General features: G+C 33.9%; 1 protein-coding gene and 1 pseudogene across 1 annotated transcript; one reads left to right on the top strand and one right to left on the bottom strand.

The window, feature by feature from the left end:
• The first annotated feature begins 48,145 nt into the window (after window positions 1-48,145).
• On the top strand, window positions 48,146-143,433 carry KLHL4 (kelch like family member 4). The gene is made up of 11 exons (XM_057718139.1): window positions 48,146-48,578; window positions 103,657-103,824; window positions 104,209-104,345; window positions 106,456-106,652; window positions 111,814-112,026; window positions 116,742-116,928; window positions 126,115-126,339; window positions 127,821-127,983; window positions 129,846-130,058; window positions 140,608-140,779; window positions 142,230-143,433. Exons 1-11 carry the CDS (start codon window positions 48,157-48,159, stop codon window positions 142,287-142,289), a joined length of 2,157 nt encoding a protein of 718 aa, XP_057574122.1. The 5' UTR covers window positions 48,146-48,156; the 3' UTR covers window positions 142,290-143,433.
• On the bottom strand, window positions 76,223-76,939 carry LOC130841757 (AP-3 complex subunit sigma-1-like; annotated as a pseudogene).
• Window positions 143,434-144,179: the final 746 nt, after the last annotated feature.

Raw genomic sequence — 144,179 nt, 5'->3', positions numbered from 1 at the left:
GTTCTCTGTATCTGTGAGTCTGTTTCTGTTATCACTTATGTGTGGAATCTAAAAAATAAAACAAATGAATGAATGTAACAAAAACCAATTTAATTTTTTTAATCAAAGAACCAGCTTTTGATTTTTTGGATAAAATCCACTTTTTGTTTTCTATCTCATTAATTCATGCCTTTTTTCTTTATTAGTATGTTTCTTCTGCTTTTGGGAGTTTATGATTACTTAAAAACTACTTATTTGAATGGTCAGTTCATTTATTTTCATTCCTTTTTTTGTCCTCTGATACATTAATCTAATGATCTAAAAATTCTTCTGAATGCTATTTTTGCTGCATTTGACAAATTGTTCTAGTTATTTATTTCCATGTACTTTGCACTTAAAATTTTACTCCCTTTTTAATCCAGGAGGCATATACCAGAGTGTGGATTGCTTATTATTTGTTTTTAACTTTCTACTGTACAGTTTATTTACCCTCTTCTTTTTGTTAATCTTCTAGTTTACTCTGTGGCTCTGAACACAATTAATTTTTATAAATGTTCTTTGGGTATTTGAAAATGATGTGTGCTTTCTGATGTTTTCAAAGTAATATATTTATTTATAAAATCAATCTTATTATCTGTGTTATTCATTTCCTCTGTAACCATAATTAATTATGTCTGTTCTATCATTTTCTGAAAAAACTGTCAGACTGTAAACTTGTTAATTTTTTAACCTCACTTTTCTACTTCAGTTCTCTATTAAAGATTTAAAAATATGTGGTAGGTTCATAGCTTTGACTCAAGTGAGATACTATGACAAGGCAACAAATAGTCTTACATGTTATGCAGTTTTTTGTACAAATTTTTAAAAATAGTATGAATGTTTTGGTTTTACAAAAATGAAATATATATAAAAATAAACATAAACATGAAGTTAGAAAATAGACCATCATTACCCCACAGAGAAAAACTCCTCAGAGATTTCAAAAGGGTGGTGATGATTAATAGATAGCATATCTTCACAAAGGAGTTATGATTATCCACAAAATTTTGTTTCCCCGTTGGTGTTTTCCAAGAGTGGAACAATGCTTGCTAAGGAATTATCTCAACCCTGCTTCTATGGATAAAGCAAAGCAGTTGTCTTCAAATTATATAGGCTTAAAGGTAAATTAAAAGTAAACAATAAGATCTTGTTTAAAATTTCCAACCACTTAGTTCCGTCCTACTTCTTTGTGTATAGACAGTCTCAGGGAAAGTGTTGGTGCTGACAGCTATATGTAGGTTACAAGCTACAGCTCATGGTTCTCTTCTTGAACCCGGCGTAAGTCACAGTTTGGAGATAGAAGCAGGGGTGAGAGGAGGGGGAGGGAAGTGTTTCTACTTCATCAAGCATATTGTGTGTCACTTGAATACTGAAAACTTTCCTCAGCATTTTTTTTCTAGAAGTAAGACTGATGCCTCTGAATATTGAGCTTATTGTTTAGATTACTTAACATATGCTCTTTGTTATGTCTTTCTGAGAATTAGGAATAATGTTATTTGTTTAATGCTCTGAAATATCAGAGTAATATAATTAATATATTAGAACTAAATAAAAATATTGAGCATCATGAAAATAAAAGATATTTCTTAGGAGCAGTAAAATTACTATTGTTTGGCATACAAATGAAATGTGTTGTGTTTCTCTGGATATAGCTCCATTATGTGCAATGGGAAAAATGAATTACAAACAAATACAAAGCACAAAACAGACATATATATGATCTGTCAACATACATAGAGGCACACAGTAAATAGACAATTTAAAAAATTCTCAGTGGATTCTTTTAGGAGGAACTAAATTTATGGAAATTATGACTTTAAGTTCCAACAAAGAATGAAATATAATATGATTTTCCACTGTGTGTGGGGCCCAAACTAAAGTTAGTGTTCAAGAGAAATATGTTTAAAGGTTAAGAAACATCACAATCTGACAGAATGGTTTCATAGGATATGTGATAATTAATAGTTATTAATCCTATGTCTAGCACTAACTACCTATGTGATACTAGACAAGTCACATAAACTGTTTTATCCAAATATCTACCCCAGTTGTAAAGTTCCATTATTCCTATATGTTCTTTTAACTCACATATCACATATGGTAATCCATCACCCAGCCTTAGCATTTAGCCAGTAGCTAATGTAAATGCAAATGCATGAAAACCACTCCACCATTCTCCCCTATATTTTTGAGTAGTTGTATGTACTATGCAGGATACATTTGAGACAAATGATGTATGTGCACCTTTATAGGTGACAAAATATCTCAACCTTCCCTAAACTATACCCTCCAAATAGCCAAGCTTTCTATCCCTATAAGCATTGAAATGTCCAGTAGCTCCAATATTTCTTCTCACAACATTATAGAAGTATTTTTGTTTCAAGACCCCTGTTTTTTTATTCTCAAAAAGGAAAATATGGTCACTATAACTATAATTCAACTTGGTGTTTTCTAAGAGTTTAGTTCACTTTGTACATTAGCTGACCATTCTCAAAAATAGCCCATTCTTATAACTATAGATGTAATTTGTATTTAAATCATATAGCAGATGTATCAAGGTGAACGAAAACATGCCAAGCTACAAGAATGAATACAATTTAAATGCAGTGATGCTTCTCTTGATTGTTACCATAATTAGTGTGAATGAGGTCAAAAGCATGTGTGTGATATTTGGAAATTACCAAAAAAAAAAAAAATTCTTGGTTTGGAATCAGCTGTAATCTGGCTTCTTCTGTATATAAATACTTAAATTATGGGTCAAGTTAGTCATCTTTTATCTCTTTACTCTAGAAAAATGACTCCTATTCAGTAAATGTTTAATAAACAATGTAATGCACTGAATGAATGAGTGAACAAATGAGTCTTATATTCTATGGTGTCCTAGAAAGGAAATTGAGGGACACTTTTAGTTCCCTCTGCCAAACCTTAAAGTCTCTCACTTTCTTCTTCCTCTTCCTTGAGACTTAGCCTGGCTGACCCATCTCTCTCTCCATGGTCTAAGGTGACTTGTGTGTCAATGGTTCAGCCCCACAGGCACTCAGTAACTCCAGCTCTTTTAGCTTTATACTCCAATTGTTACTAAAGTTCCTGAATCCAAGCCTTGTGATATGTTCAACAAAGAGGGATAGAAGGAAGAAGGTGAATTTCACGCAGTGTCTGCCCCGCTGTTACTTCTCCCATTATTTTTCTTCATTTGCTGGGTTTTTCATTTATTATTTTTTATCTTTACTAAACATTTCTATGATGTCTTCTTTCCTCTATTGTAATTGGCACTTGATGCTTTCTAGGACCACATCATTGGAAGGTTTGGTAAGTGGAAAAAGACATGGACTTGGTTAAATAAATAATGTTCCTCATAATCTGTCTTGGCTGGGTTTCATTTGACACTTTCATCACTATTTTAGATACCAAGAAATAAGCAACCTTGAGAATAGGCTGAGAATTTAAGTAGCTAACTCCAAAGGACAAAGATGAGTAAATAGCATTTGGAAAGTGTATATAAACCAATATATTGAAATTAGGTAAGGATTAGTATAGCTGAAAGCTGTGTTTACAAACACAAATTACTTAAAATAATTTTAAAGGATAGTGCATATAAAAAATGAAAACACAACACATTGCACTATAATTTATTTTTAAATGCAAGCATGCTAACAATATTGGATAAGAGCTATGACTTTGGATCTGGGTATTAATCCTGCCTTAAATACATCTTTCATTTCTGTAACATTGGGAAAGTTATTTAATCTCTATAAGACTCAGTTTCATAGTCTGTATATTGGAGATGATATTGCCTACATTTCAGTGATTTTATGAGAACTAAAAGAGAATGCATGTAAAGAATATTTCCCACAATAGCTGTCAACTAGTGAACACTCAGTACATAGAAGATGTTATTATGATTTTACTCACATTAATCTTTATATCAACTTTAGTATAGTCTAATGTTAATTCTGGCTTTTGTGAATCATGAAGAATTTGGAAATTTTTTTTTATTTATTGGCTGCGTTGGGTCTTCGTTGCTGCACACGGGCTTTCTCTAGTTGCTGAGAGCGGGGGCTACTCTTCATTGTGGTGCACAAGCTCCTCATTGTAGCAGCTTCTTTTGTTGTGGATCATGGGACCTAGGCGCGTGGGCTTCAATAGTTGCAGCACATGGGCTCAGCAGTTGTGGCTCACAGGCTCTAGAGCACAGGCTCAATAGTTATGGCACACGGGCTTAGTTGCTCCACGGCATGTGGAATCTTCCCAGGGCAGGGCTCGAACCCGTGTCCCCTGCATTGGCAGGCGGATTCTTTACCACTGCACCACCTAGGAAGTCTAAATTGGAAAATTTTGAAGCAACTTCAGACTTGAGAAGAAAGAGTCAATTTAAGGGTTGGGAAAAAAGATTTAGGAGGAAAAGTGAAAGAAACTAGACATTTTTAGCATGGAATGAACTGAATCCATCTTTGTTTTCCTGTAACTACTGCTTTAATTTCCTGTTACTGCTAGGTGAGCCACACCTTTCCAATTTCTGAGATTCAAAAATCTGGAGTAATTCTATATTGTTACATTATCTCCTACTATTGCTCCACCACAAATTCTTATCAGTTATCTCTTCAAAGACATTAGGATCTTGTTCTTCCTATGTTTACTTTGAAAAATATGCACAAAAATTTGTTTGAAGTACCTAGTACATGATTAATTTTTGTAAATATTCCATGGGTGCTTAAAAAAGAGGTCTATCCACAAATTGTTGTTTGCATATCTCTATGTTTTTCCATAAATTCATTATTTGTGTTTCCCAGATCATTTTTGTCTGTTCAGCCTATCAATAATCAATAAATATATGTTGAAATTTTCCCCTATGATAGTGGATTTATTATTTTAAGGCTATTTTTCTTAGGTGCATACATGATTGATTAATCTTTTCTCACTATTTAACAACCTTTTGAATCCATAATAATGCTGTTTTGTCCTTGTCTATTCTTTCTGATTTTAATCAATATACACTGGTTTTACTTTGATTAGTGATTGTCAGATATGTCTTTTTACATTATTTTACTTTTGATATATGAGTGTTAACTGCAAAATACACATATTTAGATTTTTTCTTTTATCCCTACAATGTATTGTATTGTGTATCAGTACCAAATAACTGGCCAGTATCCAAGCCCTTCTCTAATTGTATGCTAGGTTCCAAATTTACTAATCTTATTTCTTACTTTTCCTAGTTTATCTCTCAACTTAGCTTATTGTGCTTATTTTTCTCAGAACATAATTTGTTCCTATGTCTTTGCATGTGTAATTTTCTCTGCCTTACACCTTGTCATTTATATTCCTCAAAATTTAGGTGAAATATTCACCTAATTTAGCTCTCCAAAACATACCTAATTTGCCCCATCTCATTCTTATTAGTATCTTTATATGAATCTCCAAAGATAATTTATGCCAAACGTCTATATTAATTTACAATACTTCTAATTTTCTATAGATTTGTTATCTAAATCTAGGTGTTCAAGAAATTTAGGTGTTCAAGCACCTAAATCATTTTGTAGTTGTGATCTGATTTTACAACTGGGACCATGTAATTATACTGGGACATGTGGAATATGTCTCTGGAGTTCCCTAAGAAAGTGTTAGGTAGAAATATTTTGAATGATACCAGTTTCAGAAAATATTCAGAAAAATCAATTATCTGTTGTTAATAGGTCTGAGCCATAAAATAGAACTCTCAGAAACAATTATATTAGCTGCAATGATGATTGCATTACTGAAGCAATACTAACTGTGTTGACGGAGAATGTTTACAAGGCCAAAATTTGCATGATCTCGGGATTGTCTCACTACTGTAAAGTATGACATAGTTTCAATGATCATGATGTTTGCAATGGGATACAGTTTACATGTGGGTACTTATGATGACAGATACATAGGTTCAGTGCCACAGTTTAATACAAAGTAGCCCAAAGATCAATCAGCTATTACATACTAAGTAGCTACTATGTGTAAGGAACTTTAGTTTATGTTGTGGGGAAAACAAAGGCATATAGATAAATCACTTATGACCTAGTTGAAATGATGAGAATAAACTTGAAAAAAAAAACTAGCAATGAAAGAGACCATAACTGTGTTAAACAGAATTTTTAAGACACTAGTTCTTGCTCATTTTAGCTCACTCATATCTTTAAAAAATATGATAAGAGCTATGGACTTCCTCCTAATAAGAATGTAGACAACATTTTAAAGAATGCAAGAAACTCTTGAAACCCATTCATGAATGCTATAGGGAATAAGATAACCAAAATAACCTTCACCTATACTCATATAGAATCTGTTCAAGTCCATATCCCACCAATTTTACTAGCACTATCTCTTCTCTCATTGATCAGTGTCTCTTCAAAAGTGCAGCTAGTGTCACAAACATTAGGAACTGGAGAATAACAATCCCAACTGGGTGCTGTCTCTACCTTTATTACAAAAGAAGTTTCTTGCCTTTTTCAATTTAATTTAGGTCTAGCCTTTTAAGAGCAGGGCCTGAGGCATTATATTTCTTCCCATAGTGTGCTGCAAAAGATGAGTACAATAATAGACTTGGTATTCACAGGAATGACTTTCAGAAGCACAGCAAATTGCCCACAGCTTTTACTCATATCAGAATTACTCTCCTGATTTACTGTATTTGAATTTGTACTGGAGATTCACATTTTAGGGTGTTTGAAAATGTTGTTTGTTCTCTGAGAGAAAATGAGAGCTATAAATAGGCTGAGTCACTATAATATCTAGATATTATAGTGATATCTATTGCACTGCATCAAATAATTATAGCATAAGTAAATCACAATCTTCTGTATTAATGGAGAGAAGAGGTAGGGGAAAACATACAATAGGTAATCTCTGAAATCACTTTGATTTTGTTTTGGGCTATAGTCATACACAGATGCATGTGGATTCAACATCTTCACAAGGTCTCTTTTCCTCTGCCCCAAATACACAGGATGGAGATGAAAGCATTTGAGATGATTTGTCTTTGAGTCATTTCTTCTTCTCTTGCAGCCTGTCCTTCCTTCCCCTGATTTTCTCCCTCCCAACCTCAGGCTTTTCACAGCTTTTATGCAGCATCAAGACCTTGTCACAGTACCTATTTTCCTTAGAACTCTTAACTCTGCCACAGACCATAAAATTCCATCTGTCTACTGGAAACCACTTGTATATTTTACAGACATCCCAGACACAACTATTTCTTCATTAACCCCTCTCTTTTTCATGTGATCCCATCTTGGTTGTTGAAAGCAGCCAAGTTAGTCAGGACAGAATTCTCTATCAGATTTGTCATCTCCTCCTCCCTTATCTCTCATACCAGTTAAAAGTCAAATTAATGCTACCTCAGAAATGTGTCACACATTTGTCCTCATCTTCCTATTTGTATTGCCACTACCTTAACAAGCCTATGTCATCTCTTCCCATGGCATATTTCTTTTCTGCCATCTTCATCTTGTTAAACCCATCTCATTTCTTAAGGCCCAGTTCAAATGCTGTTTTCCAAGATTACTCTGTTTCTATTTTAATTAATAGTTAGTTTCTTTGAATGACTTTACAAAAATTTGTACATATCATACCCTGTCTTATATTCTAGCTTGGTGTATACCTCTTTGCTTAACCTACAACTAGGTTACAGGATATTCAAGGGTGATAGGCAGGAACCAGATTCTAAATGTGTTTGGGGAAATAAATTGAATTTTACTTATTGTAGAAGTAAGCTTATGAATCTGTACTATAGTAATTTATATGTGATTTTCTCCCCAATTAGACTAAAATTTTTTTAAAAGCAAATTTATTAAAATGTGGTTGAAAAGTACCTCATGAATCTCATTCTAAGAAGAACAGACAATATGACAAGGGCACTGGAAAATCATCATAAGTTTTGGAGGAAAACAATGATATGATTTAATTTGTGTTTTAGGAAGGTAGATCTGATGTCAGATTGAAGGATGCAAAGAAATAGTGAAGACTGGAAACAGGAGATTAGTTAAAGGCTGATACCGTAGTCCAGGTCAGGGATGCATCATAGATAAAGAAAAGAGATCAGGGTGCTATATAGTTTTTCTGACATTGGGAAGAATGGTAACATGATTATGCCAAAGAAAATAAGATTAAGTTACTTTTGATTTGTTTACATGTGTTCATCTTATGAAAGCATATGACTTTCTTTTTAGATTAGTTGATTACAAAATTATTTAACAAGGATCATCAGGTATATGAAAGATACATCCATGTCATATTTCCAATAAGCAATGTAGAGAAATAAATGAAACTAAACTCTAATATGAGGGCTTAAACTAAGTTAAAAATTACTGTCTATTAAAATTATTAAATTCTAGATTATGTTAGCCTTTGACTTCTTTTAAAAAATCCTGGAGTATTCTTTAAAAATAAATTTCTTCTACGTTCCTGTGGATTAAATATAAAAGCAGGCTTCCTTGTTAGAATATCTATCTTTGTGGAAATTTTAGTGATGCCTGGAAGACCCTCTTCACTTGTGCACATGCACATACATACACATCCTCCCACGTTACCCTCATTTTATCATTAATTTTGTTTCAGTATTCATCTTCCATCTAAATGCAAATACCCTTGAGAGTAATAACAGCTAGCTGAGGACAGGTTAAAACAGGCAGTGAAGGAAGAAAAAATGTAGGGTTTGAGTATATTTCATAGGAAGAGAGGGAAGACATAGATTGAGCAGATCTATGTAACCTAGGGCAGTGTGAGAGGAGGGTACTACATATGAAGTTATTACCAAAAGGCAAAGAAAGGGAAAGCACCAAATATAAAATTTACCTATGTAAACATTCTCACTCAAACTACTGGTTACAGCTAACTCTACCTAAAAGAAGTCTATGACTACCAAAGACCATATCCATATTTGCTTCTGGTAGAAAAAATACCCACAGCTTTCTTCCTCTTTTCCCTGGGTGTCTGGACAAACATAATGTCACAAAATAGAGAAGAAAGAAAAATATTTCAAGGGTACATATGAGACTTACCCTTCCTTATTTGTGGTTTAATTTTTATTATTTGTTGTGGGTTCAGAACTCATAAATTCTGTAATAAGAAAATGAGACTTCATTGTCTTACTGACAGTGAATTTCATAACTAATCCTCTTGGGCTGACATGCATAACTAGAATTATGCTGGCTTATCCTTTCAGTTTGGACCTCAATGATTCTGAAACTGACTTCCACTTAGAAAATGAATACTGTTTTATAATCTAGAATTGAGCTTCACTAGTGATAATAAAAATTGTTGGCAAATTATCTTTAACAAATTATTTTCTAGAGATAAATTGCAAATTATACCAGTGGATGGAAGTAAAAAGAGCAAATTTCAAATATGACAATTCTATGTAATACAGAACCACTATCTAGAATAATTAAAATTATAATAATCTTTGTCATCTTATAAAACACCTGAATGGAATTAATTTCAATATGCTCAGACTATGTAAGCAGATCTGTGGCTCCTGTATGTTAGAAACTATGTGATCAAAGAATAGTCTGGAAAGATCTTAGAATAATTTAAATTAGTAAAATATTTTGAACATACACCCACAAAACATGTATATTTGTTTTTTTTACAGCCGTAAAATATATACACAATTGGACATTTAGGAAGAAAAAAATAAAGATGAAATTAGAAATTTTTTTTTTATGAAGCCACCATCACCCTGATACCAAAACCAGACAAAGATACTACAAAATAGGAAAACTACAGACCAATATCACTAATGAATTTAGATGCAAAAATCCTCAACAAAATACTAGCCAACAGAATCCAACAACATATTAAAAGGATCATACACCTTGATCAAGTGGGGTTTATCCCTGGAATGCAAGGATTCTTCAATATACGCAAATCAATCCATGTGATACACCATATTAACAAACTGAAGAATAAAAACCATATGATCATCTCAATAGATGCAGAAAAGGCTTTTGACAAAATTCAACACCCATTTATGATAAAAACTCTCCAGAAGGTGGGCAGAGAGGGAACATACATCAATATAATAAAGGCCATATATGACAAACCCACAGCAAACATCATTCTCAAAGGTGAAAAACTGGAAGCATTCCCTCTAAGGTCAGGAACAAGACAAGGATGTCCACTCTCACACCTCCTATTCAACATAGTTTTGGAAGTCCTTGCCACAGCCATCAGAGAAGAAAAAGAAATCAAAGGAATCCAAATTGGAAAAGAAGAAGTAAAACTGTCACTGTTTGCAGATGACATGATAGTGTACATAGAAAATCCTAAAGATGCCACCAGAAAACTACTCAAGCTAATCAATGAATTTGGTAAAGTTGCAGGATACAAAATTAACACACAGAAAGCTCTTGCATTTCTATACACCAACAATGAAAGATCAGAATGAGAAATTAAGGAAACAATCCCATTCACCATTGCAACAAAATGAATAAAATCCCTAGGAATAAACCTAACCAAGGAGGGAAAAACCTATATTCAGAAAAATATGAGACACTAATGAAAGAAATCAAAGAAGACATAAACAGATGGAGGGACATACCATGTTCTTGGATTGGAAGAATCAACATTGTGCAAATGACTATATTACCAAAAGCAATTTACAGATTCAATGCAATCCCGATCAAATTACCACTGGCACTTTTCACAGAACTAGAACAAGAAATTTTACTATTTGTATGGAAACGCAAAAGACCCCGAATAGCCAAAGCAATCTTGACGAGGAAAGACGGAGTTGGTGGAATCAGGCTTCCTGGCTTCAGGCTGTACTACAAGGCTACAGTGATCAAGACAGTATGGTACTGGCACCAAAACAGAAATAGAGATCAATGGAACAGGGTAGAAAGCCCAGAGATAAACTACAGTCAACTAATCTATGACAAAGGAGGCAAGGATATACAATGGAGAAAAGGCAGCCTCTTCAATAAGTGGTGCTGGGAAAACTGGACAGCTACATGTAAAAGAATGAAATTAGCACAATTCTTAACACCACACACAGAAATAAACTGAAAATGGATGAAAGACCTAAATGTAAGGCCAGACACTATAAAACTCCTAGAGGAAAACATAGGAAGAACACTCTTCAACGTAAATAACAGCAAGATCTTTTTTGATCCACCCCCTAGAATAATGGAGATAAAAACAAAAATAAATAAATGGGACCTAATGAAACTTCAAAGCTTCTGCACAGCAAAGGAAACTATAAGCAAGATGAAAAGGCAACCCTCAGAATGGGAGAAAATATTTTCAAGTGAATCAACAGACAAAGGATTAATCTCCAAAATATATAAACAGTTCATCCAGCTCAATATCAAAAAAAAAAAAAAAAAAAAAAACAAACAACCCAATCAAAAAATGGGCAGAAGACCTAAATAGGCATTTCTCCAAAAATGATATATGGATGGTCAAGTGGCACATGAAAAGCTGCTCAAAATCACTAATTATTAGAGAAATGCAAATCAGAACTACAATGAGGTATCAGCTCACACTGGTTTTAATGGGCATCATCAGAAAATCGACAAACAGTAAATGCTGGAGAGGGTGTGGATAAAAAGGAACACTCTTGCATTGCTGGTGGGAATGTAAATTGATGCAGCCACTATGGAGACCAGGATGGAGGTTCCTTGCAAAACTAAAAATAGACCTACCATATGACCCAGCAATCCCACTCCTGGGCATATACCCAGAGAACACCATAATTCAAAAAGACACATGCACTCCAATGTTCATTGCAGCACTATTTACAATACCCAGGACATGGAAGCAACCTAAATGTCCATCAACAGATGAATGGGTAAAGAAGATGTGGATACATACATACAATGGAATATTACTCAGATGTGAAAAGCAATGAAACTGGGACATTTGTAGAGACATGGATGGACCTAGAGACTGTCATACAGAGTGAAGTGAGTCAGAAAGAGAAAAACAAATATTGTATATTAACACATATATGTGGACTATAGAAAAATGGTACAAATCAACTGGTTTGCAAGGCAGAAATAGAGACACAGATGTAGAGAACAAACATGTGGACACTAAGTAGGGAAAGCAGGGAGGGTTGGAGGGGGGAAATGAATTGGGTGATTGGGATACAAAATTGTACACTCTAAATATATGCAGTTCATTGTAAAAAATAAAAAAATTTTAACAAAAGATGAAATTAGAAATGTTTTGAATTTATTGACAGTTTTAATGATTCCATACTTTTGTTAGTATCTATGTCAAGGTACAGTATGCACTTGAGGCAAGACATTTTTATGATTGAGCATAAATTCATAATTCAAGTAGTCTTAACAATTTAGAATTTTCTGGCTGATATCCTGTTATATCTGATTAGACAAGTATTAGTATTTTTTCCCTTAACCTTCTAAGGTGTCTGACCAATAGCATTTTCAACTCTATTTTCTTGTTCACTTGCATTTGCATTATTGCTATCATTTTCAGTATGCCATTTTTTGCAAGACAAAAATACACACGCACACACACACACATGCACACACACACACACAGAACCAGTTCTCATTATTTGCAGTATTTATATTCTACAAAGTCCTCATGAACACTGTTTTAGTAAATATTAAAACGTAGTTCCTTGGTGAAATTTAAGGCTAGGTTCCAGTGACTATCTGGTCACCTTTTCATCAGCTTTTCAATAAATAATCTTGTTTTATGTGTGTTTCTGTTTAAAGACATCTTATTTAATATCTATTGTTGGTTTATAAACATTGAATTAATAACCAACAGCACTACAACTCATGCCTGAAGTAAATTTATCCAACATACACATTTTTTCCTCTAATGTACATCATAGCCACTATGCTTAAAGACCATTATAGACAGTGAGATATGAATAAATAGCACAAAAATGCAAAAATAAACGTGGTTCTAAACAGATTACAGAAGGGGCACTCATTTACAGTATGAGAGCCAAAACAAAAAGGCAAAGCATTGCTTTCTTTGACCTCTGTTCAAAATATGCATGCACATCTAATGACTCAAAATTTTACTCCTCCGTACATGTTTGCAAATGATCACAAACACACTGAGAGTATTGGTTTTGGGGTTACAAATACATTTTAGCCAGTAGGTTAATACAGAATTTGTTAAAAATGGAGATCAACTGTATATACATTAGAAAAGTATATATACATATATACAGTTGACCCTCATTATATACATATAGATATGTATGTATGCACATAAACCCTATATATATGCTATATATACTATAATTTTTATACATACATTTTGTGTATTTATATACACACAAGCCTTATGTATACTGCATATAAAATGCTATATATAATGTATTTTATATTATTTTATGCATTACTGAACAGTTTCACCACAAAAGTGCTGATATGCTATAATAATGTTACAGGAATATTAGAAATTAAAAACCACAATGAGATATCCCCTCACACTTGTCAGAATGGCTATTATCAAAAAGACAATAAATAAGTGTTGGCGAGGATGTGAAGAAAAGGGACATGCACTGTTAGGGGGAATATAAATGGCTTCAGCCACTGCGGAAAACAGTATGGGGGTTCCTAAAAATTAAAACACAACTACCATAAAATCCAGTAATTCCACTCCTGGGTATTTATCCAAAGAAAATGAAAACACTAATTAGAAAAGATATGCACCCCTATGCTCAAAACAGCATTGTTTACAGTAGCCAAGATATAGAAGCAACCTAAATGCCCATTGATAGATAAATGGATAAAGAAAATGTAGTATACATATACCATGGAATCTTACTCAGCCATAATAAAGAATGAAATCTTGCCATTTGTGACAATGTGGATGGACCTGGGAGGTATTATACTAAGTGAAATAAGTCTGACAGATAAAGACAAAAATCAAATTATTTCACTTATATGTGGAATCTAAAAAACCAAAACAAATGAGCAAACACAACAGAAGCAGAGTCATAAATACAGAGAACAAACAGGTAGTTGCAGAAGGCGTGGGGAGTGAGGGGGAGGATGAAATAGACAAGGGATATTAAGAGGTACAAACCTGTCACAAAATAAATGACTTGCCATATATAAATTACTAATAAGAGAAAAAAATTCAAATTGTACACTTTACATATATTCAGTTTATTGTATGTTGATTATATCTCAATAAAGGTCCTTAAAAGTGAGTTACAACTATGAAATGTAGTGTGGGGAATAGAGTCAATAATAATGTAATTTTTTTTGTGGTGACAGAGAGTAACTAGGCTTATCGTGGTGATCATTTTGTAACATATAGAATTATCAATCACTATGTCATGAACCAAGAACTAACATAGTGTTGTAGGTCAGTTATACTTCATGAAACAAACAAAGCACACTCATAGAAAAAGAGATCAGATTTGTTGTTACCAGAAGTAGAGAGTGGGGTGGGGGAACTGGATAAATGTAATCAAAGGGTACAAACTTCCATTCATAAGATAATTAAGTACTAGGGATGTAATGTACAACACGATAAATATAATTAACAATGCTGTATGTTATACGTGAAAGTCATTAAGAGAATCCTAAGAGTTCTTATCACAAGGAAAAATATTTTTTCTTTTTCTTTTATTTTGTATCAATATGAGATGATGGATATTCACCAAAACTGTTGTAATCATTTCATGATGTATGTAAGTCAAATCATTATTCTGTACATCTTAAACTTATTTAGTACTGTATGTATATCTTAATAGGAAGTAAAAAAAGAAATTAAAGTCCCCAAATAGTGTAAATGGTTTCTGGTCTTATTTGTATGAAAAGCAAAAAGCTAAAACAATATTTTCTGATATAAAACAAATGAATTTTCTTGAAAGGATCTGTTGCCGTGTTGAACACATAGTTTAATTTTTTATTCATAGTTATTACCGCTATTAATTTAAAATAAATTATTATTAGTAATATATAACATTCTTTTGGTAAATTAGCCTGTTTGGAAAGGGGACCAGGGTCTAAGAATATTTTTTCTACATATATATACTTTTTTTATATTATTTTCCATTATGGTTTATCACAGGATATGGAATATAGTTTCCTGTGCTATATAGAAGGACCTTGTTGTTTATCCATTCTATATGCAGTAGTTTGCATCCACTAACCCCAAATTCCCAGCCCATTCCTCCCCCACCTGTCCTCCCCCTTGGTGACCACAAGTCTGTTCTCTACGTCTGTGAGTCTGTTTCTGTTTCAAAGATAGTTTCATTTGTGTCATATTTTAGATTCCACATATAATTGCTATCATATGGTATTTTTCTCTTTCTGACTTACTTCATGTAGTATGATAATCTCTAGTTGCATCCATGTTGCTGCAAATGGCATTATTTCATTCTTTTTTATGGCTGAGTAGAACTCCATTGTGTATATGCACCACATATTCTTTATTCATTCATCTGTCCATGGACATTTAGGTGGTTTCCATGTCTTAGCTATTGTGAATGGTGTTCCTATGAACATAGGAGTGCATGTGTATTTTTTTAATAAAATTTTTATGCATTTCTTTAAGATTTATTTTTTATTTTATTATTTATGTATTTATTTTGGCTTTTTTGGGTCTTCATTGCTGTGCATGGGCTTTCTCTAGCTGTGATGAGTGGGGGCTACTCTTCATTGTGGAGCACTGTTTTGTCATTGTGGTGACTTTTCTTGTTGTGGAGCATGGGTTCTAGGCATGTGGGCTTCAGTAGTTGCAGTGCACAGACTCAGTAGTGTGGCTTGTGGGCTCTAGAGCACAGGCTCATTAGTTGTGGCACATGGGCTTAGTTGCTCTAAGGCATGTGGGATCTTTCCGGCCCAGGGATTGAGCCCATGTCCCCTGCATTGGCAGGTGGATTCTTAACCACTGCACCACCAGAGAAGTCCCTTGAATCTTAAAAATTTTTAATGAAATGTACATAATAATACATCAAGGGGAGTACCTAATGCAAATATGGTGTCTAATAGACACCAACTCATATGTAGTGAGAAAATGTTGATATATGTATTAATTCAGAGACTAACACTAGGACTGTGAGTAAGTTTGCAGTCTCAACAGACAAGTGTATAAGGATGACCAACCACACCAAAAGTTAATGTGAGCTGCTGGTGAAGGCTGGAAATCTGCCCTGTGTGATGACCAGACAACAAGCATCATTCTTCATTGGCAAGTCTTTTTGAATTATAGTTTTGTCCAGATGTCTGCCTAGGAGGAGGATTGCTAGATCATATGGTAATTCTGTTTTTAGTTTCCTGAGGAACTGCCATACTGTTTTCCACAGGGACTTCACCAACTTATGTTCCCACCAACAGTATAGGAGGGCTCCATTTTCTCCACACCCTCACCAACATTTGTTATTTGTAGACTTTTTAATGATGGCCATTCTGACAGGAGTGAGGTGGTACCTCATAGTTTGATTTGCATTTCTCTGATAATTAGCGATGTTGAGCATCTTTTCATGTGCTTTGTGGCCATCTGTATGCCCTCTTTGAAGAAATGTCTATTTAGATCTTCTTACCATTTTTTGATAATTTATATATATATATATATTGAGCTGCATGAGATGCTTGTATATTTTGGAGATTAATCCCTTGTTGACTGCTTTGTTTGAAAATATTTTCTCCCATTCTGTGTTGTCTTTCTGTTTTATTTTATGGTTTCCTTTTCTGTGCAAAAGCTTTTAAGTTTAATTAGATCCCATTTGTTTATTTTTGTTATTGTTTTTATTACTCTAGGAGGTGGATCAAGAAAGATCTTGCTGTGATTTATACCAAACAGTGTTCTGCCTATGTTTTCCTCTAAGAGTTTTATAGTATCCAGCCTTGCATTTAGGTCTTTAATCCATTTTGAATTTAATTTTATTTATGGTGTTAGGGAGTGTTCTAATTTCATTCTTTAACATGTAGCTATCCATTTTTCCCAATACCTCTTATTGAAGAGGCTGCCTTTTCTCCACTGTATATTCTTGCCTCCTTTGGCATAGACTAGGTGACCATATGTGCATGGGTTTATCTCTGGGCTTTCTATCCTGTGCCATTGATCTATATTTCTATTTTTATGCCAATAACCTACTATCTTGATTACTATAGCTTTGTCACATAGTCTGAAGTCAGGAAGCCTGATTCTTCCAGCTCCATTTTTCTTTCTCAAGATTGCTTTGGCTACTTGGGAATATTTTGTGTCTCCATACAAATTGTAAGATTTTTTGTTCTAGTTCTGTGAAAAATGACATTGGTAATTTCATAGGGATTGTATTGAATCTATAGATTGCCTTGTATAGTATTGATTCTTCCAATCAAATTTGATTGTGAAAAATTATGTAGCAGTAGATAAATTTAAGAACAGTTTGGAGCCAGACAGACCTAGTGCTTTGTATCTCTGTTCCACCATTTAACTAAGTGAATGTTGGGCAGTTTAACTAAGTATTGTTAACTGGGTTCCTCAGCCATTAAAATGAAGGTAACAATATGACATAGAAAGATTATACTGAACATTAAATGATATATGAAAATTACCTGGTACATGTAATGTGGTCAGAATGATCTAACTCTCCCTTCCTCTTCACATGTCTTTCCCCTTCCCTCCATTCCTGCTTCTCACTTGGGAAAATATAGCACCATATTCATATACCATTTATAGATCCTTAAAGAAGTTACATTGACATTGTACATGTGTCCACCAGTCTAAAATATTAGAATCCAAGCTTTAAACAACAATTTTAGGAAATCTTGTGCAAATTTCTCAGCAACATTTCATTTCCACGTACCACCAAAATACTGATCTCTCTTGGGCTTCCTAATTATCAATAAAATTTCAATTGATAGTGTAAAATAAATATTTTCATAAAGGTTAAGTTTTGGGATTGGGATTTGGAATGAAAGAACAACTTTGAGCATAAAACCTGCTTCTGTCAAGTCTCTAACATACACTTCATGGAAGATGTCTGTGACTGAAACAATGGAGTGGTACAAGATGAAATTTATTCTATTTTCTGAGGTTACTGATTGACATTGTTTAGTCAAATGACCCATACCTTATATGCAATTTTTCTCAAGATCGATGGACAAGGCTGTAAACGTGTACTGAATCTGAATGACATTTGCATTATTTGGAGTAGATTCCTGCTATTCTTTTTCTTTTTGTTGCATTTGCATGTGTTTTCTTTTTGAAAATAGCTTTATTGAGATATAATTCACAAATCATACAATTTGATTATTTAGTGTACAATGTTTTTAGTACATTAATAGATCTATATATGTATATATATACACATATAGGTGTTTGTGTGTGTGTGTATGTGTGTATATATATATATATATATATATATATATATATATATATTTACCACATCTTTATTCATTCATCCATAAATGGACATTTAGATTGTTTCTGTATCTTATCAATTGTGAATAATGCTGCAGTGAACATGGGGGTCCAGAGATCTCCTTGCTATCCTGATTTCACTTCCTTTGGATATATCACCAAGAAGTGGGATTGCTGGATCATGTGGTAGTTCTATTTTGAATTTTTTTGACAAAACTCTGTACTGTTTTCCATAGTGACTCTACCAATTTATATTCCCACCAACAGTGCACAAAGGTTAGCTTCTTAGTATCTTTGACAATATTTGTTATGTCTTGTCTTTTTGATAATAACAATTCCAAAAGGTGTGAGGTGGTATCTCATTGTGATTTTTTAAAGAACTTTTATTGAGATACAGTTAAGAGACAATAAACTGCATATATGTAGAATGTATTTTTTGATATTTGGTATTTTTTTCTTATTATTGATGTATATATGGCAATCCCAATCTATCTCATGATTTTGATTTACATTTCCCTGATGCTTAGTGATGTTGAGCATTTTCATGTACCTGTTGACCATTTATCTGTCTTATTTGATAAATGTCTACTCAGTTCCTCTGCCTATTTTTAAATTGGATTACTGGGATTTTTTTTTTTGAGTTGTATGAGTGCCTTATATATTTTGGAGATTATCCCCTTATCAGATATATGCTTTGCAAATATTTTCTTCCATCCCATAGGTTACCTTTTCATTTTGATGATTCTTTACCTGTGCAGAAGCTTTTAGTTCAATGTAGTCCCACTTACTTGTTTTTCCTTTTGTTGCTTATGCTTTTGAAGTCATTCCATAAATATCATTGCCAAGACCAACATCAAGGAACTTTTTCATTATGTCTTCTTCTAGAAATTTTGTGGTTTCAGGATGTAACTTGAAATATTTAATTCATTTTGAGTTGATTTTTATGAGTGGTATAAGACAGGGGTCCAGTTTCATTCTTATGCACCTGATTATTCAGTTTTTTCAATGTGATTTATTGAAGAGACTATCCTTTGCCCATTGGGTACTGCTGGCTGGGCTCTATGGTTTGGTTGGCTTCATAGTTGGGTTCCCATATTCAAGCAGGGCTGCTGGGTGGCCCCCCTGACCAAGTGGGGTGCTGATTGTTCTCTATGTTGAGATGGGGACACGAGCTACATGCAAAGCTTTACGTTCTGACAGGACTAAACCTGTGCTGTACCATTAGGCAGGGATACAGACTGTGCCTTGTAGCTTGGCAGGGTCTCCTGCTGGGCTTCTTGTAAGTAGATTGCTGGCTGTGCTCTGCTGTTGGGCAAATGACTGGCTGGGATTTTTGGTAAGGAGTGGTGTCCAGCTGTATCTTTCCCTGTGTGAGGCTACAGGCCATGTTCAGCCATTGGGCTGGGTTCTGCTGAGGTCATGTCTGTTGACTGGGCTCCATCACTGGGTGGTACTGTAAGCTGGGTTCAAAGACTGCCCAGGGGCACTGTTGAGGCTCCCTGGTTATGAACGGTGAGAGGCTCTTCTTGTCCAAACATCTGCCCAGATCATCTGCTCAGGCTTCCTGATTGCGGGTCATGGAGGCTATACCTAGAAATAGCTAGGGCTTCATATATGGTTCCTTGCTTGGACGGGGTTAAAAATTTAGCTCCATGGCCAGCATGACTCAATGACTTGTGACCAAACCAGGCAGAACTGCTCAGTGTGCTCCCCAGGCAGACATGGCCACTAGCTTGGCTCTGTAGATAGGCAGTCTTTGGCTGCTCTTTCTTGTAGTGTGCTGTTGCAAGTGTGCTGTAGAATGGACTATGTAGCTGCCAAGGTTCTCTGGTTATGCTTCCTTGTTGGTAGGTCTAGGAGCTATATTCAGCAGCAAGTGGGGCTTCAAATTGGGTTCCTTGCCCTTGTGGGACCATAGAACAATTCACTGGATGGTGACCCAAGCCAGGAAGCACAAACTAGCATGGCTGTGCAGATGGACAGAGCCACTGGCTGATACTGCCACTCTGGTGCAACTATAAGGAAGAGTGCAGTCGGCCAAGACCTAAGTACTAGTTGCTGTAAGCCCTGCCCCTATTTCCCTTTCTGTTTGATCCTTAGTGGTCAAACCCCACAGATTTTCCCTGTGATCCCTGTGAGACAAGACCCAAGCAGGCTTCCTGGGAAACTCCCTGGAATTCTGGAGGACCTAGATGGCCACCTTGGGTTATTTTATTTTCCCACTGGAGAAACCATAGGCCCAGGGGACTTTCTTGTTGAGGCACTTTATTGGCTTGGTGTAGGGACAATGTTGTCAAGAGTGTAGTCATTCCATTTACCCTTCTACTGCAGTCCTTCTAAGTCTCTGTGGTCCAGGGGGTGCTTTAGCCTCACCCCTGGGTTCTGGGATTTTTACACTGATGTCTTACCTATAGATAGTTGCTAGCTGGTCTTCTTGTGAGGAAGCCTGAAGTCTGGAACAATCTGTGTAACCATTTTGAAGTCATTTCTCTGTTTTTTTTAATTTTTAAATTGTGTATTTTTATTATTTGGTTACAAGAATTCTTTGTATTCTAGTTACAAGTTCAATATCAGATATATTATTTGAAAATATTTTTCCCATTCTGTTAGTTGTCTTTTCCTTTCATGATAGTGTTCTTGGAAGCAAAAAAGTTTAAAACATTTATGAAGTCCAATTTATGTAAATTTACTTTCGGTCACCTGCTTTTGGTGTCATGTATAAGAACCCATTGCCAAATCCAAAGTCTTGAAGATTTACCCATATTTTTTATGAGTTTCATATTTGTGGCTCTTACACATAGGTTTTTGTCTTTTATCTTTTTTTTTTTTTTTTTTTTTTTTGCATTTGACTATCCAGTGTCATGGCACAATTTGTTGAAAATATTGTTCTTTCTCTCTTGAATTGTCTAGTCAGCCTGGGCAAAACTTGGTTGACCATAGGTACATGATTTATTTCTGAATTCTCATTTCTACTCCATTGATCAATATATTTATCTTTATTTCAGTAGCACACTGTCTTGATTACAATTGCTGTATAGTAAAGTTTTGAAATTGAGATGTGTGATTCCTCCTAATTTGTTCTTCTTTATTGACATTGCTTTGGTCACTCTGAGTCTCTTGTTATTCCATATTAATTTTAAAATCACCCTGTCAATTTCTATTTAAAAAGACATCTGGAATTCTCATAGGAATTGTGATGACTATGTAGATCAATTTGGGAATTATTGCCATCTTAACAAATGACATCTTCTGATTCATTAACATACAGTATTTTTCTATTTATTTACATATTCTTTCATTTCTTTCAACAATCTTTAGTACTTTTCAATGTATAAGTCATACATTTTCTTTGTTGATTGTATTCCTAAGCATTTTAATATTTTAAAGCAATTATAAATTGAATTGTTTTCTTAATTGCATTTTTGGATTTTCATTGCATGTGTATCGGAGTATAGTTGATATTTGTATATTGATCTTCTATCTTGCAATCTTGTTGAACACTATTATGAGTATTAATAGTTTTTAGTGAATTCTTTAGGATTTTATTTTACTTTCTATGCATCTTTATTTGAGTATAACTGCTTTACAATGTTGTGTCAGTTTCTGTTGTACAACAAAATGAATCAGCAATATTTATACATATATCCCCATATCCACTTCCCTCTTGAGCCCCCCTCCTACACTCTCCATCCCACCCCTCTAAGGTTGTCAAAAATCACCAAGCTGATCTCCCTGTGCTATGCAGAGGCTTCCCACTGGCTATCTATTTTACATTTGGTAGTGTATATATGTCAACACTACTCTCTGACTATGTCCCAGCCTCCACTTCCCCACTGTGTCCTCAAGTCTGATCTCTACATCTGCATCTTTTTTCTTGCCCTGTCACTAGGTTCATCAGCACCATTTTTCTAGAGTCCATATATATGTATTAGCATGCAGTATTTGTTTTTCTCTTTCTGACTTACCTTACTCTGTATGACAGATTCTAGGTCCATCGACCTCATTACAAATAACTCAATTTTGTTCCTTATTATGGCTGAGTAATATTCCATTGTATATATATGCCACATCTTCTTTACCCACTCATCTGTCAATGGACATTTAGGTTGCTTCCATGCCCTGGCTATTGTAAATAGTGCTGCAATAGTCATTGTGGTACATGTATCTTTTTAAATTATGGCTTTCTCAGGTTATATGCCCAGGATTAGAATCGCTGGGTCATATGGTAGTTCTATTTTTGTTTTTTTAAGGAACCTCCATACTGTTCTGCATAGTGGCTGTATCAATTTACATTCCTACCAACAGTGCAGGAGGGTTCCCTTTTCTCTACACCCTCTCTAGCATTTATTGTTTCTAGATTTCTTGATGATGGACATTCTGACCAGTATGAGGTGATACCTCACTGTGGTTTTAATTTGCCTTCTTCTGCTAATTAGTGATGTTGAGCATCTTTTCCTGTGCCTCTTGGCCATCTGTATGTCTTCTTTGGGAAAATGTCTATTTAGGTCTGCCCATTTTTGGACTGGGTTGTTTGTTTTTTTGATATTGAGCTGCATGAGCTGCTTGTATATTTTGGAGATTAATCCTGTGTAAGTTTCTTCATTTGCAAATATTTTCTCCCATTCTGAGGGTTTTCTTTTCATCTCTTTATAGTTTCCTTTGCTGTGAAAAATCTTTTGTTTCATCATATCCCATTTGTTTATTTTTGTTTTTAATTCCTTTACTCTAGGGGATGGATCAAAAAGGATCTTGTTGTCATTTATGTCATAGAGTGTCCTGCTTATGTTTTCCTCTAAGAGTTTTATAGTGTCTGGCCTTACATTTAGGTCTTTAATCTATTTTGAGTTTATATTTGTTTATGGTGTTAAGAAGTCTTCTAATTTCATTCTTTTATTTGTAGCTATCCAGTTTTCCCAATATCACTTATTGAAGAGGCTGTCTTTTTTCCATTGTATACTCTTGCCTCCTTTGTCAAAGATAAGGTGACAATACATGTGTGAGTTTATCTCTGAGCTTTGTATCCTGTTCCATTGATGTATACTTCTGTTTTTGTGCCGAAAACATACTGTCTTGATTACTGTAGCTTTGTAGTATAATTTGAAGCCAGGGAGCCTGATTCCTCCAGCTTCATTTTTCTTTCTCATGATTGCTTTGGCTGTTTGGAGTCTTTCCTGTTTCTATATAAATTGTAAATATTTTTCTTCTAGTTCTGTGCAAAATGCCATTACTAATGTGATAGGGACTGCACTGACTCTGTAGATCGCTTTGGTTAGTATAGTCATTTTCACAGTGTTGATTTTTCCAATCTAAGAATATGGTATTTCTCTTCATCTGTTTGTATCATCTTTGATTTCTTTCATCAGTGTCTTATAGTTTTCTGCCTACAGGTCTTTTGCCTCCTTAGGTAGGTTTATTCCTAGGTATTTTATTTTTTTTGTTGTTTCAGTGTTAAATGGGAGTGTTTCCTTAATTTCTCTTGCTAATTTTTTCATTGTTAATGTATATGAATGCAAGCAATTTCTGTGCATTAATTTTGCATGCTGCTACTTTACCAAATTCATTGATCAGCTCCAGTAGTTTTCTAGTGGCACCTTTAGGATTTTCTATGTATAGTATCATGTCATCTACAAACAGTGACAGTTTTACTTCTGCTTTTCCAATATGGATTCCTTTTATTTCTTTTTCTTCTCTGGCTAAAGCTTCCAAAACTATGTTGAGTAATAGTGGTGAGAGTGAGCACCCTTGTCTTTGTCCTGATCTTAGACAAAATACTTTTTGTTTTTTACTGCTCTTGATGTTGGCTGTGTGTTTGTCACATATGGCCTTTATTATGTTGAGGTAGATTCTTTCTATGCCCACTTTCTGGAGATTTTTTTATCATAAATGGGTATTGAAATTTGTCAAAAGCTTTATCTGCATCCATTGAGATTATCATATGATTTTTTTCCTTCAGTTTGTTGATAGGGTGTAACACATTAATCAATTTGCATATATTGAAGAATTCTTGCATTTCTGGAATAAACGCCACTTGATCATGGTGTGTGATCCTTTAAATGTGCTGTTGGATTCTGTTTGCTGATATTTTCATCAGTGTTATTGGCCTGTAATTTTCTTTTTCTGTGACCTCTTTGTCTGGTTTTTGGTATCAGGGTGTTGGTGGCCTTGTAGAATGAGGTCAGGAATGTTCTTCCCTCTGCTATATTTTGGAAGTGTTTGAGAAGGATAGGTGTTGATGCCATGAAATCCATATATGGGTGTGGACTCGTGATCTCTGGAAGAAAATAATTTCTCCTGGGATCAATAACAAGGCACTGCTCGAGTTGGTGTAACAGAGTAGCAGTTTATTAGAGGAAAGCAAAAGTACAATAGCTTATGACAAGCGCACCAGAAGGGGGTGGAGGGACCCACAAGGGAGTCATGCATATATCTTATATACTCCTTTAGAGATGTATGAATCATATAGAAGGGGGCTGGTCATCAAAACAATCAACAGGTGTCTAGAATAATGGATTAACTCTAAGGAACAGGCATTGATAAATCTCAAAAGAAGTGAGACAACTTAAGATTTTGAAAAAGCTCAGTGATCTGTGTCACCCCAGACAATCATTACCTGGGGCTTACAATTAAGATTGTTTTAAAGAACCCATGATTTAAAGAGACTAGAGGTGGAGACAGCTTTTTCCATTCCTCCTTTGTTTGAACTTTATGCTGGCCAGGCCCTGCCATCCAGGCCTGGTACGGACAGGCCTTAGGAGACTCACAGTATTAGCTTCTCTCTAAATGTTTGATAAAATTTGCCAACGAAGCCATCTTGCACAGGGCTTTTCTTTGTTAATCACAATTTCAATTTCAGTGCTTGTGTTTGGTCTGTTCACATTTTTATTTCTTCCTGGTTCAGTCTTGGAAGGTTATACCTTTCTAGGAACTTGTCCATTTCTTCCAGGTTGTTCATTTTATTGGCATATTGTTGCTTGTAATAGTTTCTCATGATTCTTTGTATTTCTGCAGTGTTAAGTTGTTACTTCCCCTTTTTATTTCTAATTCTGTTGATCTGAATCTTCTCCCTTTTTTTTCCTGATAAGTCTGGCTAATGGTTTATCAATTTTGTTTATCTTCTCAAAGAAACAGCTTTTAGCTTTATTGATCTTTTCTATTGGTTCCCTCATTTCTTTTTCATTTATTTCTGATCTGATCTTTATGATTCTTTCTGCTAACTTTGGAGTTGTTGTTTGTTTGTTTGTTCTTATTTCTCTAATTGCTTTAGGTTGAAATGTAGTTGTTTAGTTGAGATTTTTTTTGTGGTTGTTCCTTGAGGTAGGATTGTATTGCTATAAACTTCCCTGTTACAACAAATTTTGTTGCATTCCATAGGTTTTGCCTTGTTGTGTTTTCATAGTCATTTGTTTCTAGGTATTTTTATTTCCTCTTTGATTTCATCAGTGATCTCTTGGTTATTAAGTAGTGTGTTTCTTCACCTCCATGTGTTTGTATTTTTTAGTTTTTTTTTTTTTTTTTCCTGTAACTGATATCTAGTCTCATAGCATTGTGGTCAGAAAAGATTCTTGATATGATTTCAAATTTTTTAAATTTTCTGAGTCTTGATGTGTGACCCAAAATGTGATCTATCCTAGAGACTGTTCTGTGTGCACTTGAGAAGATACTGTACTCTGTTGCTTTTGGATGGAATGTCCTAAAAAAATATCAATTAAGTCCATTTGGTCTAATGTGTCATTTAAAGCTTTTGTTTCCTTATTTATCTTCTGTTTGGATGATCCGTCCATTGGTGTAAGTAGGGTGTTAAAGTACCCTACTATTATTGTGTTACTGTCAGTTTCCCTTTTTATGGCTGTTAGCATTATCCTTATGTATTGAGTTGCTCCTATGTTGGGTGCATAAGTATTTACAATTGTTATATCTTCTTCTTGGATTGATCCATTGATCATTATGTAGTGTCCTTCCTTTTCTCTTGTAATGGTCTGTATTTTAAGGTCTATTTTGTCCGATATGAGTATTACTACTCCAGCTTTCTTTTGATTTCCATTTGTATGTAAGATCTTTTTCTATCCCCTCACTTTCAGTCTGTATCATTCCCTAGGTCTGAAGTGGGTCTCCTGTAGACAGCATATATATAGGCCTTCTTTTTGTATCAATTCAGCCAGTCTGTGTCTTTTGGTTGGAGCTTATAATCCATTCACATTTAAGGTAATTATCGATATGTATGTTCCCATTACCATTTTCTTAATTGTTTTAGATTTGTTTTCATAGGTGTCTTCCTTCTCTTGTGTTTCCTGCCTATAGAAGTTCCTTTAGTATTTGTTGTAAATCTGGTTTTGTGGTGCTGAATTCTTTTAAATTTTGTTTGTCTGTGAAGGTTTTGATTTCTCCATCAAACCTGAATGATATCCTTGCTGGGTAATTTTGTTTGCAGTTTTTTCCATTTCATCACCTAAAATATACCCTGCTACTCCCTTTTGGCTTGCAGTGTTTCTGCTGAAATATCAGCTGTTAATTCTGTGGAGATTCCCTTGTATGTTGTTTGTTGCTTTTCCATTGCTGCTTTTTATATATTTTTTCTTTATATTTAATTTTTGATAGTTTGATTAATGTGTGTCTTGGCATGTTTCTCCTTGGGTTTATCCTATATGGGACTCTTGGTGCTTCCTGGTCTTAATTGACTATTTCTTTTTCTCATGTTAGGGAGGTTTTCAACTATAATCTCTTCAAATATTTTCTCAGACCATTTCTTCTTCTCTTCTTCTGGGACCCCTTTAATTGAAGTGTTTGTGCATTTAATGTTGTCCCAGAGATCTCTGGGGCTGTCCTCAAATATTTTCCTTCTGTTTTCTTTATTCTGCTCCATGGCAGAAATTTCCACAATTCTATCTTCTAAACTTATTTATTCTGCTATTGATTCCTTGTAGAGTATTTTTAATTTCAGTTATTGTGTTGTTCATCACTGTTCATTCACTCTTTAGTTCTAGTTCCTTGTTAAACATTTCTTGTATTTTCTCCATTCTATTTCTGAGATTTTGGATCATCTTTAATATTATTACTCTGCAATTTTTTTCGGGTATACTGCCTATCTCTTCATTTGTGTGGTCTTATCTGTTTTTACCTTGTTCTTTCGTCTGGTGCATATTTCTCTGTCTTCTTATTTTGTTTAAAATACTGTGTTTGGGGTCTCCTTTCTGCAGGCTGCAGGATCATAGTTCCTCTTACTTCTGTTGTCTGTGTCCAGTGGGTGAGGCTGGCTCTGTGGCTTGTGTAGGCTTCCTGGTGGTGGGGGACTGGTTCCTGTGTTCTGGTGGGTGGAGCTGGATCTTATCTCTCTGATGGGCAGGACTGCACTTGTTGGTTTGTTTTGGGGTGTCTGTGAGCTTAGTATGACTTTAGGCAGCCAGTCTGCTAATGGTTTGGGTTGTGTTCCTATTTTGCTAGTTTTGCTGGCCTGAGGCATCAAGCGCTGGAGCCTGCTGGCTGTTGGGTGGAGCTAGATCTTTTTTTTTTTTTTAAATAATAGTTTATTGAAGTATAGTTGATTTACAATGTTGTGTTATTTCTGCTGTACAACAAAATGATCCAGTTATGCATATATATATTCTTTTTCATATTCTTTTCCATTATGGCTTATCACAGGATATTGAATATACTTCCCTGTGCTATACAGTAGGACTTTGTTGTTTATCCATCCTATATACATACTAGTTCGCATCTGCTAACACCAGATTTCCACTGCATCCTTCTCCCACCTCCTTTCGTTTATTTTTTTTATTTTTTATTTTTTATTTTTTATTTTTTTGGGGGTACACCAGGTTCAATCATCTGTTTTTATACACATATCCCCGTATTCCCTCCCTTCCTTGACTCCCTCCCCTCGAGTACCCCCACCCTCCCCACCCCAGTCCTCTAAGGCATCTTCCATCCTCGAGTTGGACTCCCTTTGTTATACAACAACTTCCCACTGACTATCTATTTTACAGTTGGTAGTATATATATGTCTGTGCTACTCTCTCGCTTCGTCTCAGTTTCCCCTTCACCCCCCGCCCCCTCACATACCTCGAGTTCTCCAGTCCATTCTCTGTATCTGCATCCTTGTTCTTGTCACTGAGTTCATCAGTACCATTTTTAGATTCTGTATATGTGAGTTAGCATACAATATTTCTCCTTCTCTTTCTGACTTACTTCACTCTGTATGACAGATTGTAGTTCTATCCGCCTCATTACATATAGCTCCATCTCATCCCTTTTTATAGCTGAGTAATATTCCATTGTATATATATGCCATATCTTCTGTATCCATTCATTTCTTGATGGGCATTTCGGTTGCTTCCATGTCCTGGCTATTGTAAATAGTGCTGTAATAAACATTATGGTACAAGTTTCTTTTGGGATTATGGTTTTCTTTGGGTATATGCCCAGTAGTGGGATTACTGGATCATACGGTAGTTCTATTTGTAGTTTTTTAAGGAACCTCCAAATTGTTTTCCATAGTGGCTGTACTAACTTACAGTCCCACCAACAGTGCAGGAGAGTTCCCTTTTCTCCACACCCTCTCCAACATTTGCTGTTTCCAGATTTTGTGATGATGGCCACTCTGATCGGTGTGAGGTGATACCTCATTGTGGCTTTGACTTGCATTTCTCTGATGATGAGTGATGTTGAGCATCTTTTCATGTGTTTGTTGGCCATCTGTATGTCTTCTTTGGAGAAATGTCTATTTAGGTCTTCTGCCCATTTGTGGATTGGGTTATTTGCTTTTTTGGTGTTAAGCTTCATGAGCTGCTTGAATATTTTGGAGGTTAATCCTTTGTCCGTTGTTTCATAGGCAATTATTTTTTCCCATTCTGAGGGTTGCCTTTTAGTCTTGTTTATGGTTTCTTTTGCTGTGCAAAAGCTTTTAAGTTTCATGAGATCCCATTTGTTTATTCTTGATTTTCTTTCCACGATTCTAGGAGGTGGGTCAAAAAGGATGTTGCTTTGATGTATGTCATAGAGTGTTCTGCCTATGTTTTCCTCTAGGAGTTTTATAGTGTCTGGCCTTATATGTAGGTTTTTACTCCATTTTGAGTTTATTTTTGTGTATGGTGTTAGGAAGTGTTCTAATTTCATTCTTTTACATGTTGCTGTCCAATTTTCCCAGCACCACTTATTGAAGAGGCTGTCTTTTTTCCATTGTATACGCGTGCCTCCTTTGTCAAAGATAAGTTGCCCATGTGTGTTTGGGCTTACTTCTGAGTTCTCTATTCTAGCCCATTGATCTTCCTTTCTATTTTTGTGCCAGTACCATACTCTCTTGATCACTATGGCCTTGTAGTATAGTTTGAAGTCAGGAAGCCTGATTCCACCAACTCCATTTTTCCTTCTCAAGATTGCTTTGGCTATTTGGGGTCTTTTGCATTTCCATACAAATCGTAAGATTTCTTGCTCTAGTTCTGTGAAAAATGCCATTGATAATTTGATTGGGATTGCACTGAATCTGTAAATTGCTTTGGGTAGTACAGTCATTTTCACAATGTTGATTCTTCCAATCCAGGAACATGGTATGTCTTTCCATCTGTTTGTGTCGTCTTTGATTTCTTTCATCAATGTCTTAAAGTTTTCTGCATACAGATCTTTTGCCTCCTTAGGCAGGGTTATTCCTAGGTATTTGATTCTTTTTGTTGCAATGGTGAATGGGAGAGTTTCCTTAATTTCTCTTTCTGCTCTCCCGTTGTTAGTGTATAGGAATGCAAGAGATTCCTGTGCATTAATTTTGTATCCTGCTACTTTACTAAACTCATCAATTAGTGCTAGCAGTTTTCTGGTAGAGTTCTTAGGGTTTTCTATATATAATATCATGTCATCTGCAAAGAGTGACAATTTTACTTCTTCTTTTCCAATTTGGATTCCTTTTATTTCTTTTTCTTCTCTGATTGCTGTGGTTAACACTTCCAAAACTATGTTGAATAATAGTGGTGAGAATGGACACCCTTGTCTTGTTCCTGTTCTAAGAGGGAATTCTTCCAGTTTTTCCCCATTGAGAACGATGTTGGCTTTTGGTTTCTCATATATGGCTTTTATTATGTTGAGGTAATTTCCTTCTGTGCCCATTTTCTGGAGAGCTTTTATCATAAATGGATGTTGAACTTTGTCAAAAGCTTTTTCTGCATCTATTGAAATGATCATATGGTTTTTATCCTTCAAGTTGTTGATATGATGTATCACGTTGATTGATTTGTGAATATTGAAGAATCCTTGCATCCCAGGGATAAACCCCACTTGATCATGGTGTATGATTTTTTTAATGTGCTGTTGCAGTCTGTTAGCTAGTATTTTGTTGAGGATTTTTGCATCTATATTCATCAGTGATATTGGTCTGTAGTTTTCTTTTTTTGTGACATCTTTGCCTGGTTTTGGTATCAGGGTGATGGTAGCCTCGGAGAATGAGTTTGGGAGTGTTCCGCCTTCTGCAATATTTTGAAAGAGTTTGAGAAGGATAGGTGTTAACTCTTCTCGAAATGTTGGATAGAATTTGCCTGTGAACCCATCTGGTCCTGGGCTTTTGTGTGTTGGGAGATTTTTAATCACTGCCTCAATTTCCGTACTTGTGATTGGTCTGTTCATGGTTTCCATTTCTTCCTGGTTTAGTCTTGGAAGATTGTATTTTTCTGAGAATTTTTCCATTTCTTCCAGGTTATCCAATTGATTGGTATATAGTTGCTTGTAGTAGTCTCTCATGATGTTTTGTATTTCTGAGGTGTCCATTGTTACTTCTCCTTTTTCATTTCTAATTCTGTTGATTTGCATCTTCTCCCTTTTTTTTTGATGAGTCTGGCTAATGGTTTATCAATTTTGTTAATCTTCTCAAAGAAACAGCTTTTAGTTTTATTTATTTTTGCTATGGTTTTCTTCCTTTCTTTTTCATTTATTTCTGCTCTGATCTTTATGATTTCTTTCCTTCTGCTCACGTTGGGGTTTCTTTGTTCTTCTTTCTCTAGTTGTTTGAGGTGTAAGGTTAGGTTGTTTATTCGATCATTTTCTTGTTTCTTAAGGTAGGACTGTATTGCTATAAACTTCCCTCTTAGAACTGCTTTTGCTGCATCCCAGAGGTATTGGGTTGTTGTGTTTTCATTGTCATTTGTTTCTAGATATTTTTTGATTTCCTCTTTGATTTCTTTAGTGATTCCTTGGTTGTTTAATAGTGAATTGTTAAGCCTCCATGTGTTTGTATTTTTTGCAGTTTTTTTCCTGTAATTGATATCTAGTCTCATGGCGTTGTGGTCTGAGAAGGTGCTTGATATGATTTCAATTTTCTTGAATTTGCTGAGGTTTGATTTGTGACCCAAGATGTGATCTATTCTGGAAAATGTTCCGTGTGCACTTGAGAAGAAAGTGTATTCCGTTGTTTTTGGATGGAATGTCCTATAAATATCAATTAAGTCGAGATGGTCTAATGTGTCCTTTAAAGCTTGTGTGTCTTTATTTATTTTCTATTTGGATGATCTGTCCATTGATGTAAGTGGGGTGTTCAAGTCTCCCACTATTATTGTGTTACTGTCAATGTCCCCTTTTAGAGCTGTTAGCATTTGCCTTATGTATTGAGGTGCTCCTATGTTGGGGGCATAGATATTTACCATTGTGATATGTTCTTCTTGGATGGATCCCTTGATCATTATGTAGTGCCCTTCCTTGTCTCTTTTAATAGTCTTTACTTTCAAGTCTAATTTGTCTGATATGAGTATTGCTACTCCAGCTTTCTTTTGACTTCCATTTGCATGGAATATCTTTTTCCATCCCTTTCCTTTCAGTCTATATGTATCCCTTGGTCTGAAGTGGGTTTCTTGTAGGCAGCATATAGAAGGGTCTTGTTTTTGGATCCATTCAGCCAGTCTGTGTCTTTTGGTTGGAGCATTTAATCCATTTACATTTAAAGTGATTATTGACATGTGTGTTCCAACTACTATTTTCTTCATTGTTTTGGGTTTGTGTTTGTAGGTGTTTTCCTTTTCTTGTGTGTCCTACTTAGAGAAGTTCCTTTAGCACTTGTTGTAAGGCTGGTTTGGTGGTGCTGAATTCTCTTCACTTTTGCTTGTCTGGAAAGCTTTTGATTTCTCCCTCAAATCTGAATGAGATTCTTGCTGCTGGGTAGAGGATTCTTGGCTGTAGGTTTCTCTCTTTCAGGACTTTCAGTATATCCTGCCATTCCCTTCTGGCCTGCAGAGTTTCTGTAGAAAGGTCAACTGTTATCCTTATGGGTTTTCCCTTATATGTTTTTTGTTGCTTTTCTCTTGCTGCTTTTAATATTTTTTCTTTGTGTTTAATTGTTGTTAGTTTGATTATTATGTGTCTTGGTGTATTTCTCCTTGGGTTTATTCTGTATGGGACTCTCTGTGCTTCTTGGACTTGGTGAATTATTTCCTTTCCCATGTTGGGGAAGTTTTCCACTAGAATCTCTTCAAATATTTTCTCAGGCCCTTTCTTGTTTTCTTCTTCTTCTGGGATGCCTATAATTCGAATGTTGGTATGCTTAATGTTATCACTGAGGTCTCTGAGACTGTGTTCTAGTCTTTTTATTCTTTTTTCTTTTTCCTGCTCTGTGGCGTTTATTTCCCCCATTCTATCTTCCAACTCACTTATTCGTTCTTCTGCCTCTGTCATTCTGCTGGTTATAGCATCTAGAGTATTTTTAATTTCAGTTATTTTGTTATCCATTGCTGTTTGTTTTTCTGAGTTCTTATGAACTGTTTCTTGTACTTTCTCTATTTTGTTATTGAGATTTTGTATCATTTTTACTATCATTACTCTAAATTCTTTTTCAGGCATTTTTCCTATTTCCTCCTCATTGATTTGGTCTTGTGGGTTTTTTTCCTGCTCCTTTGCCTGCATGGTGTTTCTTTGTTTCCTCATGGTTGTCCAAACTTTTGGGCTTGCTTGTCCTGGTGATAGAGGTGTGTATAGAAGAATGTCCAAGCCTCAGATGAGGATGAGCACCACTGGCTGTCCTCTGCTACTGGCCTCCATCCACAAGAGCAAGCAGGGGAGAGTACAACAAAGCCAGCATTCCCTTCTTTCCTCAGTGGTACTCCAGTGCCCCCCTTTTTATAAAGCAGTCCAAATTCCCAGTTTCACTGCAGACTTCCAGAGCTCAGATACATTCAGATCATGTCTCTGTTAGACCCTGTTGGAACTCCAGACGATTCAAACAGGAAACTTCAGCATGAAGTGCAGCCGTGCTCCAGCTCTCTCTCGCTTTCTTTCCTGGAGCTTGATCTTTGTGTTGAGGTGGAGACCTCTGAGAGAGCTCCTGCTGAATAATATTCCATGACGTTAGAAGTCATCACGTGTTTCAATGTCTTGGACTTGGCTCTCCAACCTCAGAGGCTCAGGCCCAACCCTGGCCAGAGCACCAAGACCCTGCAAGCTGCATGGCACAGAAGAAAAGAAAGAAGAAGGAAACAAATGAAGAGACAAAACCCCAAGACAAATGGTAAAAGCAAAACTAAAAGTACAAAATCACACAAGAAACATGCACACACACATAAAAAGAAAAGGAAAAAAAAAGAAAAAAGAGAAAACAGAGAGCAACCAAACCAATAAACAAACCCCAAAATGAAAACAAACACAAAAACTAAATTAACAGAAACATAAAACCAGAAACAAATCAGATGCAGAAAAGAAACTACAAAAAGGTAATGAAGACATAAAGCAAACACACAAAAATTATCAAAAAAAAATGTTGTCAAAAAAATGAAAAGAAAAGGAAAAAAATTTTTTAAAGTAGTAAAAATAGAAAAATATAAAATATAGTTAAAATAAGATGAAAACAAAGCAAAACAAAGGAAAAAATGACAAAAGGAAAAAACACAACATAAAGAAAAAGTATGGTAGAAATAGGAAAAAATAATAAATAAATATATAATGAAAATAAAAGCCTGAAAAAGAAAAGAAAATGTAAATAAAAATTAAAATCAAATGAATAATTAAAAAGAACAGAACAAAACAAAAGAAAAACAAAACAAGAAAGAAGTAGTAATATTTTCCTGTGGCCTTACCATATCTCCCAAGGAAATCTGCATATTCAATGCAATCCCTGTCAAAATAGTAATGGCATTTTTCACATAACTAGAATAAACAATTCTAAAATTTGTATGGAAACACTAAAGACCTCAAATAGCCAAAATAATCTTGAGAAAGAAGAAAAAAGCTGGAGTTATCATGCTCCCTGATTTCAACTACACTATAAAGCTGCAGTACTCAAAATAGCATGATCATGTCACAAAAACACACACAGAGATCAGTAGAACAGAATAGAGTTCCCATAATAAACCCTCAGTTATATGGTTAATTAATCTATGATAAAGAAGGCAATAATATGCAATGGGAAGAAGACAGCCTTTTCAATAAATGGTATTGGGAAAACATGACAACTACATGCAAAATAATCAAACTGGACTACTTTCTCATGCCATATACAAAAATAAACTCAAAATGGATTAAAAACTTAAATATAAGACCTGAAACTATTAAACTACTAGAAGAAGACATATGCAGTACATTCTTTGACATCAGTCTTAGCAATGGTTCTTTTGGATATGTCTCCTCAAGCAAGGGAAACAAAACCAAAATTAAACAAATGGAACTATAACAAAAATCTTTTGCACAGTGAAGTAAACTATGAACAGAATAAAAAGGCAGCCTACTGAATTGGAGAAGTATTTGCAAACAATATTTCTGATAAGGAATTACTATCCAGAATATACAAAGCACTCATATGACTCAATGTCAAAAAACAAACAGCAAAATTAAAAAATGGGCTGAAACCTGCAGAGACATTCATCTCAATAATACATACAGATGGCCAACAGATATATGAAAAGATGCTCGACGTCACTAATCATCAGGGAAATGCAAATCAAAATTGTAATGAGATACCACCTCATGCCTTTGAGAATGGCTATCATCAAAAAAACAATTAACAAGTGTTGGAGAGGATGTGGAGAAAAGGCAATTCTCTTTCACTGTTGGTGGGTTTCTAATTCTGTGCAGTCTCTTTGGAAACCAGTATGGAGGATCCTCTGAAAATCAAAACTAGAATTGCCATATGATCCAACAACTTCACTTTTCAACATTTATCTGGAGAAAACAAAATGCCAATTTCAAGAAGATATATGCACTCCAGTGTTCATTGCAGCATTGTTTACAATAGCCAAGATATGGAAGCACCCTAAGTGTCTATTGATAGACAAATGAATAATGAAGGTGTGGTATACATATATGTGTGTGTGTGTATACACACATACATAGATATATACATGCATACATAGATACAATGGAATATTACCCATAAAAAATGAAATTTGCCATTTGCAACACCTCGGATGGATCAAGAGGGCATTATGCTAAGTGAAATAAGTCAGTGGAAGACAAATATAGCATGATCTCACTTACACATGGAATCTAAAATATAAAACAAAAATGAAAACAGGCTCATAGATACAGAGAACAAATTGGTGGTTGCCAGAAGGGAGAGATGTGTTGGGGGTGGGTGAATTAGGTTAAGAGGATTAAGAGACACCAGCCTCCAGTTATATAATAAAGTCAGGGTGATGTAATATACAACATAAGGAATAAGGTCAATAATATTGTAATAAGTTTGTGTGAGAACAGATGGTTATTAGACTTATCATGGTAATAATTTCATACTGTATGCAAAGATCATTATGTAGTACACCTGAAACTAATATAATATAGTACTTCAACAATATTTCAATTAAATAAATTAAGTTATACCCCAGGATATGCATAGATTATATAAAAATACAATGCCATCTTATATAAAGGACTTGAGCATGCTTGGATTTTGATATCTATTGGACCTCCTGGAACCAATTCCCCAAGAATACCAAGGGACACAGACACACAGACACACACACACACACACACACACACACACACATGTTTGTCCTGCTTAATAGCTGTGTAGTAAGTCTTCACATTTTATCTTCATATCTCACTGTGCTTCTTTGTTCTTTCACTCACACTCTCAAATACCCTTCCAGACCACAGACACGTTCTACCATGAAAGTTCCTCCCAGTGTATTAATTTTGTACTCAATTTGTTGTATATAAGCAAGTTATTCTACTTTTTACTTGGTGTTATGATTTTTAAATTATCTCCATAATGATTGGCTCATCTCTAGGTTGTTTATTTTCCCTTTTGTGTATAGTTCTATTTTACGTCTATATCAAAACATATTTTTTGTTACCGAGTCCATTGTTTTCTGTTCCAGTTTCATTCTGTTGCAAACAATTCCACAATGAACAGTTTTGTGCATGTCTCCTTTAGGCATATGTGTGAGAGTTTCTCTTGGTCACATGTTTGGGAGTGGAATCCCTGCATTATTGGATATGTGCGTCTTAAACTTTATTGGGAAATGTTGGGAAAATTACTAATCATTTAAATATAATTCTTCTGATATAAACTTACATCCTTGTCAATTCTTGGTATTTTAAGATTTTTAATTTGTGCCAATTTGATGGACATGAAATATGATTTCACTTTTAGTTTTCATTTGCACTTTTCTGATCACTCATGTTCTGATCTTTCCTTCACATTTTTGGGGGACATGCAGTTTTTTCCTTCACTTCTGGACTGTCTGTTCACATACATTGCCCTCTTTTTATATTTTTTGACTAAATTTAATATGTTTTTGCAAAATAGTTGGGGACTATACCAATTTCCTATACAGGAAACTCTGTATGTGTGTGAGTGTGTGTGTGTGTGAGAGAGAGAGAGAGTGTGTAGACAGGAGTTTTATGAGAACAAAGTTTACATACTAAAACAAAGTTCAGTAAAATGTTTTGGCAGAACATAGGTTTTTTGTAATGTAAACTAACACATTTTTAAAAATCAAGACTAAAATGTTAGCTTTCTTATATTTTGTACTGAAAGAAGCTAGCTTTTTTCTCTCTCTCTCTCCTCAGCACAAATAGTGCAGTTCTCCATATTTCCTTATTACTTTACTTTGATCATTCTAAACTGACAGCTATGCTTATAAGCTTACTTAAAAGAGATAAATGATGTTATTTAAGTGAACTAACTCTAAGAAGACTATTTCATTTACCTTCTTTATGAGATAACAGTAACTCCTTTTAACTCTTACAGCTCTTAACCACCCTTCCAATCATCCCAATATGTTCTGCCCATACCATTAGCTAGCAATTTACTCAGTATTGAGGGCTATGGATTTTCTATATTTTCCATGATATTCCATAAAACATAGGGATGTGCCCAAATAAATTTTTTCCAACAATAAAATCCTCTGAAATAATGGTTTTATAATAAAAAATTGTATTTTTACTTTGACCATCTCTAGATGACTATAAACACCTTATAGATTAAATTGTTTTTATCTTCACAATATCTCACAAGCTAGGGAAAGGGCATATTGTTCTTTACTTTCTTTTACGAAAACAACCTGAGGCACAAGACAGTTTTTATGATTTTGCTCACACAACATGTAAGTAAGGGAACTGAGAATAGGATCAGTTCAAAGATTTCTTTCTAGGAAATCTTTAGTAATCTCCCTCTAGTTATCTCTTGATAACTATGCTACATCCATTTTATGTCTTTATTTAATCCAGAGATGTCCTTGTGATAAAGAAGATTTGAAATCTATAGTTTGAGGCCTGCTATGTGAACCCTGCCTGTTAATAATTGCATGGGAATGATTGATATAAGTTTAAAATGTACTGTTCCTGCCTCTGCTCACCTTTGCCTGAACTCCCACATCCTGTAACCCCTAGCAACTCCCCTGTGTCCTGTAACCCTTAGCAACCCCCACATTCTGTACCCACCTGTAATTTATAGAAACTGTGTAACCAATCAGTTAGTACCAACTGTAGCTATATGTCTAAATCTACAAAAGGAGAAAACTGGCCCGAAACAGGGCCAAGAATTTTTGGAGCCTTAGCTTGTCTGGTGCCACCAGCTCAATAAACCTGAGTTCTCCGACTCTCTGAGTGTGGTGCTTGGTTTCTTGTGGGATCAAGTTCTGCAACACTTGAAGCCACATGCCCTGAAAAACCTAGGCCACTCTTTTCAAATGGCATTTTGTTCAAAATATTTTAAATTTAAGCTAAGTATAACCTTTTCATGGAGCTCATCATTTCTGCATGACCAAGGAGGCATTAATCAGATTTTAAAGAAATAAAACTATTAAATGGAGCTCTTAAATTATTACTACCTTCAATATATACATGTTCACTCAGCCCTGATATTAATTGAGATTTCCAATTGCCTATGGAAAGCTTCAGGTAAGATTTTACATTTGTGTACACAGTTTCATGTCCTCACAATTCATATCTCCAATACAGCCAGAAATATGGTTTACGTAATGTGTATTATATGAATTTCTTCAGTCTGTACCTCAGTATTCTAATAGGTAGTTAATATAAAAAATGACTCATGAAATTTGTTCTACTGTTACTGTTTAGGTGAAACATTGTAATATCTAAGCAGATACCAAGCACAGAGTTATCCTTAAAACTTCTGACCTTATAACATGAGCTTAATCTTCTATGCTATATTATATATAATTTAAATTGTTTTGAAATTACCTTGAGTCTTGTTTATTATGCCGTATTCATTCAGATTTGGTGTAACATTTTTAATCTACTTTCTTTCTAATTCTGTATTTCTTTAGAATATTGAGAACCTTGGGTTCTCACTAAAAACATTTCCTAAATTGTTTCCTCTGTCCCTCCCATTTTCTCTGCCCTTCACCCTCACAGACATCTCTGTGTGAACTGATCCATTCCTAAGCTTTTAATAATCAACTCTTAGGTGGAAAATTCCTAAATCTTCATCATGACACTTCAGCTCTGTATTGAGCTTCAGATCTAAACTTCCAGCTGAACAGATCCATGTCAGTGGGATATTAAACTCAACCTGCATCATTCTGCATCTTGTACTTTCACATTCTACCTGAGAAGCTAATTCTGTTTACTTTTTCTTTCCTGTTGCATCATCAAACTCTAAGTTACCAAGGGCAGAAATCAAATAGTTATTTGTGATGCGTGTCTTCATATCAATATCCGTATGTAATCAATCATCGGATGCTGCTGATGCTACTTCATGATTTCATTCATGAATTCCCCCAACTTCCCATTTCCATCATTATGATTCAGGTTCTTCTAAACTCTTATCTATGCTGTTACAGCAGCCTCCTGATTTTCAGTTTTCCTCTCTTTTTTCTGTAATCCATCCTTCACATTATTACTATATTTATCATCCTAAAATTCTGATTTTTTACTGGACTGTAAATATCTCCCATTAGCTGACAATGCTTTGTTCATAATAAGTAGTTGGTAAATAGTGCCTGAATTGAATTATTGGTTCAGCTCTCGATATATGAACTTGCTTCTCAAAATCTATTGAATGCAGATATCCATAGTGAGTATATTTATACCACAAATATATACTCAATAATTTTATGAAACTATTTATAGTTAATTTTTATGCTTCAACTGTCAAATCTAAATGAGGTATTGACAATCAACATATAGAGGAATTGCATGTGAAAGACAGGTTACCAACGTGAAGTGACATTATATTAATGTAAATTTCTTCTCTATGTAATGACTATGAGAATGTACATAATACACATGCATATATGTGTAAGTATTATTTTGAATGAATTTCTTAAAGCCAAAGTGTGTTGCTAAACAGGTAACTGTGATGTTTGTAGATCTGACTTGTATGTTCATACAATTGAGTTAGAATTTAGTAGAGATTACAGTTCTTTACTTTTTTAAATTTATAACTACCTGAATTCAATGTGTGTTTGTGTGTGCATATATGTGTGCTTATATAACTATACCTGTGTGCCTTTGCCAGGGTCTGTTTGCTTATCTGTGTACTTGTCTAGTGATCAGAGAAGAAAAATTGTATTATTAACCATTTGACATAGAATTTACTTCCTGAATTTTTTTCCTTTTTTTTTAATCTACAGGACATGATTTGGTTCATGTAATATGTATATCTATTTTTTCCGTGTTTTTACAAATACACATACACATTACATGAAGGCTGCATTGCAGGATTTGTATTTATGAAATATTACACTGTTCTGTACTCAAAAATTTGGGGGGTTTTGTTATGTCAAAATTTCTAAATTCTCTTTCAGGTTTCTCCCAGAAGCTCTTTTCTAATTTGACAAAGTGTTTAGAAAATAAATGCAATTAAAATTCTTGTGGAATTTAGATTTTGACTTTTCATCTTTAACTGTGAACATACTAATACAAGCTATTAGAGATAATTCAGATTCATCCTTTGTATCATATGTTGTTGTATCATATGTTGTATCATATGTTGTTTCTTCATTACATGTGAAGTGTCTGGCATGAGGCTTCTTAAAAAGGCCAAAAACAGTCTCCAAAATAAAAGGCCCTGTTGAAAATTGCACACTAAATGCATACATATTTACATTTGTACACACACCCTAAAAACAAAAAAAATCTGTTCTGCCATTATATGTTACTTTACTGTTTTCAAATTTCCACTCTGAAATAGGGAAAGAGGCTTCAGTTTAAAATAGTAAAATTGGTCTTATTTTTATTACTCATGATTAAATATAATGTATACAATTAGTCATTTAAAGGATTCCATCATGATGGTAAGCAATTTGGGGTAATTTAGATATTCTTTCCTCCATAGTATGTTTGGTAGTGTAATATTTCTGGATTATGTTCTCAGTTTTTCATTTCACATGGCCTTGGAAATGAATCTAAATTGTTGTAATGTAAAAAGTTATGATTTCAATTTGTCTCAACAAATCATATTTTCATTTCATTTCTTCATGATTGAAGGTAAACAATGAATAATGTTTTATCTATTCAATAAAATTTAAGCATTTAAAAGGTTAGAAATAAAGGATTGCATTTTACTAAGTATTAAAATAGGTTATGACTACATCTAAACATATTTGTGATGTTGAAAATATATTTATTTATGGTTGCTAACATTGAAATGTATCATAATTTCATATAATTAAATATAAATGTCCATCTTTATATTTATAATCAGGTTCACATTGCTTAGGGCCAAGATAATTAAAAAAATATTTTCGAGTAAAATTTTGTTTCTAAAACCACTTCTGTTTAATCCAAAGTCAGCAAAATTTTAACCCAAGGTAATCACCATATGGGATAACACATTTTTTTTCTGTTATACACTTTTACCTTGGCATACAGAAGGATTCAATAGTCATGAAATAGAGATAAATACTTTTTTATATAGTAGGTTCTTATAGGCAGCTAGAGAACTGGATCCACACTATAGATGATAGTGTGTCTCGAAAGATTTAGGAATCATTGACATAGAGTCATAGCTCAAATCTGAAGGTGAATACACTTTACAAGACAGTTAATTTAAATGAGTAAAAGCAATGATACAAGACGGAAACTTAGAAACTGCTCATTGGTAGATGTCAGGTGAAGAGGAAAGAATGATGAAAACCAAGCCACAGAGGGTAAGGAAAGCCAGTATATTAAGAAAGATAAGGAGGAGGAGGCTTCAAAATGATGGGATGGTCAGTAGTGCAAAGGGTAAGCTCTTGTGAGCAAGAAAAATGCAATCATATTTGCATCTTCAAAGCCTGGCATATAGTAGGTACTCAATAAGTTTCTGTTGGATGAATGAATGAATGAAGGCATAAATGAAACAAGCCATAAAAGAAATAAGCAATGAAAAGAAATAGTTGTGTTCAACTAGGGACATATCATTGGTTATGTGTTATTGTTTTTGTTTTTTTTGTATTTGTTTGTTTTTTGTTTCTGCCACCTTTTTATGGGTAGCATACAAAGGAAATAAGGACTGAGATAGCATGTGGCATACCTAGCAATCCAAGATGAAGATAATGCAAGTCTTCCCAGAACAGGGATGTCCTTCCACAGGGTTAATCAGGCATTTATTCAATGTTTGGTGGGGTTCTCAATGGCTATATCCTTATGTATTTTCTCCCATGTGCCCTGGCTGCCCTCTTTGATCCCTAGACTTCAGCTATCAACCTCCTCCAACTTTAATGTCCCTTCTTGATTTCTTGTTTCTCCATCACTTGTTTGTTGAATGAATGAATGAGTGTTAATCAGTATGCTCATGATCATAGTACTACCAAGTGACAGAACTCACTTGTTTCTCTTTTCAGCACTCTGCTACCCACTGTAGGGAATAGAGAAGAAACAGAAAATATATCTCTCCCCTTTACCCTGTTACCTATCTGGGTCCAAGTCAATTAGAGTTACCTGACTGGAAAATTCTCATGTGTATATTCCTATAGATGTGTATAGACTGCTGTTTATAGGTGACTTAATTACTGTTATCTGGTAGCTCAGCAGTGAGTGATTTTAGCTTCTAATACAAAATATTAAAAAGAAAATATTTGTACACAGCTGGATGTATATCTTCAGGCAGTAAACTGAGGCTCCAAATGAATAAAAAATGTTTAAAGTATATGAGTTGTTATATTGAACAAAGGTGATATGTGGGTTGTGAGCAAAGCACAAGTTTATTTTTACCTCCCACTGTCCTTTGAAAATTATTTAATGAGGAAATGCATCCCTGTCTTCCAATTCCCATTGATTACTTTAAAACACTGTTTCTTAAATTGTGATCTGAGGGCTATCTACAAAAGGAATCACCTAGAATGATTGTTGAAAAGGCAGATTTCTGTACCCTACCTCAAAACTACTTAATCAGAATCTATAGTTTTAATAACTAATAAATGTAAAGTCTTGGTTCACTAAAGTTTGAGAATAGTTGCTTTGGAGTGAACAGTTTCAATACAGAGAAAGGGACAGCAGTCAAATTTCAGGGGAACAAAGTGGGGCATAGATGGGGAGGATCTGTAGAAAGCCGTTGTAGAAGTAACTAACTTACCTATGAAATGGAACAAAAAAAGGATTAACAGCAAGTTATTCTCTTTCAAAATTGAGTTAGCCTTCAGCAAATGTTAGAATTTAGCAAAATGTTGTCTTCAAACATTTTTGCTCCATGTAACCCCTACAAAAAGTTTGAAAAACATTCTACAGCCTGATACATAACAAAGCTCACATTTAAAATACCGTGTCATACATTTAAAAAGTTTCAAGGGGTGTAATTTCCAACATATTTGAAAATATTGATATTTCAAAATAAATCTTTTAAATCAGTTCTTCACATATATCCAATGGAATCTAAATACTGTGGTGATTTGATACCTTTATCATTAATTTAATATTACATGGAAAAACTTTTCTTTAGAAGCAGAAATTTTAAATAGTTCACTTTCTCTTTGAACCTATATTTTCATTCCACTTTCCTAAAATAATTATTCCTAACATAATATATTTTGACTAAACGCATGTTATTGATTATAATTCCTGCAACAAAAATATATATGTAAATTGAATTTTATTTTTTAAATTTCCTTTACTCGAAGTATAATTTTTTCTTTGAAAGAGAATTGTAACCATTAGTTTAATAATTAAACAAAACAATATAGGCACATTTTATATTTGTAAAAGATATTAAACATATTAAAATTTCATTGGGAATGTATATTTGATAAAGACAAATGAGTCTGCTTCTGTGCTCAGTTCAAGTAACAATGGATAATACTTTTTTGTTGGAATGAGACAGGTGTGAGCAAAATTTGCTTTTGTTTGTTTTTACAGCTGTGAGCACTGAAAAAACTTAGTTCACCTAAATAAGTGGATATAAATTGAGGAAGTTTTTTTTATAGCAGTATCATTCAATCCTTTGATCTCCTTTTGCAGGGTCAGGAAACTGACAGGAACTGTTGTTACTCACCAGGGTTCTTGGCCTTCCCCAACCCATAGAAATTGATCAGAGGCTAGACAAGAAATTCAGGCAAGGATTTATTGGGGCTCCTTCTGCAGCAGGGGTGTGGTGGTGGCCAGAACAAACAACAGGTTCCCTTGCTTGCTTGCTCCCCAAGTGGGAGGCAAGCTTGTTCCTTATATGGGGTGAGTCCAGGGGTCCGCTGGAGTGGTGGCTTAGGTGTTTTGCCCACCCCCAGGTGGTGTTATGTGCAGGGGGTATGTGCAGTACCCTGCTTTTGCTCCAGGCTCTTCAAAAGTGGCAGTTGGGTTTTTTGGTCTCTTTGCATCTTTTGGGTCTAGAATTTGCCCCAACTGCATTTGCACGCAGTTATTTTTAGTCCCATACAATTTCTTTGTATTTTGTTGCTCAAGGAGAGGTGTGTCCATGTGCAAGCATTGCAGCACTGCAGCAAAAGGTCCCAGGTACCAGCCTGTCTCACTATGAGTCAATGATAATGCTTTTTAAGCTCCTTCAACATTTTGTAGTGATTTTGGATGCAATGACTTAGGAATGATTGGTTGAGAACCATGTGTTTAGCATCCAAGCTTTCCAAATCAGGTATTGCTTTTCCTTTCACCATAGCTCTGCCTGTTGTGGTTTGTGCCAAGTGAATAGTTCCACATCAGGACTGTGATAGGTTGTTGATGTGCTGCCTTTACTACACAGAAATCTATGACTATGTTATGTTTCTTTAAGTTATATAATCATACAATTATGGGAAAGGAATAAAAAATAGTATGCCTAAGTATATTTGAATAATGTTAACTTCTGAAGTGTCCTAGCAGCTGACTAATTTAATTTGCTGGTCAGGATATTACTCAGAATGCAACATCAAGAGAGCATATGGCTACTAAGTTGCTGAGAGATTTCAATTGATTTGCAGACTTGCTCCCTGACCTATATAGTCATTAATTATTTAGAAGGGTATTTTAGCCCATAACCATTTTTGCATTTTCATTTTAAAATTCCAGCACTTATTGAGACAGTAAATTCTGTGATAATAAAATCTTATAGAATTTGTCATTCATTAATTCTATGTATATTAAATAGTTACTAGATACCAAGTAGATAATAAGGCAATGGGTAGGAAATGATTAATAAAGTTTGGTCCTTATTCTCACAGGCATCTTCTTTATTTTTGTTTGAATATGCTTAAGTCTTTCCTTTAAAATCAGAAACTTAAAGGAACCCTCATGTTTTATAAAATATTATTCTCTTTAATTATTTTCTAGATGATCTATATACTTTCTTAGTCATTCTAAAATTCTGTGTTCAAAATCTAAGAAAATGGCCATAATCTGCATGCTTTAAAAAAGCACATTCTCAGTAGAATCACACAGAGTATTGTACTATCAGTGTTTAGATTTTGACAGGTATTAGTTACTATTCATCTTATAAAAGGTACACAGGGAAATACACAATTATATCTGAATCCTTAACAAACTCAGGGAACATATTAGAAAAATAAGGATGTAGATTCTTAGTATCCAAAAAGGTATTATTTAGAGCTACTTAGATAGCCTATTTAGTAATTTTTCTTGTGCCTGCCACATACTATTTACACTTCTATTATAAGGTTTTATTCATTCTGCCTGGTATTTACAGTTTGCTTACTCTGGATCCAACATTGTGCTTTAGGCACAATGAATACAAAGGTCTAAAATACAAATCTTGACTCTAGGCATTTACCTGGAATGTTATCTACCCAGATAACAGAAAGGTAATTCATGTTTAGTAGCCAGGACTCACTGTGCCTGAGGCTCATCAAAATAACTCTTTGAGATTCTCTTCAATTATGTATATGTTAAGTACCAGCAACAGACAACACACCACACTCACCAAGGAGAGAGGTTGATAGATGTGAACATTGAGGCTTAAGGCGCCTATTGGAAAATAGGTTGGAAAGTTGGAGAAGGAAATAACCTGTTTATAACTGGTGTAAAAATCAACTATATATCTATCAGTATATATTTATTAATTGCTTAGTATTATAAAAGGATAGATAGATAGATAGATAGATAGATAGATAGATAGATAGATATTGATTTATTATAAGGAATTGTCTCACATGATTATGGAGACTAACAAGTCCCAAGATCTGTAGTCATCAAGTTGGAGATCCATGAGAGCAGATAATATAGTTTTAATCCAAAGCTCAGGAGATTTGAGACCCAAGAAGAGTCAGTATTTCAGTTTGAGTCTGAAGTCAGGGGAAAAAAAATGGTGTGGCAGCTTGATGGCAGTCAGGCAGGAGAAATTCCCTCTTATTCAGGGGAGTGTCAGTATTCTGCTTATTCAGGCTTTCAACTGATTAGCAGGGGTCCACCCACACTAGGGAGGACAGTCTATTTGTTGATTTAAATGTTAAACTCATCCAAAAACACTCCCACAGAAACACCAAAACATTGTTTGATGAAATATCTGGATACCCTGTAACCCATTTAAGTTGACACATAAATTTACCATTACACCTACAAAAACAAGAGGGGAAAGGAAAAGGTATAATTAAATTTATAGAAAACTGCAGGTAACATATCTACCAAAAGTTACAAAAAGCTATTCATTTTATCCTCTTTTTCCAAATATTTAAAAATCTGTTGCAAGTATAAACTTGGAAATTTAGTCAGTCTCTCCATATTATGTATGAAAAAACTGATGCAAAGAAGTAAAGTGACTTGTCCAAGATCATAGAGCTCATTAAATGTAAAGCCAGAACTAAAATCAAAACATTATAATTTCAATATTCTTTCTAAGGATACAGTGGTACAATTCCCCTTATCACATGTATGCATGACTTGGAAGCTATAAAGTTCAAACTAAATTTCAAAACGACATTGGTGAATACATTCCTGGTACATTAATGTTATAGAAATATTTACCCTTGTACAAAGTAGTGATTCTGATTCATATCTCAAAGTATTTTGTGCAGTTATTGAATTATGTGACAATCTGGAGTTACTTCAAAACATCCCTTTTGCATCCTCTCATATGGACTTTTGAACAAAGGAAATAGACCTTTAACACTGCCTGTGAAAGTAAAGAGCATGATAAGGAAGTGTTTATACAGGCATGGAGCCAGAATGAACTACTCATTTTCAAATTTTGGTTCCTGAGAGAAGACATGTCTTCTAACTTAATAAGCTTAGGAAAACACTGCTCTCTTCCTTCAGGTGTAGAATTAAAATACCGTTAATACATCCCCTAGTGGAGTGTGTGTTTTTAGTCTTAGGTAACCAACACTTTCTTATGTTTCTGAAATTGTTCAGGTTTTCAAGCAAATATTTCTATAAAGACATATTTTCAGATATTTTGCAAAAATAACTGCAAACGTGCATGAGGGGACTGATGAAAGACGCTTTCCCTTAATGAACCACCTTCAGATTGTCCATAAGAACCCTAAAATAGATCATAATGAATTCCCTGTTACAAACTCTCCTAGGACAAAGTGGCACATTTTTAGAAGTTGGCTGCCAGGAAATGAAATCTGGCAGGGGATGGGATGTGTGGAATCTAGAAGGAGTGAGTTTAAATACTTTGCTTTTGCTCACTTGCTTGGATTTAAAAGCTGAAGCTACTGTACCTCAGTAAGGAAGGAGCTGGTTAGATATTTGCAAGTCCCGGCCGGAGGGCTGGGAGCCTGCAAATCTAGCAGCTGGAGTGTGTTGTGGTAGCTGCTTTCCTGTGCTAAGCTGATTTACTTGTTTAAGGTCTGACCTCATCATCCTGTCAGTATGGGTTCCCACCTACACTGTTAGCTGCAGCTTTCTGCTTCAGCTGGAAAGCTAGAAGTATTCACAGTGTACCACAGACAGCGGGGGAGGGGGGAAGCAAAAAAGACTGCTCTCCACACTTGTGCTTTTGTTAGTTCTACAGAAGAGGCAGAGAAACAAGAGATAACAAAGGCTGTTTCCTTTCTGTGAGAGGAGGCTTTTGTCTTTCCTCCTGCAACTATGTCAGTGTCTGGCAAGAAAGAGTTTGATGTGAAACAGATCCTAAGGCTACGCTGGAGGTGGTTTAGTCATCCTTCTCAAGGTTCACCCAACACTGGAAACTGTCTTCAGCAGGAAGGATATGAGCATAGAGGGACCCCGGTTCAGGGCAGGTTGAAGAACCACTCTCGGGATAGAAATGGACTGAAGAAAAGCAATAGTCCTGTCCACCACAACATACTGGCACCAGTGCCAGGGTCGGCCCCTGCCCATCAGAGAGCCCTTCAGAATTGGCACCCACAAAATCTGATAGAACATCTTCGAGCAAATGAAGATACTCCTAAAGCAGTTCCAGAGGACAATTTGTTCAAAGAAGCTTGTGAGAAACACTCACAAGATTTGGAGATGATGGCTGATGACAATACAGAAGATTCTACAGCAAGGTAGGAGTTTTCCAACACATAACAAAGTAATAGCCTAGGTTAATTTTCCTCTAAAAATCTCATTTAGTGTTTAAATACAAGTGTTATAATAATCTCTGAATTTGTATGCAGCCAGTCAGAGTCTCTAAATAACCCCTTCCTCTAAGTTTATAAAGGAAAATAGTAACAATACAAATGTTTTGATAATTAATGGGAAATATGCTTTAGAGTTGTGAGCTTACTTTTCCTATTCCATTCCAATTGCATTAAGAATTCTGTTTCAGTTCTAAGAGATGTTTATTGTGATTGTTAATTTTCTGTAAATATCCTTTATGGCTTGAAAGTTCAAATAGTTGTAATTTTTTGTACAACTGTGATGAATTATATAGAACCCTTTCTGACTTTGTCAGGCTAACTCTGAAAAAATAAAAAGCTCTGACTGCTCAGCACATCCTTATCTGTTCCTTAGTACGTAGTTGCTATATTATTGGATAATGTTATCTTTAGGTGAGAGTGCAGAACAGTTTCCTTTGGCATTTGAGATTTATTCGAAGTTGTGTTTGTTTCATAGCTAGTTTGCAATTATGAAAATATTTTGCATAAAGCAGGTAATGAAATGCTGCTTACAGCAGGGAGATCTTGGAAGTAGGAAATGGAACATGTCGGCTGTTTATGTTCCCTCCTTTAATATTGTCTAACATAACTTAATCTAGCAGATCTCTACTCTTTTTTTTTCTTTTTTTCATTATCAGATTTTATTTCCCCAACATGTTGTAGACGCAATTAACGATTTTGGTAATGTAATTAAAGTGTAAAAGAGCTATAGAAAAATAAGTATTTTTGAAATGTCTTAAATTTTATAGCAGTTCAACATGAAGTTATGCTAATTTCTTTAGAAATCTGGATATTGGGTATACTGTGTCACTACATAAGTGTAGAGGAGAAAGACTGGCAAATTTGCTTCTAGATATGTTTTTCAAATATATCTACCTGACAGTTCCTTGCTTCCATAATTTCAAAACATAATCAGTCGAAAAAAACGGCATAACAACATCATGGCAAAAGACAAAGCAACTGTACAAAATGATAACTTTATAAGAACTCAGTCTTTCTGTATGAAATGTAAATAATGAAAAGATTTTTTGAAATTCAAGTATAATAATACATAGTAATACAGATGTCTTAAAAATAAAATGTGTATGCATGAATTTCCCTAAATATTTCTGTGATTCTTCCAGAAAATGCTATATAACTTTTGGGATTGCAGGTTGTATTTAGTACAAATACTTGGACTTTCAAAGTAATATATAATCCATGCTTTAGATTCAGCAGGTTTTCAAATTATCTCCCCTCACCATGAACAACAGTTTTTAAAAACTGCTGAATTTGTAAGTTAACATTAAGCACATTTGACTCTGTTGTAGAGAAATTTAAACTATCCACTGTGACTTCTTGACAAAATTTTTTGAGGCTCCCTAAATTGATTTTCCAGCATGAGAATATGTTTACAATAAATTAGTTGCTAAGTGAAAATGCCAGATAAAACGTCAAATATAACGTCACCAAGTAATATTTTTTAAATACATTTCTCTTTTTATTTTACTCCTGATAGTGTTCATATTCTAAAAATTGTTCTGTTAAATATTCTATGGTTACAGTGGAAAGTTAATATTTTCTTAAAATAAATACAGGAAGTGGCTTTATAGATGTGCCAAGGATATTTTAAGCAGAAGAGAAGGAGTAAATTGAAGACCTTATTAATTGAAATAGGATGATTTATTAATCTATCATTACCCATTCTGAATTGTTTCATCTTGGGTAAAGAGAGTTTGATAAGGAACTCTCTTATGCCCCACTTCTCTAATGCCTCTCTTTTCAACAAAATTGAGAAGCAGGAGGAAAAAATCCTGAGAAGTTGGCAGCAACCTGCTATCCCTTCAATAGAACTCTTGTGGTTAAAAAACAAACAAACAAACAAACAAACAAAGAAAAAAGGCAGTCAGTGTGGGGAACACAAGATGGGCTCTAACAATAGGGGCAAAATAAGGGTCTTTAAGCCATCCTGCTTTCTACAACTACTGAAGGGAATTAATAGAGAATGGACTAAACTACTAAAACCTACAATTATTACTAAAACAGATAGTAAAGCCAAGGTATTAAAGTTACATTAATATGTTGTTAGGGGATTTAAAAACCCCAATACATTCCTATGTAATTAAATTATAGTATGTACTTCATTTAGGAATAGCTTTGTATCATGATCCCACACTGTGAATATGCACATATCAGTATGCCTGTCATCAGAGGATTGGGCTCAATTATCATTTTCTTTTTGTCCTAGTTCTTTACTAACTCTGCATCTTTACTTCCCCATAATGACTTTGCTCAATGTCCTTTCTTTTCTTTATTTCATCTGTAGAATTCCAAATATCAGAATATTTTAACAGTGAATTATGATCATGCTTTTATATTACAGAATATTAGTTATAAGATTATATGTATAAAGTATATATATATTTTAACTGCTCATAAAGAGATGATTGCATAAGTACCCAGGTTTATAAAGTGTTAAATTGCATTTGCTAAGACAAATGCAGTTATCTCCTCATTGTGCTTGAGAACATTGAATAAAATGCTGATGGTCTGTGTATGGGCCCAGAATAACATGTGCCAGTGCCTAGCTGGAGATTCACAGGGGTGTTTAGTTTTAAGAAATTGGCAGGAATGGGGATCATACCCTCATCCTACCTGTTGGGGCTATAGGTTTTTGCATAAATTACTAATCATATGATATGTGATTTTGTATATCTTTGCCAGTGTTGCACTGTTAGACAAGACTCCAAATTCCCTCCATTTGAGATCTTTACAATTTTCAAGTGAGCTTGCCTAGGAAAAGAATAAAAAGCGGCTTTCACTGTATACTGTGATATCCTGAAGAAGGGGGGATTGGATTAATAAGACTTAGAATTAATTAATAATTCATTCCACAAGTATTGAGCACCATTGTGTGTCAGGCACACTTCTAGGTGCTGGGGATAAAGCAGGATCAAAACAGAGAACCTGTTTTCATAGATTATACATTCTAATAGGGAGAGAGAGACAGTAAAAATAAACTAAAATGTACTACTTAAATGGTTGTAAAGAGTATGAAGAAAAAATAATTAGAGGGAATAGAGTGAATAAGTGATACGCCTTCAGATAGGGAAGGCCTTTCTGATGAGGTAACATTTGAGCAGAGATCTAAATGAAGTGAAACCATCTAAATGAAGGGAAACCATCTAAATGCAGGGGCAGCCATGATGATGTCTGACTCAAAAATTCAAAGCAAGTGAGAGGTTACTGCTACTGTGCCACAGGGGAGCCCATAACCTCCATCCATATTTTTTCTATTCAAATCAATGACACTTGTCCCCACACAGTCCATTGGTTAATGTCCCAAACATCCTTAACTGGTGAACTCCAAAATATGACCTGACCTGTTGTTTATTATAGTGACTTTAAGATCACATGCATATCCCACGGCCATAGATGTGACTTTCCAGCCATCCTGTAATCATGGTGCCATTTTGTCCTCTGGGGATCTGGCTGTTCAATCAGCAGACCATGTACAGAGTCCCCTGTGTCCTTTGTGAAAATGGCACATGATGGTGCATTTGCTTTCTTAACAAAACAATTCAGCTAGGGCCAAATGTGTTGTGTGTCTTCATCCTCAACACAAATCCATCTGCGATATGGAATATGCTTGGGAAACATTTATACATAAGAGAAATCTTAATACTTAAACAATGAAGCTTATTGTAATATCTTTTCTCATAAAGTAGGAAGTAAGGTACGTGGGTATTTACAGGGAGTGCTTTCCAGGAAGACAGAACAGCAGTTTCAAGAGCCTTAAGATGGGAGTGTGCTTGATATGTTTAAACAGAAGGAGGCTAGTGCAGCTAGAGTAGGGTTTTCCAAAGGGAGAGTGGTAGCAGATGGTTTTGGAAAGGTAACAATAATAATACAACATTAAAAATAGTAAGTATCTTTTGTAGACATTTACTGTGTGGCAGGCACTAAATACTTTACATATATTTTCTCATATTCCCAAGGAAATTTTTTGAATGTAAAGATAGTGTTCACATCTTTCTCTGGGTATTATTTTGTTGGATATCTGCTGTTGTTGTTTATCTTCTTACAAGGCAAAAATAATGTGGCCTTCTAAAGTTCAGAGCTAGGCCTGCTTCACTTAATTCTACAGTGCTTTATTTAGTAGAAACTGTTACTTCAAAGGAAAGAATAAGGAACAAACTACAGTTTTATTGTTGTTTATAGAATGTTTAAGGTTAAACCCCTTTGTCTATGGGATAAAATGTACCATGAAAAACTACGTAAGTTATTCAATTGCTTTATTACATTTAGAGCATTTTAACATATAATTTAAACTTAGTACAATGATTCCTCACATTTCTAATTCCTAATGGAACTTCTATTGGTTGATTTTAAATCCTTGCTACTCACAGCCTCTTTCCTGAGTGAGGTACCATGGTCCTCACGACTCATTCTTAACAGTATGGTATTGCATATATGTTTAAATTAACATTAATTAAAAATATTTAATATTTGTGAAGTTTGGGACTGCTTTGCATCTAGGGATCTGGTGATATGTTAGGGCCATGTTTCTTTAAATATTATAATTAAGCACCTAGAGTTGTTATTTCTGGTATTTAAAAGACAAGAGTCATTTTCCTTCTGCATTTGGAAATACAAATAAAGAACTCAAAGTATGTGATACTACTTAATATGTGACTTCAAGAGTAACATATTAAGTACATTGATCTGTTACACATTGCCTAAATGTTCAACCATTTAATACTTTGAAGTTTATTTTTTTAATTTGTATATCTCCTTTCTGACTTTTGTAAGACATCAGCCCGTTAATATTAATCTTTTTGATTTCTTTCCTATCACTTTATATTTGAAGATGAAAAACTAAAATCAAGGTGGAGGACTAGGGAACACTGGATAAAGAAACATAAGTAAAGAAAATAAAGAAAGAAATATGTCAGTATTCTACAAGATGAACCTGGAACATCTTGTGCCATAAAGTAGAAAGTCCTCAAAAAAAATAATCGTGGGGGTATGTCAAAGAGACACAGGAGCCAACTGAAAGAGCTCCCAATGGCCAAAGCTGGAACAATTTTAGCAAACAAACAAAACAAGTATTATAAACCTAAGTAAAAAATAAACATCCATAAGTCTGCATTGATACAAATCAGTGATTAAATAAGACAGAAAAAAATCTCTGGTGCAGAAGAATTCCAAATGATTTATGTACATATTCTGTCTTCAAGGAGGTGGAGCCGAATACTGTGCCTTAAGTGTGGGTTACATGTAGTGACTTCTTTTCAAAGAGTGAGTATAGCATGGAAGCATGGTGGGGGAAGAGTACATTTACAGTGGCGAAACCTGAAGGATACTCTCTCAGCCAGGTAATGAAGGTTAACATGAAAACTGCTCAGTAGTGTTGACAGTATATATACTTGGTATGATGTGATGAGATTGACACTTTACTTCTGTCCTCTACCTTCATAAACTCCATTGCTCCCCTCCCAATCTAATCATGAGAAAAACATCAGACAAATCCAAATAGGAAGACATTAAAAAAAAGAAATACCTGGCCTTTAATCCTTAAACTGTCAATGCCATCAAAAACAATGAAAGTCTGAGACACTGTCACATCTAAAAGGAGCCTAAGAAGACATGATAAATAAATGTGATATGAAACAGAAAAAGGACTTTGGGCAAAAACTGAGGAAATCAGCATAAAGAATGGACTTAATACCAAATATCAAAATTGGTTAATTAATGGTAACAAATATGCCAGACTAGTGTAAGATATTGATAATAAGGGAAATTGGATGTGGGGTTAATAGGGACTCCCTATGCTATCATTATACTATCACAGTTTTTTTAAAAAACATACAATATTTTAGGAAAGGCTATCCTAATATATAGATTTAGTCAATCAATAATAGAAGACCACCCAATTTTAAGAATTTTGTGTTTTATCTGTTTTTTGTTGTTGTTTACTTTTGTTCTTTGGCAACTGATTAGAAGGATACCAAATCAAAATCAGTGGGCTGTTACCTTCTCCATGCAAAAATCCTATACATTGGCAACAGGATAATATCCTAAAGGCAATCCTAGGGAAATCAGCTAAAGTTCTGATAAGAATTAAAAACTACATATAATTTCAATTCCTGTCCCCATGATATTGATTTGTGGCTGTCATTTGGTGTGCACCAACTTTTAAGAGCATAGCAACTAATAAAGTCATAGTTGGATATAAAGAAACTCATTTTTATTTAATCACTCTAGAACACCGTGGATACTAATGAAGTGGTACATATTTATTGTTGCTTTCAAACACCATGGCCTGCCACTTTTTTTCTATTTCTTTATATTGCTATCTGTGGTTTATCTCTCAGGAGGAAAACAATGGCACATATAAAACAAGCTTCTTCATATAAGAGCCTTTATTCCTCCATGCTAAGATGAAAAATACAGCCATTGAGTATGTTTTATTCATGGTGATTCTGTTCCATTAAGATTCAAAGAGAATGGAAAATGTATATCCCTAGTGGTTGAGAAGTAAGATTTTGTAAATAGGCTTAAAAAGAACTATCTAAGACAATGTAACTAAAAGTGATAAAATCAAAATCAAATATTTTTCATTATATGATGTTTTAGGATGGAACAGGTATTACTGAAATTTTATCCAACACAAGGTTTTACTCTGAAAACATTGTAAAATATGTATTTCCCAAATCAATATATAGATATAATACATATTGCTAGCATTTGCACTGAAGGAGAGCAATACCAGTGATCATGTTTATTGAAATTATCAGAAGTGAATGCTTTGTTACTCCTGGTTAACGTTTCTTAGCCTGTTACTGTTAGTAAAAGTGACTTATCCTTTGCATGCTTCCAAATGTTATTGTACAGAATGGAGACCTGTTGCCCTCCTCACACACTGTCTATTGTTATTGCTTCCTCAGGAGCCATACTAAACACCTTGCAAATGTTGGGGGCAGGTCTTTAACATAAGTGATTTGTTCTTAGTCATTCCACTGCTAGCTCACTCAATAGAAGCTATCTGTTAAATCTTTTGTCCACATCTTCCCTGTAAAACTAGATTGCTTCAACACAGTGCCATTTTGATGTCCTTTTTTTGGCTACTGTTGATTACATTAGCTATAACAATACTAATAAACAATTGCATGTGTAACAGACTGTCATATAACACTTTAGGCAACACGAGTATTTAATTTAGTCTAAATTCTGTGGTAACATTCAACAAGCCAGTTGCTTAGAAAAGATGTTGATATTCATTTGTTTCCTCCATTCAACAACTGTTTATTGAATCCCAACTGTATTCATTATGTTTTCTTAGGAACTCTACAGATGAAAGGTAAATAATAGATGCTGATTCCCACTTGAGACTTAAAATACTGTTGGGGAGATAGAGTGCCTCCACTTGGAAGGTTTCATGGCAATAAAAAAGTGTGTATTGCAAAAACAGTTTAAGTTGCTTGGTCATTGAGACCAATAGGTGTTCAAAAACAAGAAATAATTCTTCTGACCAGATCAAACTTAGAATGCTTCATGGAGGAGCATGATTTGAGATCAGTCTTAAGGATGGATAGCATTTTGATACAGATATGGGGAAGAATGAATTCTGGAAGGACAAACCCAGTGCTATGAAAAAGGAACTGAAATATGGAAATTTAAGTTGTGTTCAAATGGCAGATTTCAGTTTGGCTGAAGTGAATGATATACACTGGAAAATCATACAAAGTTAAACAATAAAGGAAGGTCAAGCATAGATTATGGAAGATAAAAGACAACATAAGGACTATCTTGACTTTATCTTAGAGGTCTGGTTTTATTAACCCCCAAGAAGTTATTGAAATATTTTGTGTCTGTGAATAATTTTTGGGAGAAATTCCACTTGTTTTCCTCAGGTTCTCCAACATTCCGTTACACAGGAAAAACAAAGTAATGAATGGCAGCAAAGAAAACATGTTAATAGATATAATGCTTTAGGGGAAAGAAGGGAGTGAGAAAAATAGAAAATACAGAACTTGGCATGTGGACTATCCATTTAGGATATTTAGATATTAAAAAGTGTGTTGCTTTTTTATCAAGATCTAGTTGAATGGGTTTCCACAACTCTGAACAGTTCACTGTACATTTGAGTAAGTGATTTTTAATTTTGAAAAATATGTTTTTAGCTTTATTTTATCTTTTATTGTGGCAAGAACACAAATTGAGATCTCTCTCAACAAAATTTTAAGTACACAATAGAGTATAGACACAAAGTTGTATAGCAGATCTCTAGAACCTATTCATGTTGTATAATTGAAACTATACCCATTCAACAGCAGCTCTCCATTTCCCACTCCCCCCAGTCCCTGGAAGCCACCATTCTACTCTCTGTTTTTATAAGTTTGATTATTTTATGTACATTATATAAGTGAAATAATACAGCTTTTGTTATTCTGTGACTAGCTTATTTCGCTTAGCACAATATCCTCCAGGTTCACCCATGTTGTTGTATAAAGCAGGATTTCTCTATTGTATGTATATATACCACATTGTCTTTATGTATTCATACATTAATGGCCACTTAGGTTGTTTCCATGTCTTGAATATTGTGACAAATGATGCAGTGAACATGGCAGTGAAGATATCTCCTCAAGAAACTGATTTCAATTTTGTTAAAGATATATACCCAGAAGTGGGATTACTGAATCCTATAGTAGTTCAATTTTTAATTTTAGGGGGAAGTTCCAAACTGATTTGCATAGCAGCTGTAGCATTTTACATTCCCACCAGCATTGTACAAAGGTTCCGATTTCTCCACATCCTCACCAACACTTGTTATCCTTTGTTTTTGTTGTTGTTGTTGTTGTTTTTATAATAGTCCTTTTAACAGATTTGAGATAATATCTCATTGTGGGTTTGATTTTTATTTCCCTGATGATTAGTAATGTTGATCACCTTTTTATATACCTGTTGGCCATTTGTATGTCTTCTTTGAAGAAATGTCTATTTAAGTTCTTTGCCCACTTTTAAATCAGGTTGTTTCTTTGCTATTGACTTGTGTGAGTCCCTTATATAGTTTAGATATTAACTCCTATCAGCTGATGGTTTATAAATATTTTTTCCATTCCATAGGTTGCCTTTTGAATGTTGATTGTTTCCTTTGCTATGTGGACACTTTTTAGTTTGATGTGTTCCCACTGGTCTGTTTTCGTTTTTAACTACATATGGGTGGGTTTTTTTTTCTGAGCTCTTAATTCTGTTACATTGGTCTATATGTCCATTTATGCCAGTACTATACTGTTTTAATTGGTTTTAATTGGTGTTGCTTTGTAGTGTATTTTGAAATCAGGATGTGTGACACCTCTAGGTTTTGTTGTTCTTTCTCAAGATTTCCTTGACTCTTTGAGGTCTTTTGTAGTTCCATATGAATTTTAGGATTTTTTTTCTATATCTGTTAAAAAATTCCATTGGGATTTTGATAGAGATTGTACTGAATCTGTAGATAGCTTTGGGTTTTATGGGCATTTTAACAATACAGGGAGTTCCCTACAAACTAACGAATTTCATCCTGAGAGTGTGTTCGTAAGTCCAATTTGTTCATAAGTCCAACAAATTTAGCTTAGGTAACCAACACAATCGGCTATACAGTAGTGTACAGTAATAGATAATATTTTTCACACAAATGATATATAAAAAACAAACAAAAAATAAAGAAAACATTTTTAATCTTACAGTACAGTATCTTTAAAAGTACAGTAGTACAGTATAACAGCTGGCATACAGGGGCACGTTCGCATCTTTGAAAGTTCTCAGCTTGAAGTTTCCTATGTAAGGGACTTACTGTATTAATTTTTCCAATCCATGAACATGTCTTTGTGTCTTTAATTTTTTCATCAACGTTTTGTAATTCTCACTGTATTAATCTTTCATCTTCCTGGTTAAGTTTATTCCTAAGTGTTTTATTATTTTTGAGTTTGTAAATGGAATACTTTTCTTAATTTCCTTTTTAGGTAGGTTGTTGTTAGTGTAGAAACAGAAAGGATTGTTATATGTTGATTTTGTATCCTGCAATTTTACTGAATTTGTTTAGTTCTACCAGTGTTTTTGAAGAGTCTTTAGGGTTATCTACATGTAAGAGCATGTCTTCTGCAAATATAGATAATTTTTCTTCTTCCTTTCTGATTGCAGTAACTTTTATTTATTTTTCTTCTTAATTGCTCTGGCTAGGACTTCCAATATTATGTTGGTTATAATAGATTATGGGAGGCAGATCATTTTCAGAGACACTAGTTACATGAGCTATTCCTGGGGCAATTCTGTTTCCTGATAGTGCAAATAGGATCTTGGACTTCACTGTGCCCAAGAGTCAGCTGCAGAGCTTGTTAAAAATGTAGTTACTCAGTATCCACTGCCAAAGGATTTAACTTAGTTTCGAGATGAGATTTAGGAATCTGAATTTTTAACAAACTTCTGAACCACATTTAAAAAACACTTGGTCAGCTCCTTCAAGCTTAATTTGTCAGGATTCCTACAGGATCCTATTACTTGATATATTGTTAAACATGCAATGAATAAAATAGCAAGGCCTTATATAAAATATAATAGATTATAAAGCATAATAATTGATTGTACTTTATATACAGAATTGTAGATACACTTGAATCTATGATTTACATTAATAAGTTCTCAAATGTCGACCAAGAAAATACTTTAAAAATAGTCAGCAGCATTAATTTATCCTGGCATTCTTCTGTGTGTAATGAACTTTATTAAGTTCTGTGAAAGGATGACAAAGGAATAAAAACATAGATCCTACCATTAAGGAGTTTCCAGTTGGAATGGAAAAGCACACCCTCCCAATAAAAGTTTTTAAAGCAATTACTGTTCAGATCTCCTAGTGTTTAATATATAAGCTACCCAGGATAATTAAGATTAGGGTGTATGACTCAAGATATGTTGAAATGCAAACATAGAAAATTTAATCCAGGAATAGAAACAAATTTCAACCACTTGGAAAATTTTTTGTTATTGTTAATTTTTCAACCCAGAAAGAAAATAGGCAATGACAGTTTACCGTCACTGTGGTCCTTCAACTCTCAGGGCTATTTTGAAGGTTGGGCAATGATTACTAATATAGTGTTGTGTATACTATTGGCACTTATTGAAAATACTGATTGTATTTTGGCACACTGCCTGTAGACCTGCCTTCTCCCCTCAGTCCCTGTAACTAATTCGCTACTCCTCTGTTGCTTTCTCCTTAACCTTTTTTGGTATTTGAGAGTTTCTCTCTTCACTTTCTGTGTTTTCTTTGCTGTGAGCTAATACAATAAAAGTACATAAGTCTAAAATTGTAACCCAAAATGAAAACAATAAAAAGGAGAAATGGGTTTTTGTCATTTTAAGTGAGATAGAAAATGAGATGAAAAATTAAGCTTTTCTCTACAAATTATAAATCTGATTAAGATAATTAATATGCTAAATAATCACCTTTCAGAAGCATTTGGCTGATCTAAGTAACTTGGCTTGCTTAATGTTAAAGTAAGTTTGATAGCAATTAGCATACATCTTGCTAGTATATCAAGATCAAGATGATTTTTATTTCTATATTAAAGTATTGTACATACATTTGAACTTGACACATATGATCAAGTATATATACTATATATGTATACTATAGTTATTTTCGTAACTACTATATATCCGAATAAAAAGATAATTTATGCTCTGAATTTTTTATCCCTTTTCATTTGACTGAATGAACTGTCTATAATAATTGCACATTTACATGTATCTTAGGATTTTGGTTAGAAAGGACTTTTAAAGAAGTGGACAGGTGTGGGAAAAGCTTAAAACATAGAATGACTGTAGCTAATTAGTGGCAAAACTAGAACTATAAGCCAAATTTCCTAACTCCTGGACTTTAACCACGCTATTCTCTTAACTGCATATTCAACTCCTTCCTTCTGATAAATCTATGAGTGTCCAATCATCATTATAGCAGTTGTTTAACAGTGCTTATGTTGGGCTGATCACAGAATTTCTTTAAAAATTTTAAATAATTTTTGTGTTTTAAATCAGATAACTGCCACATCAAAGACGTAACATGACATTTTACATATCTTTGTACCATAAAAAAATAGTTAAATCATCTTGCTCATTCTACTGTTTGCATAAAATACCTAAAACATTCAGTCATTTCAAGAACAGATGTTTTGTTTTGTAAATTGTCTATCACCATGCAGGGGCTTCTCCATCCACTCAGGAGTTCAAGAACAAGACAAGCAGTGTCTCTGGTCAAGGAATCATTACTCTTTTGGCTTCTGCCCATTAGTAGTATGGGTAATCAAGAACTGAATGAGATAATATTTATGCTGTTATTCTTAAATAGATCAATGTTGCTACTTTATTAAAAAAATGAGGAGGTAATTAAAATAACACTGACAGTTTCTCTGAAAGCTAACCAAAAAATATAGTAAAACGATTAGTCCCTATTCTCTTATTTGCCTCTCAGCAATATAAAATGGTTAATAAATATATCCATGTAAAACCTTGAAGATAACTTTTAAAGTTATCTTGCAACTTTTTCTTCTTTAAGCCCAATTGTCAGATTTTACATAAAAAAATTAAAACCCTTCTTACGCTCTAGATAATTAAGTTATCTTCTGTTGACAGCTATACAACTAGTAAGGGTCTAATTATCACAATTTTTTTACTTTTGTGTTGGAAGAGGCTTGCAAAAATAAATGGATAAAAATTGCTGGTTGTACTCAAAATTCTATGCCATTAAAATGAGAATGAAATACTGGCAAAAACATGAAAATTCATGAAACACCTGGTATTGCTTCCAGTCAAGCTCTAATAGGTATTTCCCCTTGGATAAAATTATTTCCTTTTATCCTTCCAGCATAGCATAGATTTTTACAGGTGCAAGAGAATTCTAGTCATTATTTAGCTAAACCATCAATCTGTCAAAAAGTGTGGAAAAGGCTTATGTGGTGGATATACTTGCCAAATTAATAAATAGAGTTTTATTGTCTTTCATTTTGAATGAGTAAACTGATAGACCTTTTAAAGTTCTATTAAAATAAAACTGTAGGGATAGTTAAGTCATTCTTAAATAGCTTGATCATCACAGAATGTTAAAATACAATTTAAAGGTGTTTGCAAAAGTTAGAATTTATACATGTATATCTTTTTTTATATTTTACACTAAATCACATATATTATTTTATAAGTAAATAGAAATAGAATTTATTTTGTTTGCTGAATGATGATTGCTTAATTCCTGAAAGTGTATCTAAAAAGCACTTATAAGCTAATGGACTATGAAGCATTTTAATGATTAAACCATTGGCATCTTTACTATCTTTAAGTTTTTTCTTATTTTTTCTTTTTTGTTTTTATATACATATATATGTTCTCATTTTATTGATTTTTTCCAAGAACTTTTACTGAGATATATTTGGCATACAATAAACTGTATATATTTAGAGTGTACAATTTGATTTTTTTTCCTTATTAGTAATTGTATGTATGGCAATACCTATCTCCCAATTCATTCCCCCCCAAACCCCTCCCCCTGCTTTCCCCACTTGGTGTCCATATGTTTGTTCTTTACATCTGGGTCTATTTCTGCCTTGCAAACTGGTTGACTTGTACCATTTTTCTATATTCTGCATATATGTTAATATATGATATTTGTTTTTCTTTATCTGATGCATTTCACTCTGTATGACAGTCTCTAGGTCCATCCATGTCTCTACAAATGTCCCAGTTTCATTGCTTTTTACAGCTGAGCAATATTCCATTGTATATATATACCACATCTTTTTTATCCATTCATCTGTTGATGGACATTTAGGTTGCTTCCATGTCCTGGGTATTGTAAATAGTGTTGCAGTGAACATTGGGGTGTGTGTGTCTTTTTGAATTATGGTGTTCTCTGGGTATATGCCCAGTAGTGAGATTGCTGGGTCATATGGTAGTTCTATTTTTAGTTTTGCAGGGAACCTCCATACTGGTCTCCATAGTGGCTGTATCAGTTTATAGTCCCACCAACAGTGCAGGAAGGTTCTCTTTTCTCCACACCCCCTCCAACATTTATTGTTTGTAGATTTTCTGATGATGCCCATTCTAACCAGTGTGAGGTGACACCTCACTGTAGTTTTGATTTGTATTTCTCCAATAATTAGTTATGTTGAGCAGCTTTTCATGTGCCTCTTGGCCATCTGTATGTCTTCTGTGGAGAAATGTCTGTTTAGGTTTTCTACCCATTTTTTGATTGGGTTGTTTTTTTCTTTTTCATATTGAGCTGTATGAACTGTTTATATATTTTGGAGATTAATCCTTTGTCTGTTGATTCATTTGCAAATATTTTTTCCCATTCTGAGAGTTGTCTTTTCATCTTGTTTATACTTTCCTTTGCTGTGCAGAAGCATTTGTTTCATTAGGTTCCACTTATTTATTTTGGTTTTTATTTCCATTACTCTAGGAGGTGAGTCAAAAAAGATCTTGATGTGATTTATGTCAAAGAGTGTTCTTCCTGTGTTTTTCTCTAGGAGTTTTATAGTGTCTGGCCTTACATTTAGGTCTTTAATCCATTTTGAGTTTGTTTTTGTGTATGGTGTTAGGGAGTGTTCTAATTTCATTCTTTTACAGTAGCTGTCAAATTTTCCCAGCACCACTTATTGCAAAGGCTGTCTTTTCTCCATTGTATATCTTTGCCTCCTTTGTCATAGATTAGTTGACTATAGTTTATCTCTGGGCTTTCTATCCTGTTCCATTGATCTATATTTCTGTGTTTGTGCCAGTACCATATTGTCTTGATTACTGTAGCTGTGTAGAATAGTCTGAAGTGAGGGATTCTCATTCCTCCAGCTCCATTTTTTTCCCTCATTATTGCTTTGGCTATTTGGGGTCTTTTGTGTCTCCACAGAAATTTTAGGGTTTTTATTTTGTTCTTTCTGTAAAAAATGCCATTGGTAATTTGATAGGGATTGCATTGAATCTGTACATTGCTTTGGGTAGTAGTCATTTTCACAATGTTGATCTTCCAGTTCAAGAACATTGTATATCTCTCCATCTGTTTGTGTCATCTTTGATTTCCTATTTCTTTTTTCTGGTGCATGCAGTACCATTAGTGAAACACACTACAGGTTTTAAAGCACAGGATACATGAAATGGTTTATTAATAGTAGTGAGAATGGTGTACATTGTGACATCAGAACACACTGTATTTATTGAAATCAAGCCTGTTGTTTAATTTCTTTGATTTGTAAAATATCTTTTTGTTGAGAAACATCTTAATCACTCATCTTTGCTACCAGTGTTGTAGTGCTTTTTCCCAGAAGGCATGTTTTGTCCTTTGTGTGCAATCAAAAGAAATAAAACTCATTATATCTAATACAATAATATCTCTTCTCCTTTCTACTTCCATCACCTTAAAAAGAAAAATGGCTCAAATTTGTAATAACAGTATTTAGGTCACTAAGAGAGCCATTATGGTCAAGGTCATACATACTTGGCTGAAAAATAATCAAGTGCATATGTGTGTAAAAAAGCAAACTAAACATTTTAGATGTTTTCCCAGCTTTTTTGCTTTAGTTCATATGTGGGAACCGAGAGATCATTAACTAGGTGCAAGTTGTCCTTTAAAAACACATCTCTATGACTATGTCAAGAAGATGTAATAAAACATAAGACAATTTTTGTTTATAATATTAATTTGAATTCTAAAGAATGTTTTCTCCAATGATTTTATTTTTTATATTTTACATGGTTTTCTAGTTTTTCAACTTTAAATGGAAATTCTGGAATGACTCTGTGACTTATCTCAGAGGTCCCAAAATAGTACTCAGCCTACACACACACACACACACACACACACACACACACACACACACACACACAAGCTTCCTAGAAAAGGTCAAGCTTTCAAAAACCATGCCCTTTTCTCAATGTATGATTAAATAAATATGATTTGTTTTACTCATGAAATGCTTAAATAAATCTTAACTAGCTTAAATGTCATGCATGCCCTTCAGATTTTACTTAAGTACTTTTAAAAAATTGTTCAATATCTATTTAATTTTTTGTCAGTAGCTATAATTTCATTCTCATTTAATGGAACCTAAGACCACATGGCCAGAAAAGGGGGGATATGGGGAACTTTTGTAATTATTTGTTTTTTTAAATTAATTCAGGTATTCTAAGAAGTGACTCCAGAGTGCTACAGAAGTCAACATGAATTAGGAGATTCTAATCTGAGCCCCAAACATATTCTGGCTGACTATGTTATAAAATCAGGGTTGCATCAGGAACCAACTATGCCAAAAAGATCTTGCCTATATGACTGGATATGAACTATGAGTATTATTGATATTTATTTCTGGAAACTACTATATCCCACTAAAATTCGCTAGGTATGGTAATTTAATTAGTAGAGCAAAAATATAATTTAAGGTGACAGAATTAGCCTTGAAAAAAGTGGCAATTAATTTTTTGGAGAACTATTACTATAGTTAAAACATCTAACTAAAAGAGAAGATGAGTTTTAGAAAATAAGTCTCTGCTTAGTAAATTCTACTCATACCAATCTCCTTGAGAATTCATAATCTGAACTCATTTTATTTCTTTAGAGAAGATCTTTATTTTGTGGAGGCTTGCTAGAGTCTCATGGTGAAATATAAGGGAAAGCCCCAAATTCTGCCACAGTATATGACTCATGTGGTTTTGAGTATGAGCTTCACCTAGTTCTACATCCTTCATCCTCATTCCTATGTCTTTCTCTTCTTAAATTACAAGGAGTTATGTAGAGAAAACTTGGAAAGAAAAGATACAAGACCACAGATCCCAATGTTGCACCTAACCTTGTATTTGAGTTGCTTCTATTGCTGGACATTGTTGCTCAAACCTTTGACTTTCTCAGATTTCATTAAAGATCATAGACTCTTTAAGTACTAAAATAAATTAAATCACATGAGATGCTCATTTTACTTCCCTATTTTAGAAATAATTATGGCTGAAATATGCATTCACATTTGAGAGGCGAGTATTACAGAGTAGATACAAGAATTTGTTGTTTTAATGAGATTAAAAAATTCAAAAAGGACCAGGAGTATACTGGTTATAATCTGCATTTCATGTATAGAGTATAACATACAGTATATATGTTCATGTATTCTTAGTAATGTTAAAACTTTGAGTCATTTTTGGTTTAGACTGTTTTCATGCTGGTTTCTCTGGAATCTTCTACTGTGGGCTTCTCATCATTATCCAGTATCTGCTGCATTTAATAGAAGGTAATAAGGAGAACATAAAACTATTTTTTCTCAGTTAAAACTTTTTGTCATCATTTTTATTTAAATATAAATGTGCTCTGTTTTTTTTTCCTCAGTGTTTCCAGTCCTCTTTATGGATCCTGTTTATCTGGAAAGTAGCTTGATCTTTTCTGCTAAAACATCATATTCATGGCAATTTGTCTGTTTTGCTTGAAGTGTCTGATTTTTGCACTTGATTTTTTTTCTGGGATTCAGCAATACCAAAAACCCTGTTTTTATGATTTTTCTCATTATTTGCCATTTCTCTACAAAACTTTTAAAATAATATGCCATTATGAAAAATATACCTAGCTGATTTTCAAAGTGAGCTGTGACTGAAAAGCAGCAATGTAAATTTGCAAATATTAGTTTCTTGAATAAATATCTATGAATTTTAAGCAGGTATCATTGAAAGGTCAGACCTGAGCTTGTACATAATAATACTCTCTTGCTGCTGTGCCAAATGCAAACCAGCTTTCCTCCTGTCTCTTGATCTGCTCTATGCTGCTGGCTGCAAGCATAGAGGATAATTGTTCATTGTTATGGACAGCAGACAAAGTGTGACTTTGTAGTTTATGGTTTTTTCTTCTTAGAAGAATCATTATTTTCGTAGTCTACCACAGTTTGATTTGCTCAAAATATCAGGCATCACTTATTTTGTAAAACCAATGGAAATGAAAAAGCATGCTAACAAAATGGCTAATATGGTGAAGAAAAAGTTAATTGTTATAAGCAGTGGAATTTATCTTCAACTCATGCTAACAAACCTAAAATGCCCATTGTTTTATGCAAAAAAAAAAAAGCTATTTATGACTTCATAACAAACCCAAGTGTGTTTGTGTCCAGGGACATTTTTCTTCCACATCCATATAAGAAAGCATGATAGGGTGCATTCTGGAGTTAAAGTATCAAAATTCAAAGGCTAGTTCTGCAACTTTTTTTGTGTTATGACCTCAAGTGAATTATTTAACCTCTAAATTTCTCTCATTTTTAAAATGAGGAAAGTAGGTGCACCTATTTCATACAGTTGTGTGGAAGATTAATTGAGGCAATAAATAAAAAGTCATTGAAACACTGTCTTACATATAAGTATTCAATAAATATTAATGTTATTTTACATTTTGAACAATTTTCATCATTCTTCACTCATCTTATGTGATAATGCAGATTGATAAGCATACTGTAGTTTCTTATAGGTGATAAAAACTGTCTCCTAATTATTTAGCCATTGCTTAATCATACAGTTAATTATTTTACAATAGGTATAAGTTGTTATTTTACCAGTTCTTTCATTTAATTTCTCATTTGAGGAGATTTCTACATATAATTTAGTGAATTACAAACATCCTTCTCACATTCACTAAAGTGCATATCTGGAATGGTAATACTTAGCAGGTAACATTTTCTAGTAATCCAAGCAGTGGATGGAATTAAAAAACCTTAAAGATCCATTTTAATGCATCATTGTGTTATTTGGATTGTGGTAAAATCAAACTAACAAAATATAGCATATATGATAAAAAAGCTTTTCAGTCTGTTGATATTCTAGAAACACATTGTGAGACATGAATGCAATGAATGTTTTACAAGATACAATGAATGTTTTACAGTGAGTAAAGGAACAGAGTGTAAATATTTTGGGTTTTGCAGGCCATCCAGTCTCTGTTGCTACTATTCAACTCTGACTTTAGCTCAAAAGCAGCCTTAGATAATATGTAAATGAATGAGTGTGACAGTGTTCCAGTAAGATCATATTTATGAACATTGAATTTGGAATTGTATATAATTTTCTCATGTCCTTTGGATTCTGTTAACCAGTAAAGAAAAAAAATGTAAAATCCATTTTTAGCTCACAGATCATACAAAACAGATGGCTGGTTGGATTTGGTACCGCGGGCTATAGTTTGTCAGTCCTTGTTCTAAAAGCACTTTGTGAGACATGAAGGGCATGTTTTCCACAACAGACAACCATGAAAATTCTGTCATGTTGACAGCTTTAACTGAGATACTTTGAGCCTTGGACTTTCCCACTAACTGAGTCTTGCTCTTTTTTCAGAAGTGTTCTGCTTTGACACTTTATTTAGATTCAATTTTGTATGTCAGGATGCTCTCACTACTATTAAGGAAGCTAAAATGATTCTGACTGCATGTTTTTACACTGATACAAAATAGTAAGTGAAAGTCAAGAAGGTATGTTTATTGTAAATTCCTCTCACATATGGAAAACAAAAATCACATGAAAATAAAACTTCTCCTTAAACTACTACGTCATTCATATGTTAATAAACATTTAGAATTCATAATATATCCAAGTATCTTGACAGAGAAAATGATGTATAAAACCTAACAGTTTTCCAGTTGCTTACAGTCTAGTAGAGAACAAAAATATGTATACCAATAACTGAAACGCAAGATGAAATGTAACAAGTGCTATAATAGTAGCATGTCCAATAAGCCATAGATAATGTTAGTATTTTGTAAAGTAAATAAGAAAAAGAAGTCACTTACAAAAACTGTACCCTTAGTATTAAAACAGCAACAACAACAGCAACAACAACAGCAACAACTGTGCCCTTAGTCCTGGTTTGTTAACTACTGATGCATTGTGTGTGCGGTGTATGTGTTTATGACATATTTATCCCTTTGGACAATAATTAGTGCCTAGTAGTTTCATAAAAAGTAGGCTATTCCTCTATATTGGGAAAATGTTTATGTTAAGGTAAAGTCAGATACCTAAAGGGAGTGTTGCCGACCAGAGTTTGCTTTTAGAGCCCAGTGACAATAATGCTTGTCTTGCTTCTGGACTCCTAATTGGCAGTACTGTAAGTAGACAGTGTGTAATTTGAGGAGTGCTAGAAAAACACCCTGAGACTCAAATATTCTGCCCTTATCCATCTTGCTAAATTCCACATTTTGGGAGGAGACTACTTCCTCTTTTTCAAGGCAATAATGGCAAATAGCCCTGGCTTTCCTGCTACTGGTTTTAATAAGGATCATATTTATTTGCGGGCCTCTGATCCTGTTTTCCATATGTTGTTAGGTTAATTTTATCATAATTCAAATAAGTCAATCATGTGTCAAAATGAATACTTAAATTTATCATATTCCATCCACTGCTAAAATTGCTAGAATATGTTACTTGTAAACAATATCATCCCAGAAATTCACTTTAGCAAATAAGACAATATTTTATATATATATTTTTTAAATTAATTAATTAATTAATTAATTGGCTGCATTGGGTTTTCATTGCTGGTGCCGGCTTTCTCTAGTTGTGGTGAGTGGGAACTATCATTTGTTGTGGTGTGTGGGCTTCTCATTGTGGCAGTTTCTCTTGTTGCAGAGCATGGGCTCTAGGTGCGTGGACTTCAGTAGCTGTGGACCCTGGGCTCAATAGTGGTTCATGGGCTCTAGAGCACAGGCCCAGTAGTTGTGACACTCGGGCTTAGTTTGTCTGCAGCATGTGGAATCTTCCTGGTCCAGGGATCGAACCTGTGTCCCCTGCATTGGCAGGCAGATTCTTAACCACTGCGCCACCAGGGAAGCCCCAAGAGAATATTTTAATTTAACTTAAACCTGAGATAGGGATGTATTTGGAAATACAATCCAAAAAACAGAAAAGAAACATTATCAAGAAAAACAAATTCTAGAAATGACCACTATATTTTGAAAATTAGAAACCTATATTAAGAAACACTTAACATGTTGCTGGTATTGAAATACAGATGTTGTGCATAGGTGTCTTGCCAAAGTTATTTAGTTGTAATGCATTGACAACCAAATTACAGACACATGAATATGCATTTTCGTAGGATTTTTCTAACAGAATTTTTTCTAATCACATCATCAAAGTAAAATCAACTAGACTTTTAATCAAGATCCGTGTAAATCTTTTATAATACTACTGTTAATGTAGTGTTCACTTGTTTAAAGTAAAGCCTTTGTTTACATTAAAAAGGTACAGGAAACAGCAAAAAGAAAATCAACACATTGAAAAAAAAACCTACGAAATGGCAGAAAATATTTGCAAAACATTTATCTAAGAGATTAATATCCAAAATATGTAAAGAACTCAATAGTAAAATATTATTATTATTATTATTATTATTTGGTTAAAAAATGGGAAGATAACTTGAATAGACCTTTTTCCAAAGAAGACATACAAATGGTCAACAGGTTTGTGAAAAGATACTCAACATCACTAATCACGGAAATGCAAATCAAAATCATAAGGAGATATCACCTCATACCTGTTAGAATGGCTACTGTTAAAAAATACAAGAAATGGCAAGTGTTGGTGAAGATGTTGAGAAAAGGGAACCCTTGTACACACTTGATAGGAATGCAAAGTGGCGTATCTGCTATAGAACTCAGTTTGGAGCTTCCTCAAAAAATTAAAAATAGAACTACCATATGATCTAGCAATACCACTTCTCGGTATATATGCTAAGGAAATGAAATCTGTATCTGGAAGACATATCTGTACTCCCATGTGCATAGCAGTGTTATTCACATTAACCAAGGCATGGGAATAACCTAAGTGTCCATTGAGGGATCAATGAATAAGGAAAATGTGATATGTATGCACATATATGTGTGTATACATATCTATATATAGTTTTATACACTGTTTAAATGTATATATACATATACATACACATACACAGTGGAATATTATTTAACCATGAAAAAGAAGGAAACCTGCCATTTGAAACAACATCAATGAACCTTGAAGGCATTGTGCTAAGTGAAGTAAGTCAGGCGGGGAAAGAAAAATACTGTATGATCTCACTTACATGCAGAATCTAAAAAAGCTAAATTCATAGAAACAGACAGTGGATTGGTGGTTGCTAGGGGCTGAGGGGTGGGGGTAATACGGAGATGTTGGTCAAAGGGCACAAATTTCCAGGTATAAGATGAATAAGTTCTGGGGATCTAATGTACAGCATGGTGACTATAGTTAACAATACTGTATTATATACCTAAAAGTTGCTAAGAGAGTAGAACTTAAATGCTGTCATCACAAAAAATAAGTGATAATTATGTTGAGGTAATAGAGATGGTAACTGGTAACTAACCTTACTGTGGTAATCATTTTGCAGTATATATGATATATGAGTATCACGTCATCATATTGTACACCTTAAACTCTCACAATGTTATATATCAATCATATCTCAATATAGAAGGGGGAAAGGTGCAAAAAAGAATAAAATATAAAGATATAAGCTAGAATGAGGAAGGAAGTTGTACAGTGAAACAAGGTATAATTCTGCTATTCAAAAATAGCTAGAGTAAAGGAATTCCCTGGTGGACCAGTGGTTAAGACTCGGCACTTCCACTGCAGAGGGTGTGGGTTCAATCCTTGGTCAAGGAACTAAGATTCTGCATACCATGTGATGTGTCCAAAAAACAAACAAACAAACAAATAAATAAATAATAAAAAAATAGCTAGAGTTATTAGGTGTACTTTAAAAAAAAAAAAGGAATAGAGACAGAGTAGAAAACTAGTTGACAGAGGCTCAAGCATGGAGGAAATAGGGAGAGGTTGGTAAAAGGGTACAAACATTCAGCTATAAAATGAATGAGGCCTAAGGACCTAATTTAACATGGCGACTATAGTAGATAACACCATATTGTATAATTGAAATTTGCTGAGATAGTAGAACTTAAATGTTCTCACCAAAAGTTAATTAATTAATTAACTTTTGAGGTGATGGATGCACTAATCAACTAGATGGGGTGAATTCTTTCACAATGTGTAGGTATTTCAAATCATCATGTGTTCTTTAATATCTTACAACATTATTTGTCAATTATACTTCAATAAAGCTGAAAAAAGGAATTGGAAATTTAATGTTTTAGCATACCCTGTACATTTTAGCATACACCCACCTGTATGTCATAATCTAATCCAGTATATCTGAAAGTCCGTAGTGTGTAACTTTATAACACTATTTACAGGGTACCCTAATTAAGAAGATGACATTTAAAAAACTTTTCATTTCACATGAGGATTCAATGAACAGCATACTTAAAGGCCAGTTATTGTTTTCTCATGAACTAGATTTATTGTTTTGTTATTTTAATGAAAATACATTCTTAAATATATGAGCTTTTCAGACTTTAGTGTTGAACTAATTGGTATGTACATATTTGGTGAACATTTTACATGTATATGTATATACACACATATATATGGGGGCGAGAGAGAGAGAGAGAGACTACATAGGAAATATTTACTTATTTACTTCTTAAGAGGTCCTGAATGTTACTGCCATGCAGTTGATCAATGTTCTATATTAACTAGTAGAGAACTATATAAAATTATCAAAACTCTAATGATTTTGTGACAGATGATAGCCATGTCATAAGAACTATGGTTTAGGTTACTTTTGAAATACATCTAAGAAAATAATTTTATAATGGAATAGATTTCCCATAAATAATCAATCATAGTTTGTTTAAATATTATACTATTTTATTTAAAGTAAAGTATACTGTTTGAGGCTGTTTTGTTTTTAAAACTCTCTTAACTGGCATGCACAGTTTTTTTCCTTCTTTATTATTATTGATTTAAAATAGAGATACACAAACATTTTATGTCAATTTTCACTTTTTACCTCAAATACCCCAAACTCCAGCAAGTAACACTATACAATCTCTCCTTTCTGCTGTCAGGGGTGAAGTTTGAGCATAATCATCAACCTCATCATAAAGGTTAGCTCTCAGATGTCATTGTTTCTGTGAAAACAAAAGATTCCAGTTGCTTTGTAATATAAAATTGTAGAAATCTCACTTAAAGAGCAGACTCTGATGATTATCATTATGGCATATATTCCCTTCCACCTTTATTAATGAATGTTTCTGTGTTGAGACATTGTTTTCTAAATTTTCACACCAACATTTTAATGCTGCATTTAACCCATGAATTTGTCTAGGAAGAAATTTCTCCTTTTTGGTATTGCCTGGAGCAAGTATTTTCAAGAGCTTATATTGACTCAGCTATTGTATTTGCTTTTCCATCCTTCAAGTTCAGTTTAATAGAAGTGAAATCCAAGATTTGCTGACTATATAATTAGCTCTCACCAGTACACACTTTTTCAAATTCCATTTTCATACCAAGATTAGATTCTACCTGCCACCTAAAGCTTTCCCTGACCATTCCAGCTCACAATGATCTCTTCCTTTTCTGTAATTATAGAACATACTATATGTACCTTACTTTCTCCAATTGTTCCTCCTCATATCACCATTTTTCCAGGCTCCTGACCATGTTAGATATTCTCTTCTGGATATACTTCAATTTCAATATACCTCATTTAGAGGATGGTAACTATAATTAGACCTAAAACTGCATATGTAATCTGACCAGTGAGAGTCTGATATGTCTGCTATCACCTGTACCCTTCCCCCCCCCCCCACCACTGTATCAGGGAACTTCTACTGTAGTAAAGTATCCAAAGACTGTATTGGCCTATTTTGTCAGCCATATTATACTCTATTGGTTCATAATGTGATATGGTCCACTAATCCAGTAGAGCTTTTTAAATTTGCACTGCTAATGACAAGCCAATTCTCCTGTTTCATATATTTTGGACCTAAACCTACGACTTTACATTACTTCCTGCTATATCACACCTTGTTGGTCCTGATATAACATTCTAGGTTATAAATAATTTCTGATGATAATTGTTTCTCCATGCATGGGAGTGCTTTGCAGTTTATGGAATAGTGGCACACATTTATTTCATTTGATCCCAACACTGTGAAGTAGGTTGTGATTGTTACCCCTTTCAAGTTAGAATTAATAACAAATGACAGATCTGATATTCTCACTCAGTTCTTCTGACTTTAAATCCAGTATTCCCTGCCTGAGCCATGCAACCTCTCCAGCTGATGCCATACACTTTACACACACACACACACACACATACACACAGAGATTAATTATCCAATCTTAGTTCTGTGCTTGCCAAAAATTTTAATTAATTTATTTATAAATTTATTTATTTATACCATGCCTTACTTCAAAAAAGGGTTGAAGTAAATTTAAATGTGCATGCACACTTTAAATAGGTGAATTTTATGGTATGCGAATTATAACTCAATATAGGTTTTTAGGAAAACCTTATTGCCGATTTTCTTCTTAACAAATTGGATCTCTTAATATAATTTGTATTTGAAAAACAACCATTAGTGTAGCCATCACTGCTGTTTTATTTTTACATGGAAAATTATTAAAGACAGCATTTGATTTTTTAAAACATGATTTGAACTCTTGTTAGCCTTGGATTCTATAGCCTAGATTTATTCATGGAACAATTATATACTTTCAGTATATATGAGCATTATTAGTTGTTAAAAGCCCATACAATAAAATAAGACTTCTAGAGTCATTATGGCTTAGGTTATTATTTGGACCAATAAGATTTCTATTTTAAGGACTTGTTTTAATAAATCTTAAAAAATTTAATTGTATTCACTGAACTGGATATATGCACACCTGCTAGTTAAGAGTTAACCTCCATGATAATAATGAGTTTTTTAAATTGTGAATTAGGCTTGACTTTAAGAATCAGATTAATCTGTTAGTTATCTGTTGTCACAAAGAACATCTTACATTAGCTGTATTTAATGATATTCTTGCATTTAGAGTACATTCTTCAGTACTTTAATAGACAATATTAAATGACTCCCATCTAATTGCTCAAACCATTCAGACCCTTCAGGTTGTTAGTTTACCATGTTATTTCCATGAATATGGAGACATATTGAGATTCTTTTAGAACTTTACAATTTTTATGCCCAAAATATTTTTATAACTTAGTACCCTGGGGTCTCAGCCAAGGAGGTATTAAAATCATCAGGTATATTGAAGGCTCTTTATTGAGCTCAAATTTTTACAAAACCTGCAGGTGTTTATGCAGTCCATTTCTATACAGATTATGATTGGACTCACACTAAACAAAAATAAAATCAGTCTTTCAGTCTTCACTAGAGAGATTAAATCCAATACTGGGTCTTTATTATTTAATCAACAGTAAACATTATTAGTACATCATTTTCCCTCAATCAACTAATCAATTCCCATCTTTTCATTCACTGTCTATGCTATATTGCCTTGTTCTATTTTCTTAATAACACTACCCACTGTTGAAATTATCTTATTCATTGATAACCCCCTCACTCCAGAATACCAGTTCTACGGGGGAGCTGAATTTCTACCTATTTTGCTCATCTAGGTATCCAAGTGCTTGGTACATAGAAGGTGCTCAATGAATATTTGTTGAATTGTACTTTATCAGGGAATTCAATCGTTATTTATCTTCCAGTACTTTACATGTTCAATTGAAACCAATGGTATTTGAGAGAGACAATATAAAGTATCTAAATCACCTAAGTACCATTTTGAAAAGGAGGATACCTGGGCTTTGCACTAGGCGTACTGAATCAGAATCTGGGGGGGGGGGGCATGCCTCAGGGATCTATATTGTGTGACCTAAAAGTCACTAAGTGATACTGATGTAACAGCTCCATTGAATACATTTGATTGGTGTTTTTGAGAACCATTGGTTTAGGCCACATGCTAACTTTCCATTCTTCAGGTTTTGTAAATGCTCTGTATTATGTTAGCTCATCCAAAAAGCAACAATCATGAATTTTATGATGTGGTAAAACAAACACAAAGTTTGGGTAAACCCAAACTTTTCTGAATTTACAATTTAATTTAATGCCTTCAGTTTTTATAGAAAGGCATTAAGAGAAAACTTGGCTTGTGAAATCTTTCTGTGTTTTTTTTTTTTCCAGTTACCTTGGAGTTTATTTAAACTAAGAGAAAAAGGTCATAATATTTTCATGCAATACATACTTTGTTCTTTAAATAACAATTGTGACAAATAACAGAAGGAGTTAAGGAATGCTGCACTTGTGATCCATACAAAACACCAACATTTTGGGTTGTACATAATTTAAAGAAATGTCCCAAACACTTTTCAAAATACTGTAGTAGCCCATACATAGAGGCATGCCTTAGGTGGTCATAGGAATGCAGTTTAGAAAATAAAGAAAAAAATCACACTGAAACTACTCAATTTCTTCAAAATCACTGAGCAAGAAAAGCAACATTGAACTTTCATACTGATTTTACATAACTTCTATACAGTACCTTGACTTAAATCCAGGAGCAAAAGTTAAGAATCTCCTCCTCTTTTTTTGGTAAACAACTGCATGGTAAACTTAGATGACTTTTCCCCCTGGATTTTACCTGGGAGTGGCCTTTTAAATTTTTTATTTAAAAGAGGGCAGGTTTGGCACTTTTATACTGACGTCACCAATGTTAATATTTCTTGGGATCTCAGGAAGATTCATATTCTTTACAGCTGATACAGCACGGGCTGGAGCTCCCGCTAAGCCAGACTCAGATTTCTCCAGTTTATTTTGTGCATCAATTTGTGTAACAATCTCATTCATGTTGGTCTCCAGTACCATTCCCCCCATCACCATTTCTGCAAGAATAGTGTGAACCTTATCTACATGGAAAATTAAATCCAGTTCACAGACGTTTTCAAAACACTTGTCTAAAGTTTCCACAAATACTTGAATTAGATCTAAAATGCCAAGTTCACTTTCTGAAGAATCCACACAGAAGATAAAATATAATGTTGCATAATGTCTATAAATCAGTTTGTTGTCAGATCCTCCAATTAATAATCCTCCTTCTAGGAAGTTACATTTTCATCTCTGTTAGACACCAAATGGAATCTCTCCCTGATGATTCGCTGTTGTGTATCTTCCCTGTAGGGCTAGTAGAACTTGGAGAGCCGCGGCTTCCCGTGGTTGTTAAAGATGAGGATCGCCTTGATCATGGCTGAGCCGGGCCGACCGGGTGGGAGCTGGGGGCCAGGGCGGGGGCGGGCGCGCGAGCCTCGCCTCGCCTCGCCTCGGGATCTCGCTGGCGATCCTTCCCCACCCGCCCCCTCCCGCTCTTTGTGTTTTTTATAACATTAGTCAAAGAAATTGTCCTTTGAGTAACAAAATGCTCATTATGTAATGAGTCGGCAAAAAGGTTTCTTTTTAGCTTTATGTCAAGAAAAAGCCTGTCTTTCCCAATTAACTTGTATGCTTCTGTTTCTCAGAAAATTATATGACAGAACATGGTTTTCTTTTGATATGGCTTACAGCAAACTCAGAAAAAAATTTACTGTTCAATTATAGTAACTAATTTATACGAGATGCTCGGTAATTTGCTGTTAGTTTCAGTTGTTTGTTTGCTTGTTTTGAATGGCTCTTTGCATAATATTTTATGCCTTATTTAGAACTGTGTGTCTGTGAAAGCTTTTGCAGAACCTGGGTCTCAAGTAGGAAATGCAAAAAGGGTTAATTAAAAAACACTTTTGTTTACCAAGAACCACAAATCTTCACTTTAAAACTGTTATCCTTGGAAATAGAAATACAAGTAGAAATTCAACTTACTGCTTAGCTAACTGTCATTTTCTGCTGCAGTTACAGCAAATGTTTGTTCCTTAGCTAGTGCATCTACCTGACCCCTCTCCAAGCAAAATATTGGATTTTGTACAGTATTTTTCATTGTGTTATTTTGGCGTATGTGTTTTTCAATTCTAGGAAACATGCAGTAGTCAGTGTGGAAAGATAGCTTCATTAAAATAATAAGCACATCACACACACATAAACAAACATTAATCAGCTCCATTGGGGCTTAAGACACTCATAAGAAAATACCTCTGTAAAAGTTGAATTCTCTGAGAAAATAAATAAAAACCACCAATATTTGCAAAGAATGGCTAGACTGTAGTAAAAAAGTAAAATTAAAGCATGAAGATAAAAAAAAAATGTGTTGTAAAAAAACTAAAGAAAACCGTATTTTTGAAGCATTTAACTCATTGCTAAAATTAGAAACATTTTTTATTACTTTCGTGATCCTATTTCATGCAGTGATTTCTTGTCTAAATCAAATCAGTGAACCACCACATTTTTCACGAGACTGAAGCCAAATATTTCTCCATACTGTTAAATTATTTGGCCAATACCAGACTTTATGAAACTATGAAATAGCGCAGATTGTCTATTTACTGAATACATAAATTTGAGGATTTTTATGACCTTGTCATCATTTGAGTTTTGACTAGTGATAAGAGAATGTTAATCATGGTGCATAAATCACCTAAAGAGGGGTGTGAAAGGACATTTTTTGTTGTAGCAAGGTAAAAATAATTCAAAAAGGGATCCTTTTGGAATATAATAAAATTGATGGGGAATTAGTTCAGTATTATAAAACTATTAAATTCACAAATAATTGATTACAAATTTATTCATAAACTACATTCTAACCCCTGAGCTCACACAAGTATAATAGATGACAAATAGAATGTATTTACAAAACAGATTAGCTCTAAGATTATAACATATGTACCATGAGTGTTGATACAGATTAAAAATAAATTACATTGATAAGGGTTTACATGAATTTCTAGATAACTTATCTTTAATAATTAGGTTATTGAATTATGATTACGGTACCGCCCTTTTTGAATACTGTCAATGAATCCCAATTTTCTACTAACTTAAACACAAAATTGAAACATGGGCATTATCATTATCGACAGCATGCCACACTCTGCCTTCCCACACCTGTTTTCCAAAATCTAGAAGGGTATGAAATGATATCTCAGTGTGGTTTTGATTAGCATTTTCCTAATGGCTAATAGTGTTTAGCATATTTCCATGTTTTTGTTGGCCATTTGTATATCTTCATTGGAGAACTTGTCTATTCAAATCCTTTGCTCATGCATTAACTGGGTTGTTTGGCTTTTGGTGTTCAGCTATAAGTTTAGTTGTGTATGTTATAGATACCAGTTCTGTATCAGGTACATAGTTTGAAAATATTTTTTCTCATTATGTGAGTTGTCATTTTACTTTCTTGATCATGTCCTCTGGAACAGAAGATTTTAGCTTTGGTGAAGTACAATGTATTATTTTTTTTTTTTGCCTTTACTTTTGGTGTCATATCTAAGAAACCACTGTGAAATCTGAGATAATGAAGATTTACCCCATTTTTTCAATAGTTTTATAGTTTTAGCACTTAAATTTAAAATCTTTGATTCATTTTGAGGGTTTTTTTTTAATATGGTTTGAGATAAGGGTCCAAATTCATTCTTTTGGATGTGGCTATCAGTTTTGCCTGTACCATTTGTTGAAGAGAATATTCTTCCCCCTTTGAAAGGTCTTGACACTTTTGTCCAAAATCAATTGACCATAGATGTATGGGTTTATTTTTGAACTCTGAATTCTATTCTATTGGTCTTTAAGTGTCTCCTTATGAGAGTACCACACTGTCATGATTACTGTAGCTCTGTACTAAGATTTGAAATCAGGATGTATGAGTCCTTTAACTTCATTCTTTTACAAGATGGTTTTGGTTATGCAGTGCTCTTTGTTATTACATATGCATTTAATATCAATTTTGATAAGGATTGCATTGGATCTGTAGATTGCCTTGAGAAGTATTACCATCTTAAAAATATTGCTTTCTAATCCCTGGACACAGGATATATTTACATTATTTATATCTGTTTTAATTTATTTCAGCAATACTTAGTTTTTATCATTGTGACAAAATATACATAACAAAATTTACCATTTTAACAATTTTTAACTGTATGGTTCAGCAGCATTTAGTACACTCACATCATCATTGCTGTCCATCTCAAGAACACTTTCTTCATCCCAAAATGAAAGTCTGTACCCACTGAAAATAACTCCCTCAGCCCCTGATAACCACTATTCTATATTCCATGTCTATGAATTTAACTATTCTAGGTACATAATATAAATGGAACGACACAATATTCGCCCTTTTTGTCTGGCTTATTTCATTAGCATAATATCTTCAAGATTCATCTGTGTCGCAGCATATATCAGAATTTCAATCCTTCTAAGGCTGAATAATATTCTATTGCATGTATATATCACATTTTGTTTATGCGTTCATCAGTTGATGGATATTTTGGTTCTCTGCACCTTTTGACTATGGAATAATGTTTCTGTGAACATTGTTGAACAAATGTCTGCTTGAGGCTCTGCTTTTAATTTTTTGGGTATATACCCAGAATTGGAGTGGCTGAAATATACAGTACTTCTGTTTAATTTTTTGGGGAAATGTCATACAGGTTTCCCCAGTGCCATCATTTAACATACTATATACTGGTGTTCCAGTTCTCCACATCCTCACCAATATTTGTTATTTTTTATTGTGTTTATTCATTTGTTTTTTAATAGTCATTCTAATGGCTATGAGGTGGTAAACCACTGTGGTTTATTTCAACTTTAAGTACTATGTGAGCCGTCAGGTTTTCCTAAATGCCTTTTATCAGGTTGAAGAAGGTCCCTTCTATGCTTAGTGTCTTATTTTAATCAGGAAAAAATGTTGGCTTTTGTTCAATGTGTTTTTCTGCATCAGTTGAGATTGTTGTGTATTATTTCCCTTCATTCTAGTAATATGCTTTATTATATTGATTGACTTTTGATTGTTGTCTCAAGCTTCCTGGGATAAATCCCACTTGATCATTGGATATATCCTTTTAAATATTCTGCTAGGTTCAGTTTGCTAGTATTTTATTGATGATATTTACATATGTATTCATGATAGATGTTTTTCTGTTTACTTTTCTTGTAATATCTTTGTCTGTCCTTATTAATATGGCAACGCTGGCCTCAAAATAGGTGTAAATTGTCTCCCCATTTTTAATTTTTGGAAGAGTTTGAGGGTTAATGTTAATTTTTCTTAAAATGTTGGGTACAATTTGTAAATGAAGCCATCAGTTCTAGCATTTTCTATTTGTTTTTTTTTATTGAAGTAAATTGATTTAAAATATTTTATTAAAATTGAGATTGACATGTATACATTGATATGTATAAAATAGATTAATAAGAAAAAAATCAAATTGTGCACTTTAAATATATGCAGTTTATTGTATGTCAATTATATCTCAATAAAACTCTTTTTAAAAGAAAAAAATGGAAGTTAAAAATAACCCACCTTAAAATAAAATCAACTTATTCATGTAAAAAAAATAAATTTACTTTTGAAAAATAAAAAATAAAGTAAAATAGTATATTACATCCTCACCAGCAATTGTCATTTCTTGTCTTTTGGTAATAGCCATTCTGACAAGTGTGAGGTGATATCTCATTGTGGTTTTGATTTGCATTTCCCTGGTGATTAGTGATGTCAAGCATCTTTGTGCCTGTTGGCCATCTGTATGTGTCCTTTAGAAAAAGGTCTATTCAGGTTCTCTGCCCAATTTTTAATTGTGTTGATTTTTTTTTAATGCTGAGTTGTATGAAATCTTTGTATATTTTGGATAATAACCCCTTATTGGATATATTGTTTACAAATATCTTCATCCATTCAGTAGGCTGCTTCTTTGTCTTGTTGATAGTTTCTTCCACTATGCAAAAACTTTAGTTTGATGTAGTCTTGTTTATTTTTGCTTTTATTTCCACTGCTTGAGGAGATATATGCAAAAAATATTGCAAAGACCAAAGTCAAAGAACATACTGGCAATGCTTTCTTCTAGGATTATTATGGTTTCAGGTCTTACATTTAAGCCTTTAATACATTTTTAGTTTACTTTTGTATATGGTGTGAAAAAAGTATTCCAGTGTGATTCTTTCATATGTCACTGTCCAGTTTTCTCAACACCATTTATTGAAGATGCTGTTTTTTTCTCCTTGTATGTTCTTGCCTCCTTTGTCATAGATTAACTGACCATATAAGTGTGGCTTCATTTCTGGCTCTCTGTCCTGTTCCATTGATCTATATGTCTGTTTCTTTTGCCAGTATCATGCTGTTTTGATTACTGTGGCATTATATCAATAGTATAGTCTGAAGTCTGGGAGGGTGTTACCTCCGATCTCTTTTTTCTCAAGATTTCTTTGGCAATTTTGGGTACTTTGTTGTACCGTATGAATTTTAGGACTACTAGTTCTGTGAAAAATATCATGAGTACTTTTATAGGAATTACATTTAATTTGTAGATTGCTTTGATTATTATGGCCATTTTATCAATATTAATTATTCTAATCCAAGGTCATGGGATATCTTCCAATTTATTTGTAGTCTTACCAAATTCTGTCATTATTGTTTTATAGTTCTCAGAGTATATGTCTTTCACCACTTTGGTTAAGTTCATTCCTAGTTATTTTATTCTTTTTGGTGAGATTTTAAGTTGTATTGTATTCTTGCTTTCTCTCTCTGATAGCACTTCATTGGTGTATAGAAAAGCAACTGATTTCTGTATATTTACCTTGTATCCCACAACTTTGCTGGGTTTATTTATTAGTTCTAATGGTTTTTGGTGGAGACTTTAGGGTTTTCTATATAAGTGCCATGCCATCTGGAAATAGTAACAGTTTTATTCCTTTTCCTATCTGGATGCCTTTTATTTCTTTTTCTTGTCTGATTGCTGTGGCTAAGGCTTCCAATACTATGTTAAATAGAAGTGGGTAGAGTAGACTTCCTTGTCTTCTTCCTGAATTTAAGGGAAAGGCCATTAGTTTTTCACCATTGAGTATGATGTTAGCTGTGGGTTCGTCATAAATGGCCTTTATTATGTTGAGATATGTTCCCTCTATACCCATTGTGATAAGAGTTTTTATTATGAATGGATGTTGGATTTTGTCAAATGCTTTTTCTGTGTCTGTCGAGATGATAATGATTTTTATTCTTCCTTTTTTAATGTGTATCACATTGATTGGTTTGAGAATATTGAAGCACAGAATGACTATCATCAAAAAGTCTACAAATACAGGCTCCAATCAAGTTTGCAGAGTAGTCTACAAATAGCAGTTGTTGACAAGGATGTGGAGAAAAGGGAACCATTGTACACTGTTGGTGGGGATGTAAATTGGTGAAGCCACTGTGGAAAACAGTATGGAGGCTCCTCAAAAAATTAAAAATATAACTACCATATGATTCAGCAATTCCACTCTTGGGTGTATATTCAGAAAAGATGAAAACACTAATTCAAAAAGATGCATGTACCCCCAGTGTTCATAACAACAGTATTTATAGTAGCCAAGACATGGAAGCAACCCAAATGTCCATCAAGAGACAAATGTAAAAGATCTGATATATAATGGAGTATTACTCAGCCATAAAAAAGAATGAAATTCTGTCATCTGCAGCAACTTGGATAGACCTAGAGACTATTATGCTTAGTGGAACTAGTCAGACAGAGAAAGACAAATAGCATATGATATCACTTATAGGTGGACTCTAAGAAAATGAATATATGTGGCAAAACAGAAACAGACTCACAGATAAAGAAAACAAACTAGTGGTTACTAAGAGTGATAAAAGAGGGAAGGACATGATGGGGTAAGGCATTAAGAGATACAAGCTACTAGGTGTAATATATATAAGCAAGAAGGATATATTGTATAGCACAAGAAGTAATTATATTCATTATATTGTAATTACTTTTAATGGATTATAATCTGTAAAAATACGGAATCACTACCTTGTGTACCTGGAACTGACAGTTTTGTTGGTTAATTATACTTCAATAGAAATAAATAAGTAATGAAAAACAAAACAAACCAAGAAAACAAAACAAAAACAGACTCATAGATAGTACAAATCAGTGGTTGCCAGAGAGTGAGAGGTGAGTTAAAAAGGTGAAAGGGATTAAGAGGTATAAATCTCCAGTTGTAAAATAAATAAAACATGGTGATGAAATATGTAGTGTTAGGAATATAGTCAACAATAGTGTAATAACTTTGTCCAGGGAAAGGTGTTACTAGATTTTTCATGGTGATCATTTCATAATATATGCAAATGTCATATCATTACATAGTACATCTGAAATTAACATAATATTATACATCAACTATATTTCAATAAATATGTAAGAAAGTATAAATATTCAAATTAGTGTCCAATTAGATTGCTGGAGAATAATAGTAATTAAAATATAATAATGCAAACTAATTATATAAGTGTAGATATAAAGTACAATGTTATACAATTTTTTTTAAATATTTTTACAGAAACTATAATGTTGTGAAACTAAAATTGCTGGTTACTCATGAAAATATGGATTTTGTATGGAACCTAAGAAAATGGTACTGATGAATCCAGTGACGTCAAGAATAAAGATGCAGATGTGAGAACGGACTTGACATGGTGGGGCGGTGGGGGCGGGGGCAAAGGGGAAGCTGGGATGAGGTGAGAGAGTAGCACTGACATATATACACTACCAAATGTAAAATAGATTGCTAGTGGGAAGTTGCTGCATAACATAGGGAGATCAACTCGATGATGGTTGATGACTTGGAGGACTAAGATAGGGAGGGTGGGAGAGAGTTGCAGGAGGGAGGGGATATGGGGATATATGTATAAATACAGCTGATTCACTTTGGTGTACCTCAAAAACTGGCACAACAGTGTAAAGCAATTTTATTCCAATAAAGACCTTAAAAATATGGATTTTGTTTTTTTTTTCCCATTTTAGTTACACAGTACATAATGATTCCTCTCATTAAGCCATGAATGGGGAAGGCCCTCCATGCATTCCTTCCTTTTTGAGTAGGCATTCAATAAATGTTTTAGAGGATGAAAAGATTCTTGTACTCTTTTTATAAAATATATCAGTTATCAAGAGACGAGATAGCCTTCAATAACGAAATTACCTAAATGTGTCTCAAAGGTGTTTACAGAAATCAGTTATGTAAGAGTGGAGGGGGTAGTTTACCTCCAAATATAGTATAGATACAATATATAGTATGGATACTACCAATTTCTTCAGAGCTATGAGTTACAATATGGCTATGAGGATGTTACCCAAAAACTGGTTTCACGTCTTGGTGGGTTTCTAGCCAAGAGACACAACCAAGCCAAAGATCTGGAGAAGGAAGTATTTATTATTACCTGCAGCAAGAAAGGAGAACACCAGGGATCTTTCACAAAGTTGTGTCTCCCCAAATAGCAAAATTGGGGAAGTTTTAAGCTAAGGGTATATGCATATTCATGACAGGGCTTGAGCAGAGGAGAATTTAGCATAGAATTGGGGCAAAGGCCTACAGAGTCCAACCTTTAGTTGATTGAAGTCAGGAGGGTCAACATCATCATTCCATCCTCCACCTGGTTGGGGAGCACTTAGCTCCTGCAGAACTCAAAGATATATTACTATGTATATCCCTTGAGGAGGAACTAGGATGCTGCTTTATCACTGCACTATTGTCTGAAGCCTTTTCTGTGTTCCTACATTCCTGTGTTCCTTTAAAATCAAGTTACTGGAACTTCCCTGGTGGTCCAGTGGTTAAGACTTGCTTCCACTACAGCAGGCATGGGTTCGATCTCTGGTCAGGGAACTAAGATCCCAAATGCCATATGCTTCCCCCTTCATTAATTACTAAGACCTGTTCAAGGGCAAGCTTTGTGGTTGTGGCTAGGCTTAGATCACAAAATTGCTTAGGCCAAAATAGCTTCTTTTATGTCAAGTAAGCCATTCCCAGTTCTCTTTCTCTGGGGACCCCCTAACTTATCTGCTTACAAGGAGGCAAAGCAGTGGGGCTTTTGAAGTTTTGCTTCTCTCTAAGTTTATGCAACTATTATTTCAAATATATGTGTAAGAACATTGGACCCACAAACTGTCTCTTTTGGGCAACCTTCCAATTTCTGGGATGCCTGAAAAAAATCTGATGTAGTACAGCTGTTATAATTATCCAGATCCTGATAAAATTTAATATATGGTTAGTCATTATTAGTCTGCATTTAATCTCCAAAATTAATCAAGAAAGAGACAAATGAGACAAGATGCTTTAGAAAGAGAGGTGGTTTTATTTAGTAGTTAAGACTGGCTCTCTAGGGAAAGACTGTCAAGATTCAAAATCCGATTGTGTTGTTTAGCAGGTTTGTGACCAGCAGTTTACTTTGGCAATCTGCACAGCCTATTTCCTTATCAATGAAATTAGTATAAGAATAGAGTTGTATAGAGGATAAAATGAGTTACTTTACATGGGCTATGAGAAGCATCTGTTGTACAACAAGCGATTATTCAGTGTTATGATTTGTTATTGATATTGACACTGTAGCTAGAATTCATTCCAGAACATAAAGATAGCCTTAACATAAGGAATTTAAATTCTCATACCTGCTCTTCACCTTTCTATCAATAGGAAGAGTAATAAAATCAAGATTAGTCTAAGTCTGCTTATATTTCTAGGTATAACAGATATTAGCACAGGCCGTCTGGTATAAAAGCTATTCAAAGATGCCATGATATTTCCAAGCTTAGCTTTTATCTAACCTTATTCCTCTTGAATTTCTTCTCAATATTCAAAGTTAAACTGAAATTCAGTGAAAAAAATAAATTATGGTAAGTTTTAGGCATACAGAATACATGTGGAGAGGGGATAAGGTAATGATTATTTCAAGGCAACAATATTCCCTTTTAGTTCATATTTCATATTTGTTTTAATGTATGTAGAAACATAGGACAACACTAGGCTGTAAACATTGTTTCTTGAAGATGGGACTATAAGACCTTCTAAAGAAAGTGGTGGGCTATTCACATGTGTTATAATGCGTGAGTCATCAGCACTTGTACATAGTGGGATCTCAGTAAAATTTCCTGAATTGAATGAATCATCATTTTATGTATTTTTTTCCACAAGAATTGAAAAAGTGACATCTTCCCATCATTTGACATTTGGTGCAGAGGAATCATTCCTAATGCTTTTTCTGTGTAGAAAAGTCTGTTCATTCAAATTTGATTTATTTTCACTAATTAGTCCTAGGTGGTAGGGCATTATAGCAATGGGATTCAGATTCTGTTTTAAAAAGAAATGAGATTGCTTTAAATGCATATGCCCTCGTAGGACTATTAAGTCAATATTTATTCAAGAATTATCTGTAATGAGTACAGCAAAACCCAAACTGTTCTTCTCTGTTTATATGAGGATTATATTTTTGGTTTGTATTAATAAATGATTGCTTCTCATATATCTTAAGACTGCATCTTCTCTTTAAATGATATGTGTTTCCCTTTGACTTGGTAAACTCTTTTCAACAGTATCAGTCTACCATTTGTTTGAAGTATTACAAATTCTGAATTAGCGAATTCCAAATTAAGTTCTACAGCACAGTTAAAATAGTTAATGTGAATATAGAATATATTGGTACTTTAGCATTCCATTTAGTAAAAACAAATGGTGATATGTCCATGAATTAACCATGAATAGATTAATTATGTAAAGCAATTCAATAATTTAATGTAAAGAATAGAATAGTTCATTATCTACTTCCTTAAATTTCAGGTCATTTAATTTTCACAAATAATTATAAAGGGGATAATTTACTGATCTAAGGAAAAGACAGAGTGAATAAAATCACTAAGCATATTACAAAAAAATAGATATCATTTTGGGGATTAAGTAAACTCTGAGGTTAGTTTTTAACCCAATCAAATGAGGGATGACAAAATTAAAATCCCCACTGTTATGGAAATATTTAAAAATGTATGATCACTATATATCCCTAGAAAACAAACTTATGGTTACCAGGGGGTAAGGTGGGGAGGGATAAATTGGGATATTGGGGTTGATGTATACACACTACTATATATAAAATAGGTAACTAATAAGGACCTACTGTATAGCATAAGGAACACTACTCAATACTCTTGTAATGGCCTATATGGGGATAGAATCTAAAAGAGTGGAGATATATATATATATATATATATATATATATATATATATATATATATATGTAAAACTGATTCACTTTGCTGTATACCTGAAACTAACACAACATTGTAAATCAACTATACTCTAATAAAATTTTTTAAAAAATATACAATCTTAGCATAATAGATTCTGATACTTTGATATATTTTGCCATCCAAAGGCTAGTAAAATGCTACATCCTTCTGTACTTCCAGTTGACTAGTAAGAAGCCTTGAGATATTGTATGCACAGTAAAAGTGGAAAACTAAAATTCTGAAAATAAATATATGTACAGTAGAATATTTTATAACTTGTGTGGGAAACAGAAATAATAACCATCTTATGGATAAATCATGGAAAATAAGACTCAGCCATATTTTGTCATTAAGTTTTTAGGTGCCTTCATTTGCTCTATGGATTATTGCAATTTAGATAATTTATATGATATGATATATGTTTTGTTACATTTTTCTTTTCCATTCTTTCCTCCTGAGTGTAGTTCAGACTTTTAATACAGTGCCTTGTCTTTTCATAAATCTCTGCCCACGTTATCCTCATCTATCTGCCTGTATTGCTGACTTTTCACTTTCTGAGACTTGCATTTAATTTGCTCTCCAGTAGTTCCTAATGACTGACTGGATCCTGACACATCACCTTACCTAGATATCTAGGTGCCAAGTTCACAAGTAATATGAAAGAGAAAACAAACAAAAAATGTTTCCCAGAAACATTCAACTCAGTCTAAAAAATATATTTTGATTTTTTAGATTCAAATTTAATCAAGTTTTAAGAACCAAATAACCATTGCAGTGTTTTTTCAAGAACTTATGTGCCATATATGAATTACATTTATCTTTTAATTCTATTCTTACAACACTCTGAAAAATTCCACTGTGTTCTTTTTCAATTAATACAATCACAGGCCCTGAGTATTTTTATTTATTTATTTAAAAATTTTATTTATTTTTGGCTGCGTTGTGTCTTTGTTGCTAGACTTGGGCTTTCTCTAGTTGCGGTTAGCATGGGCGACTCTGTTGCAGTGTGTGGGCTTCTCATTGAGGTGGCTTCTCTTGTTGTGAAGTACTGACTAGGTGCATGGGCTTCAGTAGTTGCAGCATGTGGGCTCTAGAGTGCAGGCTCAGTAGTTGTGGCACAGGGGCTTAGTTGCTCTGCAGCATGTGGGATCTTTCTAGACCAGTGATCGAGCTCATGTCCCCCTGCATTGGCAGGCAGATTCTTACCACTCTGCCACCTGGGAAGTCCCACCTTGAGTATTTTAAACATCTGAAGTAAACATATAATCAGATTCACTTGATCCTATGAATGATTTAGAAATGTGAAAAATGTAAGTAGCAGACAAAACAGTGATGTGATTCTCAGAGAATGCCAAACATGGGTTTAGAAGACTGTACTGTGCTCCTTTGAATAGAGCATTCTTAAATCACTGAGAGGGAGCGATTATTTCAGTTCATCATTTCTACTTCTGTCACTACGTCATCAGCAGCTCTACTTTGGATTTGGTGATAGCAACACTCTCTGAAAAAGGAACCAAGAACACTCTCTGTGGCCTAAGTATTCAGATGAAGCATATATGCAAATTGCAGGAAAGCCATCCAACTCTATTAGATTAAGATGAAACCCATTATTCTGTTTTGTTTCTTCTTGTAGTTCCCATTTTGCAAGTATGCTACAAATCAAAGATTTGGTACAAGAGTCTAAAAATTATAAATCAACATCAAAACACTTGATTATCAATCTGGAAATATTTTTTCAGAGAGAAATACCATTCCCTCCTTTCATGTGTCTCTAAAATCTGATAGTGAAGAACATAGTTTTTTTCTTTATAAATATCCATAGATAAGTTTTTTTTAGAGGACAGCAAATGACATAGCTTCAAGAGCTTTGTATTCCTGAAACAATTTCTAAAAGTAAAGACTCTAAAATGCTAAAGTTAGTAGGTCAGCCCAGGAAATTAATGCAGTTCTCAAATGACTTCTAAGCCAAGCAATCCCCAAATCCCTTATCTTCCTACCTTAAAATATCTTGAGTTAAAAATGTGATTTCCAGGTCACTAATTTGTAATTTTTACATTTTATTAGTGTAATACATGATTTAAGAAGCTCTCAGAAATTATTATAATTTCTGAAATTGTAGTTCATAAATTATAGCACTGTTGTCTCAACAAATTTATCTTTTCTGAAATGTTCTTTAGAATAAACATACTCTTTATCTGTATGAACTATCTAGAATACAATACAAAGATTCCAACATGCTCTAAGTTAAATGTGCAATGTGTCTAAATAGTTAAATGGTATTGTGGAGTGCTAGAAAGAAATAAGCCTTAGGACCAGACCGATCTTGGTTTGGCTTGAAACCTAACTCTTCATTTACTAGCTACATAATACTAGGCAATTTTTGAATCTTTCTGAGCCTGAGTTTCCATGTCTGAAAAATAGAAATAAATTTTTAACTTACAGACAGTGAATGTTAAATGAGTTAATATATAAGAAAATATATAGTATATTGCCTGGCTCATAACTGACACTCATTAGTATATGATTATGATTATGATTATAATTACTATTATACTGGCAATGTATGAGAATATGTAAGTCTGCCTTTTCTGATAAGTGAAGACCAACATAAAAGACTTTTATATTTACTTGGGAATTTGCACCATAGTTAAAATTATAAAGTACATAGTTCATTTTAAAATGAATTTTGATATATTGCTGTTCAAATTGTGTCTCCTACTACATAGCAACTCTGAAGAGAAATAGGTCATAACACATACCCCATAAGGCAAGTGTCAGTTCTTTCAGCTCCCACTTCAACTTCATGAAAGTTTTTGTTGTTATTCTTTACAAAAGCTCTTTTGAATCTAAAAGAACAAAAGTTATTTTTATAAATAAATATTTTCATTTGGTTAGCATGTTAACATTTATTTTACTCTGATTGAAGAATGGATATTTGGAAGACATTTGAACATTACCCACAGTAAATATATTTGCATGATACTCAACCTCTGCCTATTACTAATTTAATTATAGTTCATTTAGGCACATAAAATGGATAGAAATTCTTTAACTGTATTTTAGAATGAAGATAGGGAGATCAGAAGTACAACAAGAAAAGCAATTATTTAAGAGCTAACATTTTTCTATAATGATTATCATTAAATTCACTATCAGTAGTCTTACTTACTTTGTCCTGTGGCTTATTTCTCTCTTTCATTAAATTTTATTTTAGAACTAAGAAAGACAACAGCAAAATCAAATAGCATTTCAAGTATAGGGTACTCTAAGCAGTAATACTTCAGTTTCCAGCATCCTGGGATGATCTTTTAAAATATATTATTTTGTAATTATATGGTGATATTTAAACCCTTAGTTTTATATTCCACATATTTATCTTCTTTTAAAAAATATTTATTTATTTATTTATTTTATTGGCTGTGTTGTGTCTTTGTTGCTGCACATGGGCTTTCCCTAGTTGTGGTAAGTGGGGACTACTCTTCATCGTGGTGCGTGGGCTCCTCATTGTGGTGGCCTCTCTTGTTGTGAAGCATAGGCTCTGGGCACATGGGCTTCAGTAGTTGGAGCACATGGGCTCAATAGTTGTGGCTCACGGGCTCTAGAGCGCAGGCTCAATAGTTGTAGCACACAGGCTTAGTTGCTCCACAGCATGTGGGATCTTCCCAAACCAGGGCTTGAACCCATGTCCCATGCACTGGCAGGCAGATTCTTAACCACTGCACCACCTAGGAAGCCCCACATATTTATCTTTATTGAGTCTCTATCTAATTTTCATTTGGTGTATAGATGAGAATATACATTTTTCTATTTAATCTAAATCTAGAATGTTGATCTTGATATTGACTTATACTTGGTAGCACACTTTCACTAAGGTAAGTAGAACTGTGATGTGTGTATCTGCACAAACATAAATTCAGACAATTTTTGTAAAACAGCATTAAGGTTATACCAAGTCTTTTTATATATAACAAATAGCCTTCCATGGTGATTCCTAAAAGGAAAAAAATACATGCACTCCTGGCAGATTTACAAACATATTGGAAACAAGTACAGCTCTTCACATTGGAAACACATTGATATGTTTAATTTTCAACTCTAACAGCTCTCTTCTTATGTTAAATGAAGCACTTCATAGGTATCACAGATTCAATATATTATGGGAAATGTGGAAAATGTGCCTTAATTATGATAACTTATCCAAAAGGAATCTTGAGTCAGCATGTACCAATACTTAGTAAGTTATTTGGCTGCATTACTTGCAAATGATTATACCAGATTTAATGACTTATTATTCAGCATTCTATAATTGTTCATTTTCCATTGCTAGATTGAAATTGCTATTATGAATAGAAATATATTCATACACGATATAAACAACTTAGGTAAAATTATGAATATAATTCCCATAAGAAAAATTAATATATTTTCTGGGATAGGAGCATTCATGATAAAATATTTTTTATATTTTAAAAAATAAGCCTTATTAAATGAATCCTATCATTAATGCAGAAAGTTGACCTCTGTATTTAACATAAATCACTCACAAATTTCATGAATCTTAAAAGCAAATGAAGAACAGTAATGTTACCAAGTCCAAGCTCATGTTGCTCCCTCACAACAGGCCAATTAGTCAAGAGACGAAGTTTGGGGGCAAGGAATAGTGACTTTATTCAGAAGGCCAGCAGACTGAGAAGATGGTGGACTAGTGTCCCAAAGAACCATCTTCCGTAAGTTACAACTCAGGCTTCTTTTTTTTTATACTAAAAGGGGTTGGGAGGGGGAGTGGCTGGTTTTTGCAAACTACTTGGTGCCAAAATCCTTTGTTATTGCAGCTGTCCATGTAGGTCAGGTCACAATGTTTCTGTAAATCTCCAACAAGACAAATGTTATTCTGTTCCACAACTTTTTATCTCTATATGAATGTATGTGTTATACCTTTAAAGGTCAAGCCTGGAAGGCAAAGCCTTGAGAATGGGCTATTATGTATATTTCAGTTTTTTTCTTCTCTGTTACAGTAACATTGTGATAAATACTGTCAACAGTCTTTGGAAAACCATATTAAAACAATAAACAAGCAAACATTTTAATACCATATTAAAAATTGGTTGGATTGTGTGTCTACTTTCCCTTGCCTCATCCACCCCATTGGAAACCCTAAAGCTTTAGCAATTGCTACATACGTGTTTCACCAGCCTCCAACAAACTTACATCAATCCTCACATCTCAGGGCCTGTCACTTATGTATAGGTTGTGTGAATGTTTCATCATTTAGGTTTGTAAAACTCTTTTTAGATAATTTTTGTCCAGCATGGTGTAATAAACAAACAAACAAAAAAAAAGCATCAGGTTTCCTTCAGTTAAATAACTTTTCCACAAATAATACACAACAAACAAACAAAAAGACCACCAACTTCTCTTGATCCTGCTCCTGTTTATATCACAATTCTATATTTTTCTTTCTTGTCCTTGCTGTATTTCATTAAGTCTGTGAATGTTACTTGTTGCTTTCACTTTTGTTTTACATGTAATCTGTATACCGCAATGAAGTTAGTCAAATGCTAGTGCTGAATATGTTGTGTACTTTTCTGCTGCTAAGCATCTGGCTCAGAATTGCCATAATTTCACTCAGGGAAGACCTTCAAAAGGGGTCTCACTGCAACTAAATGCTAACTACTTTCACTCTGCTTCCTTCTTTGTCAAGTTACTATCAGGTGTAATATAGAACTGCCCTTCAGACTCACTCATTCTGAGAAACTCCTTCCTATTGACTCAGTTCCTGACTGCAGATTTCCCTTTTCTCAGTTTTCATTGCCCACACCAGGTTTCATAAAAGGCCTACGATTTTCCTGGTATTTAACCTCTGTTCCTAGTCTACATTTTACTTTGCTGCTTCTACGTTCCTTTTAACATGTTGTGAAAAATCTAGCTGGGGAAAATAACAGCAGTTACAACACTTACAAACTTTTGTTCACTTTGTTCTCCATTCCTCAGATGCCTTTCTCCCTCTTTTCTGCTCATCCAGGCCATGTTCATCCTTCAAGGCTAAGCTCACCTGTATTTTTTCTGTATCCTTCTAAGGCTACCTTGTATTTTTTTCTGCCACTTTCACTGATCATGGCAGCCCTAAAAAGTGATTATGATGATGAGATGATGATGATGACAGTGGTATTGGTTCTGGTGCTTCTGGTGATGATGATAGCTAATATTTAATGTCCTGTTGTGTTCAGAAAAACCTCTTTGGAGTTGGCACTATTTTATGGATGAGAGGAGTTGAGCATCAGGGAAGATTAGTAAATTTCTTAAAGTCAATTAAGTGTTGGAATGGAAATTAAGCATTTGAGTAAAAAACTTAAGTTCTTAATGACTGCAACACACTGTCTCCTCTCAAATTTTATTGATTTTTAAAATGCAATTAATGCAATATTTAATACTAAGTTTTTGACATCTCTTGTGATTTTGTCATTTATTATTGTTAAATACACATGGTTGCTTTCAGCAAATGTTTATAAGCTAATGGAAAAAATTACCTGACCTTACCATATTTAATTTTTTATATAGCTTACATTAGTTTTCTAGGACTGCCATAATGAAATAGCACAGAGTTGAGTACATAAACAATATAAATGTACTTTCTAACAATTCTGGAGCCTAGAAATCCAAGAGCAAATAAATTTTAGAGTCCTAGATGAAAGTGATTTCAACTTTGATGCCATCATCATTTATTATAATTAAATGTGACAACAAAATTTTAAAATATATTATCCTAAATATTAATAACTGATAAGCCTTCATAAATGACAAAAAGTTTTGGATTTAATGGGAACATTGTAGGTGTTTGCTTTATATTATCCATATATAATATTTCCTTTGAAATAACAATTTCAATATTTATAACAGATAACATCTTAAAATATAATTACATGTGATATATTAAAATACTTATTTCACACAAAAGAAAGCATCATTTCTTCAGAGACAAATCTCTACCTACTATAGGTTTAGAATGTTGGCTTAATTTATGCCACTCAGAATCATAGTATTATCTGCATGACTGCAAGTTTATATTATCTGCATAGCTATCTTAGCAAGAAAAAGCTTTAGGTTTATGATTTGCTTTTGAGATTTAATTCATCCATTTTCAAGACTCCAAATGTAGTAAACTTCAAGCTACAGTAGCATTAAAAATGTGCATAAATTAATACCTTCATCAGACATTTACTGAATGCCTTCTATTTGCCAGGAAAAGCACATGGATGAAGCTTTAACAGCTCTCCAAAAGGGAGTCCGTACAAAAATTTTATTTAAGCAATGAGCTTGTCCCCTGGATTTAAGAGAGCAATTTTTCTTATGGTCAAGCATCACCATATACAAAAAACAATATAGAAATTAATTTTCTGTGTAGCTTTACATTCCCTCAGTAAGAAAATGATCTTTTCTATAATGAGTTTTGGGAACTAAGGTAACACAATTAAAATAAGGCTAAGTTTCCATTTAATCTCCATGGCTCACTTGTAAAATGGAACTTACAAAAGAGAAACAGAAAAAAAAAATATGAAGCTATTTGAGAAATGCCTAAATATTAAATTATGTGCTCTATGTTAGCACCACCTGGTTCTGTGTCTTTACAACATTTGAACTGTGGTAAAAGGTATATTCTCTAAAATAACTGCATTCAGATTTTCAATTTCAAACTTGAAAGCTCACCAAGAATGTCTTTAAGTTTCTATATTTTAATTTTTTAAAGTTTATATTTCCTAATAGCCTTCCAAAGTGGCCTCCAAAATTAACAACACCCTCACCAATTTTTAAAGGTAGTGCCTTCCATTTTTTTCTCAAAGTAAAATTTTACAAAAAGTTTTGCAGCAAAAGCAATCTCAAAAGTTTATTTTTCTGATATCTATTTTACTGTTACTCAGAAAAACATAGGAAACTCAAGAATTCTCCTTAAAATTAAATAAAATCAGACCACAATATCTTCTGTGATGTCAGCACAATGGTGGATTAAGAAGCTCCAAACCCTTGTCCTCTATGGAAATATCAAGTAAACAACTGCAGATTGCTTTAAAAAGCTTTGCGGGCACTCTGGAAGCAAATCGAGGATTTACGGCAGGCAAGTAAATGTATGATCAAGAAAAAGTCACATTCAAATCAATAGGGAATTCCATGGCATTTATGATTGCTCTTGTACCAGGGTGATACAGCATAACTGGAAAAAGGCAAGTTATTTCTTGATTTCCTCCTCAAGATACAAGGCATGAGTGGGACTTTTTTGCCATGTTCTGGGCTATCTGTAGGCTACACAACAAACAGTATTGCCTAACTCAATGCTCAGATGAGAATAACAGTGTTGTTTGGATCTCAGAATGGAAGCCACAGAAAGTAGTGGCAGGTACCACAGCACGTGAAAATTGCAGAAGGACTACAGACCCATGGACACCTGGGGGCAAGAGATTATAGGCAAAAGAATACAAAGAATATCTCAGGCTCCACGAAGAAGCAAAGGTGAGACTTAGAGAAATTAAGACATGTATAAGCAGCTGTGTATATGTGAGATTGGAATAAAAAAAGCACACATGCAAGTCCACAGAGATGCATTCTCAGAAAAGGCCTGAAAACTCAACCTTCATGCTGGGCTGATTAGTGAAAGACTTCCCTCCACACAGAGCCATTATGCAAAGATTAGGAAAAGTGGCTGTTTTTCCAGATACACAATTTTAACTAAAGATCACAAGGCATGCAATGATACATGGAAACATGGCTCATTCAAAAGGAAAATAAATAAATATCCAGAAACTGACCTAAAGAACCACAGATATTAAACTTTCTAGACAAATAACTAACAACTTTCTTAAATATCCTCAAAGAGCTAAAGGAAAACACAGAACAAGAACTAAAAGATATCAGGAAAGCAATATGTGAACAAAATAAGAATACGAAGAAAGAGATAGAAATTACAAGAAAAAGAACCAAACAGAAATTCTGGACCTGAAAAATACAATACTGAATTGAAGAATTTACTAGAGGGCTTCCATAGCAGACTTGAACAAGCAGGAAAAGAAATTTGTGAATTTGAAGACAGGTTATATGAAATTATCAAATCAGAGAAACACAAAGAAAAAAGAATGAAAAACAGTGAATGGAGCCATCATCAAACAGACCAATATATGTGTAACTGAATTCCCAGAAGGAGAAGAGAGAGAAAAGTAGCAGAGAGCTTCTTTGAAGAAATAATGGTAGAGAATTCCCCAAATTTGAGGAGAGATATAGATTTAAAATACATGTAGCTAAATAAACTTCAAGTAGGATAAACCCAAAGAGACCCAGACACATTGTAATGAAACTATTTAAAGTAAAAGACAGAGCAGTCTTGAAAGCAGCAGGAAAGAAGTGACTCATCACATACAAGGAATCATCAATAAAATTATCAATAATTTTCTGAGCAGAAACCTTGCAAGACAGAAGGCAGTGGGATGATATACATTTGTCCTTCAGTATCCATGAGGAATTGGTTCCAGGACCCACCACAGATACCAAAATCTGTGGATGGGTTTATGTGGAGCCCAGGCATATGGAGAGTTGACTCTAAAGTACTGAAGGAAAAAAAAAATGAGAATTGTATATCTGTAACAATGGTCCTTCAAAAATAAGGGATAAATTAAGAAATTCTCAGATAAACAAATACTGAGAAAGTTTATTGCCACTAGACATGCACAACAAGATATGTTAAAGGGAGTACTTCAAGTTGAAATGAAAGAATGCTATACAGTAACTCAAAGCAAAAAAAAGTATAACGTTCTCAGATGACTAATATAAAAACCATTATTATTGTAATATTGATTAATAACACCACTTTTTATTGTTCTATAAGATTTAAAAGTCAAACCACAAAAAATGATTATAAATCTATGGTAATGGGTACACAATACATAATAATGTAATCTGTGATGTCTATAACATAAAGGGAGGAGCATAGCTGTAAAGGAATAGAGTTTTTCTATGTAATTAAAGTTAAGTTGATATCACATTAAAATAAATTGTTATAACTTTAGGACATTATAGGTAATCTCCATGGTAACTACAAGAAAAATATCTGTAGAATATTCACAAATGGAAATTAGGAGAATATCAAAATGTTTCACTACAAAAAAAAATATCAACTACACAGAAAGAAAAACAGTAATATGGAGTAAGTGAGGTACAGAAAAACTATTGTAAGATATAGAGAAAACAAGAACATAATGACAATTTTGTCCTTCCTTATCAGTAATTACCTTAATTATAAATTAATTAAACTCCCCAATCAAAGGGCATAGATTGACAGAATAGATTCTTTTTAAAGGATAGGACTATGTGCTGTCTAAAAGAAACTCATTTCAGAGTAAGTACATTCTAGAATGGAAAAAGATATTTCATGCAAATAGCAACCAAAAGAGAGGAGGGTTAGCTATATTATATAAAACAGAATAGACTTTAAGTAAAAAACTGTTACAAAAGACAAAAGAGGTCTGATAAAAGGGTCAATTCAACCATAAGATATAATAATTATAAAAATAGAAGAAACAAATATCAGCACTCCTAAATATCCAGAGCAAACATTGACAGGGTTGAAGGGAAAATTAGGTGGATCTACAATAATATTGACTTCAATACACTAATATCAATAAACCCATAGGACAACCAGGCATAAGTTCAATATTGCAATAGAGGATTTCAGCAACACCATAGAATAATTGCACCTAACAGACATATATAGAACAATTCACCAAACAATAGAAAAATAAGATTTTTCTCAAGTGCATGTGGAATATTATCAAGGTTAGACCATATCTTAGACTGCAAAATATCTTCATAAATTTTAAAGATTGAAATCATACAAAGATTCTTTCTGATCACAGTGGCATGAAAATAGCTATCAATAGTGGAAGGAAAATTAGAAAACCCACAAATGTGTGGAAATTACAATACACTTTTTTTCACTTAAATAAACATTTTATTGTGATTTGGGTCGGGGTTCTAAGATAAGTACATTTTTTATTTAAGTATAGCTGATTTACAATATTCCATTAGTTTCAGGTATACAGCATAGTGATTCAAAATTTTTATAGATTATGCTCCATTTATAGTTATTCTAAAATATTGACTATATTCCCTGTACAATATATCCTTGTACCTGATTTATACAATATGCTTTTAATCAATAGGGTGAAATGAAATCACAATGGTAATTAGAAAATATCTTGAGACAATGAAAATTGTCTCAGAATATCAAAACTTATATGCAGCAAAAGCAGTGCTAAGAAGGTAATTTATAGCTATAGATGATGTTTACATTAAAAAAGAGAAAGGAAGTCAAATCAAAAAGCTAACTTCATTCCTTAGCAACTATGGAGAACAGTGTGGAGGTTCCTTAAAAAACTAAAAATATTAGCTACCATATGATCCAGCAATCCCACTCCTGGGCATATATCTAGAGAAAACCATAATTTGAAAAAAATATATGTGCACTCCAATGTTCATTTCAGAACTATTTACAATAGCCAGAACTATTTACAATGCAACCTAAATGTCCATCGACAGAGGAATGGATAAAGAAGCTGTGGTACACATATACAATAGAGTATTACTCAGCCAAAAGAAAAAGAACAAAATAATGCCATTTGCAGCAACGTGGATGGACCTAGAGATTGTCATACTGAGTGAAGTAAGTCAGACAGAGAAAAACAAATATATGATATCACTTAGGTATGGAACCTAAAAAAAGTGTACAAATGAACTTATCTACAAAACAGAAATAGTCACAGATGTAGAAAACAAACTTATGCTTACCAAGGAGAAAGAGGGCGGGAGGGATAAATTGGGAGATTGAGATTGACATATACACATTAATGTACATAAAATAGATAACTAATAAGAACCTGCTGTATAGAAAAGAACAGAAAAGAAAAGAAAAAAAAAACTAAATTGAGGGACTTCCTAGTTGGTGCAGTGGTTAATCATCTGCCAGACAATGCAGGGGACATGGGTTCAATCGCTGCTGCAGGAAGATCCCACATGCCACAGAGCAACTAAGCCCATGCACCACAACTATTGAGCCCAAGTGCCGCAACTACTGAAGCCTGTGTGCCACAACCATTGAGCCTGTGAGCCACAAGTGTTGAGCCCAAGTGCCACAACTACTGAAGACCATGCACCTAGAGCCTGTGCTCTGCAACAAGAGAAGCCACACCACAATGAGGAGCCCACACACTACAATGAAGAATATTCCCCACTCGCCACAACTAGAGAAAGCCCATGTGCAGCAATGAAGACCCAACACAGCCAATAAATAAAATAAATAAATAAATTTATTAAAAACTAAATTGAAACAGAAGGAAGGGATTAAGAAATATTGACACAGAAATAAACAAAACTGAGAATTAAAAATTAGAGAAAACCAGTGAAACCAATAGTTGGTTCTTCGAAGGCATCAACAAAATTGTCAGACCTTTAGCTGCATTGATTAAGAGGAAAAGAGAGAAGACTTGAGTAGCTAAAATCAGAAATAAAAAAACAAAAACATTGTAATTACTATGAGCAACTGTACACCAGCTTTTGGATAACTAAATGAAGCGGACAAATTCCTAGAAACATGCAACCTGACAAGAATGAATCATGAAGGAAAAGAAAATGTGTACCAACTTGTAACTAGTAAAAAGTGATTGAATCAGTAATTAAAAAACCACCCAACAGTGAAGAAGCCTGAACCAACATGGCTTCACTGGTGAATCCTACAAAATATTTCAAGAAGAATTAATAACAATCTTCCTCAAACTCTTTCAAAATATTGAACAGGTGGGAACACTTCCAAACTCATTCCATGAAGTCACCATTACCCTGATTCCAAAGCTAGATAGACACCACAAGAAAAGAAATATGCAGACCAATATTTCTTATGAATATAGATGCAAAAATCTTCAACAGAACACTAGCAAACAGAGTTCAATTAGCACATTAAATTGACTGTAAGCCATGATAAAGTGGGATGTATTCGTGCAATGTGAGGTTGGTTCAACATATGAAAATGAAGACCTTATAATTAACGTAACATAGTAAAAAAACACATAATCATCTCAACTGATGCAGAAAAGCATTTTACAAAATTAAGTACTCTCTCATGATTAAAAAAAAAAACTCAACAAACTAGAAAAAAGAGGAAAACTACCTCAACATAATAAAGGCCATTATAAAAATCACATTATAAAAATCATCATATCAGTGGTTACTGAAAGTGTTTCCTATAAGATGAGGAACAAGACAGACATGCCCACTTTTGCCACTTCTGCTCAGTATAGTACTGGAATTCCTTGCCAGGTCAGTCTCTCTCCCTGTCTCTCTCTCTGTCTCTCTCTCTGTCTGTCTCTCTCTCTCACACACACACACATACACACACAGGCATCCACATAGGAAATGAAAAAGAAATATTTCCCAGCAAGACCTTCCCAAAACATATTCCTCCCTTAGAATATGCCCCTCTCCAATACATGGTGGAGTATACACGAGGACAGCTAAAATAATTAGATATTAAATGTTTGATTGACTCAATGTGAATCAAATCATTTCTTGAGCAGAGCAAAGATTAGGATAGGTAAGTTAAGTGAAATCTGAATGCCTTCACTTCTATGGTGCCAAGGGATTGTTCCTTTCCTCCAAAAATAAACAAGCACATTTTGTAGCAGGCATTTTTAAGGATATTCATATCATGCTACCTTGGTTATCCGTACAATATAGTGACTGAATGTCCAAAAGAATCTTTAAAGGTTAAGAAGATTTGGAGATGAATCATTTATTTGAATTACACAGACAAAATGAAAGTAATGTCACCCTGGACCAATTGTCTCCAAAGAAACACAGCCTAAATGGGGGAGGGGGGAGTGAACCTAAAACTAATATTAACTGGTAGTTGGAAAATGATGCCTGGAAGCAAGAACGATAACAAGAAAAGTAAGTATGTACATCCTACCATCAAATTTTTAAGCTTCTACTGATTGTAAACCTCTATGTGCTTGTGTTAGTATTTAAATTCCACCATGGTATGATGTTGAAAAGGCATGTAAACAGCTTTCATTATTGCACCTTCAACAGTCTTTGCCTAAACAGTCAAAGGGTACAAACTTCCAGTTAGAAGATGAATGAGTTCTGGGGAGCTAATATACAGCATGGTGACTATAGTTAACAACACTGTGCTGTATACTTGAAAATTGCTAAGAGAGTAGATCTTTATTCTTACCACACACACACAAAACTGTGTAAGGTGATGGATATTTTAACTAACCTTATTGTGGTAATCATTTCAAGATATATACATATATCAAATCATCTCATTGTGTGAGGGTGAGTCAAAAATTACCCGCACTCTGGCTGTAGAATTTATTTTGATTAACTTTTAGAGAAGACAAATACATCATTTTTCAACATAATCTCCTTGCTTTTCAATACACTTTGTCCATCTGTCAACAAGGTTTCATATTCCCTCATTAAAAAAAGTTTTAGGCTGAGCTGTGAGCCACGAATGCACCTCTGTCTTTACTTCTTCATCAGAAGTGAATCTTTGTCCTCGTACGGCTGCTTTCAGGGGACCAAACAGATGACAGTCAGATGGAACAAGATCAGGACTATAGGGAGGATGCTTTAACATCTCAGAACAAAGTTTTTGCAGTGCCAACAGTGTGGGCAGAAGTGTGCAGATGTGCATTGTCATGCAAGATCATAACGCCCTTGGATAGCAGTCCTCTGTGTTTAATGCAAAGTTTAGGCTTCAGCTCAATAAGCATCTCACTGTAACGAGCACTGTTGATTGTTGAACCTTTGAGCCATGGCTGTTTTGCAAATGATTTGCCACATAATCCACTGTCACTTGTCTGTTCGACAGAATCATTTTACGTGTATGCTTGATGTTGTCATCAGCCGTGGACGTGGACAGACTTCTGGCTCCTTCTTGATGGCTAACACTCATGTGACTTTCCTTGAATTTCTCTATCCATTCATACACACTTCTTTGCGACAATACACTTTCTCCACATGGCACACAAGGTCTTCGATAAATAACAGCATCAGGTACACCCTCAGACAACAGAAAATGAATCACTGTACGCTGCTCTTCTTTTATTCAGATCACAAGTGGGGCATCCATTTTTGCTTGCACAGCAGTTACAAGTAAACTGATGTAATACATTCACACCTGCACAGCAGTGACTGGGGAGACAGTAGCCTTGAGCGGAAAGTGCTGATAATACAGTGCAGCCAACAGCCGTATTAATATAACCAGAGTGCAGATAATTTTTGACTCACCCTGTACATCTAAAACTTAATGCAATATATCAATTATATCTCAGTAAAGCTGGAAAAAAGATAAAAGATGGAAATATGTTTATTTTCTTGATGGGAATGACATATTGTAAACAATGTTGTGGAACTCAGGCTTGAGATTCTTCAAGAAAAATTTCTGATGTGTAACGAGTGCTCCGTGGAGAAGCTTCAGAACATAATCAAATTTGAAAAGTATTTTGAATCATGCCTACAGTTTTATGCCTAATGACAATTGTGATGCCAATAAAAATCAGAGAAAGAAGTTGTATTTTGAAGTTTATGTTTGTGCATATAACAATTAGCCCTAGCCCTGCAGTTGAACCATACATAGTTACATCCATGGTTACATCCCAGATATAAATACTAATCATGACACTTCACTTTAATGGAGGTTAGGGAGCAATAATAGTGAAATATTTAGGATTGGTGGGTAAATTTTAAGTTTACTTTAATTCAAGTTATTTCTTTTAGAAGTAGATGTGCCTAAATTTCCACTGGATTTTTGCACACTCATCAGGAGAAAAAAACGTATTCTCACACTTATTCCCCTTTCAGATTAGATATACAGCATCCTGAAGAAATGAATATTAGCAGATCTGAGGAGCAATTCCATGCTGTAAACCATGCAGAACAAATTCTTCATAAAATGGAGAACTACCTGAAAGAGAAACAATTGTGTGATGTGCTACTCATTGCCGGACACCTCCGAATCCCAGCCCATCGGTAAGTATCCTTATGCAGACAGATCATTTAGTGAGTATAGCAAGTATGAATGAGAAAGAATCAGTCCATTAATTACAAATTGGAGCTTCGAGGAAAACAGATTTTTATGTTTTTATATTGAAAAACAGTAACCTCTATGATCCATTTCCCTTTGTGATATTTAGAAGATCCAAATATTAGAGAAATTGATGATGAAAAACAGCACAAATTGTCCGAAGAAAATCAACTTACTTAATTTATCCTTCTTCACTACACTTTACTGAACTATGAAAGATTTATTCAGAAGTTATACTCATCAGTGTTACAGACTTACTGACTGTATTTCATGCTTTTCAGTGAGATTATGGACTGATTTAAGTTCCTATGAAACATTCCTATTTCCAGGCTGGTTCTCAGTGCAGTGTCTGATTATTTTGCTGCAATGTTTACTAATGATGTGCTTGAAGCCAAACAAGAAGAGGTCAGGATGGAAGGAGTCGATCCTAATGCACTTAATTCTTTGGTGCAGTATGCTTACACAGGTAAGTGCTTGGCATGTATTAACTCATTCAATCCTCACAATAACTCTACATTATATAACCTACATTATTATTCTTCTTCTGACTCTGCAAGTGAGAAAATTGAAGGATAGACCAATTATGTATAATTTCCTAAGGTAGTAAGTGGCAGAATCAGTATTTAAATCCAATAGTATAAAAGAGCAAGAGGTAAAATTTTTGACCATGAGAAAATAGAGTTATTTTAACACAAAGCTACAAGATCATGTCTCTCTTTCCCTCTTGAACGGTGTGGGTACATTCTCATTTGTAAAAATGAGAGTGGAAGTGGGATATTCTAACTCTACAGATTTAGTCTCTTCTTTTGAAATAATAAAGTCATATTTAATCATACTCTAAAACAAAGGTAACAGAATGAGTTTGGAGGCCAAGAAATGTTCATTTATTGATTGATTGATTTATGTATTCATTCATTCATTCCAACTTTGTTGAGGAATAATTGACAAATATATTTGTATATATTTAAAGTATACAACTTGATTTTATATACATATATCCATCATGTATATATACACATATGTTTATACACATGTATGTGTATATATATACATACATACACACACACACATATATATATATACATACACACACACACACACACATATATAGTGGAATGATTACCAAGATCAAGATAATTAATTCACACATCATCTCATATATTTAAGTCATTTTTTGGTGAGTGCTTTAGAAATAGTCTCAGCAACTTTCAAGTATGCAGTACCCAATACCATATTATTAGCTATAGTCACCATGCTGTACTACATATCCTGAGAATTTCATATGACTGAAAGTTTGTACCCTTCAATCTACATTTCCCCATCTTCCCTTCCCCACCCCTATTCCACATACAAGTGATACCATACAATATTTGTCTTTCTCTGTCTACCTTATTTCAGTTAGCAAAATGCCCTGCAGGTTCACCCATGTCACAAATGGCAGGATTTCCATCTTTCTCGTGTGTGTGTGTATCACATTTTATTTATCCATTCATCCATCAAATGACATTTGTTTTCCATATCGTGTGAATAATGCTTCAGTAAACAAGGGGGAGCAGCTAACTCTTTAAGATCCTGTTTTCATTTCCTTTGGAGTGGGATTGCTGGATCATATGGTAGTTCTATTTTTTTTTTTTTTATTTTGTAGGAGCCTTCATATTGTTTTTCTTTATGGCTGAACCAATTTATGTTTTGGCCAACAGTGCACAAGGGTTCCCTTTTCTCCAAAGCCTCACCAGCATTGACTATCTCTTTTCTTTTTGATAATAGCCATCCTAACAAGTGTGAGGTGTTATCTCATTGTGGTTTTGATTTGCATTTCCCTGAGCACATTTTAATGTACCTGTTGGTCATTTGTATGTCTTTGGGGAAAAAAGTCTATCCAAGTTCTTTGACCATTTTTATTTGGATTATTTGCTTTTTTTGCTATTGAGTTGTATGAGTCCTTTGTGTATTTTGGATATTAAACTCTTATATATATGGCTTGCAGATATTTTCTCTCATTCTATAAGTTTCCTTCTCAATTTATTTTTTGTTTCCTTTGCTGTAGATAAGCTCTTTAGTTTGATGTAGTCTCACTTGTTTAATTCTGGCATAATATTTGGGCAAAGCCATCCTTATCAGCTAATAAATGCAGATGCAAAAAAAGAAAAAGGACATATAAGCTTAATATTCTTATTTACCAAGACATTTTTCTACACAAATGACAGTAACCTGTATAGCCCATTGTATGATCCTTATACGATATGACATAATGCTTCCTGAGTTTTTGATAGTAGATCTAGATGCAGGTATAAGATGATAAAGAAACAAGAAGTTGTTGTTCATTGCAATCATAGCATTCACTGGTCATTTGCTCTAGCTGTTTTTGATAATCTAGTTTGGCTCCCTTCAGCCATCTTATTAGTGTTTGTACAGACTTTCTTGCATATATTCACCTCAAAAGGTATTCCCTGAATAGTTACTGTACACTAGAAAATATAGCCCTATTAGAGAAATTGAAAATTTTAACTATCTAGCATATTTGTTTCTTACTTTATAGAATATATAATCATTCTTTGCTTTTTCAAACCATCTAGGTGTCCTGCAATTGAAAGAAGATACTATTGAAAATTTGCTGGCTGCAGCTTGTCTCCTGCAGCTGACTCAAGTCATTGAAGTGTGCTCCAATTTTCTTATAAAGCAGCTCCACCCTTCAAACTGCTTAGGGATTCGATCATTTGGAGATGCTCAGGGCTGTACAGAGCTCCTGAGTGTGGCACATAAATATACAATGGTAAAATCAATTGCTTCATGTTAACTTGTAGTTACAATATACTAACACAATATCTAACCTAATTATATGTTTTCTGGGGTGTGTGTGTGTGTGTGTGTGTGTGTGTGTAGAGCCATTCCAAGGTAAAGATTATAATGCTGTGATAAAATTAAAAAGCACGGTACATGTTTCTTTTTTGTATTATGGTTTTCTCTGGGTATATGCCCAGTAGTGGGATTACTGGATCATATGGTAGTTCTATTTGTAGTTTTTGAAGGAACCTCCAAAGTGTTTTCTATAGTGGCTGTACCAACTTACATTCCCACCAACAGTGCAGGAGAGTTCCCTTTTCTCCACATCCTCTCCAACATTTGTTGTTTCTAGATTTTGTGATGATGGCCATTCTGACCAGTGTGAGGTGATCCCTCATTGTGGCTTTGACTTGCATTTCTCTGATAATTAGTGATGTTGAGCATCTTTTCATGTGTTTGTTGGCCATCTGTATGTCTTCTTTGGAGAAATGTCTACTTAGGTCTTCAGCCCATTTGTGGATTGGGTTATTTGCTTTCTTGGTATTAAGCTGCATGAGCTGCTTGTATATTTTGGAGGTTAATCCTTTGTCTGTTGCTTCTTTGGCAAGTATTTTCTCCCATTCTGGGGGTTGCCTTCTTGTCTTGTTTATGGTTTCTTTCACTGTGCAAAAGCTTTTAAGTTTCATGAGATCCCATTTGTTTATTCTTGATTTTATTTCCATGATTCCAGGAGGTGGGTCAAAAACGATCTTGCTTTGATGGATGTCATAGAGTGTTCTGCCTATGTTTTCCTCTAGGAGTTTTATAGGTACTATAATGTTTATTGCAGCACTATTTACAATAGCCAGGACATGGAAGCAACCTAAATGCCCATCAACAAATGAATGGATAAAGAAGATGTGGCATATATATACAATGGAATATTACTCAGCTATAAAAAGGAATGAAATGGAGCTCTATGTAATAAGGTGGATAGACCTCGAGTCTGTCATACAGAGTGAAGTAAGCCAGAAAGAGAAAAACAAATATTGTATGCTAACACATATATATATGGAATCTAAAAAAAAAAAAATGGTACTGATAAACCCAGTGTCAAGACAAGAACAAGGATGCAGATGCAGAGAATGGACTGGAGGACACAAGGCTGGGGTTGTGTGGGGTGAAGGGGAAGCTGGGATGAAGTGAAAGAGTAGCATAGACATATTTATACTACCAACTGTAAAATAGATGGCTAGTGACAAGTTGCTGTAGAACAAAGGGAGATCAACTCGATGATGGGTGATGCCTTAGAGGGCCGGGATGGGGGGGTGGGGGGGAGTCGCAGGAGGGAGGGAATATGGGGATATGTGTATAAATACAGCTGACTGACTTTGGTGTACCTCAAAAACTGGTACAAGAGTGTAAAGCAATTATATTCCAATAAAGAGCTTTAAAAAAATATTAAAAAGCACGACTTCCCTGGTGGTCCAGTGGTTAAGACCTCACCTTCCAATGCAGGAGGTGTGGGTCCAATCCCTGGTTAGGGAGCTATGATCCCACATCCCTTGCAGCCAAAAAAAACCAGAACATAAAACAGAAGCAATATTGTAGTAAATTCAATATAGAGTTTAAAAATGGTCCACATCAATAAAAAATCCTTAAAAATTTAAAAAGCAATATAAATTTATATAATTTTCAAATGACTTGCACATAATAGATATTAGATAAAAATATTTATCTGGTTGAGCTGTAAGCAAACAAGTTTCACATTTTTGAAGCTAAAAACATTTAATTAAGTCTTAGAGCTCGGAGAAGTGAAAATATTGCCAAAACTTTAACTGCACAAGTACATATTTCAAGTAGAATCCACAGTAACAAGAAAACATCATTTCCCTGATGTTTTTGTACTATTCAAACTTTACCTCACAGTTTTACGAATTATTATTTCTAATGAAATTTATAACAGATCTTATTCAATAAAAGTAATATTATGAATCACTGTTAGTTGGAAGAGCTTAAGAACTGTCAAAATTAGTATATCAGACACTTCTATTGAATGGACTTTTTATTACTTAATGAAAACATGTATTTTGGCTTAAAACAATTTGCAGTTCAATTCTGTAATGAACTTAAAATTCCTCTCAATTCTATTAGTAATTATAATAAATTAAATGAACATGCTTGATGGGTTAATTGTTTAAATATTGCATGGTATAAAACTATCTTTATTCAGTCAAGTTACAGTGACATAAAATATAGATTGTCTGTAGGAAGGCAAGTAAAAGTAGACAGAGGATATTAAATAACCCCTTACCATTCATGCCAAGAATTCCCTTATGCAAAGAAGAAAATGAACTTTTTAACTTCTCAAGCAGGGAACAACACAAGAGATGGATCTTTCTGTGAAACCAAATTAAAAGATAAATTTTCAAGCTAAGAAAATAGCTACATTTATTTAAGATTCAAAAATAAAAGGCAACTACATAAAAATGAACAATAGAGAATCACAACTAAAAACAACAATAAAATTAGTATTACAATTTTAGAATTGAGATGCATATAGTTAAAAAGTATTTCTAGAGGTTTATATAGACCTTAAAATTTTCAAACTTGCAATATTTGAATTCTCTAAAAAATTCTTGTATAACGTCCCCCCCTCTTCTTTCCACCCTTGGTCATTGTTCAAAATTTGAATTTTAAACAGATTTCTGAAACAATACCATTATATGGAGAATCATAGTATAGCAGATTGACATTTTAACATGTCATTTAATTATGCTATTTATATTCCTATGTCTTAAATATAGATGCCATACAATCTATAGGAACAGCAGTTCAAAGGTTAATCCTACCACAAAAGCCAAACATGAAAACTTCCTGTTAGATTACTTGAATTCTTGAGCTAAGTATTAACAGTTTCCTGTCTGGTATCTTACTCTTGCAGACAAAACACATTCTGATAAACAGCTTGAATTATTTTTGTTGTTCAAAATGAACTTGTCTTCCTCTTCCTATTATGTGACTGAAACTGAGTGTTAAAGCAGGATGTGCATAAAAATGCAACACTGTTATGTCCTTTAATCCCTCTTTAGTTATTTTAGTATCTATTGTAAATGCAGTAAAATATGTCAAGATGTTGCTATAATAATGTTTTTGTAATACTGTATTGATATTATAAAAATGTAAATAATTCTAATGTCTAAGAATAATGCTAAACTCTAAGGATTCAGTTACAGTCATTTGAATCATAGACTGAGTAAAACAGATTGCCCTCTCTAATGTGAGTTGGACACATCCAGAAATACCCTCACAGACACACCCAGAATAATGTTTGGCCAGAAGTCTGGACACTCCATGGCTCAGTCAAGTTGACATATAAAATTAACCATTACAATCATATAAATAGTAGTCTGCATCAATGAAACATTCAGCAAATATGCTATAGTCACTTAATACGTTTTACAAAAATGTAAATGTGGATTTTAAAAAATGAATACAAACCAAGGGCACTCTCTCTCACTTTTTTTTTTCCTTTTCTTTCATTGGAGAGTGGATGGAAAGGACAATGAGTTATGGGGTTTTCCATAATATTTACATGGTTTCAAGATTTATATATACTACCAGTAATAGGTAACCATAAGTTTTAGAGGGTTTTATCCTTTTCTTCACCGTTTCATAAAAATTATGTTATTTATGAAAGGCAGTTGCACTATTGAACAAAATGAAGTAGACCTGAAGGCACAGGTGTGAGTCCATACTTAGCCATTTACTGCACAGGAGATCAAACAATTCACATAGCCTGTTTTCTCATCAGAATAATTCCACCTCCCACAAGATTGCATTAGTGATGACTTAATGTTTGTGAAATAAATCCGTAAAGTGTGAAGTGCTGTACAAGTGTAATGAATTATCAGTTTTAGTACTAGCTCCACCATTTGGCTATAGGTGAGAGGGTTTTCAACCAGGAACATCTGCTATAGTAAAATCAGCAGTTCTCTCTTAATTGTTTGCATTAGTCACAAGAGGGCTCTCTGTCTAAATAGGCAAGTTAACTTGGAATTTATGGTATCAGAGCTTCCTGATGGCTCTATCAAACTTGATGATTTTTGTGTGGATAATTTTGCTATTAGGTTAACTCAGTTCCACAGTGACTAAACTTGGGCACTGTTGGTTCATTGGCAGAAGTCTCGCCTCTCATAATGACTGGACTCAGAGTAGTGCTCAGGGAGTAATTTGATTTTTCCAGATCCCCCAGTTATTCAGAGGCTGTCTTAAGCCGTTTCCAGAGTATCTATTTATTGGGCAACATAAATTACCAACTAGACATGTTTATATCAATTTCAGAAGTATATTTTATTGCATTTAAAGCTTAAGATCTTTACTATGAAAATTGTTGGAAATTATAATTGTGTTGTCAAAGAAAACTATATAACATTGTATATATATATAGGAAAAATATAGTGGTGTTTTGATGCAAAAAATTGAAACACAGCTGCCTGAAATTTGATACTTGACAAAAATACAACACAAATGACAGAAGGGAGAATCAAGGTATAACATATAAAAATTGAATGATAGCCCTGCTTCCCCTCAGAAAATCACTCCCTAGGAGTCACTTTTAGATTAACTGTGAATCTGTGGATTTTTATCCTTTATAAAATGTACCTTTGTCTTGGTTAACAGAAGATCATGCTTATTCACAAGAGAAAGGAGTTTTTAAATGATGTGTTTTTCTCATCTCCAATGAATTCAGTATGTTTCTCCCTCAAATGTATAGGCAGAGCTACCTCTCCCAGGCCTTCAGTCTTTCGCTTAAGGTTTTTGGCTAAAGGCCAATTTGACATCACTCAATTCTGGAGTCATAAACTGTTGTCACCTACAACAGCCGAGAGAGAAAAGCACTGGCATCAACTCATACACTACCCATGTGGCCTGTGAGGTGGTTAAGACCTTTCCTTGTGTTTAATAAATAATTTCCAGTGGATGCATTTGGTTCCTAAGCTTCAGAAGGCTCCTCCAATCCCATGTCATGGGCTGCAATAGCATCTATTTGCAGATATCTGTCTCTCTGGCTTTTTCTGAAGTTTAACAAAGAGAAATGCTTTGATAAGCTTATTTTGTTAAGAAGTTTCTAAAGTACAAAGTTTCAGTACAAGACCTCTCTTTTCTAGGAACACTTCATCGAGGTAATAAAGAACCAAGAATTCCTCCTGCTTCCAGCTAATGAGATTTCAAAGCTTTTGTGTAGTGATGACATTAACGTGCCTGATGAAGAAACCATTTTCCATGCTCTAATGCAGTGGGTGGGGCATGATGTGCAGGCTAGACAACAAGACCTAGCAATGCTGCTTTCTTACATCAGACTGCCATTACTTCCACCACAGGTATGGAAACTTACCCAGGTAATGTAAATTATAGTTCTAAATGACAACTAGGCATTAATCCATTCCTTATTTATTTTAAACAGAGAATTTCTGGTACAGAATGTGTTTCACAGAAGGACGTGTATAGCCTTCAATTAACAATATTAATAATGATGAAGAGAGAAGAAAAAAATGTTTAAGAAAAAACCTACAAATAATCCCCAAACTTCAGCATACTCATTAGTTTTAGTTTCCTCTCTCAGCAAAAAGCAGTTGTAACAAGCAGGGAAAATGACTAGGCTCACTCTTTTTTTTTTTTCCTGCCACCTTCTAGGCAAGGTGATAATAATCATTACAGTAGCATCCCAGAGGAGACTCTAGGAAGGAGTTAGATTCTGGATAATACCTACTAACTAACATGAGTAATTAGCTACTATGCTTGAAACTATATTATCATAGTTGCAGATGCACTAGACCATCATTATAATGGCATCCTCACCATGCATGCAGTAGGATTGTACTAAAAATGATCCTAAAAACAAACACCCTTGGATAAAACTCAGGATGGACCCACCTCATACTGAATTTTAGTATGTGAAGTTTAGTGAGGTTGAAGTGCAGTCTCACTATATAGTTCTAACATTGGTGATAACCACAATTTTTTCTCTGTAGCCAACTGATCAGTAGTATATATCATTTATATATATATACACATACATATATATGAATATAATGCACATATGCACACTTCATATACTATATAACTTGTGGCTAAAGTCTTCAAACATCATTCAGATTGGAAGGAAGGACTTTTCTGGACTTAATGGATCGGTAGCTTCATAAACATTAAAATTAATCAATTTGCAACAAATTACTAATTAAATGTTAACATTGAAAAATAGATGTTACTTTGCTGATGATTTCTCTACTGTTTTTTAGTTTTAGCTGTTAATTAAATTCTGTGGAAGTACATATTTATGCTTTTTGTTCTTAGTCTAGATACAGTTGATTTACAATTTTATATTAGTTTCAGGTGTACAACATAGTAATTCAAATTTTTTGTAGATTATACTCCATTTATAGTTATAAATATTGGCTATATTCCCTGTGCTGTACAATATATCCTTATAGCTTATTTATTTTGTACATAGTAGTTTGTATCTCTTAATTTCTTACTCGTAACTTGCCTCTCCCCCTTGCCCTCTCCCCATTGGTAACCACTAGTTTTCTATATCTGTTACATCTGTTTCTTTCTTTTTTACATTGAGGTATAGTTGATTTACAATGTTATGTTAGTTTCAGGTGTACAGCAGAGTGTTCCAGTTATATATATATATATATATATATATACATATATACATATATATATATATGTTCTATATCAGAATCTTTTCCATGATAGGTTATTACAAGATATTGCATATAGTTCCCTGTGCTATACAGTACGTCCTTGTTGTTTATTTTATATGTAGTAGTGTGTATCTGTTAATCCCAAACTCCTAAATTATCCCTCCCCCTCCTCCTTTGATAATCATCAGTTTGTTTTCTATGTCTGTAAGTCTTTTTCTGTTTTGTAAATATGTTCATTTGTATTGTTCTTTTAGATTCCTCATATAAGTGATTTCATATGTTTGTCTTTCTCTGATTAACTTCGCTTAGTATGATAATCTCTAAGTCCATCCATGTTGCTGCAAATGGCATTATTTCATTCTTTTTAATGGCTGAGTAATATTCCATTGTATATATACCATGTCTTCTTTATTCATTCATCTGTCCGTGGACACTTAGATTTCTTCCATGTCTTGGTTATTGTAAATAGTGCTACTATGAACATTGGGGTGCATGTAACTTTTCAAATTAGAGTTTTCTTCTTTTTTAGGTATATGCCAAGGAGTGGGATCACTGTATCATATGATACCTTTGTTTAGAGGAACCTCTATACTGTTCTTCATAGTGACTGCATCAATTTACCTTCCCACCAACAGTGTAGGAGAGTTCCCTTTTCTCCACACCCTCTCCAGCATTTACTTTTTGTAAAGTTTGTTTCTTTTTTGTTATATTCACTAGTTTGTATCTTTTTTAGATTCTACATATAAATGATAACATATAGTATTTGTCTTTGTTTAACGTATTTCATAGAGTGTAATACCCTCCAGGACCATCCATGTTGTTGCAAATGGCAAAATTTCATTCTTTTTTATGACTGAGAAGTATTCCATTGTATGTTGTAGAATACTATATACACATCTTCTGGTGGGTGGAGCTATTCCTTTCTCAGTTAGTTGCTTCACCTGAGGCATCCCAGTATTGGTGCCTACAGGCTCCTGTGTGGGGGCAGGTCTGTGTCCTAAGGCTAATACGCCAGAGGGAGGATTCCAAAACGGCCCTTGCCAGGACCAGTGTCCACATAAAAGAATGAGCTCCCACAAATGGCTGCTGCCAGTGTCTCTGACTCCAGGGTGAGCTCTGGTTGCTTATTGCCTTTCCTGCTGACTCTCTAAGATCAGCAGTTAGATCTGATCCAGTCTCCTTTCAAGTTACTGCTTCTGCATTTGATCCCAGAGCATGTGAGATTTTGTGTGCACCCTTTAAATATAGAGCCTCTATTTCCCACAGTCCTCTGAGTCTCCTGAATGTAAGCCCTGTTGCCCTTCAGAGCCAAATAGTCTGGTTGCTTGTCTTCCTGGTGCAGGACTCCTGGGCTAGGGAGCCCAATGTGGGGCTTAGACCCCTCACTCTTTGGCGATAACCTCTTCAGTTGTAATTATTCTCCTGTTTGTGGGTCACCCACCCTGGGTTATGGGTCTTGACTGTACTGGCACTTTACTCCTTCTACCCAACTTGTGGTTCCTTCTTTACATCTTTAGTTGTAGATCATCTTTTTGTGGGTTCTGGCCTTTTTCATCAATAGTTATCCTGTAAACAGTTGTAATTTTTGTGTGCCCAGGAGAGGAGATGAGCTCAGGGTCTTTATTCTCTGCCATCTGTGGAATTCCCAGTACATATTTACTCTTAAGCCTGGGGACTTCTTTGAAACTCAGTTTCTCAGGCCTCCACCACAGACCAACTGAAACAATTTACAGGGTTGAGGCTAAGGAATCTGTATTTTAACAAGTTATCCAGAAGATTATTATATATGCAAAAATTTGAAATACACTGGTATAAAGTATCAGAAGCCCTTAACTTTATGCTGCTGTTAAGTCTATATGACATTCTTTCAGCAAAGGGGTTAGTTTGTACTTTTCTTACTTTATTGGAATGACAGGAAATATCCAGCCCAAACACACAACCAGTGGCACCTTGGCCTCTCACTCCTGAGTATGCCTAGAATGTGGTACTGTGTGAACCTTTCCTGGTGATGGTAGTAATGGGTAAAAGTAATCTTATACAAATATTCTGGAAATGAAACATATGAAGACACTGGTGATAAATGTCTGAAGAATATTTTCGAAAGAAAAAAAATTACATAGCTTAGTTTTCGAACCTATTTGCTACAGCATATGCATTAAGGAAATACCTGGCATCTCACCAGCCAATTCAAAGCAGTGATCCAGCAGAGATAACAGGTGGGATCAGAACAGAGCTGAGGTTAACCAGTGCAGAACAGGAAACTTCAGGGAAGTTTTATGGGGGAAGATTAGCACCTCCATTCCAACAACCTGCTTGCTATTCCTGTTAATTCCTATGATACTGTGGACTCCAGACTCCAAGAAATCAATCTAAATGACCCTTGGAAAATTCTGAAAAAATCTCTTAACTTCTCCTCAACTCATCTCAGGAAGAATACTTTACTTAGCTTTTATCCCCATTCAGTTAGGGTCATATTATCTCCCAGGCAATAATGGTTAGAAAGGATTGATCTCATATACTCTTGACCATGAACTACCTAGTTACTGATACATGTACTTTACTGGTATACACATGTACATGTAACAGATAAAAAGCACCTGCTTTGTGCTTTGATTTGATGATAAAGATGCAGCCCCATGGTGATATTATTTTAATTGGGCATGTTTGTGCTACCTCCCCTCAATTAATCAAAAAGGTGGCTTCTTCTCTAGCAGGGTAGGAGATGCTTGCTTTGTGCAGACACAGCCATTTGCTTTGCTTTCAATAACACATTTTATGAGTGCCTTTTCACTTTCGCTCCTGGAGTTTATATGTACATATTCAAAAGAGGAATAGTATGTCAAATAAATATGCATTAGAAAATTAGCTACTACCATGAGGCTTTTAATATAAAACATGTTACTAACTTAAAATATTAAATAACACATGCATTAGAATTAGCTTGAGTTTTCCCCAAAGTTTTGTGGAGATATGGATGGACCTAGAGACTGTCATACAGTGTGAAGTAAGAAAGAGAAAAACAAATATCATATATTAATACATATATATGGAATCTAGAAAAATGGTACAGGTGAACCAGTTTGCAAGGCAGAAATAGAGACACAGATGTAAAGAACAAATGTATGGACACCAAGGGGGGAAAGGGAGGTGGGTGGGATGAATTGGGAGATTGGGATTGACATATATACACTAATATGCATAAAATAGATAACAAATGAGAACCTGCTGTATAGCACAGGGAACTCCACTGTATAGTAGAAACTAATACAACATTGTAAAACAACTATACCCAATTAGAAAAAAATTTAAAAAAAGTTATATAAATGAAAATGTTATTTCTAATGATTTGCTCTTTACTTCATATACCATGCATCATTACTCTTCAGTTACTGGCAGATCTTGAAAACAGCTCTATGTTTGCTGGTGATCTTGAGTGTCAGAAGCTCCTGATGGAAGCTATGAAGTATCATCTCTTACCTGAGAGAAGACCCATGATGCAGAGCCCTCGAACGAAGCCTAGAAAATCAACTGTGGGAGCACTTTATGCTGTGGGAGGCATGGATGCTATGAAAGGTAACAGGAACAAATTAATTACTTATAGAAAGTGTCATTCAAAAAAGATATATTTTCAACACCCTCCAAATTGTGGGGGCGGTATTAAAGCTATATATTTTTTAAAGCTCTTTATTGGAACACAGGTGCTTTACACTCTTGTGCCAGCTTTTGAGGTACACTAAAGTGTACCTTAAAGCTATATTTAAATGTGTGCATCTAAAGCTAATTTTTATGAATAAGGTAATATAAATTTTGTGACCTCCTTTTTTTTTTTTTTTTTTGTAGTTTTTTAAGGAACCTCCAAATTGTTTTCCATAATGGCTGTACCAATTTACAGTCCCACCAACAGTGCAGGAGAGTTCCTTTTTCTCCACACCCTCTCCAACATTTGTTGTTTCCAGACTTTGTGATGATGGCCATTCTGACTGGTGTGAGGTGATACCTCATTGTGGCTTTGACTTGCATTTCTCTGATGATTAGTGATGTGGAGCATCTTTTCATGTGTTTGTTGGCCATCTGTATGTCTTCTTTGGAGAAATGTCTATTTAGGTCTTCTGCCCATTTGTGGATTGGGTTATTTGCTTTTTTGGTATTAAGCTTCATGAGCTGCTTGTATATTTTGGAGGTTAATCCTTTGTCCGTTGTTTCATAGGCAATTATTTTTTCCCAATCTGAGGGTTGCCTTTTAGTCTTGTTTATGGTTTCTTTCACTGTGCAATAGCTTTTAAGTTTCATGAGGTCCCATTCATTTATTCTTGATTTTATTTCCATGATTCTAGGAGGTGGGTCAAAAAAGATGGCGCTTTGATGGATGTCATAGAGTGTTCTGCCTATGTTTTCCTCTAGGAGTTTGATAGTGTCTGGCCTTACATGTAGGTCTTTAATCCATTTGGAGTTTACTTTTGTGTATGGTGTTAGGAAGTGTTCTAATTTCATTTTTTTGCATGTTGCTGCCCAGTTCTCCCAGCACCACTTATGGAAGAGGCTGTCTTTTTTCCATTGTATATTCTTGCCTCCTTTGTCAAAGATAAGGTGCCCATATGTGTTTGGGCTTACTTCTGAGTTCTCTATTCTATTCCATTGATCTTCCTTTCTATTTTTGTGCCAGTACCATACTGTCTTGATCACTATGGCCTTGTAGTATAGTTTGAAGTCAGGAAGCCTGATTCCACCAACTCCATTTTTCCTTCTCAAGATGGCTTTGGCTATTCCGGGTATTTTGCGTTTCCATACAAATCGTAAGATTTCTTGCTCTAGTTCTGTGAAAAATGCCATTGGTAATTTGATCGGGATTGCATTGAATCTGTAAATTGCTTTGGGTAGTACAGACATTTTCACGATGTTGATTCTTCCAATCCAGGAACATGGTATGTCCCTCCATCTGTTTGTGTCGTCTTTGATTTCTTTCATCAATGTCTTAAAGTTTTCTGCATACAGATCTTTTGCCTCCTTAGGCAGGTTTATTCCTAGGTATTTTATTCTTTTGGTTGCAATGGTGAATGGGAGAGTTTCCTTAATTTCTCTTTCTGCTCTTCCGTTGTTAGTGTATAGGAATGCAAGAGATTTCTGTGCATTAATTTTGTATCCTGCTACTTTACTAAACTCATCAATGAGTGCTAGCAGTTTTCTGGTAGAGTCTTTAGGGTTTTCTATATATAATATCATGTCATCTGCAAAGAGTGACAATTTGACTTCTTCTTTTCCAATTTGGATTCCTTTTATTTCTTTTTCTTCTCTGATTGCTGTGGCTAAAACTTCCAAAACTATGTTGAATAATAGTGGTGAGAGTGGACACCCTTGTCTTGTTCCTGTTTTTAGGGGGAATTCTTCCAGTTTTTCTCCATTGAGAACAATGTTGGCTTTTGGTTTTGCATATATGGCTTTTATTATGTTGAGGTAATTTCCTTCTATGCCCATTTTCTGGAGAGCTTTTATCATAAATGGATGTTGAACTTTGTCAAAAGCTTTTTCTGCATCTATTGAAATGATCATATGGTTTTTATCCTTCAATTTGTTGATATGATGTATCACATTGATTGATTTGCGTATATTGAAGAATCCTTGCATCCCAGGGATAAACCCCACTTGATCATGGTGTATGATTTTTTTAATGCGCTGTTGCAGTCTGTTAGCTAGTATTTTGTTGAGGATTTTTGCATCTATATTCATCAGTGATATTGGTCTATAGTTTTCTTTTTTTGTGACATCTTTGCCTGGTTTTGGTATCAGGGTGATGGTAGCCTCGTAGAATGAGTTTGGGAGTGCTCCGCCTTCTGCAATATTTTGGAAGAGTTTGAGAAGGATAGGTGTTAACTCTTCTCGAAATGTTTGATAGAATTCGCCTGTGAACCCATCTGGTCCTGGGCTTTTGTGTGTTGGGAGATTTTTAATCACTGCCTCAATTTCTGTACTTGTGATTGGTCTGTTCATGGTTTCTATTTCTTCCTGGTTCAGTCTTGGAAGATTGTATTTTTCTAAGAATGTATCCATTTCTTCCAGGTTATCCAATTGATTGGCATATAGTTGCTTGTAGTAGTCTCTCATGATGTTTTGTATTTCTGAGGTGTCCGTTGTGACTTCTCCTTTTTCATTTCTAATTCTGTTGATTTGCATCTTCTCCCTTTTTTTCTTGATGAGTCTGGCTAATGGTTTATCAATTTTGTTAATCTTCTCAAAGAACCAGCTTTTAGTTTTATTTATTTTTCTTATGGTTTCTTTCCTTTCTTTTTCATTTATTTCTGCTCTGATCTTTATGATTTCTTTCCTTCTGCTCACTTTAGGGTTTCTTTGTTCTTCTTTCTCTAGTTGTTTTAGGTGTAAGGTTAGGTTGTTTAACGATCATTTTCTTGTTTCTTAAGGTAGGACTGTATTTCTATAAACTTCCCCCTTAGAACTGCTTTTGCTGCATCCCATAGGTTTTGGGTTGTTGTGTTTTCGTTGTCATTTGTTTCTAGATATTTTTTGATTTCCTCTTTGATTTCTGTAGTGATTCCTTGGTTGTTTAAGAGTGAATTGTTTAGCCTCCATGTGTTTGTATTTTTTGCAGTTTTTTTCCTGTAATTGATATCTAGTCTCATGGCGTTGTGGTCTGAGAAGATGCTTGATATGATTTCAATTTTCTTGAATTTGCTGAGGTTTGATTTGTGACCCAAGATGTGATCTATCCTGGAAAATGTTCCGTGTGCACTTGAGAAGAAAGTGTAGTCTGTCGTTTTTGGATGGAATGTCCTATAAATATCAATTAAGTCGAGATGGTCTAATGTGTCATTTAAAGCTTGTGTGTCTTTATTTATTTTCTGGTGACCTCCTTTTTTGTTCTTATCTTATGGGATATAACCCTTTCATTAGTGTTTCCTCAACTCTTAATAGGTACTTTTCCCTTATGACAGCAATATTTATTTATTTATTTATTTATTATTCTCTAGGGTAGATTTAATTTCTTTTTATTGAAGTATAGACTCACAATATTATATTAGTTTCAGGTGTACAGCATAATGATTCAGTATTTTTGCAGATGATACTCCGTTATAGGTTATTACAAGATAATGGCTATAATTCCCTGTGCTCTATAATATATCCTTGCTGCTTGTCCATGTTATTCATAAAAGTTTGTATCTGTTAATCTCATACCCCTAATTTGCCCCTCCCTCCTTCTCTCTCACTTTTGGTAACCACAAGGTTGTTCTCTATATCTGTGTGTCTGTTTCTGTTTTGGGTATACGTTCATTTGTATTATTTTCTTAGATTTCACATATAAGTGATATCATACAGTATTTGTCTTTGTCTGCCTTATTTCACTAAACATAATACTGTTTAGGTCCCTCAGTGTTACTGCAAATGGCAGAATTTCCATCTTTTGTGGCTGAATAATATTCCATTGTATATATACCACATCTTTTTTATCCATTTATCTGTTGATGGCACTAGGGTGGCTTCCATGTCTTGGCTAATGTATATGATTCTGCTGTGAATATTGGGGTGCATATATCTTTTTGAATCAGTGTTTTCATCTTTTCCAGATATGTGCTCAGGAGTGGAATTTCTGGATCATATGGTAGTTCTATTTTTAGCTTTTTGAGGAAGCTTCATACTGTTTTCCATAGTGATTATACCAATTTACATTCCCACCAACAGTGTACAAGGGTTCACTTTTATTCACATCCTCTCCAACATTTGTTATTTCAAGACTTTTTGATGATAGTCAACTGACAGGTGTGAGGTGATATCTCGTGGTTTTGATTGCCTTTCTCTAATAATTAGCAATGCTAAGCATCTTCATGTGCCAATTAGCCATCTGTAATGTCTTCTTTGGAAAAATGTCCATCCAGGTCTTCTGCCCATTTTTTGATTGGGCTGTTTGTTTGTTTTGATATTGAGTTGTATGCTATTTACATATTTTGGATATTAACCTCTTTTAGGTCACATCATTTGCAAATATTTTCTCCCATTCCATAGGTTGCCTTTTCGTTTTGTTGGTGGTTTCCTTTGCTGTGCAAAAGCTTTTAAGTTTAATTAGGACTCACTTGTTTATATTTGCTTTTATTTCTTTTGCCTTGGGAGACAGAACCAAAAAAACATTGCTATGATTTATGTCAACGAGTGTTCTGCCTAGGAGTTTTATGGTTTCAGGTCTTACATTTAGGTATTTAAACTATTTTGATTTTATTTTTGTATATGGTGTAAGGGAATCTTCTAATCTCATCGTTTTACCTGTAGCTGTCCAGTTTTCCCAGCATCATTTGTTGAAGACTGTTTTTTCTGCATTGTGTATTCTTGCCTCCTTTGTCATAAATTATTTGACCATTGGTGGGTGGGTTTATTTCTGGGCTTTGTGTTCTGTACCACTGATCTATGTGTCTGTTTTGGTGCCAGTACCATGCTGTTTTGATGACTTTAGCTTTGTATTATAGTCTGAAGTCTGGGAGGGTAACACCATCAGCTTTGCTTTTTTTTTGTTTGCTTTTTCTCAAGGTTGCATTGGCAATTTGGGGTCTTTTGTGGTTCTTATGGCAACAATTTTTAAATTTGAGTATTTGCTTTGCAACATAAGATCTTTTCAGGGAAAACAAAGATTCATCATAAATGGAAGGGATGAGGTCCTTCAAATTTGTTTTTTTGATGGAAGTAGGAGAATGGTGTCTAACTTCTTGCTCTCAATTTCCTGATAGTTGCTCAAAGACCAGTTACAAATAAACTTGAAGTGTTGATAACAAGATCACCAATTCAATCCTGGATAAAATAATGATTTTACAAAATAATTTTATCAATTGGAATAGGGAAAAATTTCTGAAGCTATCATGTCTATCTTGAATACTCCTTAGAACTTGCTTTTCTATAGCTCTGTCTCTTTACCCTCGCTTTCTCAGTCTGTACACCCATGTTGCCAAAACAATGAGGCATGGATTTTGTAATTAAGAATTGGCTGTGTAGGAAATAAAAGCAACCCACTAAAAATTTGACAAATCATACATAGAAATGTTTTGACACCTTGTAGAAAATGTTGCAAAAATCAAAGCTCTGTGCTTCTGGAAACCAGTTCTTTCTTTTGGTATGTGTAACTGGAAATTGGAAGGCCATATAGGAGATGTGCCAATAATAAACCTATAAAACAAGAGCTTGCAAATGCAATTATTTCCAAAGTAGTAGAGTAACTTCACAGAACTAGTGTTCTTTAGAAAATAAGAAATACAATGAAATCTTATAATTAATTTCAAGTCTAGTAACTTGATATTTTATTGCATTTTGTTGGATAGAATGAACATAACAGAATTTAAAAGGTGTTTTATTTGATATTTAAATCAAAAGGGTACCAAGTACAAAATGCAAGCAGAGCTTTCCTTAGTTTCCAATTAAAAAAAAAAAAAAAAAGCCTAACCAGCCGAGTGAGAAATGGAAAACTTTGTGTTTATTTGTTTGGTTTTTGTGTTTGTTTACTTTTTTTGTTATTTTTTCAGGTTGCTGTTTTTTAAGATAACATTACACTAACTAAGGTGTTACACAAGATGGTAATAAGTATGTACAACTCCTTATTAGCTTACAAAAATGAGTGAAATGTGAGCCCATAATCCCTTGACTCTACTACCACAGTTTGATATGGAAGGAAGTAGCACCATCATTTTGAGACTCTTGGAATACCTAGTGTATGGAAATATAAAAAGCTCTATGGGAAGTTGCAGACAACTACAACAATATTAAAAACTATTATTTTTGAGTGTCTGATCCTTGATTGGCTTTTTGCAAACATCATTTATAATCCACACAATAATGCTACATGACGTATTTTATTACCCCAATTTTGCAGATGAGGAAACTAAGGCTGTTAAAGTTAGATAGCCAAGCCAAGGGCAAACATCTAGAACTACTGGAAAGGGAATTATTACTCAAATGTTATGTTCCTTTTAGCTATACTGCCACTATTTTAGATGAAAGAGTAACAACAACAACAAAATGACCCCTCTCTTTGAGGATTTTAGAATGGTGAGCACTTAGGAGCAGAAAAAGAAAGAAAAAATAAGTAAAGCAAAGACATTAAAGTGGTAGCATTTATCTATATAAATCAATATTGCATTTAAAAACATACCAATTTACATTTTAAAAAAATTCTGTATACATGCTTTTTCTTACAGTCTGTTGTTTCATTTATCTTTTTAAAGATACTTTTTGAACTTTTATCTACTGATGTTTAGGAAATACAATACTTCCTGTCTTTAATTTCCTTTCTGACTCACACAATTAATTTGGAATTAGTTGCTAAATATAGATATCACACAAGTGGTTGGAGTTAACTATAACTCCTACCATGCAAATTAAAAGAGTCATTGAAAAGTTCTAAGTATGATCACAGAGTCAAAGTTTTTAAATGGCCAAATGGTAAACTGTGGGCTTTTGTGCGTACAAGGTATTCAGTAATTTTTCATTTATTAAAAACAATGAATTCTGAGAGACAATATGGCAGGGGACAAATTAAAGGCCAATACAGTGATTTTTAGTTCATTTAAAAAATAGATGGAGGAAATCACCAAATCAGATATATTCACAACTGCAGAAACTATCGTGTTCCAAACAACATTACAAAGTTTGGTTGGTTTTGTTCCCTCTTGAATAGATCATAAGTGAGGTTGAATAGGAGCTTTGAAATAAAATAAACAATATTTGCAACATCTTAGCACAGAAGGTCAATATACACAGAAAAATTATGAAGTGAATCTTAAAGAGAGAGATTAGTAAAAAAAAATCTTAATTCAAGTTTCCCCATCAAATTTAGAGCTACCATAATAAGCCAGCTAGAGGATTTACATTTTGATTAGTTGGAGCAGTTGTGAAAGTAGGCAAATGGGCTAAAAAAAATTTCAGAATTAAAGATACAGAACTACCAGTCATATATGCTCATAGATGCAAATAAGAGATATGGGGTAAATTTATCTTTTATATTTTATCTGAGAGCCAGAAAAAATGAACTTGGCTTGAAGCAGATTTCTACATCATTTCAATGTAAATCTTCCACATACAGCTGATTATTGTAGCCTTGTACAATTTCCTAATTACTTCAACATTAATGACTCCATAATCTTAATAATTAGTGCAGCCTAACCTTCATTTCCTAATCTAAATTGGCTCTTTGGTAAATTCCACTAATGAAAAGAGTTCAAAATGAAAAGTTACAATAGAAAGGAGTGGATAAAAAGACAGATTTGGGAAGATTGGAATGAAGAACTGGAAAGATACGGAAACAGAGAAAATGGACTGCTTGACAGAGTGAAAGTAGATGTGACTTTGTTTGTAGATATTTCAGTTTTAACAGTATCATCCAGAGACATTTATTGTATAAAAGCTAGGTGGTATTATTTGACCTCTCAGCAATAAATATAGTCAGTAGAGCAATTGCTATCTGTAAATCAGCATTCAACCAAATCCACATTGTCAGTGCAAGATGCAGGGATTAAAGAGTAAGAATACATGAGTGTCTGTATGTCCACATGTTTTTATTGTGAAAATCCAAACTCTTGAGACAAAAATACTTACAATGCACTATTCACTCAGAAAAGATTTAAAATTAGATAAAAGATAAATACTGTTTTCATTAGTCCAATGTAAATAGAAAAACTTTCAGAAGCAGCCGTATATACAACAAACACTCTGCTTAAATTTTGATTTGATATAACTCTGTACTGTAGCCTTATAATTGGCCAGTGAATAGGCTTCAGATGTTAACTATATTTTCACCATAACTAATGGATTATACTTTCTCCATAAATCTCCCTGTAGAACAAATGAGAAGTGTTTTTGCTTACTCCTATGGTTGACATTGTGCAATTGGGTTGAAATTCCCTAAACCTGTCACAAGCTATGTTAGGTACACTATCCATGTGAATCATCTAATTCTTTAATTTCCCACTTTAGTTATTAGAAACTTTCCTGTTGTGCAGAATCAATTTTTATTAAAAAATAATAGCAGCTATTGTTGATGATTGGTAAAAAGCATTGCCTACAGAGGTAATAATTTATTATGAAGAAGTGACAATTTGCTATGGCAGTAGTTACAGTATACTATAGTAATAAACTTTGTATTTCAGTAATTGAGTAGAAAATGAATTTTTAACATATAAAGAAGGTAATACCTTAGAATTACATTATTAATTATAAAAACACATAATATGAATACAAATAATTATATTCTTAATTATAATCCTTTGTGTTACTATCATGGAACATTATGTGAATCAATACTGAAGGCCCATTTAAAAGGAATTTTCTCTTCCTTTAGTCATTTGTATTTTAAATCAACACACACACACACTCCAAATTGAATTAAAGGGCATAAATTAATATATTGAATGGTCATAGGTAATTAAAACCATAATGGATGTGTAAACAGTCAGTAATAGATTCCAAAGTAATTTTTTGTTGTAAAATATGATGTTTAATTCCTGTGTTAGTACTACCAGTAGCATATTATAGCCAAAGAAGCCATTATAAGTATATAAACCATATATATTAAATAAACAATTTTATTCTGACTCTTCCATTTGGATTCAGAAGTGGTGAAATATTATCCTTGCCTTTGCTTTTAAGTTGAAGAATCATCTGGGGTACTTATTTTCAGTTGCAATCACTGATTCTATGCTATAAATGATAGATACATAAATATAATATGAATGATGCCATACAAGCAGTTTTTACCATGGTTCAATATTCCTTTAACAGGTACCACTACAATCGAAAAATATGACCTCAGGACCAACAGCTGGCTACATATTGGCACCATGAGTGGCCGTAGGCTTCAGTTTGGAGTTGCTGTTATTGATAATAAGCTCTACGTCGTGGGAGGAAGAGATGGTTTAAAAACTTTGAATACTGTGGAATGTTTTAATCCCATTGGCAAAATCTGGACAGTGATGCCTCCCATGTCAACACACAGGCACGGCTTAGGTAAGAGCTTAAGGTTACACAGTTTCTAAAGAATGTGCAGTTAATAGAGCTTTTCAAAAATTAAGCTGCACTTCATCGAGATTTAGCCAAACCCTTAGTCAAAATGTCTCCAAAATGCTAAGAAGCTTAAGCAAGTGGTAAAGCCCTGTGAAAGTTTTTTCTTGTTTCAGGTGTCATACTTGTTGTAATCTTGTCTCCTCTCCACTTGTATTTTAAATGGGTCCCACTTCAGGAAGGAATACATTGTTGAAGAGTATGAAACTACAACAGGGAGTTTTCTTCTAAGCTCAATTTAGAGAAAAGAATACTCAATAATGGAGAGACATTGTGTTTCAAGTTTCTAGTGTCCTTTCCCATAAGAAGCAAATCTATATTTAGGCAAAAGCCTTAGGATACAGTTTGAATGCAGAGATATTTAGAAAAACCACTTTGATTGAGAGCAGCTCTAAGTTATACTTAACCCAGAGGTTCCTAAGAAGTTTAAGAAGGAATGGAGACTTCTAGAACAGTAAGGAACTTTGATTCTCCTGAGTGTTTGTCAAGGTATATCTTTCTTCATGCCTCACTCCATACATTTCAATACCATAGAGTTTGTTTAAAAAAAAAAAAAAAACAGAATAATTGGATCTTTTTTTTTTTTTTTTTTTTGAAACTGACTTTTACACAGCTAAAGCGTGACATATACAGGACTGGTATTGTTTGCCCCAAAATATCTGATAAATTATATCAAATGATAGACTATGTAATTACTCAGCTCAGTTCTGTCAGTATGATTTTTAGGAAATATATCTTACAGAGAAATCTGAGCAAATTTTTAAATTCTAATTGATATTACTAAAGAGATAGGAGAGGTGATGAGGATATACCTCTGAGAGGTGGATTGAGATGATGCAGAAGGTGAGATGGGGGGTTACCAATTACGTAAATTACCAGAGCAGTGAGAAACAGAAAGGGACCATTCACAGTATCTAATAGAACAAATTTCTAACTAAACCTCAAAAATCCCTATCTACTTCGTTATCTTATGGGATTTTTTTTATCCTTATAATAAAAACCAGGGATTAGAAAGACCTATCACAGTTAGCCTACAATTCTAAGATTTATCTAAGATTCAGTATCATATCTCATCTATCCCTTACATTCATAAAATGACATTGAAATTATGCCAAAAGAAAAAAAAAACCCAGCTTCCCTTTACTATTAGTCCCCACTAATGGTGTAACCCACTACTTCCTTTGACCTCAGCATTACAACCATGATACTGTCCCATGATACACTAACTATGCCTGAAAATTTCCTAGGGTTAAAAGACCATATTTAGTTTCATATCAAGATCAGTAAATTATTTATTAAATGATTATTTACAAAATGATTTAAGAGATAAAAACAAATTTTTGAGCAGTCAATTCCTTGTAAAATGAAACAACATCCATTATGTGTGGCCTACCTAGGTGAGCCCTCATGCTATTTTTATCCTTTAGGCGTAGCCACACTTGAAGGACCAATGTATGCTGTTGGTGGTCATGATGGATGGAGTTACCTAAATACTGTAGAAAGATGGGACCCTGAAGGACGTCAGTGGAATTATGTGGCCAGTATGTCAACTCCTAGAAGCACAGTTGGTGTTGTTGCATTAAACAACAAGTGAGTAAACCCAAACTTGCATGCTTTTGCTCCTATTTCATGTGGTACAGCACTTCAGTGATGTGATCCACCAGTCAATAAGCATTCCCAATGACCAGGAAATCCTACTTATCGATAGTAAAAGGGCTTTGTTGGAACTCTCCCTTCATTATGATGGAAAATACTTATCTAAAATGAGCATTTAATTAAATATCCTGTAGTCCTTTGCTACTCCAGTGTGGTCCTGAGACCAGCAGCATCAGCATTACCTGAGATCTATTTAGAAATGCTGAATCTTAGCCTCAGCCTAGACCTCCTGAATCAGAATGGGCATTTTAACAAGATCCTCAAGAGACTTGTGTGAATGTTAAATTTGAGAAGCACTTTTGTAGGCAAACCAGTTCCAATCTTACCCTCAAGAAGCTGTGGTTTTTTACCTTATAACTTATTTTTGACTTATCAAAACTTTGGTCTGTCTTTGTAATAGGTCAAATTTTTGTTCTTTACCACTCACTCTCCTGAGTGTTCTAGAATTACAACTAGTCCCATCTTTCTGAATCTTTCCCTCTTCCTGATCACTTGCCTATGAGAAAAACTAATATATTGAAACCCAAAGAATTTTGAGGTTTCTACGAGCTTGTTCTTCTTGCAGGTAATTATGTGCTTTCTGACAAGGGACCTTTAGCGATAATGACCAGCTTATAGGAGAGACTTGAATGATGAAAAGTTCAGACACTAGGATGGGTCAGTGGCAGGAGACAGGCTTGTGTGCCTCTACTGACTATGCATATGCATAAAGCTGCTATCTCATCATATAATTGGGTTCAGTAGAAATTTCAATACACATGGGTTTTAGTACCTTGTGTAAGAAGTAGGAAATGTCTATAGTTAAGAGGAGACCCAGACTTACAGTGTCTTAGACCTTAACATACTCCTAAATCTGATTATATCTGGCCTAACCTCGATGATATCAGATGACTCAGTAGCAATCTCCTACCTACAGAAGTGGCTGAAGTCACTGAATTTGACTAATTTTGTCTTGGTGACTTGCTATTGCTCACAACTGAACATGAAGGGCAGTTATAAACATATAGTTTAATAAATGTTTATCTTCTTTATTGATGCAGGATTAAATTTAAATAAGATTAAAAATACTGCTCATCAAAAGAATTGGCATTTTAAAATTTGTAAAAGAAATGTCATAGCCAATATATCTTCCTAGGAAAAATATCTGGTTTCTAGGTTTTATTCTATTCCCTTAGTTATTTATTGAATTAATATATTCTTAGTTACAAATGTTTTTTACACTAAATAAAATATTTCATAAAAACAACAGGGATTCTAATGCTGAGCAATTAAACCTAGCTAAAATTGTAAGGTTGCTGGAGTTCGGTTTTGGAAACATCTTACCTTTCTTTAAAAATGGCAGATTGGTTTTGTCATATATACATTAATATGTATAAAATAGATGACTAATAAGAAAAAATATGAACTCGTACACGTTAAATATATGCAGTTTATTGTATGTCAATTATTTCTCAACAAAACTGTTTTTAAAGGGAAAGAATGTTCAGTTTATTTGACAAATACTACCAACACTTTTGATATCTCCCTTCTTTCTCTGTACTTCATTCCCCATGGGGTCCTTTAATCTATTATAGTATGTCAAAGTACTTTCACAGAAATGATGAAGCAGGGAGGTTTGGGGTAAGGTAGACCTTAACAAATGTCTTTAGGTAACTATACATTCACAAATTCAAGCCATTCACTGTAAAATACTAAGAGAGTAGAATACAGAGTCCAATGCTTTGCACAAGATTCTATTACTTTCATTCTATGCACAAATATACACACACATACACACACTTCTGTCTTTTTTCTAGGCTATATGCTATTGGTGGACGCGATGGAAGTTCCTGCCTCAAATCTATGGAATACTTTGATCCACACACTAACAAGTGGAGTTTATGTGCTCCAATGTCCAAAAGACGTGGAGGTGTGGGAGTTGCAACATACAATGGATTCTTATATGTTGTTGGGGGTCATGATGCCCCTGCTTCTAACCATTGCTCCAGACTTTCTGACTGTGTGGAACGGTAAAAATATTTCTATTTATTCATGTATTTATTTGGTTATTTGGTTTTTTCAGAAATGAGAAGGATTTTTAAGATACCAGAAAGTAGTCTTTCAAATACGTATTAATCTTTTCAGAGGTTTAATCCATTGTATAATTGTACACTTACTCCTAGGCTCAAAATATTTTGAAGAAATCCTCCATATGCATTGCAGATTCCTCATAAGAAATGTATAAAAAGAATATGTTGTTTTATCATTTGATAGTCACCCTATAAAATGAAACAAAAGAGATGTAAAAATAAATTTTATTACAAGCTATATCATTTAACCATTCACCAGCTCAAATTAAAATAACTTTACTGTTTCAAAAACCAAATTAATCCTCAAAGGATGAAGGCTTAACACTACAAAATAAACAGAAAGAATTCCCAAAGAGAGGTGTTAATAATGTTCTGAACACTGGGACTCTATTGCATTAAGTATTTAATTTCCCAAAGGTAACCTCTTTGAATGGGAGACATTCATTTGGATGAACAAAGTGCACTATGTCATTTAAAATATCAGTCATATTACTTTGTAGTTTTACCATTCACATTCCCTTTCAAGATAGTATATATATATGTATACACACAAACATAACAGATGATAATATTAAACTAAGTCCAAGTGACAAATTTACAGTCAGTAAGGTTATCAGAATTCAGAAGACAGAGATCAACACGGATGGTGTCCTCAAGGGAAATTAATAAACTAGGTAGAATTTGTATTTTGTAGGCATAAAAAAGAATGCAGGGAATTTTAGGTCTAGGAAAAAAGCACAACCAAAACCATGAAAGTAAAGGAAAAAGCTTCATAGATGTGAGTAGAGGCTTTAGCTTGAAATTTAATTTGGAAGAGCAATTCAAAACACAATTAAGTACCAGATTGTTTGATAGCCTGAAATGTCAAGGTGGAAACTTTCAGATTTTATCTCATAGGCAAAAGGATAATTAAATTGGGGAGAAATAGAATATCACAAAGAAATTAGTTTGGAGAAAATTGATTTAGCAGTGATATGTAGGATAGAATGCAGGCAAAAAAGACTAAAGGAAAGAATACTAGTATTATTATTTTTCTTCTGAAAAGCATAATTGATGATGCCAATACTTTGTTTCTTATAGGGGATAATTGAGCTATGGTAAGTTTCTTTCTTTTTTTTTTTTTTTTTTAAGTTTAATCCTAAGTGACCAGCTCCTTGCTACTCAGTGTACATCTGGCATGCTTTTCCTGAGATTGGTTCTTAAGAGATGAAAACAAATTTTATTTTAACATTATGCAAAACATAAAGAAGATCAATCTCTGTTCCATATGTATAATATATTATAGTCATATATATGTGACACTGAGATTATCCATGTCCATTTTCCCCAGAGTCAGCAAAATAGTAGTTGATCACCTCTTCATTATGCTATATTATTTTTTTACTGTGGCAAAATATACATAACATAAAATTTACCCTTTTAACCATTTTTAAGTGCACAATTCAGTGGCATTAAGTACATTCACATTGTTGTGAAAACATTAGCATCATCGATCTCCAGAACTTTTTTCATTTCCTCAAACTGAAACTGTATCCTTATTAAACAATAAATTGCCATTCCTCCCTCACCTCAGTCACTGGCAGACACCATTTTACTTTCTGTTTCTATGAATTTCATAATTCTAGGTACCTTATAAAAGTGGAATAATAAATAATCCTTTGTGTCTGGGTTATTTTACTTAGCCTAGTTATATTTCTTTAAGGTCATCCATGTTACAGCATTTATCAGAATTTCCTTTCCTTTTAAAGCTGAAAAATATCACACTATATGTACATAACACATCATTTTGTTTATCCATTCATTTGTAAATGTACAATTGGGTTGGTCCATCTTTTGGCTACTGTGAATAATGCTGCTAGAATATAGGTGTACAAATATCTGCTTGAGCCTTTGCTTTCAATTCTTTCGGGTATATACACAGAAGTGGAGTTGCTTTATCATATGGTAATTCTATTTTTAAATGTTTGAGGAACCACCATACTGTTTTCCATTGCAGCTGCACCATTTTCTATTCCCACCAACAAAGCAAAAGGATTCCAATTTCTGTACATCCTCACCAACACTTGTTTTCTTTTGTTTTGTTTTGTTTTGTTTTTCATAGCTATCCTAATGAATATGAAGTGGTATTGCTATGTGGTTGTGATTTGAGTTTCTCTAATGATTAGATATGTTGAGCATCTTAACAGGTGCTAATGGCCATTTGTATATCTTCTTTATAAAAATGTATATTCCAGTCCTTGGTCCATTTTTTAATTTAGTTGTTTGTCTTTTTGTTGTTGAGGTATAGGAGGCCTTTATATATTCTGTATATTAATCCCTTGTCAGATATGTGATTTGCAAGTCATTTCTTTCATTCGATGGGTTGCTTTTTCACTGATGATAGCACCCTTTGATGTGCAAATTTTTATATTAAATCCAATTTATCAACTTTTCTTTCATAGTTTGTACTTTTAGTGTCATATCCAAAAGATCATTGCCAAATCCAATGTCATAAAACATTTCCCCTATGTAATCTTATAAGAGTTTTATAGTTTTGGTCTTATGTTCAGGCCTTTGATCTGTTTGAGTTAATTTTTGTTTATGGAGTAAGGCAAAGATCCAACTTCATTATTTTACATGTGAATATCCATTTTTCCCATCATCATTTGTTGAAAAGACTGTCCTTTCCTCAAAATTTTGACAGTTTTTGCCCCATTGTCAAAAATTATTCGACCATGTATGTGAGGGTTTATTTCTGGGCTCTGTATTCTATTTTATTGGTAATTACATCTACCATTATGCCAGTACCACACTCTTTATTACTGTAGCTTTCTAGGAAGTTTTGAAATCAAGAAGTGTGAGACCTAAATCTTTGTTCATCTTTTTTCAAAATTATTTTGGCTGCTCTGGGTACCTGAGATTCATATGGGTTTATAATGGATATTTCTATTCCTGCAAAAAATGTTGTTGGGGTTCTGATAGACAGTGCATTGAATATGTAAATCTCTTGGGTGATATCAAAACCTTAATATTGTCTTCTAATCCAGCAACATGAGGTATCTTTCCACTTATTGGTGTCTTTTTTAATTTCTTCCTTTCCAGTGTGGATGCATTTATTTCTTTCAACTCTGACAAGGAGTTCAGTATTATGTAGTGAAAATTCTCATTATTGTCTTGTTCTTGATCTTGGAGAGAAAGCCTTCAGTCTTTCCCCATTGAGTGTGATAGGTCTGGGTTTTCCATATATGGCCTTTATTATGTTGAGTTTGTTTTATTCCATTCCTACTTTGGTTAGTGTTCTTATCATTAAAAATAATATATACTTCTGCCACATACTATTTCTGCATCAGTTGAAATGATCATATGTTTTTTCCCCCTTCATTCTGTCAGTGTGGTGTGTTACATGGATTGATTTTCATATGATAATCCACTGTTGCATTCCAGGAATAAATCCCGCTTTGTTATGGTGAATAATAATATTAATAATGCTGGTGAATTCAATTTGCTAGTATTATGCTGAAATTTTTTGCGTTTATTAGGAATATTGCTATGTAGTTTTCTCATAGTGTCTTTGTCTGGCTTTGGTATCAGTGCAATGCTGACCTTATAGAATGAGTTTAGAATTTTTACTTCTACAATTTTTTGGAAGATTTTAAGAAGGATTGGTGTTAATTCTTCTCTAAGTCTAATAGAATTCACCAGTAAAGCCATCTGACCCTAGGCTTTTCTTTTTGGGGAGATTTTTGACTATAGTAGACCCTTGAACAACACGGGTTTGAACTGCACAGGTCTACTTAGATGCAGATTTTTTTCAATAAATATATACTATCATATTATACAATCCATGGTTAGTTGAATCCGCAGATGCAGAACCATGGATACGGAGGGATGACTGTAAAGTTATACACAAATTTTTGACTGTACAGAGAATTGGTGCCCCTAACACTCACATTGTTCAAGAATCAACTGTACTTTGTTGGGAGACTTTTGATCTGCTTACAATTATGGGTCTGTTCGGATTTTCTATTTCATCATGGTTCAGTCTTGATAGGTTGTGTGTTTCTAGAAATTTGTCCATTTCATGAAAGTTAGTCAAATTGTTAGTGAACAATTCTTCATAGTACTTTTATAATCTTCTTTTATTCTGTAAAATCAGTACTAATTGCTGCCTCTTTAATTTGATTTTATGTGTTTTGTCTTTCTCTCGTACTCAATCTAGTTAATGGTTTATCAATTTTCATGTTTTACAGAACCAACTCTTGATTTCATTGATTTTCTCTATTGTTTTGCTATTCTCTGTATTATTTGTCTATGCTCTAATCTCTATTATTTCATACCTTATGTATGAGTCATGTTTTCATTTTCACTTGTCTCAAGATGTTTTCTAATTTCCCTTATGATATATTCTTTGACTCATTAGTTGTTTAGGTGTGCGTACTTTCATTTCCATATATGTGTGAACATATCACTTTTCCATCTGTTGTTGATTTATAGTTTCATTCCACTGTGAAAATGTCTTGTATGTTTTCAGCCTTTTAAAATGTATTAAGACTTGTTTTATGGCCTAACATATGTTCTATACTGGATAATGTTCCATGCTTACTTGTGAAAAATGTGTCTTCTGAGTTTTGGGGGAGTAGAAATTTTTATATATGTTTGTTAGGTCCAATTGGTCTATAATGTTGTTCCTCTCTCATGTACTTACTAATCTTCCATCTGGTTTATTCTATCCATTAGTGAAAGTGAGAAGCTGAATTCTCCTACTATTACTGTAGAGCTATTTCTTCTTCTTACTCTTCCGCCACCTCCTCCTCCTCCCTTTCTTCTTCTTCTTCTACTTCTTCCCCTAAAATGCCACTTGATGTTGTCTCAGAGGTCCCTTAGACTCTACTTACTTTTCTTCATTCTTTTCACTCCTCAGTCTTGATAATTTCAAAAAACTTGTCTTCAAGTTCACTTATTCTTTCTTCTGCCTGCTTGAGTCTCCAGTGGAACCATCTAGTGAGTTTTTTAATTCAGTCATTTAACTTTTCAGCTCCAGAATTTCTATTTTTTCTTATTCATAATGTATTTCCTTTATTGACATTCTAATTTTGTTCATTTATCATTTTCCTGATTTACTTTAGTTCTTTGCCTGTTTTTCTTTTCACTCTTTGAGAATATACAAGACAGTTGTCTTAATGTCTTTATCTTGTAAGACAGATGCCTGTGTTGCTACAGGGATGGTTCTAGAGGTTTACTTTGTTCTGTGGAGTAAAATTCATTTTCCTATTTATTTGTATGCTTTGTGGTCTTTTGTTGAAAATTGGCCATTTGAACTAATAGATACCTTTCCCAATCCTTGCAGATTGGCTCCATGCATAGGAAGACTGTTGCTAATTAATCACTAATTATATTCTGTGCTTGGGATCAGCCCAGCATGAAGACTTGAGGTCTTCTCATACCTTTACTGGGTTTGTCTGTTTCCTAGGCATGTGTGTGTGTGTGTGTGTGTGTGTTGATTCTCTGTATACAAGGCTGCTTTTAAATGCCTTAACTTCCTTAAGAGTCTCAGCCCTGTTGCCTCTCAAGGCCTTAGTTATTCTATTGGAGTAATCAGTAATCTCCTATAGTATCAATAATCTCTCATCCCAGTTGTCTGTGTATCTGTAATCTCCCCACAGCTTTCATGAACCATGTGCACTACTTACCATGGCTTTTCCTAGCCTGAGATCTGAGCTGTACCACTTTTGACTGTCTGAGCTCTGAATTAGGTAACACAGAAAATAATCCCTTTGGCAATAACTGAGACAGGTTAGATTGCTGCATATTAGCTCTGCTCTTTTCTCTCTGGTTCAAGGAAAGGAACTGAAGGAACTGAGGCTGGGCCACTGCTTTCTCCAATCAATGCCATGCCTTTCTAGGAGGGGGTGGGGCAAGGGCAAGTAAAAATTTCACAAAATTGCCTACTGTTTTTTCTTGACTGGGCATGTATTTGGTTGCTGTGGATCTTTGACTGATTTCCAGAACTCCTACAAAGTTATTTTAGCCAGTCTCTATTTGTTTATTTAATATTTTGGGGACAGAATAAGATCCTAGAGCTTCCCAGTCTACCATCTTACTGACATCACTCCCTAGTGATGCAAAATTGAAAACAAGATAAAAACCACGTGCAAATCACCTTGAGTTGCCTGTATATAAAGCTGAACTCGCTCTGCCCTTTATTTATATCCAGAAGCACAATAATGAAGATATATGTAATTATAAATGGAAAGGATCTTGAAAATCTAGTATATCCCTATCACCTTACAGAAGTGGAAGTTGATGCCCTCAATGGTTAAATGACAAATAGTGGCTAAAGGATTTTTTCATATAACTGGAGTTTGTAAAAGTTTGAAAACCAGTCATATTTGACTTTCCATTTCATTATAAAACCAAAAGTTCACTATTCTACACTCTGTACTGTTGATAGACTTAAACCTCAAGCCACTATTTTCTACTTTTATTGATACATAATTTCATCATGTGTACAAAATTTTAAGCATTTACTCTGTGCTTGTGTGTGTATAACCGATGGGAATCATGTTTCTCTTTTAGAAAGGCCAAAGGAATACAATAGACTCAATACTTGTTAAAGTTCACTGTTAGAAGTTGAGAAAAGGATAGATTCTATTGAAATTTTAAATTGCTTAGATAATTTATTGATGCCTTCCATAAACCACAGAAAATTACAGACAGCACACAATTCACGAAAGGTTAGGCCCACCTGTCGGTGAATGTATACATACTCTCAAAAAACTGATACTTGTATTCAAAAAAGGTAAGTGTAGCTTTCATTTTAAGAAAGGGTATCTAGGCATTGAATTCTATTCTTACGCTTGTAAAAATATGTGTTTCTATACCTAAGAATAACTACAGCCTTGTATTTATATGTGTTGATAGTGAAGAAGACTATATCACCTCCTGTAAGCTAAACAGACAGTATCAGGAATTATTACATTTGGGAAAACTTGATTTGATCAAATGTACAAACAAATCCATGTAAAAATAATTATGTTTTCTTAAATTTCCATTAATGCTTAAACTATATTGGAGTGATAAATTCATGAGAAGGAGAGGTCAAAGAGTCATACTGGTATGGAGAATTCATGTTGTTCTTTACAGAAATGTTAAAAGATGTCTAGAATGGTTTTATACAAAATAATGCAATACTATACAAGATTATATCTAGTAATTAAAACATCATGAAGGTTCGTTACTATGAAAATCAAAGCTGACGACACAAAAATTTCATCTGAATTAAAAGTTAAATGATATAAATATACAGGCAGCGAGACAGATAATACTCGCTCTTGTAATAGCAATTTTCTTTTAATAAATTCAAATTAGTAAGAGGTTTTCTTTCTAGCATACTAAAGTCTATGCTTTGTTTTCTATTTCAGTTTTGGAGGCTTTTTGTTGCGTCTTAATGGTGTAACTTGTGTTGCATTTACTTGGTTCCTTGTATCTAAATGTATAGGAATAAGAAACTAGGTTTGGTCCAAAAGGCACACATTTCATAAGGAAAAATCTGGAATACATAAAATATTTTAATTAAATCACCCTCTTCTCTCCCATTATTATGCCAGCATTTTCCTGGCTTTACCGAGAACCCCTGAAATTGTGAAATTCTAAATTAAGACCTGAAAGAGAGACAAATTGGGCTGCATTTTAGCACTGTAGAATGTTCACCATGAAATTAGCCTTACGATGGCTTGGTGTGTCTATACCAATTTAAATAAGCATTTACACATACAAGTAGGAAAATATAAACCCAGTTCACATTTTTTTGTTATAGAAAAGTTAATAATGCAGACTACAAAATTAAATACTTACAAACATATCCTAATAATTAAATATTTAACTTTATTTACTGATATAATTATATTTCCAATTATACTATTTTTAATTTAGTTTTTAATGGGAAAAAAAAAGCACTTCATACATACCAAAAAATGTATTGTATACTAGTTAATTATATTTGGAGTCAGACAAATCTGAGTTCAAATCCCAGATCTGTTATTTACAAGTTATGTGACCTTGACCCAGTTACTTTACATCTCTAAACATCAGTTTCCTCGTGTGAAAAATGGGAATAATTTTAGTATCAACCTCATAGGGTACAAAATAATAAATGTTAATGCATTTAGTGCATTGCCTGACCCATATTAGGTACTCAATGGAAGCTAGTTGCTGGTATTATTTTGTTTGTATTATTTTTGTAATTAGTATATTATTATTATTACTATCATTATCCCCTTATTGGCATTTTCCTTGAAAAGAGCTTGAGAAGATAAATAGTGCTAAAGTATAACTTTCAAAAAATGATGACTTTCATACAAATATGAGTAACGTGCCAAAGATTTTGTGTGACTCATTAATTAATGAGGTAATCCATAAGATGTTAAAATTGCTTCAAATAGTCCTTGAAGAAAAAGACATAAAGACAATTAGGAATGCTGAAAAAAATTGTTAGTAGTTGCAAAAATATTTAATATCCTATAGGAAATAAAATGTAATATTTGGGGGGGTCATCATTTGGGGTTAGAAATTAATTCTATCTCTATTGGGCAAAATTTATTTTATTGCTGTGTAGGAATCACAAGAAAACTCTTTTTCTGCAACTTAACTTCTACACCTAGAGTTGGAAAATAGCCTTGCCAGTTAGAAAGTTAATCAAAAATGCACACTCTATGGAATCATATAATCCCCATTTCCATGTTTTAGACAATATTCCTGACACTCTTTTCTAGTAAAACACAATGGCTTACCCAGTACCTTAGGAGTTTCATCCAATTAATTAAGATAATCATTTAAATTAAAGCTTTCTAAAATCATCACATAAACTTGTGTTGGATGGGTCAAGGATTACAATTTCCATAATGTTGATGAGAAAATTGAGGCAAAGAAGTCAAGCCAATTGTCTGTAATTACTCTAAGTGGAGGAATAAGTCCATGACTAATTCTCTTTACTTCAGTCTCCATTTTATTTTCACTAGAATACATATATATATACACACACATATCCAAAGTAAGGAGAAATAGAAAAGCAAAAAAGAAACAAAAAGGGGAGAAATGGTGTGCTATTTTATTTTGAAGGTGAGGTTGTGGCTAACTTTTTCTTTAATAATTGCTCCTATGTGTCTTTGCAAATAACAACCAAGGTGCCAATATTTTTTCTTCAAAAGATTCTACATTCTCCAAACCTCTCTTGTTAATCAAGCAGTGTCCAGATAATATTAACAATAGCCAGATTTTTGAGCATTCATTATCATGCACATACAGAAAAATCTTGGGTTTTGGATGCAAATCTATAAGGGAATCCTTCTGTGAGCCCTGGTTCACCATTCATGTATACGTGTACTCTGTTAGATGAGTGCAGCATCAATTAACAATAGAATTGTGTTGAAGATTCAGCTTAGCTAAAGCATACAGCTGTGGATTTTCTGATTCTGGGTTTTAATATACCATCAGAATCTAAGCTAATATGCTACATGACATATAACAATTTATGGTGGATACTGAGGATATCTTAATTATTGCTGATTTCAGATATTATTAAAAATATTACTGGATGTGAGACCAAGTTCAGATGGAAGCTGAGATCAGATAATTTAAATTATGATTAAACAGAGAAAAAGAGAAATAAGATAAGTAATACAAACATAAGGAAATTGGTAGATGGTAATAAATGAAATTATGTAAAATAAATGTTTTTCCTTGGGATTTACAAATAGGCCAATATAAAATCAGAGAGAATTTCCACATATAATTATATGTTTTTTTTTTCTTGTTGTTCACCCCTTTTAGATTTTAGTATTATGTATTGGCTTCAAATTTTAGTAAAGGATTCCTGGAGAAGATTTTAACTAATATTACTTACTGAATTATCTTTCACTTTACTTACAGAATAGGTTTGGGGATAAGGAGTTAACTTCAAACTAAAGTGGAAAAAATCCCAGGATCCTGTGAAGATAAATAAGAACTTTCATAGAGGAAACAGAATAGACTGCATCAAAACTACAAAGAGTATTAAAACCAGGGTACTATAGTTTATAACACATAAAGGCAATTATATTCAGATTTACTTAAAATGTGAGCTCTCATATAAACAAGATCAGGCATCTCATGTATAACTTTGATAAACAAAGAATAAGAAAAATGCATTCCAACCAGCATACTAAATGACAGAAGGGGCATTTTTTCACATAATGTTAAGATGCCAATATGTGAAATTTCCTCATAGAGAATCTGAGTACTGATCAAAGAAATGTGTGGTATTTTTGAAAGGAAATTCATTTTCACTATGCTTTGAGTGACCTCTGGTGGCTAAAGAGAATTCTGTCATTTAGTTAGTCTTAATGTTTACTAAACTTGGTATGTATAAGTTATTTTTAATTTCTTAGATAAGTGTACACTTTATTAATAACTATTATTTTAAATTTTAACACTCTTTAACTTTCTTCTCAATTGTCTTCCTAAACTTCTTGAGGTATGATCCAAAAAATGATTCATGGTCAACTGTGGCACCTCTGAGTGTTCCTCGAGATGCTGTTGCTGTATGTCCCCTTGGAGACAAACTCTATGTGGTTGGAGGATATGATGGACATACTTATTTGAACACTGTTGAGTCATATGATGCACAGAAAGATGAATGGAAAGAGGTACTCATTTAAAGTATTCAAATTGATGTATTTCAGGTTTTAATTCAAAAATTAAAATATATGTTTGGAATTAATCCCATTCTCTTTCTCTCTAGGGCTGAACCAAATTATTTTAGTGAAGTTTATAGCATATGCTTTATTTGGCTATAGAGAATTATTAATTGAGCTGTTTCATCATTAGCATGATCCATCAGTACTTATATAAAGTGGGGACAGGACATTCTCTTAACTTGATGGACTTATTCCTTTTACAGAAAAATGAATCTGATTCAATAATCCAAGAGCTTTACTCTCTGACCAACTTTCTATGTATGTATTATGACTTGAGAAGCAAAAAATAATGTCCTCATCCACAAATGTCTGCCCCTTCTTATTGGCTGGTGCCCAGGAGAAAAATCTATCCGTCCCCTCTTATAGAGATTCTACAAATTACAACACTCCTAAGTATTGATCAGTTGTTCAAGGGATCTGGTGCACAGTAAGAGACTGGAAACAAACTCTCTCAAGACTGCTGGGCATCTGACAGAAGAAATTCTAAGGAAAGTAAGAAGGGGCACTGAAAGGACATCTTGAGGATGCTAAAGGAAACTTGATACTTTTGATGGTTTTTGCAGTGATAGCTCTATATTTACTCCAAAATGTCTAACAGTGTTTTGTTGATTAAATGATGGATTAATAAAATATGAAGTATGATTAACTCTTAACCATTTCCACAAACAAGCAAACCTTGTATTTAGTATCAAATGTCACCTTCCCTACTAACTTCATGGTGCTCTGTATTCTACGTAGTAAGCTGGTTACTGTTCTAAATAAGTTATGTGTTAATATGTGAAACCTGATAATGGGTTTCTATCTCTTTCCTCCAATAATATGATTCATTAAGACCCTCAGGAATACTCAAGTTCTGCCATGCAGGTAGCTCTTTGCAATGTTTAGGATCAGCTAGCAAACAAGGATGTAGTTCAAACACAATAATAAAAATGTTTGTAATTTATTTCTCTGAAAATTATAGACCAGTAGCTAAGAGACCTAGATTCTATTCCAGGCATTTCACTGTTTCATTGTATGACCTTGAAAAGGGTGAAAGAGAACTAACAAATAATGAGATTATAATTACTATATGCTTAATTATTTTAATTCATTATCTTGCTTAACCCTAACAAAAATCTTGAAGGATGAGCATTATTAGCTGTAATTTTTTAAGTGAGAAAATTATCAGAGAAGTGAAACTTACCCAAGATCACCTGTTCTTCACACTCAGGCCTACTTAATTTTAAAGACTCTCCTCTTTCCACATTGGACTGTTATCTAGGCTGCATTTTCCTTTATCTTTATACAAGGTGAAGGTTGGGCCAAAATAGCTAAGGACTTTTTCAATTCCAATATATTATGCCAAAGACAGAGTTCATTCAAACAGCACTTCTTTCCTTGTTTTTGTTTTCTGTGTTAGGAAGTTCCTGTTAACATTGGAAGAGCTGGTGCATGTGTTGTGGTGGTGAAGCTACCGTAAAGCTATCTTTATCAAAGGGGAGGAAACTGGCTAATTTCAAGAAATGGAGTAGGAAGAGGAGAACAAGAAGAAACATGTTCTTTCCTTCAATTAGTAATCAAACATGAAAATTCTTGTGTCATTTTAATATGTAGTTATAAATGCTCTCATTTGTGAAGCCAAAGCAAGTTTTCAAATATTAATTACATATAGGTGTTTAATGTATATGTTGTTGCAGCTAATAATATAAATGAAAATCCAGTAGTCTAGGTTTAGCCTCATTACTTTAAAATGTTAAAATGTTTAAGGGAAATTGATAGTGACCAAAGTATAAAAGGTTATAAAAGCATCAGTAATTTTAAGTTGAGTCTGATAAGTTAAAAACATTTTCTATTTCAAAAAAAAAATAGGTACCCTATCATTTGGAACATAACTAATAGAAAAGAGAACATCTAAAGCTTAAATCATAAGGTTTGATTTTCAGTAAGACATGATTCTCTTATTCAAACAATATCCCAAATAGCTAAATAATACCCCACATTTACCAAGAGGGAAGTTTTACTGTGGTGAGATTAAAAAGAAAAGCTCATTGACATAATTTGTTATGCTGATCACAGACTTTTACAGTACCATCTTCCAAAGCACACATATAGATTTAGCATTCCTTAACATGTTGTCTTGTTAGATTTGTTACCAGTAAAATATTATTGTAATTTCATATACATGATCTATAAAATAAAATGGTGAATATTTATCATATTGATAAAAATTGTGACTCAGCTTTCTAGTGTCAGAGCCTCACTTGTATAGAAAGTAATATTCTCCTAAGACATTTCTGTGAACTCTTAAAACACCTGCCATTAAGTTCAACAAGTTTTCAAAAACAAAGCAATTTTTAAACAACAGTAAAATCAAGATATTCTACAATATTAACATATGGAAGCACCAAAAATGTTCAACATCAGTGGTTAATTCTATAATTATCTTTTATGTACAGTACATACTTTTCTGTTAATTTTGTATTCATCCAGTAGAGAATGTTAAGGATAAATGCACTACCAAAAATTTTTAAATTAAAAACAAAAAAGACTAGCTGGGTAGTATTTTACCTTTAAATTCTTACTACCTTGTCCAATTATAAAAAAATAATAATAAAAATTGGGTTGGCCAAAAAATATTTAAGATAAAATGTTGAAAAAAATTCTTTATGAAAGTAACTTTTCAAGTAAATTACAATTTTAGAATTTCTGAAATATGTCCTTTTAAATGAGCTTTGTATTGTAGTATGTGAAACCAACAAATAAAATCTAGAGATGCTTATAAAATGTACTACTACCTTTTAATTTTAAAAAAAGAGCAATATAAGTTGTACAAAGATATTTGTTCTTTGACAAAATGAATTTAAATAAAGTATTTCCTCTGGTTATAAAGAATGTGGCTTTAGATATGTCAAGTGCAGCTTGAATTGATCTTTTGATATTTATTGTTCCAATAGCTAAAATATTTAAATACAAAAATAAAACTTCCCTGCTTTGTTTCTCATTCCTTCCATTGTCTTTAATTCTAAATAAAGGGCTATAGAAATCTTCAGTTCTAGGGGTAGAGATGGAAACATAGAGATGCTATACAAAAAAATAAACACACAAACACAGAGTTCTGTTGGATCTTTAAATTCATACCTTATCTAAATCAATGCAGAAGTAGAGTTACTTAAACTTTTATCCCCGGAGCAAAGCTTGGCCTGTCAACTTAAATTGGAATGTGAGCCAGTGGTAAAGAGAAAGATCAAAGGACCTATTACAGCCCAGCTTGCCAATGCTACAGTCACAGCTAGATGGCACCAATAGGGAAATCATGTCCAGAGTCAGGCCTGGTCAGGCAAACAGAGAAAGAATACCATCTTCTTGATGG

The sequence above is a fragment of the Hippopotamus amphibius genome, chromosome X (genome assembly GCF_030028045.1).
Source record: "Hippopotamus amphibius kiboko isolate mHipAmp2 chromosome X, mHipAmp2.hap2, whole genome shotgun sequence".
Taxonomy (NCBI): domain Eukaryota; kingdom Metazoa; phylum Chordata; class Mammalia; order Artiodactyla; family Hippopotamidae; genus Hippopotamus; species Hippopotamus amphibius.
This window is presented reverse-complemented; position numbering and strand designations above follow the sequence as displayed.

Coding starts and splice junctions, on each gene's coding strand:
- KLHL4 (XM_057718139.1), top strand. CDS start 48,157: ATGTCAGTGTCTGGCAAGAAAGAGTTTGATGTGAAACAGATCCTAAGG. Junction 48,579..103,656: donor ACAGAAGATTCTACAGCAAG/GTAGGAGTTTTC, acceptor TTCCCCTTTCAG/ATTAGATATACAGCATCCTG. Junction 116,929..126,114: donor AGGCATGGATGCTATGAAAG/GTAACAGGAACA, acceptor TTCCTTTAACAG/GTACCACTACAATCGAAAAA.